We start from the raw sequence: 123,232 nt of genomic DNA, 5'->3' as shown, positions 1-123,232 counted from the left end.
GACTGAAGAATGGTTTTTTAGATTAACTGATGAGACCACTTTAAATAAATTCAATTGATTTTTTTTGTCTGTGTAGATGCTAAAAAAAAAAAAATTGTGAAAATGCTACATTTGTTTAAATCTCCTTCCCTGGTTTTCACTTTCTAAATAGGTTCCTTGTATCTGTTCACCTCTAAGCCAAATTAAACTCAAGGGCAGCAATTCACGAAAGCTAATGCTACTTGACCAAAATTTCTACTCTGTGTGGCAAGAAAATCAGCAGAAAGGAGCTCAAGTTTTGCTTTTCTTTGCTATGTAAGACTGCAGATGTAATTTGGATGCTAAGTGGAGTCATTGCACAATCATGTTAGGTGCCCTGTTCTCATTCAATATGTGGCAGGTAACATAGTACCTCTGTTCATCAAGAACAGGATCAATGACAGAAAGGTAGTTTTCTGCTGCAGGGAGAAGACAGACAATTAGAAAATCACTCTTTGTATTCAATCTCTGTTTACACTGGTTGACCACATCTCTTGCAAGTGCGCATTTCTCTCTGGCTTCAGAAATACACGAATATATCAGCACCAGAAGTCTCCTCTCGTTTTAGTTTGCAATTCAGGATTGCTTTATTAATCAACGCAAGATGCATTCATTGAACTGGATTAATCCTGCATAAGTAATTTTGAAATTTCCTGCTGAAGTTATTTTTCATTTCTGGGAACAAATCATTTATTTGGATTTTCATATATCAGGATCACAGAGATTTGCCACAGTCAGATTTTAATTTTAGTTACATCTGAGCTGGCTTATATATTAGGGCATATAGTTTTGCATGAGAACATCTTCTAAAATCTGTAATTGGTGTGGAACACTGACATGCACAGAATACATCTGACAAGGTCCAGAGAGTTAGGTTCAGTTTCGCTGATCAACATCTATGCTGCAGATTAACTGAATCTTTTATGGCATTACAAGCCCTCCAGAATTCATTAACGCGCTTTCCCTTCCTGCTAACTACTCTGACCTCCACCGCTGCTGTCACTGCTTCCTTGGGCTGGACCCGAGAGGCTGAAACGACGACTCTTTTCCCCTGCTGCACCAACAACAGAAATTAGAATGTGTATCTTATAACTGTCCAGGAGTGTGTATGTTGGCAATTACTGTCTTAGCCTTCTGGCTCTGTTTGGGATTTCTGTCTCCTTTGTCTGTACCCAGAAAGCTCCATTCAAACTGAAATATGGACTCTCCCTTAAAGCAAGGGAACTAGAGTACTTTATTGATGAGTGATTGTAATACAATAGAAACCGGTATATATAATGAGGTTTGGCACATATTTTTTCTCAGAAATTGGCTCACAGATGCAGTTAGCAGAGTAAATCATTGTATTAAAAGCAGGAAAGGGGACAAACACGTGAAGAAAAGCAATGCCATTTTTGGGAGGTGAATGCACAGTATCTTCTGAGACAGTGCTATAATTAATGAAAAGCGTATTTCTGAAATGCCATCTTTGTCATTCTTAAGGGCATGCGTACAGGTTGCGAGCCAGCAGCAACCCAGCCTTCTCACAGTTCTCAGGACCACAGGCTCAAGACCAGGGAAATAGCTTCACCAGTCTGTTGTCTTCCAGGTCCAGTTCATCATAGGTACCTAGGCAAGTTTGTCATGCTGAGGACAAAATGGAGAAGATTAAGGTTTGGCAAGAAGGACAACAGAGAAGGAGAACCATGGAACAGTACATGTGTCCAGCTCCCAAAGATGACACTCACCAGAGGATCAGAAATCAAAAGGGTGCTTCTCTCCAGCCCAGTAGGGGCCAGGAGTTGTTACTCATCTGCTCTTCTCGTGCTTTTCACCACCAATATCAATTCTGCTTCCTGGTCACAGGCGCTGGAGCAGTTGGGTGCTCGCCACAGCCCAGGCACTGCAGAGGTGCCTCTGAGCTTCTCTTTCTTTGTTTTTGTTGTGCTGAAGTCCACGCATTGAAAGCTTGAACACTGCGTCACCTAAGTACCCTGTAAATTTACTCTTCTGCTTGACAGCTAGATCACTGCAAATGATTTGCTGAATAGGAACTGTATCATCACCAACTGCTTATTTAGTTTAATGTTTATCTCACATCCTCTTTTATTGCATTTTCTCATGTTTCTCTTCCACTCTTATATCACCACTCTTGTAATTTATTTCTAGCCTTGTTCTAATATGTGCTTCTCAGAAATCATCTTTGCTTTCCTCATTACTCCACCCTGACTTTGTCTGTGCCCGCGATCCACAAGAACTTCCCACTCTCTCCTCTCATAGGCTCTTGTTTTCTGTTCTTTCCTTTCATTTGTACCTCTTCTGTCTCACTTCATTCCCTTCCTTTCTAAATTATATCTCTGTGCACTGCTTCCAGCTTCTCCTCTTCCTTCTTCTCCCACATTGCTTTAAAAAAAATATGCATAAATCTCCCTTTCTTCCTCTGCTGAAATAAACTAATTAATGAGACAATCCTATTCATTGTGCTTTCTTATGGTAGTTGCTAGTGGCTCACTTTTCCTTTCCTCACAAAAGATGTGAACAGGGCTGATTCCCTCTTGTTAGAACAGACTCTTTCATTGTGCCCTCAGCCACCACCAGCACAGTTCACGTTTGCTGTAAGCACAGGGGTCAGGGACCACCTATCAGCTTGCTCAGTGCACCCACCTGGTTTGCATAGGGAGATTCTGGTCCATGACAAAGGATGTTAGGCATGAATAAATAATGCATGTAGTAGTACAGTAACTGGTGTTGATGATGCTTCTGCTTCTTGGTAAAAACCCTGCCTTTACCTTGTCTTTTCAGCCCGGCAATACCTCTTGTCCAAACTCCTCTACCACACACCCATGTAACACCCATTTCCCCTCCAAGAACGGAAATGCCTATAGTTAGAAGGGTTAATTGCCACAGGAGGGTCATTTTGAAGAGGCATGATGTTGCCACCACTAGCATTTAATTCCCCAAAGCAAGGCTGGGTTTAACAAAGCAGTGCCCTTTCCACCTGAGATGAGCTCAGTTGGTCAGAGCATGGTCTGAATAAACACCAGTGTTGTGGGTTTGATCCCTGTATGGGGATGGCTCGATGATCCTTGTGGGTCCCCTCCAACTCAGACTATCCTCTGAAACCATGGGACAGAGGAACGGGGGAGCAGCCCAAGGCAGAGGCATTTCACAGGCGTGCAATTGCTTCTGTGGTCAGAGCAGGCGCACAGGTGGAGCTTTCCCTGCTGGAAGCACAGGACAGGCATTGTGCTCACGGGAATCCTGATTCACTACAGACTGTGTTTACAAACACTGGGTAATGACACTTGGAAAACAATGAGGTTGTTAAGTAACACCACAAAATAAAAGAAGTTTACACGTCTGCATGATAAAAAAAGTTCGAAAGAATTTAATGTAGATAATATTTATACATACACTTTATAAGTCAGAATATGGCAGACAGTTGAATTAGTACATAAAGTTTTATTTAAAGTTTCCCCCCTACAAGCAAGCTTCATTTACACAGTCTAGTACTGTACAAAATTTACATTCTTTGTGTGACTTATTCAGTTAGCATTTTTTCCTTGGTCATGCCTTCCTGAAAGATAGAAAGATTTACATACAGTCCTCATAAATCTTTAAATTATCTTGGTAAAAAAAGAACCACTTAAAAGGACAAGAAATATCCTTTAAAAATGGTACATTTTAGTAGAGACAGGTGACAGTCAGTGTTTAGTGGCAGACCTTTTAAATGTCATTCGACGTTTCCTCATTTAGTATCTTAACAGTTTCCTTTTTATATATATTTATATTTATATACTTTCAACAGGAAAGAAAAAAAAAAAGTCATGATTGCACCAAATATATTTTACAAGGGATCCCTTGGATCTGAACAATATAAATAAATACAAAACCAACTAAGATTGCACTATATAGTAGAAATGGATTGAGATTTCAGGATATACACTCCACCTTTATGAGTTCCTTAGTGATGCTCACTGGAAAACTCCCCAACGGCACATTCAAATATTAGCATCTTCAGATAATTATTTCGTTTAAACATTTTTTTCCAGGCATGCGGCAACCTCATCAATTGGATTATTGCATTTGTGTGGTATCAGTCTTTACTGCATCACTCCAATTTTACAACTTGTGTAATTCTGCTGCAAGCAAGGGAGTTGCACTGCAATAAAACTGGGCTGATGCCAGAGAGAAACAGTCCCACGGTATTTGCTCTCTGTTATTTATATTGCTCTCAAGCATCAATATATAGTGTAATTTCCGTGTACATTCACCGTTTTTATATTTTGCAAAGCAAATAATGAATTCTTTCTCCCATCTATTGCCTCTGCAGCACAAACCAACCTCCAGTAGTTGCCTGCTCCTTGCTTAATGCACTAGCATTAAGTCCTGTCATGAAAGATACGTGCAGGGTTGAAAATGCGGGATCTGAGTGTCCTTTGCCTTTTATCTGGTGCAGCCAGCTACAACTAGGCAAATTAAAGGCAAGATATTCAGCTGACATAAAGTACATCCATTGGCTTCAATGGAGCAATGTCAGTTTATACCAGCGAAGAGGATGGTCCTGAGGGTAATGGATGCAGCACCAGTAAACCACAATGGAAGAATTATGCATATACTTTACTGAAGTGCAGATGATTATGAGTCTGTTAACTGCAAGGTGGTGAAGAATCAGGCTCAGATTTTGTCACTGCTTTTGCAAAGCCAGGACAGAAAGGCATAAGCTTAACACGTAGACAGTCTGATTTGTGCAAGCAACTATGAATTCATGAAGCAAGTCCTAAATGCTACTGGTCCCGTGTGGTAGCATTCTGACTCGTTTTGCAATGTGTAAATAATTACACAGGCTATAAGGCAGTGGAAAGTCTAGCCTCATATTACTTTGGATCAATAGTAAAAGTCTCTCAGAGTACATCTTAAGATCAACCACACAGGACTACTTTAACTACTTAACAGCATCTCTCCAAAAATGTGCATAAGCATTTCAGAGTCCAAAGTAATAAATTTATAATTAAATGCAATATTGTTGTCTTTGGAAGCAACTAGCATGGATACTGCTATCTAACAGGTTACTGAAAAGGAAGTAAGGTTTCTGGTACTTAGTTAAGTGGTCATAGAAATAACTTAGTTTACAAAGCCAGATTTTAAGGTGTAGGACCCAAATTCTGTTATACTAATGCAGAAACAGTCATTCCGTGTGATTTCAGTGAAATGACTCTGACTTTACACAAGTGTGATTAGAAGAATTTGATCCTAATCCCTAAGCTGCTATTGCAAGAAGTGCTCTGTAAAGCATGGCTTTCATTGTAGTCTGCTTTCTGCTGCACTTACAAATGAGGACTTTGAAGGCAGAGTGTATTAGTTGCCAAGCTGTGCAAAAACTGAATGATATTTCTTTACCTTTTATAATCTTCTGATGCTGTGTTGCTTGCAGAGCATGTGAAGTAGCTGTAGGTTAGGATTACAGAGGAGGAGACAATTCTGCAATGCAGTGTGAGCTTTTCACTATCTGAATTCTGAAGCATTCATGAAAACAACATCCTCATGACTTCAACACAGATCACATGCAGGTAGATACAATGCACAATACTGATCTTGTCTCTTCAGGCTGTATTTGAACAGTTAGCCATCATTTTTTTTTTTAAAGTTAAATTTGACGTGAGGAGTATCTCTGCAGCAGGAAAAGTTTAAATCAGTCTGAAATGGCAGTCTGTCAGCATGTAATGTTCGGTGTGTTTTAGCTACTTGCTTCATAAGACACCGGCACCTATCTGAGATGGAACAATGCTTGGTTTTTCTTTTCTTTTAGTTTGCTCCCAAAGCATAAATATGGAATGAGGGGTCAATTATGGTAGCTTTGTTTTAACAGGAATTCTGTTCTAATAAAATATTTACGTCACCCGTCATTATTTTCCCAAATGCAGTCAGTGTTCGTGTGAGGGCTCCTGGATTATCACTTGTTGTACGGCACGCAGGCTGGCAATACCACAGTTGAGCAGGCAGGTCCTGCAAGTGGCTCTGCAACATCTCCTTCTAGCTCTGTCCAAGTCCCTTTCTCAGGACTATAGCAAATAGTAGAAGATTTGTAGGCTCCCTGTAGTAGAACAAAATGTCATAGTAAATGTGGTCTTCGTAAAAATCCAAGTCACACATCTGCTCTGAAGAGGTTTGAAAGTGGCTCCTGGTTTTGAGCTCTAACTTAGAAGCCCTTCAAGAGGTTTGGTTTTCATATGGGCTGAGCACCCAGCCTCTGCAAATCAGTCTCCTTTACAAGTGCCTCAAAAGCAGAGCTATAAGCATGTAGTCTTCTCAATCATTTTTTCAAAATTTTATCTTTTTATATTAGTCCGTATCAGTGAATACAATCTAATAATAACTTATCTAAATAGAAAAACACAAAGGTGGAAAACCACTCCATGTTCTCCACTGAAAGCTGAAAACTAAACCGAAACCTACCCCTGCAGCTACCTCCTCTTCTCATCTCCTCTCCATCCCATCCGAGTATTAAATGGGCTGGTTGCAAGAACTCAGAAGAAATAGAAAGGTCATTGCAGAAAGCAGGTACTCACCATACTCCAGCTGTAGCCTCCTACAAGATAAATACTGTCTTCAAGGACTGCACAGCCAGGGCCACTGCGACCCTCCAGAATAGGAGTCTGGAGGATATTCCACTGGTCACCTTTTGGATCGTAGCATTCCACAAGCATTACGTCAAGATGGGAGAAACCTGGATGAGGGCATTGAGAATAGAGAACATGCTATGTTATGACATACTTTTTTATTACTAATTTTTTTGTTAAACTTATTAAATTACAGTTACAATTATATTATTATAGCATTATAAACCTTTTAGAAAATATTGCCACATACATTTAAGCCAACTTCTGTAACATTAATGTCTCATAATTTCAGTTTAAACAAATCTGTTGAAGGTTTTCACTATTAGTTCTACAGTCTTCTACAAATCATGAGTACATATAAAACATGGCCACTTCAGAAAAAGCTCAGTAATAACTCATCAGCAATGCAATCAGATTCAAGGAACAGTCTTCCTCATCTATCAGTGTTAATACAAGTTTGAACATGTGGGAAAAGACTGTCCTGGCAGTCATTCTCAAAGTTCAGCAGATCTAATCTATTCAAAAGTCAACAGATGCACCTTGGTTCCAGAGGGACAAAGTCCTTAGCACGATGGACATGATGTGCAGGACTAGTTTCAATTTTCCAGCTGATTTAAGGTATACCCTAAAGCACACAGCTGTGATAAAGTCCTTAAGGCAACAAAAAAGGTAATCACAGAAACAGTGGTTCCATCCTTCCCTGACAGGCCAAAAAACACTCCAAGCAACTGCTGCTTCATGATCACCAAAGGGCAGATGGGTCTCAGCTCAAGACTCTCAAGCTTTATCAATTAATATGAATTAAGCGAGCTGAACATAGACATCGAACACAGGAGTCCTGGTTCCTGCTCCTATATTTAGGCATTTTCCTATCTCAAACTACTTTCTATATCAGAGCACTGCAGTAAAACTATGACTTTATTAATATGCTGGGATGCTTTACTTGACACTACTGCCTTCTCTTCAAGGTATGACAGCAAAGAGAAGTAAGATTTTCTGCAAAAAGGTGTTTGGTGATATTGGCACTTCATGATGCTGCTGCTTGCTAGAGTATTATTTATGTCAGGAACAGCTAATACGAAACAAGTTTTTGCTACTGTAAGGTTTTCAAGAGGTCACAGAAAGGCCACTGCTGTGCACCCAGAATCTGTCCAAAGCTCTGTAAAAATCCACAGTATGCACATGACTGGACGTGATGCTGTAAATGCACTGCTAACTCTACTATCCAGATCCAACTTCATGAAGTTGGATGGCTTTTCCATGGAGCCCTACAATTCCCTGCCAGTGGAGAATTTACAGCATTTCATTCACATTTCAGTCCTCTCCCTCCTCCCTTTCCTTGCAAATCTTCCTTTTGTTTCACTGTACAGAAGAAACCAGTTTTCCAAAAAGCCCTTCTACCAGACAGCCATGTCCTTCTAGAAGCCAGGACGTTAAAAACCTCTCACAACAAGGAGCAGCTCATACACAACAAAGGCACCGAGGGCAACAGCTGCAGAGGCAAAAATATAATGTTCATTAGAAGTAGGTGAAACTGTAGGAAAAAGAAGCAGAAGGCAGGAAGGAAGTAATTCAAGGCTATGCAAATCAAAGCATGTGCTTTAGCTGCAGTAGAGATGTGACATTTTTTGCTTTCGTAGGAGGAAAAGCCAATACTGCAGAACTCTGTAACCTCTACGAAATATGCAGGTGTTCATGTGCAAACAGCTTTTACCCCCTTTGCCCTCTGAGGTCCAGTTCAGAAACACCCATCACAACTGGGGATGGAGAACAGAGGTACAGCACCCATAAACCTGGCTGCAGGAGTTTATGCACCCATACTATTTATCAGGGAAAATTTACATCTAAGACTTTGTCCCCTACGTGCTCCACAGACACTCAGATCTCCAAAAGCAGCATGTGGCTTCACAGTCCCACGGGGACCCAGGTGCCAGAGTCATACATGGCCTGGTGTTACTGGCAGTTAATGTTACTTTTTCTTTTCTATTAACATTTTCTATTTTGTTGTTGAGGGTCTTTTTTTTTTTTTTTTTTTTTTTAAGCAAGAAAGGAGAAAAAAGAAAAAAACGTGAATATAAACTGTCATATATTGTCACGGGACAAAGGAGCAGAGCTGTGCTTTTTGTCTAAGTGGCTGGATTAAGCAACATCTCGTTATCAGTAACAGCAATGACATATAGGCATTAAGACAAAAATACCAGAAGCCCCAGCAGTAGTTATTTTAATATGAGACCTTTTCAAAAGATGAAAACAAGAGACCTCTAAAAAGAATTATAATTAAAAAGCTACATTTAATACTAAAAAGGGATCTAAAGAGCCTCGTCCTAATATTTAATGGTTGGAAGTTTGCCTTTTTTTTCTCTTCATTAAATAAGGAGCTTGTTTGTGTGTGTTGCTCTGAATAAAGCTCTCTTTAACTGCACATTTTGGAAAATGATTTACAAAGGAAAATATTGCTGGTACTTTCGGGTCAAAGAATAATCTGTTTGTTTCATTGAATTCTTGGTAATGACAAATTGTCCATGCCTTTGAGTAATGGAAGCTCCCATTTTTATTATCTAAAGCATTCATTACTCATATATTTAATGTACTGTTATAATTTTAAAATAATTTGCATAAAATGTTTTTAAAATTGCTGGCTCAAGTGTCCTGTTAAATTGTGTTGCCTGGTTTTTAATGTATTTAACAATGACTGCCTAACAAAAATATTCTTTATCGGAGAAGTGGGACACTGAAATGCTTTTTTGCTATTAAAAATGTGACCTTTCAAATGGTTTCCTCCAATTGCATACAGTCGATCATTCATTACAGCCAAAGTGTGGATTGCTCGTTTTGTGTTCATGTCCTGTTTTCGGGCCCAGACGTCCATCACAGGGTCATAGCAGTACAACCAGGGGACATATTCTCCATTGTGAACACCTCCTGAAAAGTAAACACACATCAGTTAACTAATGTAAATAAAGTTGTTGGCTGCAGCAGGAATTTAATGCTCTGGTTTTGTGTTCTGGAGTTTTTTTGGGATTTTTTTTTTGGGTGGTTTGGGGTTGTTTTCTTTTTTTTTTGTTATATAGCAGGAATTACACAAGACACTGGCCTGAAATATATATCTTGCCATTGTGAACGGCTCCTGCATGGGCTGCCAAAGGTTGTGGTAACGAAGATACGTAACGCCACTCGTTTGTCTCCAGGTTGTAGCACTCAACGCTGGACAAGTAGCCAGTTTCGTTTCTTCCACCGATTACATACAAGTTCTTGTCAAGGCGACAGGCATAGAAACTGGCTCTCCTGGAGGACAGAGCAGAGCAAAACAAAACAAGCCAACAACAAACCAATTAGCCATGTCAACCATTTTTTTCCCCCTCTACAGCTGACTCCTTGAACTAAGATAGCTGCTTCTTCACTTGCTGCCTCAGAGAGAAGTGTTCAGGAGCCTCATATGCTTATAGCTATCCTAGAGACAATGTCCGCTTTGCTAATCAAATACGCACTCCACATCAAATAAATACTTCACTTTTTGTGTCAAAACAATTAGGCACACATAAACATGGCAGAAAATACCCCTTTTCAAAGCTGTTTTTTGCTTTTTTACACCCGTGAAAGATAAAAAGGTGGTCATTAATGTTTGGGGCATTACCTTGTAAGGGATATAACAACTCAGTAAGACAAAGTGAAAAATGAGGTAGATAATGTAACAATAATAAATTATCTTGACATTCACTTTCTTTATGGTCCTTCAAGGGTCATTGTTCCCAATTTACTAAGAGAACCACATCATCAAAATTTTTCTTCAATTATCATTTTTTTCTTCTTTCTGCAGTACTGCAAATAGAACAACTTCCCTTATGCTAGCCACAACACTACATATGCGTCCTTTAACTCAAAAGAGGTCTGTCTCCTTCAAACTAACTCTGAGAAACGTTTTAGCCACCTGTCTGCTTTCACATGCAACTCAGGTGTACTGGAAAAGAATTAATTTTTCTGGCCAGGACTGCTAGGTATATACTAGTTTGTCTTCCTGATGCCTCCAGAATTAATGGTGAGTATTTGTTGCTGAAGTAAAAATTGAGCAGCAGACAGTTTTGAGAGACCCTGTTTGGTGTAATCCACTTTTAGGGAAAGCTCCCTAGATCATTTAGCAGCAGGAAGGTTTGCTAGAGTAGAGACCTTTAATTTTCATCTGCAATTATGTGAGAAAGAAAACTGCAAAAGAGCACAGCTGGGCTAGGATGAAGAACTGTACTAAATATTGAATGGCAAGAACTGTCAGTCCCAGCATGAAATTTTCTCCTGGGTGAAACCAGAGTGATGTGGGAGCCCAGAGATGAGCAGGTAGGTCAGACATGGCAAGGTGTAGCTCTGAGAGCTCCTGGAAAGGTGGCACACTGGAGTGTGGCTGCAGCTTTCCAAACCCTGCTCCATGGCTGACACAATACGCTCTGGTTCCTGCCCAGGTGGCCGAATTTGAATCTGGGAGCCGCTGCATCTTGCACTCCTGAATCATGGGGTAAAATCTGGGGCCTTGATGGTTGCCTGCACTGTCAAGGTCGTGAACCTGCAGGCCATTGCAAAGCCTTTGAGATGAGCAGTGGTCCACCTACAGAGCACAACACCCTCACTGAACAGCTTTGGTATGTCTCAACTCCTCCCAAGGCATCCCAGTAGTCACCCCACGACCAGGTGAGCTAGCAAAGCCTGGTGTACCCTGTCTCTAACCTGCTATCTAGCCAGGGACATCTTGGGAGCATTTCCTCCAGTGAAGATTCCTCTCTTTTACACAGCTACCTATTTTCACAAAATTTGTAGAGTCCTTTAACATTTTAGAGAAATCTCCCTCTTTGTTAAAAGTGTCTGAGGCTGGCCGGTGGTTTATAAGTTGGAAGAGAAGTCAGGCAGACACCAAGGTACAGCCATGGAAACAGCAGGGCTGGCTGGGCACTCAGAGAGCAAGTTTGACACAATGCTGCCTGTTCCTGACCTTACTTTTTGGATTTGGTGCACACCTCACAGGGCTCCTCACCAGTGAGTGTCACTGAGCACCTCCTGTCTACTTCTTTGCTTTCACCTTGCCTGCACATGGGTAGCTTGTATGGGACAGAACCCCTTGCTGAATGGGGGTGAGAACTCCACCACAAGGATAAGACTACTGAAAAAAAACCCCATTCAAATAGGAGGACAGGAATACTGCTAAGTGCCTCCAAATCAAGTGATGAATTAAATAAGACCATTTAATTTATCTGTCAATGGGCAGATAGAAGCTGATGGCGTATATTGCTCCGCATGGTTGGGCAGCAAATTGTGCATCTATGTTTTTAGCCTGATTTTCTATGGAAACAAAGCTTTTTTGATTACAGTGTACATGTACCCATGCCTGTCTGACAGTTATCTCCTCAAAAAAAAAAAAACCCTATTGGTTTTAATCTGACAGAAGGTATAGGTATTACAGGCAATCAAGAGCTTATAAGCTTTCTGAGAATATGTGAAGGGCCAGAGGCAAGACAGCCCACAGCTTCCCGAAAAGTAGGAAAAGCTGCAGAGATCCCCTCCTGTTACACCTCAGAGAAGCTGCATAGGCAGGCATACATTCCCCAATGCTCCTGTGTCCAGCAGCCGCAAAGCACAAACCCACAGGGTCCCTGTCAGTGCTTCCACATCCACTCCTCTGTCTTTGTGCCCTTCTCTGATGAACCCATTAACAAAGTGCTCTCAGCACGTCTGGTAGTTTTTGTTTGTTTGTTTGTTTGTTTTTCAGTTCAGGTTTAATAAACAGAGATAGGTACAACTTCCAGATATTATTCCGTTAAGTAGGATTTCACTGGCGTTATTCTGTACGTGTACTCCTGGTTTCATCCACACAGTGTCACTATAAGGAGCAAAAATGAAAGCATCAGCACGCTTCAGTCTTCTGCTTGAATGTGAACATTCACTCAGTAGCTCCTGTCACAAATATTTTAAAGCTTTTTGGTCTTTTACTTTTCAATGATACAGTGTGTAAGGGCATGCTGTTACAGTGTGTAAGGGCATGCTGTCAAGTGATGATTTTTAAATTGCTGTAAAATGTGATTCAGATTAAAATATAATACAGCAATCTTTGCATGACAACTTTCCTCACAATACTGGGAAGACACTATCCATTCTAATCAGATAACCGGAATGCACCTCAGGATCTGAATGTGGACAGTAAGACAATTATTTTGTGATTTTCTTCAGGACTTGCAGGTACTCAATGTTCACTGGTCTCTGAAATGCTTTTCCTTCACACCCCTTCACTCAATCATCAACCCAACCAACTTCTTCTTTCAAGTATGCACATATAAAAGGGAAGATTTTCTTCCTGATTTTCACAGATGAAGAATTTATGCCCTGAAACACTAAATAGAATTACCAGGATGAGGTTTAAAACTACCAATGCTATTACTGATCATCGCAACATCTGGACCTGATTTCAGAGTCACTTATTGAGTATATGCTTTGCTTTTTAAAAATAAATATTCTTAATTGGGGTAAACATTGTTATTATTAAAGTTGAAGACAAAAATAAAATGTGAAATAGTTTTATATCTTTTTCTGTGCCTACTTTTCTCAGTTCACTCAGCCTCAGAGAGCACATCGACCTGCTCACTTCCCAGTGCCACTTGTGCTTCTTTAGAACATGGTACAATGCTGTGCTTTTTGCTGGACTTTTACAAAAACTTTAAATTCAGAATATAAGAAAAAGCAAGATGTTTTAAATGTTATTTTGTTCCACACACCTTGAACAGCTCTGTGCTGAGCTGGCAAGATGCAACAGTTCTGACTGAGGTGTCCAGCTGAGGCTCACAAGTTCAGATACAACTGCTACAAAGACCATCCTAGTCTCACTGAATTGTTCTCCAAAAGCATCCCATTGTTATGGCATCATCAGGGAGATGTGTATTTCCAAGCTTATGAGTCATTTGCTGGTTCTCCAAACAACAAACTTCTGAAAATAGGACATACTTTTCGAAAGCATCTATTTTTGAGATGTTTTTCAAATAAAAAGAAACCAAACTTGGTTTTAAAGAAAATACGCTGATAGCACTGAATCCATAATGAGATTAGACTTTTCTTTATAGCTCATGCAGTAAAATCAATCATATATGGATTTTGGCATATGAGATAAAAGTTTACTTATCAAATATTTCATACAGATTTTCAACTTGAGAATATACTGCCTGTGAACAAAACCCACATTTACCTGGCAGTCATTTCAAAGGAGCTATTATAATCCATCCAGCCAATTATTCTCAGACTAAAATTCCTAAGTAGGTTTTGACTTGATAGACCATAATGGCTCAGAAAAAAACATTAAACAGTCTGTCTTGTCAATGGTGCCTGTATTATGCCAACAGAGACAGGGCATGACCCTGTACTCCTAGGGAGAAAAAATAGCTTGTTGACTTTAATGGGAACTTTATCTGACTAAAGGAGCTGGAAAAGGAAACTGCATAAAAGCTCCCTCTTGTTCGTACAATCTTCTAACAACTAGGCCAGTCCCTACCTCTGAGGGCTGCAACAACTTTGAGGAAGTCATTAGGGATGAGCAAATACACCATCAAAAACATTTTAGAAAGTGATTTGAAAATCCCTGTTTTCCACGAATAGCCCCAATGCTTAGAAGCCTTTAAAGAAAGACAATGGGCAAGCCTACGAGCTATGTATCCTGGACAAAAGAGGTGATAATTAACGTTGTCACAGTAAAGTCCCTTGCAGAAGGAACTATGTATGGTTATTCCACTACTTTCAAATAACACTTCAAGGAGCTGAGATGCTAATACATTACAGTTTATTACCAGGCAGCTGCTAAGCAATCACAAAGCACAGCTCAATTTCTGACTCTTGGCTGAAGGGCAGCTTCCACCAGAGCGCAAGGTAAGTCACATGCCACACGACTTTCTAGTGAAACACAACTGGCCAATGTTGAGGTGGAAAAACTCTCACTGTCTCCCTCCTCCAACCCTCAACTACCTTCTTCTGCCTTCTGAGCTTTGTCAGCCAAATAAAGCCAAGGGCTCAGCCAGCCGCACACTCCCTTCAGGAATTCTGCTTGCAGATACCCAGAGGGCTTAATTAGGACACAGATTAGGCTCCACGGAAGAGCTTCAGGCTCGGTACAAACTCTAGTCAGTCTCCCGGTTCACCGAGGATGACCTGCATGGTGATGAGCAACCCGACGCTCAGCTCCTGTCACCCCCCTGCCAACACCTGCGCCAGCAGTGACTCCCTCTGGGGAGCAGAACCCTCTGTTTTAAGGTAAACAGTCACAGCTGGGAGGTTATCAGTGCTGGCAGGAGCAAGGGAGAAGGCTGGGGGCTACCACTGTTGGACTAGCTCCATTAACAACAACAAAAAAAAGAATTTTAGTAAAGGATTTTTAAAGTAAAACATGATGTTATTAATGAAGCCAGAGACTAAAATGCACTGTGATGCTCTTTTTTATCTGTATTTTTATGGTTAATTTTATCAGTGCACTCAGCTCCAACAGGGAACCTGCTCAGAACTGCTCCTCTTGCACTTTTTTTTTGGTAGAAAGCAATATTTTTTGGTAACAAACATCACATGTGGGTCTGCATAAGGACTTAGGTCAATCAGACTGAATTCCGAACAAAGGTCCTTCTAGAATTGTGCAGACTGACATTTTACCTCTGGAAATTTGAAAAGATAGCCGTATTTTCATGCATCTTATAATACACACCTTGAATCACGATGCTGCACTGAAATCAATATATTTATGACTGCCAGACACCAGAATACTGTGGACAGTCAACAAAGAAAGAGCTATAATATTGACAGCATATGGAATAAGGAGACCACCTTAGGGAGACACTGTGAGATCTTTTATACATGGGATCCATGAGAAGATGGATGTTGAACTGAAGGATGAAGAACACTGAATGTTTTTTCAAATGACTTTGCAACTTTGGATCTTCTGCCTGTGAGATTCCCCTTATGAAACATGCATCGTTCAGTTCAGGTTTGGGGGACTTTTTTTCTGCCAGGATAGGATTTGGGATCCATGGTTAACTTTACATCATCTTTATGAGTCATTGCTCAAGTCCACATGCACCTTTGCTCTTCGGTACACAGCAAGATTAAAACATGAGCTACTCTAATATGCATTAGCTGACAGCAACTTCACTCAAGATCACCTATGACAAGTGGAGACATGTTCAGGAGAGCTTTTCATGGCTGGTGTGGTGAAACAGGATGGAGTCAACATGTGAGGGTTTCAGCTCCCTCTAAGATATCTGACTGTAATTACTGTTTGTTTACTGCAAACTCATCATGACAGTTCAGTCAGGGAACATGACAGGACACTATGGAGACTTCATAAAAATTCTTCAGACCGTACTCAGGCAACCAGTAATTGCACAAAGTCCATGGCTATTTTGCATGAGTTAGCACTGCAGGATTTGGCATCTAGAGTTCTGAATTTGGAAAGTTTTAAAAATCAGGAGACGAATGGGATGCAACTGCATGCTGCAGTTTTATCTGTGTTTTCAGTGCTTCTTTAGGCCTCCTTACTCCCAGAACTAAGCCAAACCTCAGCTGCTCCTAGGATGAGAAAACAGAAATTGAAAAATACATAGCAGGTTTTTACCTCTCTTGCATGGGTGGAAGTTGTATCCAGCTGTTAAACCTGGGATCGTATCGGCTAACAAAGTTTGTACTGTGTTTCCCTGTAAAGATAGATTATTTTGACACTCAGCTGTTTGTTTCATGTATTTAACATCATGATTGTAATATATATTACATATACTTCACGAGTTGACAGCTTTTATGAAGGGTTCCCCCTTTTACAACAATGTCTGATTACACTATGTGTACAGTAATAATTCAACAGATGGGGCACCGCAAGGTTTGAATTAGCAGTCACTAACAGTAAAAGCAGGCAGAGATTATTCTTGCTCTCTGTAATAAGGTCTTGAAAATGTGTATTTAAATTTACTTACACATGCTGTGGTATTTTCACAGCCACAAAAAATCACAGCACTAAACAATATTACCGCCCAAAAGAGGGCATCCCCAGAATATTTTTATGACTAGAGTATTTTGTGTCAGGTAAAAAAATTAAAGGGAGAACATGTGCTTTTCTTTCTGCTCACATCATCTCTAGATAGAACATGGTAAAACATCCTAGTGCAAATAACCAGGAGCTGCGTAAGCCATCAGCATGGGGTATGCAGCATTTGCACTAGATGGTTTATTCTACCATGTACTTTCAGTGTAAGTTAGAAGGAATTACAGATGTGCATCGAAGGGGGAATACACTCTTAGAATTTTATTCCAAGTGTGTTAGCTAAAATACGAAACATGAGCAACATACACCAGCTAACTAGCTTCTCCCTTCTGTCAAGCCCAGGAACTGTGTTCATGTCTTCACAATATTAAGATTTCACCTTATTTTACATGCAGATTGACATCAAAGCAAGAAAACTGAAGCAAGAGAGTGCATGGCAATTTCCTGTAACACCTGAGACTTCAACAGTTGAGCATTTCGGAAACAAAAACCTTTGTTTATGTATGTATGACTAAAAAATTGAATTAGAGGCTTCACAGGCCAGCAGAATAACCCAATAGCATATGTCACAGTTCTATAAATGGTCACTAGGTATTCTACAAGGTGAATATTTTTGCATAAGACAAGCCTCTTCAAGGATTGGCTCGCTTTGCCTGCTTCATTCCACACTTACTTCAGCATGTGTAAGTAGACCATCAAGATCGTAGAGAAGAATAACAATACAGCTAGAATTTTGTTCGTAATAATTTAAGAACGTGTTCCACAAGAAAACAGAGAAAGAAATCATGCTGACCATGCTTGAAGTTAACTCATTTCCTTGCTGTGTTATAAGCATGTTCTGTATGAGGAGGGTGAAGCAAAAGACTGATAAGTAATGCAGTATTTCCCCTGCAATCCAGCATGTTGCCTAATAAGGATCACGCTTGGCACCATTCAAACACATCTCAAAATACAGGGTGAGATCCCCACACTCTAAGTGCAATTGGTCATTCTGCCACTGGGTTTATATAAGTGAGACTCCGCACTCGGTGCCTATCTGAATTCCTTTAATCTATACAGGCAATTTAGAGAAAGAGGCATTGAGAGCTACAATAAGCAGTAAAACAGTATCAGCAGGCATCTAAGCGCCTCTAGGTTTCACTATTTAGGACATTTCTTAATCTATTTGTATTTCAAAAAGCAGGATTTCAAAACAGTGTAAGTATTGATCATAAGTTTGGACTTCTAGTAGGAGGTTTTAATGCTGCCGTATTCACTACATCTTTCAGAGTTACTGGGGACTTCAGTGGTCATCGGTTTTACAGCAACTTTTTCACTGTTGTCACACAAACCTATGATTTGGGGACCTTGGCTGTTTAACATACCATGTGTCACACACATGTTCACTACAAACACCACATGTGTAGAAGACTGTAGAGCGCAGGGTAGAAAGAGAAGGGTTTAGTAAGCCCAGAGTAAGAATACAGGACCCAAATCTGGTCCCTTCACAGGAAGGGAGATGAAATCAAACTAGAACAGGCACAGAGAAGAGCTACTATGGTGACAGGAGGAGCAGAGTTTACCTTACGGAAGGAGACAAAGAACTTGGCCCTGCTGCACCTAAGAAAACAAAAGCTGAAAGGGGATAGGAGTGCTGTCTGCAATACTTTAGAGAAACAAATCTCCAGAACAGGTAAAACTATTAAGATAAAGGCCAGCTTTGGCATGAGAACAGGGTGATTTAGACAGTCAAAGAATACATTTTACTGGACATTAGAATAAGGCTCCTAGTCATTTAGAGCAATTGGATTCTGTAACAGCTTTCCAACAGGAGTACTGGGGGCTAGAAATCCAACTGCTTTTCGAATGTAGCTTAGAAAATTAACAAAATGGAACTATATGATCCCTGTGATGCAGGAAAAGGACTTGACCTACTTAAGCTGCCTGTTGTAACTGGTTTGACTCCAGTTTAATTCAGGACTTAGAGAACTGTATTTATCTCTTTGCCTTGCTCATTGGGAGGTTACACATGCTAGGAAGCACCTGTCACAACAGAGAACTTGGGACAAGCGATCAGAAATCAGGATCAGGCAATCAGGATGATGGGACAAAAGGTGGCAGATACTGTTCTCTGCTCTCTACAGGAAGGACTCCACAGTCATGCCAAAAGGTGAAGGGCTCTGAGGGTTATGAAGGTTGGTCTTAAATCCATGTCTGTGTTGTGCATCCTGGTTTCATCAGCGTTTACTAGTGCAGGGACCCCTTGTGACTGGAAAGGCATAGCCGTAGGAGGATGCAAAAAAGTGAGAAAAAAATGTCTCCCATGCTTTCTGCATTGCCAGGAACTCAAAGGAGCATGAAGGAGGCATAAGAACTCCTTGGGGATCATACAGCTTCTCAAGAATTAGACGGTCTGATGGCTAAGGCAATGTATGGTGGTGCTCTTTCCATTGCCACCTTCTCAAGGATACTTTTTTACACTGGAAAAAACACCTGGAACATTCTCATTCAGAGGAAAAGCCTTGTAACGCCTCGGCAAGACACTTCTAGCTAGGTCTGAAGCCCCTTCTGTGCCATGAGAATAGCAGACAAGCAGGTACGTACGAGCTGTTCCCTCGCAGCTGCACATTTAGAGCAAACTGGTTCCAAGAAAGAAGTAGCCCAGCAGTAGCACAGGATGTAGTTTATGATTTCAGGTCCGCTTTTTGTGACAAGTACGATCCATTTCTCTTGGGGTAAATTCATTAAGAGATCAGTCAGTATAGCAATGCTCCTACCTCTTTTATTGCTATCTTCTCTACAGAAAAAAACCCTAGCCTTTGTATTCATGGAACAAGGAAGTTGTTAGATGTCTTCAGTAACATCTTCAGCTCAGGAGCTGATCTAGGCAACCTTAGACCTAAGTTACTATTCATCTCACAAACAACTGTGCTTGACTCCTATCTCAGATGCAGGACATGGACCCCTTCTAATGTCTCTCCATCGCCTTGCAGCTCAGTCTCCACGTCTTTAAAATGTGGGTAATTATATTTCTTTTGCCCTTCATGTGACATGGTCATTTAAGTATAAACTGTCTGGAACAAGGTCTGCCTCTTACTGTCCATATGCCTACCACCAAGCACAACGGGGGCCTTCAGTGGATGGATATGGCCGATGATCCTAAAAAACAATTGTCATGATACTGCGCTGTCTCCTGTTTCACATAAAGGACATTCAACAACAGAACTAAGGGGCTCTTCTCCTACGACATTTAGTGATATTCTTAACTACACCAGAAACATGCTTATAGGGTGGACTAGATTGTTTGTCTCAGGTTTTAGGAAGTGAACAGATGTAACAATTTTCCATAATTTGGTTTAGTGCAGATGCTGAAATGGGGCATTCACAATAAAATATATGCAGTATATGTAATTTCAGCTGGATCCTCTGGTGTTTTAAAGTAAAAATGTGTACCTGCAAGCTGTTTTATGGTTTCTCAGTCATAATTATCTCTGTTACACAGACTGCTACAACTACAACTCTTTCTTTGTGTGCAAGCTTTTTAACAATGTCTTGACAATTTTGTGAATTTTGCAAGGCATGGTATTCTCCTTTTGCTTTGCTCAGAAGCCTGTTAAATTGTTTAATTTCTCTTTGCGGTAAATTTATGAAGTAATCAAATCAAAGAAGGTAGCAGCAGATAATCTATATGAGAAGCTCTTGCACAAGACTAAAAAAAGGACCAGTGTAAGAATCTCAGAGTCTAGATAATTAACACATTAACAACTTGAGCTGCGAGTATCTTGTTTGACAATAGAAAAGAAGCATTCATCTACTGCAATTGCATTATTATATTATGACTGGAAGGAGATTGGAAATGAAGGTTAAAATTCTTAACAGCTGCTGCCTGGTGCATGCACTTGAAAGAGTCTGTTCTGCTGCCTGTGGCGTTTCTCAAGGGATGTGGGAGCTGATGAATGATGAAGATGCTAATGCAAAAGTACCAGATATTCATTACATCAACACCTAAAAGTAGCCTTTAGTAGGTTCAACAATTAGGCTGAGGGTCCTCAAAATCCCTTGCTAATCACTATATCAGCTGACCTGACAGACAGACAGAGGAAGGCAGATGCTGCCTGTGCCTTTTAGTATTCTATACATACCGTTAGGGTTCCATTGGTCTTCTCCTCCCAGCACAAACAAGAAGTTTTCCACTTCCACGACACAGTGATGGGCACTGTTATACGGCATAACTGCAAGCAAAGCAAGAATTCTTTGTCAGCTTAGGATACTGATTTCATATTTCCAAAGGTACAAAGTACAGCACAGAGATTACATCTGTAGGAAATAATGCAGGAACGAATCACCCCAAGAATTTACGACCACTGACTTAGCAGCAGACAAAGCCACTTATTAGCAAACTTATGCTATTCAATCTTGCAGATAATTAAGAAAAAAAGCAGGAATTCTGGTCCCTTAGTGCCCCCTCACCTGCCCAAGTGCCACATATACTGCTCTAAAAACAGCTTGTAAAAAGGGATGAAGTTCCTTGAAAATAAGCAGATGCTAGGAATCCTAGTATGCTAGAAAACATTAAAAAACCTCAGCCCAGCTTTGTTCTGCTGGCAATGTTTCCACAAGAAGAGTCAGTATGTTCAGTAGCTTTCTATTACACAGCAATGAACAAGCTGCATTTCCATACAGTTTTAAGTTTTTAAATTAAGGTCCTGCTGATTTAATGCCTTTTCCAAATGTATACGCTTAATTTCCTGTACAATGTCATTAGCAGCACAATCACACATCTTCTATTCATCTAATCAGGAAGCCCTTTGTTAACAAAGATCAAAACTGTGGCATTAGGTTTGCAATATCCCCCTTTTTTTATGGAGGTATCTTGACTACTGTGGACTAACTACAGATGCAAATTTTTTAAAATTTATGTTTTCCACGGTAAATGCTAAAATGCAAAAATAATTATTATATATACATAATATTCACATATTATTGCAGTGTGCCATACAGAACTCTAATGATATTATAAGCTAAATGTAAACTTACACAGCATTAGTTATCATACCATATAGAGTAGTTTTGGCCCAGTGACACCAGTAGGAAAAATGATGTCCTTGTTCATCTCATCATATGGGCACCTTAAATCTAGGTGAGGACAAATGGGGTGGTGATGTGCATGTACAGGCAGGGAACTTATTGCTTGACACGGATCAACAGAGCACTTAGGAAACCAGTGCAGTGGGAAATCAATATGACTCAGGGCCAGCTCTTACTTTGTGCTCTTTTGCCAGTGCCAAAAAAAAAAAAAAAAAAAAGAGGCAGCTTATCTCACACTTGGATTATTTTGGGTGATATATCTCTCATTTCATTTGTTTTATTATCTTTTATTTTTCTCGGAATGCAGTTGTGCAGTATAGCATATGCAAATAATAATAAGAAGAAATACGCACAGCTTTGTTATTTAGGACACTTTTTCTTAAAGATCAAGTGGGCTCATTTAAGCTTCTTATTGAAGTTTTTGCCTAGGCAATGATGAACAAGTAAGGTATGTTTTTAGTTTCTAGTAAAGGTCGAATATCATTTTCATAGTCTGTGCTCCTACAAGTCATGTAAGTGAAACAGTTCTCAAATTAGGCAGCCAGGTACAGTGAAAGTCCATTAAGATTATTTGTTACTGGTACACTTTATATTAACTGGGAACTAGTCCTATATACCAGACACTGCAAAAGATTTTGTACTACCCAGAGATTCTCACAGAGGGATGAAAGAATTAAATAGATTTTTGCTATCTTTTGAGCCCCCATATAATATTTTTCTCATTCTTTAGTCTCAGATGTTTTCCTATTTTAAAATCTTCTCTCCCAAAACTCCAGCACTTTTCTTGATTTTGTGGATGCTTGTAGTACATAATGATATGCTACATAATGAATTTGGGTTTCTCCCATGAGAAATCTGCTGCCTTCCTTAGGTGCTTTCTGGGACCCTTCCTCTCAAGAAGAGGCTCTCCAGGATCAGTCTGCAAGAGCTTCAATTCTTACCTAATCCAATGCTCTATTATGGTTTCCAGTTATGTCCAAGCCAGTGGTTGCACCCCCAACCTCCTCTGTTGGAAAATCTGGAGAGCTCTAGCATTTATAAAAAGAACTGTCTGCAGGCAGCACACACACATATTTTTCACATTACGTTTTCACTTTTGTAAACACTTGTGTTTATTTATCCTCCATATTAACACAAAGAGGGTCAGTAGAGGAAGAAATTCTATTTTAAGCTTTTCTGCTGTTCCTACGTATATAAGGTATGCAATAAGACTCCCATACTTATTATTACAAGTAAACCTTGAAAACTAATGGCTTCATCCTGGCTCCTACTTAATGTGATGGCAGCGTTCTCACTGATACAGGATTGGGTCCAAATGATCGGAACTACCATCCATAACTCATGGGAAAGCTAAAAGGAAGCTTGCCTTAGAAGGAGGGTAGTATTTGGGCCTCAGAAGGAAAGGTGACTGCAATAAAACACTGCAGACCTTTACTGTGACCTTTGTTTCTTGCAGAGCTTTGGGGAAAACTCTGTTCTTGGTCTCATGAATCTGCCCATGGAAGGGAGCTGGAAAAAACAGGGAGGATGGAGCGACACTTAAGAGGGAAGGAAGTTTTGGACACTGAAACTGTGAAATCACCAACACTGCAGTCTTTCCCCTTGACCATTTTCAGGGTCCCTCAGAATCATGAGTTCTACACAGAAATCAAAACTATGGGAATGAAGATTTTTTGTTTTTCCCCTACCATAAAACATCCCTTGAAAGCACCAGAAAACTTGTGCTGCAAACTGTAATTCCTTGTGAACACACACCCATATAAAACTTAAGATTTTCATAGGTAATAGTCAAAATTACATGGCAGTGAGCATGCTATATTCAATGTCTAGTAGGAACTATCTTCTCAAACTCACTGGGCTTGACAGGGTGTAACGGGAAGAATTCGGCCCATCACAAAGTCTGGCCAGGCTGCTGTTTTCAATAATTTTATATGAGCCTTTGTATGCTATTTTGCTTTAATAGTGTGAAAATCCCATCTTCTCATTTTTCGATTCCAACTCGCTGGAACACCTGCCTGCCCCACAGAAAGGGTATTTGAAGAGAACTTTGTACGCCACGCTCAAACACAGCCCAGTGTGAGTTTTTAGCGTGTCAGTCAGTGAGTTAGAGGGAAAGGGTAAGGAGAAGCTAATCAGGATGAAATGAGATTAAAGGCTGTCTAATTTTACAGCAACTGTGATCCATCAGCCACTGTGAAAGTGACAGTGGAAATGAATGATGGAGACAGACAGGTGGGGCTGTACATTTCACTGATTTATCCTCAAATGCACTGGGCCTTATTTTATTGAGTGAACATGACCGCATTTATCATGACTGTCATCTAAACCCACTTCCCTCCATTTAAAAAGGTCACTTTACTAGGAGGGAGTAGGATAGAGGCACTTTCAAAACAGATTTGAAATTTAATAACACATGTTTATAAAGCCCTGTGCAAGAATTCTCAACTTTATTAAAGACCAATTTACAAAAAAGGGGAAAAGAATATTAAAAAGAGGAGAAGATGAAAAAAGCCATGGTCATCTGAGAAAAATGCTTAGCTACCAAGGTGATAGGTGCCAGAGAAATATGTGAGATAGACAGATATAAACAGATTAGTTGGAGGAAGCAGAAATCTCCTCTTCTAAGGCTCTGCCTCTCACACACACTTCCCAAAGCTCAGGATGCCCATGCTTTCCTGGACCAAGAGCATAAACAAGTCCAAACAGCCCCACTGAAAGACAACACCCTCACCAGCCCCCTTTCTGTGCAATTGATATATGATTGGTAGGAGACCCCTGGTAAGGTGGAAGACAATTTCCCAGTACGCATGTAACAAGTAAAGCTTCCTAGTCAAAACCAAATGGATGATTTAAACTTGAGAATGATCCAGAATGCAGTGAAGTCCAAGACTGCAGTGGTGTTTGCTAAGAAATACTTCACTACGTAAACATCAATGACATTGTGCAGGAGGTGACACTCACGGTCATTCTCCAGATGCAGATGCAGGTGGAGGACAACAGCAGCACTGCCCATCAGGATAGCTATCCCAGGCAGAAACTCCTCACACATGCCAAAGCTTAGCTAATGAAAGGTACTAGACAATGTTCTGGGACCTACTTTCAGAAACAGAGACTACAGCTGACAGTCAAACACTCATGAAATGAAACACTCTCAACTATAATGCCTATGAGGACAACCAGATGCAACGATGCTTCAAAGGCACCTCTATGGTACACCTCACTCACCTAACAAACAATAATGTGTGCTCTTCGTCTTACCCAGTTTTGTTTAGTTTCTGCCAATAACTGCACATTTAGGGAACATCAGCTGGTTGCTCTCCATACATTAATAAAAGGGTCATCAGTTTCTCCTCCTCCTTACACCTTCCCTGGTCTACCGTCACTTCAGCACTAACCAGCAGGGAAGAAGGGCGAATTGGAATAGCGTTTCTCAAGACAGGAGGAGGGATGAGCTCTGCTCCCAGGAGAACTGACATCTGTGATACAATCTATAGCAATTCCCCCACTCTGCTAAAAACTCTTTTCAGAAATTGCACTTGATTCTTTTACAAAAAAAAAAAAAAAAAAAAAAAGTGCTCCCACCACCCTCCAAGGACCTCCAACCTCCTTCCCCAACAAACAAAAAACCCAACCAAAAAAACCAACCAAAAAACCAAACTCCATAGATTTTTCACTGCCCTGAACTGTCCAGCTGCTTGAGATACAGGAGGTACTGTAAGGAAAGCCAAGAAATCTCTTCCTCAGCTACTGCACAGCTTGAGCACAGCCCTTCAAGACTCAGTACACACCAAGAAGTCATGCTTATCATCTCTAATGACCTGTGCAGATGACGCAAGAGAAGAGTGTGTTTCCAGAATGAGGATGTCATTATCAGAGGACATATGGAGTCAATAATGACCTTCCATAATATTAACAGCCTATCCTGTTGGCTTCATAATATTCAGCTACTGCTTCTTGAAAACTGGTTATTTCTAAACCTCTGAGGAGGGCAGGGTAACTAACACGAGATGTCTCTTTCTAGTACAGAAGGCACCTACAGACTTACTTCAGGAGACTGTGATTTGCTCATGGCAGAGACACAATATTCATTTCATTCCCGACCCTTCCTGGAAAATGCTGGGCAGAACACAGCTGGTCCAATTATTTCCCGAGAACAAAATATCAGATACTGTTCACCTTTCTGTGGTTCATACATCATTTGCAGGAAGTCTATGCATTTATTACTGAATGCTACTTGTTATTTCTCACCAAGGAGGTTATATAAATAAATGCTGGGATTCCTCAGTGAATTGTTCTCTACAGTTGTTTGTTATTTAATAACTGTGGGGAAAAACTGATCACAATAAGTATGAAATTCTAGCCTCAGTGAATGTGGTGAGAGTTTTGCCACTGACTTTAAAGGCATCAGGCATTCACTCACTGGTGTTTTCAGTTCAAAAGATAATGAAATAAAGTTAAAAGAAGAGAATAATCAACAGTAGGTGGCAAATACCTCTGTTAGAGTTCCTGGCCAAACTGTATTCTGTGACCTCAAATTCAAGCAAACACCCGTGAAGTATTTTTTTCTAGTAACACAACAATTTCAAACCTTGAGTCTGAGCTCAACTCAGTGTGGGAAGCCTGGGACAGTCCAACAGCAGTTACCATAAACAGAAAATCTTAAGGTGAGGTACTGTGCCTCAAATCACCTTTGAGAGAAAATAACTGGTCCAGATGTGGTCCAGCTGCACCACTGAGAACACCATCAGCTCAGCTAGAAATTTCACCACCTTTTCATTCCTATGCCAAATTTGTGACAACTTTGTTCAAGCCATCACAAATAGATGGGTACAGAGCTGCTGAAGTCATCTAGGATATGGTCTGTACTTCAACTGAGGCTGCAGGTAAGCAAAAGTAAAATGCTGCCCCAAACCTAACCTCAATTAAAGATAACATAAGCTCCAAGAAAGAGAAATCTGAGCAGATCAAAGTCCTCGGAATAATTCACAACACAGTGAATGGTATTTCATATAATGAAGATACTTTATATTAATTAGGCATTTCTCATTATGAAGATATTCCTTAATAATAAAAATATATTTTTTTCATTCAGATGTCAAGAGTCACTCTTTTATACATTCTCTGAAGTAACATCAGCCAGGTTGTTCCAGAGGTTTTTTAATAGGCTAAAATTTTCGTATATGAGCATCTAAAATAAGATCAAATTCTGACACACCAGATCAGGCAAACATAACATCAGGAATAGCTGCCATGCTCAGCTCCCTCCTAAAATAAGTTGCTTTAAAGTTATTTGAATACAAGTTCTGAGTTCGGACCTGTCTGTTTCCACAGGTGAAATTCACTCGATGGTAAAATATTCCACAGGGTTTTCAGCAACATATACATTTGACTGTTTGCATGAACAATATTTATTCACACATTTTCAAAGCTGCAAGCACCCATTTGGATTTAATTTGAATAATAAGCTGCCTACAGTGTTTGGGTAAAGTAGGAAAATACTACACTCTCACCTTAAAAACTGGTGTTCCTGTACCAAAATCCTGACACAATCCTTCCTGTGCAAATGCATAGCAAACCTATGCACACTCCTGCCTTCCCCATGGAAGTGACTCCATGCAGCTGACCTTGCCAGGTCTGAGAAGCACATGTAAGTGAAAACACCAAACATCCTGGCACAATATGGAGCAGGGGATGTAACGCATGGTCCTGTGGAAAGGTTCAAAGTGACAATTCTCCTTGTTTTATTATTATTTATTATCCCTGCTTACCCACATACCTGCTGAAGGTTGCCTCCGGTCACCCAGATGCCCCACTGATTTCCACAGACCATTTATCAGGAGACACTTGTCCACCACTATGAGTTATGCAATGTTACCTCAGTGATGGTTGCTTCCCAGTAGAATACGTTGTGTACCTACTCAGGCCTGGACTTACAATCTCTAAAGTAGAGCCCAACATGTATTACTGTGGAATGACATCTCGTCACATCACAACAGTCTCATGATGTGACATTTTGCACAACAAAATCTTCTCATGGACGAAATGATGAATAGTCCCTGATGGGAGAAAAACACAGCAGAGTTGCTAGAATGCTCTGGAAACAAATACTGTCTTGTCCCACTGGAGGCTTTCAGATCCTCCAAGATGTCAACTCAAGGACATGCAATCCCTTCTCTAACAGTGCTGCAGGGCAGAAGACCACAGCCAGGAATGGTGCATTAATGCCCAACTGCTTGTGACCAGTTGCATCCATTTATGGCTCAATTTCTACCTGACCTTGAGATGCACACACACTCCTGGTCTCCTCTGAAGCCACTGCTTGCATTTTCCTGATTGGATCCTGTTGATGTTGCTGAGGGACCCACGTCTTAAAAAGAACTCATCACATGCAGCAACGCTTGGCCCCTAGTACCCCAAAAATTACTCTTTCACAATTTTCTCTCTCAGTCTCACTACTTCCTACCCTGCTCACAGCTCTTGACTTAACATATTAAGTTAGAGTAACCAAAAGGTTTTTTTCTTCCCATTAAGTCTTGAAGTCATTCCAGGAGAAGAAGAAAAATGTGACTTTCCATTTGGAAAATTCTACATGGAGGAGGGATGTGCCCATATTTTGCCATATTAAAACACCAGTTTCGATACACTTAAGTTCACTCATAACAGATAAATTGAAAGATTAACTGCTATAGATTTTTGTATTTTTTTTCCTTTTAAATACTTCAGTATTTGCAAATGAAAGGTCTTACTTACAGCTCACACCTAGAGCACTAGGACTGAAAGCAGAAGAGTAGGCAGAAGGATCTGTCCAATGCTTACCAACACAGGAAAAAAGCTTCCTTTCCCAGAAGACATATATCTTGTCGCGGTATCTGAAGAAAAGCCTGACACTCCAACATGCCTAACTTCCAGCATGCCCAAGAACAGCATGCAGAAGCAGGAATGTCCACATAGTATTATGTTCATGTACTTAGGCTGCCTAACAAAAGCTCAGGAGTCCCTGCCAGGGACAGTAAGAAGGCTCGAGTTAATCTGTAATGGACAGGCCACTCAGAAAACATTCTGTCAGGATGATGAGTGAGGCACCAACAGGACCCAGCCTGGAGCTCCCCCCAACACCGCTTGTCTATGGGTGCAGGAGCCCCATTTCAGCTCAGGCCTAGGCACCCAGACCTGGCCTGGATGGACTCCATGCAGGGACACTGCAGTGCATCTCCAGTCCTGTCTTTAGCCTTGTCTCCTGGATGGACTTTTGGCCTATTCTCATGAAGCCACCAGCCCCACCATGCCCTTACACACATCCACAGGCAGGAATGCTGCTGCCTGAGCAGGGACTGCAGACCAGGCTTTACCCTGACTCTGCACATCCCTGCCAGTGTCTTGAGAAAAAATAAAGGTAAGTGGAGATGTCTCAGCAGAACTCGATGTTCTCATCACCACCAAAACAGTCATTCCCAAGCACCAGAAAATAACTGTCTTATTGTTAACACTTTTCCCACAATGGACAGAATTAAATATAATTTATAATAATTTTTTTTTTTTTTTGCTCAGGATGGACAATAAGAGCTCACTCTAAAATGTACTAACCACCAGGCAGATAAATGCAGAAGAAAACACTGGAATCAATCCACATAAATTAGGTAACACCACAGACTGGCTTCTCCAACAGAAACCAGGCAAAAATGTTGCTCTCCTAGACACCCCCCCCACAGATGGGGTCCTAAGGAAGGGAAATGGCAAACCCATGGACAATTTTCAAATTCAGGGAAGAAAATCTGACCTGGGCAGCAAACCCACACACTTACGTAAAATTGGCACAGATGACTTACTTTGTAAATCTATATACAAAAGATGAAATGAGAATGTAGAGCTGGAAAAAAAAATCCATTAATGGATGTAGACTAAATTTATGTTGATTTTCTTCTGCTTTGTATGAAAACAGTACTGTTTAATATTTTCAAAAAAAATGGTTGTGAAAAGTGTGTTGTGATGCCTACTCATAATAATCCAAAAAATTCACTCTATATGAACCCTCATTCCAGAAATTTTGTTCCATCTCCTCAAAAACCTCCTGTGGATTTAGAAAGCATCCAGTCAGGAAGCAGAAGGGAAAACACATTTCTCAAAACTGGATACCAAGTTGAGTATCATAGCACAAGCAGCTGCTATTTAAATCAAGAGGTGTCAAAATTCATGGGCTGAACCACATTCACACAGAATCACAAATAATTCACAAATCACACACTAGTGCATGGTCATGGACTGCTGACAAACAAGATAAAAGGTCATGTTAATTCAAAGCACTGGCCACGTTGGGACTGCAGGATTGGACATATAGAGTAGACTACAGTAAAGCTGTTGTGATCAATCCAAAACACCTAAAATATACATAAGTAAGCATCCTCATCTGGCTTGCATTTTTTGTTGAAGACACTAATTTTGCACAGAGTATTGTTCAGGAAAATATAATCTTCAGTTAGTCAGGTGAAGGAAAGAGAGGACAGAGTCTGCATGAACAAAACTACAAAACTGGGACTCACTGTGCTAATAAACATGGCTTGGACCAGGTTCTGGTGGAGACTGAATTGAAGAAGTAAATGAAATGGAAAAGGGCAGGGATAGGTCAGGACAGATCAGAGGGGACACGGCAAAAGGACTGAGACTGGAGGAAGAGAGAGCAAAATCTGTTAACATAGCAGCACATACTGATCAGAGCCCAGAGTTCTGCAGTCTTCACAATCCTCTATGGTCAGCACATCTACATGGAACCTTGTCATATTTACATCCCCTGGGTCGCAGAGGTGTGTCCTGCAGATCTACAGCTGTCTCTCAACACACCTTGAAAAAGGTTGACTATGAAAATCTGTGAAAATGCTGTGATGTGGAGCATTCAGACATATGGACTGTCAACATGAGAGGCTGCAGTGCACACCTCCTCTGGCAACTCTCTGTTTATTTATGCTGGTGTACTCCTTAAACAGTTCAGTGTGATGCTTCCCAAATGGTCATCTTGCTGAAGGTCCAAATCCACCCACACCAGAAGTTCCATCACTCTTTGTGATGGCCAATGCACTCCTGAAGCCAAGAAATAAACAATTAAGAAACTGCAGTATTTTTTTAAGGTACACGGAATTTAACCCTGATCCATTCCCCAGTAAGCTTCCCTGCCTGGCCTCACAAACTGGAGTGAGCAGGAGTGCAAGGCCATGAGAAGGGAAAGACTTCAGCATCAGCACCAGTTTGGATCAGCTTGTTGTGGTTGTGAAAAAATTCTTATGTCTACAGAAGATTTAAGAAGCCTGTGAAAGAGAGGATCTACTTGCTGAACAGCAGAGGAGAAATGCTGTGAGCGGAAACTGAGCTCAGTCCCTTCTGTGCACTGACATGTGACAAAGAAGAGCGTGTGATATCAGTGGAGATTGTATCTTAGTGCTTATGCAAACAGAGGCCGAATTAAGGTTGTAGAAGCAGCTTAATTCTCACATTTCTTAACTCCAGAGGGCTTAGTGTTGCCACCTATCTAACACTCTTCCCAAGCCTGGTGCAAGTCCCTCGTGCGTGATCCGCGCCAGGTCTGACAGACAGCTAACACCTTCCTGCTCCTGCAGCTGCTTCAGCACCTCTGAATCACCCACGTAGGTGCCGTGGAGTACGAAGTCTACGAAGCCCATGGCCAGAGTTGCAGGAGCCCTCCTCCTCCTCTTCCTCCTCCTCCTGCCGCATTTCCTTCCAGCCGGCAGTGTGAGGCTAAGCCACTAGATGGGGTGCGGCGTGCTCGGCAACCCCCTTCCCCTGGGAGAGGCATTTCAATCAGCTTTTGGCTTCAGGTTTTGCAACCAACTAAAAAAACAAAAGAGGTGAAATGCAGCTCAAAAAAAAAAAAAAAAAGTCATAGCCAGCTTCCTCCCAAGCAGTTAACTTCTGCTTGTTCCTCGTGTTCGGCGTGAAAGGGGAGAAATCAAACGGAGCACACAAGCCCCAGCGAATGCGAGGCGCGTCAATCCTGGAGGATGCTGAGCCCCCCCGGGCTCCCGCTGCCTGCCATGGGCATGGCAGGTGCTCAGGCTTTGGCACGGGTATCAGTCATACCTGCTTTGCCTCGTCTTGTCTCAGCTCCTCGAACCCAGACTGTGCAAGGATCAGTCAGCGATTTCTCTGGCAGTCCACACACATCTGCTTTCCTACTCCACGTGCCAGTCCCAGTGAAATATAGCAGGCACAGTTCCCGTCCCCACCAATACGCCGCCAAATTTCTCTCCCTCTCTCTCTTAATAATGATCTGGAAGCTGGGTAAAAACAACATGCTTGCTTTTGACAAAGAGAGTGCTTCCTCATTACAGGGGTAAGGAAGGGGAAAGAGGACGTGAGGAAACTGTTATACAAAAGGATCACCTACAGAATTAGAGGGAAAAAAAAAAGAGTCCTTTCTAAAAGAATTACTCCTTTCCATGGAAAGACACTGCTTTACTCAGTTAATCCCAAACTGGACTGCATAATGGTGGCAAGGTTACAGCTCTCTTCTCATCTCCCTAAAGAATGATTTTTGGAGGAAGGCATGCTGAAGCTGAAGTGTGTCTATTCCATCAGGAAGGTGCAGAGGGACTGGTATTTACCTGCATACCCAGTGTTGCTGAATTATGCCTTCTCTCACTCTTTCCCAACTGCTTACAAGAACTGTCCCTCTGAAGGTATCGTCCATCTCTGCTTATAACACTACTTATTACTAAACCTGTACATAAAATACAATCAAACACTCTTTCCCAACATCCAGCTTCTTCCAATCTCCCACAAAAATACTGACATCCTGGATCCTCCTGCACAGCACCTTCTCATGACCCAGCCCAGCCTTTTAAGCTCCTACAGACTCTTCTTCTTCTCCACGGCCAAGAGGAGAGGAAAAAGCCAGGATCGTTTTGAAGTCAGTCTTTTCTTTTCCTTGTATGGTATGGGCAGAGGAAGACTATTTGAGAGCTGCTGCTGGGCATGCTCCTAACACAGGGTAGCAGTAGTGATAGGGGTAAGCTAACCCATCAGTTCTCTTTACCCCAGCAATGGAACAACTTGCGTTTTGCAGCCTGACACAGCTGGTACTGCACAGATCCACATCCTTGCAAGTGTCTCAAAAGCCACTCTTTCAAAAAGAGCCACATGCAGGGCTGTGCCCAAGTGGCAATGTAGCACTTGATTTGGCAAGATTAGGCTTCAGTGATGAACTGGGAGACAAGCATGGGCAGACAGATTTGTGCTGTCCAACAGTATGTCCTGCAGGTGAAAACTCAATTTAACTTCCATTTCTGATGAACTTGGATTTTCAAAAAGAGAATCAGATGTAAAAAATGTGGCAGAAAAAGAAACACACAGGAAATAAAATAAGAAAGTGCACTTAAGCCATTCTTTTGTTAATTCATTGTAAAAACACTGATAAAATGCACAGTGAATCATTACCAGACATTAATGCAGACCGATCCTACCTAAGGAGTTTGCAGTCTTCCTATAAATTAATAAAGACAGAATATAATCCCAACTGCAGTGCATTTGATCATATATATTAATATGGAGACTGCTGATCCACATCTGGCTAAAACAAATGTGTTTTTACACAAATTAGGTTACCACTGATACAAACAGTTTTGATTCATACTACAGAGCAGGAACAGATGATCAACACTATTTCTTTGGTTTAGCACTGTGCTTGTGAAAGTCACCACTTATCAGCTGGGCTGCAGTAATTGCTTCTAGTCTCTTACAATTAGAAAAAGCCACTAGCTTAAACTATCTTAAAGCACTGATTAGATTGTTTAGAAGTGCACATTTTACCTTACATTTGTAAACACCCAGGAACATGAGGACTAGCAGGCATTGCGGCTCAACTAGGAGGGGCTACCTTGGGGAAAAGCAGATGAGCTGGATCTCTTGCAACCCTTTGGCCATAAGAAAATTACAAAAGATATAGACTCAATAAACATCCACAGATGACAAACAAACAAGAATAGCAATTACCTGCAAAGTGAGCTGGTGGAAGCAACCTACTACTTATGCCAGTGCACCTTATTTACACAGTACTAAAACACTGAAATTTTGCACTGACTGTACATATCCCAAGAAGCAGTGTAGTGGTTTTATTACAGAAATAACTTCATTAAAATTCTGTAGAATCCTTAAAGTCAAAATTTAGACATTAAGTCTGCAAAGACAGCTCCATATGATCAGCTGTATATAGGCTTTCAAATGGTAAGTCCTCTGATTTATTTTGGTTTCTGACATAAAGTACTTTTTGGTGTTCTGCAATACATGGAACCTCTGAACGACTACAAAAACCTGTTTGGGACACTTGCTGAGATCCATTTCACAAATACATTCATTCATTCCTATTGCAGTAACAGGGTGCATAAACATAGTTTTGATAAAAATGAATACTAAGCAATTTTGCAAAAATTTTGTCTTCAAATCACATTAAAAACCTTGAAGGCTTAGTTATCTGCTTCCTACTCTACAGTACAAGTGCTGATAACCCAAAACAGTTTCAAAAATTACAACCAAGATCACTAAATGCAAGACGCTACATATGTTTGGTGCCCCTTCAATTTACTTTCTTCAATTTACTTTCAATTTACTTTTAATTTTCAACCGTAAGATCAAAACCTCCCATTTGAGAAACAATCAGTTGAATCACAAAGCTTTGTCTTAATATACTAAATGTGCAAGATCAGAGATAAAATTGTTGGCAACGCAGCTAATGTAACTCTGCAGCAAGTTCCTTGAAGTAATCAGAATTAGGTACTCAAGTTATGCTTTACTTGGACACACGACAAAGGGCAGTATTATTGTTGTGCTCTGAGGGGACAGTCCCAGGGTAGAACTGTGAGTACCGAAACTGTTATTGTGTGGTACAGTGATACCTGAACTAACTTCATGTTACTGACTCAGCCCCAACAGGTGTACTTTCAAGTTCTCCCTTGTTTTAAAGGTCCCTGTGGGTTGAGGGCCTGAGTTCAGCAGGTGCTGTATCCACTGCTGGCAAGAAACAACACGTTGAAAAGGCATATCTAAACAACCAAAATGGGTAAATCAAGTATTTCTTTCTAGTTTTTAGTATCTGTCTGCAAGTTGTTCTGCTGGACAACCACAAATCATTTATGAGTAGAACTGACATTAAACTCTTAATACATTTCATCCATAGATTTCATGGTGTGATGTGAGTTTGGTCCAGACAATTCACTTTGCTCTAATAGCCCAGACCCTCCTTTGCTTGTGGGTTTTTTTTTTTGCTGTGATGCTTTCCTGACATTTTTGCACCAGCCTCTGGAGTCCACTCAGGATGAATTTCAGCTGTGGACTCAGTGGGCAGCTCTGGTGTCTGCCTTCATTGTCCAACCCAACTCACTAAAACCAGCACTCAACCCCACCTGCACCCTCTGTGGGGCTCCTGACACCCAAAACTGGTGCACAGCCATCTTCTAGTATTTTGGTGTACTTCTGCACCCTCCCTTCTGCAAAGAGGAAGAGGATTCCCATCCCTGGGTGAGTGCACCTGTGGGCCACTTCAGCAGCTCACTGAGATCTAACTACTGCAGCAACCTGCAAAGCCTCTGAGCATCAGGGGAAAGACAGAGCTCTCATGAACACTTTTTGCATTCTGCAAAAAGGCAATTAGGGACTTCAGAAGCTGAGGCAAAAAAACATATGGTTAAATGGCCAGGCCTGGAAGAATTTTTTTTTTTTTAAATTTTTTTTAAATTTTTTTTGTGAAAATCAATAGAAGATGATAGATCAATAGAAGTTTTCTGTATAGAAACATTTACTCCTGAAACAGTGCTGTTTTGTGCCATGTAAAACCAGAACACTTTTCCCTAAGGAATCAGTTATTTTCTCTGATGACAATGAATTATTTTCCAATATTGAAGGTTTCAAATGAAAGCCCTCAAACGACTGCAACTACTTCAGGTGGGCACCAGCGCTGTTTTACCTGGGGGTGGAACCCCTTTCCATGGCAGCCTTGCCTCTCTGAGAGGAGGCCAGGCTGCTAAAATAAAGCTGCTGGAGTGAAGCCAAATTATGGCTTCAGGAAAAGGGATGCTATGTCAGGACTTTATTGATGTTGTAAATCTTTGCAGTTAAGAAAAATCAAATTTCTGAGTGCTGAAGTGATCATTTCTTGAAGAGGCACTGGAGACAGCCTGGGAGCTGACAGGAGGACAGTGGCTCCAATCTTGCTGGATGAAACGTGCCCCACTGCAGAAAGCCCCTGAAACATCCTGCACGTTAACAGGACTTCAGTTGGAGGCTTGAGCAGTGTATAAACCCTTACATGGGACATCCCTGCCCTAGACATATTTTTTTTTCCTGAAGCTGAAGTTAATGGGAGCTGGTGAATGCCCAGCTGATTTCAGCAGTTGTGATTCTGCTGAATAAAATAAAGTTTAAATGAGCTTGTGCAGACATTAGTGGTAATGCAGCTGGGAGACAAGGGCTGCATGGGGACTATCCAGAAGGCTGGGATTTGGACACCACAGATCATCCAGCTCTGTGTTACTGGCTGCCACAGTACTTAAAATAATTGTAGTTCTCTGGAGAGAGTATACAGATAAACTCTGTCTTATGTTAATGCACCATCATATAGAGTTGTTTACAGGCAGTACTTAGTAAGGTACTTAAGCATGTATTTAAACACGCTGCTGAACATCAGTGTGATTAATACTTTGCTGAATTAGAGATATGATACGAATATATTTTTCTGCTGTTGCAATTTTTCATTATATACAGTTATAAGCTGGTCATAAGGATTTTCTTTCAGTTTTGCATTCAGTAAATGAGTTAATTTGGGAGTCAAATTCTGCCTTAGTTATTCCTGCACAGTGCCTTTCATATGCATGAGGGAAGAAGACTGCTCTGTGACCTTTAATTGGACTTATTTTTTCTTAGTCTTTAATCAAGGAAAAAACAAATCTGGTTCTTTCTTTCTGATCCTGCAGCGCTTTGACATTCCTTTCACGTCATTTCCATCAGAAAAGTATCTTTTACATATGGTTTGTATGTTTTTTAAAGCTGTGCACATACAGCAGGTTTAATTCTTGACCAGCAAGCAAGCAGCTACTGTTGAGCACAGATTGGAGTCATACACTCTGTTCTTTTGGCATGTAAAACCAGGAGGGAGGGAGGAGAAGAGCAGAAACATGGCCCTTACATCACTCATCATGGTAATTCTATTTAAATCTATTTTAATGATTTCTAATAACATAATTTGCCAAGCCTCCCCACCTGAGAGTGATTCAAGCACATCTCTCTCTCAATTTTCCCTTTCCTGCTTAGCCCAGGAAGGAACATTTACTGTCTCCTAGTTCCAAATTTTGGGGTCAAACCTTTTCTTAATCCCCCTTTTTTTTTTTCTTTAATAATAAGAACTCAAAGCATCTTTCTACTCATATACATCAAGTTATTGGTTATTGTCATCATTGCAGAACTACAGGCCTGTCAGTCTCACTTCAGTGCCCGGTAAAGTTATGGAGAAGATTATTCTGGGAAATACTGAAAAACACCTGAAAGACAATGCTGTCATCGGTCACAGCCAGCACGGCTTCATAAGAGGAAAGTCCTGCTTATCCCAACCTGATTTCTTTCTGTGACAAGGTAACCCACCTAGTTGATCAAGGGAAACCAGTTGATGTAATCTTTTTGGATTTCAGTAAAGCTTTTGATACTGTCTCTCACAAAATGTCCAGCTCACAGCTGGATAAACACATCGTGTGGGGGGTGAGCAATTGGCTCACGGGTCAAGCACAGCAGGTAATAGTGAATGGGGTAACATCAGACTGGTGAGCTGTCACTAGTAGGGTTCTGCAGGGCTACATCTTAGGCCTGTGCTCTTCAACATCTTCATAAATGACTTGGATGCAGGACTGGAAGGGATAATCAGTTTGCAGATGGCACAAAGTTGGGAAGAGCTGTTGACTCCCTCGAAGGCAAGGAGGCCCTGCAGAGAGACCTTGACAAATTAGAGGGCTGGGCAATCACCAACCATATGAAGTTCAACAAGGGAAAGTGGTGGATTCTGCACCTGGAATGGGGCAACCCTGGATGTTTGTACAGACTGGGGAGTGAGAGGCTGGAAAGCAGTGCCATGAAAAGGGACCTGGGAGTCCTGGTCAACGGCAAGTTGAATCTGAGTCAGCAGTGCCCTGGCAGCCAGGAGGGCCAACCATGTCCTGGGGGGCATCAGGCAAAGCATCACCAGGCGGTCTAGGGAGAGGATTGTCCCACTCTGCTCTGCACTGGTGAGGCCTCACTTTGAATGTTGTGTGCAGTTTTGGGCACAAGATAAGAAAGATATTAAGCTGTTCGAGGGAGTCCAAAGGAGGGCAATGAAGATGGTGAAGGGCATGGAGGAGAAGCCGTGTGAGGAGTGGCTGAGGTCACTTGTTCTGTTCAGCTTGGAGAAGAGGAGACTGAGGAGAGAGACCTCATTGCAGACCACAATTTCCTGAGGGAAGAGGAGGGGCAGGCACTGATCTCTTCTCTGTGGTGACCAGTGACCGGACCCAAGGGAACAACCTGAAGTTGTGTCAGGGGAGGTTTAAATTGGATATTAGAAAAGGGTTTTTCACCCAGAGGGTGGTTGGGCACTGGAACAGGCTCTCCAGGGAAGTGGTCACAGCACCAAACCTGACAGAGTTCAAGAAGCGTTTGGGTGATACTCTCATGCACATGGTGTGACTCTTGGGGATGGTCCTGTGCAGGGCTAAGAGTTGGACTTGACAATCCTTTTGGGTCCGTTCCAACTCAGCGTATTCTGTGACTCTGTGAAAGCCACCCCTTTTTTCACCCCTGAGGACGATATATTCACAAGTAGAGGGGGTATGGTCATCGGGCTAGGTAAGATAGCTCATACTACAGCTGCCTTTGTTGCTCCTGCCTGGCAAATATCAGAAGACATCGCCTGTCTAGACTAATGGGAAGGCATATGTTAACGCAGTTAATTAATCTGCCCTAAAAGATTGAGGCCAGGCCAGGATTTGTCTCTTTCCTAGTGCTCAGTATGATCTTAAGCATTGGGATTTCCACCATTTCCCATGGGAGATTATTCCACAACCTAATAGATCTCAATGTCAGGAAGTTTTTTCCTGATATTCAGCCATAATTCATATCCATGAATTATGAGCTACTGTCGACATCACATCCATTGAGGCATTCCTAGAGCCTGCTTCATTTAAAATTATATGCTCTAGTTATGCAGGGTTTCTGTGTACTAGGGCAAAATGCTTTTTCTGCAGGTTAATTCATTACTATTCAATTTGTTAACACTTCTTTTCTCGGTGTGAACAGTCATTCTGCAGTTACATACCCTGTAGTAGCACAATCCCCATTTGGGAGTAGAATCACAATATATAAATATGACAAAACAACATACCAAAAACCATTCCTGTAAAGACATATTAGTCTGTTCCTGCAGATACACCAGCATTCAGTTAAATGAAAGCAGTAGCTCATACAACACCTGGTATGAGACAGAAAGCTTAGAAAAAACCCTTCTCAAGTATGTAATAAATTTTATTTCTGTCTTAAACAGAGGGAAGGTAGGGGAGTAGGGGGGCCAGTAGGGAAGGGTAAAGGGATAGGGAAGGGAAGAGAGAAAGGAACTTAATCAAGCTGTGAGAAAATAGAGGAAAATTGAAAAGAGAATGACTTCCTTCAAACAATGAGCCACTGGAATGCAATAAGGACATACAACAGCAAATAAAGTTGAGGAGGCAAAATGTTCACCTCTTGTCATTATAGCACTTATAAAAATTGAGACAGCTACAGCAGGCTTCTGAAATCTGTATTGCAAATAACTGTGTACAAAACACTTCTGGGAAGGAAACTGCCTTCTCTTTAAGAAGGTTTGAGAGGAGAAAAATTATAAAACATGTACCAATTCCTCAAAAAATCCTTAGGATTTCTATGAGAATTTTTTATTTTTACATTTTACCCAGGTAGCAGTACTTTGCCATCCTGTTTGCAACCCATCTGTACATAAATGTCACATTAGATACTGAAAAAGGGAATGCTTTCCAAAGTAAGCAACTATAAACACACCAGAGTTCATTTTCATCTTCATACATGCCTAGCTCCCATTAATGCTACATAAATCCCAGAGCAAGTAGGTAAGAATAAACACATAAATTTTACCTGGAATCATCTGAAAAACAGAAAGCAGTATTTGGAATGAGAACTGAATTTGCACAGTGCCATATAATTTTGTGTGAAAGTTATTCCAGATGGCAAATTTTTTAAAGACAGTGGCCAAATAGTATTGAGGGATCTACACAAACAGGTCTGGTGAGAACATTTTGATGATATTACCTTTCACTAGAAATTACGTGACTTTGCTGAAATCTGTATCTAGCCAGGTGGGACACTTGCTTTGGGCAGAAGACAGGACAATGCAGCTCCCAGTTCCTACTGGACCAGGACATCTGTGCTCATAGCAGACAGAGAATGCCCATAGGCTGAGATTACCCAAAATGTTGCTTGCAGATCCTCTTGGGCAGCATTAAGCCCAAAGCATCTGCACTCTGCTGATCACCTGGGTTTACTGGTGAAGTCACAACAACTTGTTATATGTAGGTAGGCAGTTTCTGGTTTGCACTTAGCCTTGCAAAGCTTGACAAAACTTTCTTTGGTGGGGCTGTGAAATACACCTTGGGACATACATGAACAGTTGCAAGCTAAAAAATTGTACTCTGACTTAAGCAAAGCAGGGACTCAAACCTCAACTGCTTGCCTCTTCCCCAGTCCACAAGAGAGGCTGAGAAGAGAAGGGATGTTCTGATATGACTCTGGTTTTGCAAAAACATTTGAAAGAATTTTTGTTTGTTTTGCCTTGGAACCAAGCAGTGGAAGTTGCTGCAAAGTGGAATCGTCATCCTCAAGCCACCTGTAAATATAGGAATCCAAGTCGAGAAATGACTTAGAAAAAGGTAAGCTCTGTGATCCAGGAGAAAGGTTTTGAGTCAAAGGTTCTGAGGTACTAGCAAGGATATAGCAAGGAGTGGCATCTCCAAAAGCCAGCAGCTTTCTTAGTAAGATGCCCTTAGAGAAACCTGAAATCAGCATCTCTTACAGAAATGGCACCAGCACCTGATAACTCATCTGTCTTAAACCTCCAGGCTTCTTACATGGGGCCACCCAAGGCTCAGCTCTCCACTGTTTCAGTGCCCTGCCTGAGGATGTCTCAGAAGGGGGTCGTGTCATGTTCTCTTGTCCCACTTGGGTTTTCAGCCACTAACAGTCACGGCTGAGCACAGGCAGGGAACAGGACATTCGGGTATCACTTCTGGACTCTACCTGAAAGTAACTGTTTGCCAGCGGAGTTTCTGAGGATGAAGGTGAGTAGATTCAGGCATCTTAGTATGTGAAAGGAAATGAACAGCCTGATTTCCAGAGAGGTGGGTGTTCACAAGTCCATAATAAGGGGCAGAAAGCAGCCAAGAGAGCTGAAAGACTGTTGAGGGCTTCAGCACAAGCAGACTGAATGCAGAGATAAGACTTGTCATTTCAGACATAGCACAGCAAGATGTGAGGGGACTGGGAATACAGGAAGGGAAAGCTATCCAGAATCTACAAGACACCACACTTACAAGTAAGGCACAGGGTGAAGAAGATACACACAGTCAAGTAACACCTGTGTAAAAGCAGAAGCTAACAATCAGAAGGAAAAATGCACACAAAGAGGGCTGACATTTCCTGAAAAGTTATCTCAAATGGTAGTGCAGAGGAAAATAATGTGTAACACATAAATACGGCAATCATTGTGAGAACATGCTATGTTTTCACTAATTCTTAGACTTTTGCCCTGCTCTTAGGTATGCGGGCATGCACTGTTAATGGCACTTCCACGGTTGAATTGCCATGCATCAGCCTCAGAATGGGAGCTGTGGTTAACCTCTGGTAAGTCACATGTGAAAAAATACTCCTCACTGTATTTCTGTTTCTCACTTCTATATTCTCACTTCTCTGCATGTGTAAAATGTGGCTTATTGGCAGTGTATATGACCACCTGGAATTAATCTCCTAAATCCAGGCTTAAAAATAGATATTCATACTAATCAGTTAAGTTTTCTGCGTATGAATCTCTCTTCCTTTGTGACCATATTTTCCTGCTTTCGAACCTTTTAAAAGGGTCTAAGTGTAAGAATGGAAAATATAGATGGAATTTATGTTTAAAATCACCTTTTAGTGCAATCAGTGCATTTATTTAAGGAGTATACATTTAAGCATGTGCATATGTGTACATGTACAACTTCTGCATACACCCATCAAATTTATTAAATCTGTCTAGTGGCTAATATAAAGACTACTGCCTTAGCAATATGCTAATGCTTGCTCAAGCTTTTCAATGCAGTGCTGAAACCATCCTTGACACAGCACTGAAGCAGAAGCTGCAGCATCCCCAACTGCTGGATAAATGGAGTAAGAGAGATGAAATTTATCAGGGCTGCCAAGAAGTGCTCATCAAGACACATTTTTTGACTAAAGTAAGTGTGCACTATTCTCACAAGTGACAAAAAAAGGGGGGAGAGGGAAGAAATTAGAACAAGCATTTATCAAGAGAACCTGTCCATCTGACTAGACACATTTTTTGCAAACATCACTTCTTTTATTCAGTTACCAATTGATTTGGGTTAAATTGAAGGAGGAGACCTTTGCTTTTAACACCCTATCATTCTTCAAAATTTACACTGGATGAATGTATTTACTTAAAAGACACAGCATTTCCAAAGGCACACTGTGCTGAGCTTAAGCTGAGACCTAAGCCTTTGAAAATTTCTCCTTGGAACCTCTGATATGAGCTTTAATAATACTGTTTTTCTTACAACTAACCTGCTGGAAAAAACTGCATAAAGTACTACAACACATGAAGGATTGAGAAGTTCTCAGAGTCTCCAAAGCCATTTCAGAAAAAGAGGAACAGGAGTTTTATTATTAATTTGCCCAGGGAGGACAAAGTATCTTTCTGTCTGGGAAAGGCTGATACAACTAAACAGCACAGAACTGCCAAAGAAAACATGGAAGAAATAAATATACCCTATTGCAGCAGAAACAATGCAGGTTGGGGATTGGAGTTACCCAGGTTCCCTCATGCTGACCAAGACATGAAGCAAATCATTCCACCTTCCTTTTATTTGACCTTCCTTTTGACAAAATATATAAATAATGATGTTCAAAGAGTTTCCAGAACCACCAGAATGCCTAAGTGCTGGCCTGACATTCAGTGTTACTGAAGATGGAAGACCTCTGCAGTGTCACAGAACATATTTAAGGGAAATTTAAAAAGTCAAAATGACAGAAATAAAATGATGTTACATTCAGACCAGATGACTTGTGGGAGACTGTTTTATGTAAAAATGAAAGCACAGCCAACCTGGCTGTGAGGAAGGAAGGAGAAGGTGGACTGCCTTTATCAGAGCATCGAGGATGAAAAGGTAACTGGCTGCTCATTATGACCAGCAAGTCATAGGAAGACAAATAAATGAGAACTCCTTGATATTGTGTGATTGTTGCTGGCAGGAAGGAGTGGGAGGGAGAAGGAAATCAAATTCGTTGTTTGTCTTTACACATTGACCAAACACAACAGACTTAAATGCACCTAACAAATAGCAGGAAGATCAAGATAACAAAAAAAGCAAACACCCCCCCCCAAAACAAACCCAAACAAAACAAAAACACCACCACCACAACAACAAAAAAACCCCAACCAACCAACCAACCAACCAAAAAACCCAAACAAACACAACAGACTAAGGGATAAATAGAAGAAGTACCCTGAAAAGAGATGCTGGCCATCCTGACTAAACTCTCCAGTTGGGCGATGTTCTGGACAATTCCCTATCTTTCCAAATATACTGTCTCACTGGACAACAATGTTGGCTTTTGCTCTGGATTAAAATCCAGATCTACTGCAGTCCTTAGGCACAAATGCATTATTGTCCATACATATATTTGACACTATTGTGATGTTCACTGAATCATCTCTGTGGTTCACGCAGATGGTGGTGGAAGTGATGGTGGTGAACTAGGGAGGTTAAGGAATGTTACAATTAACATCTTACTGAAAGAAAAGAAGGAATGATATGAAAAAAATATCTGCTGCATCTTCACATGGATGGAAAGTGCCATGTAGGATTTCAGTAATATTTCCAATATTTTACCCTTTTGGGCTTTAGAGAAAAAGGAATTTTGCATTACAAGGAAGAATAGCTGTATATCTAGAAACTTGTAAGACACAGTTTCTCCACTAGTCATCACTCCTAATCAGACAGATGGATAAATTGCTATGGGAAAAAAATACAAAAAAACCCCACGTAAAACAGTGACTACATCATTTTTATTTATTTCTTGCATTCTGTGTTCACATAGCAAGAAATTTAATTCCAGTTAGATCATTCTCTTGTGATATTTTTTCTTTCATTTAATATATTTTTTAAATGCTTAGAAGCATTATGACAGAAAAGCATGTATTTTTTGCCCTGGTTTATACCCATCATCCTTACCATTACAACAAGACAAAAGCATTAAAGTAAAATTAATCATGTCAAAAGATTTTAGCAAAAAACAAGGGAGACCATGCATAAAGCATCGCTTTGTCTAGTGTGAAGTCACGCTCTGATTAAAAACATATAATGAAAGTGAAAGTAATACATCATTGCCTTAGCAGTAGGGTTTTTGGGAAAGCTATGCAATTCTGAACACAAAAAATCTTTATAGGTTCTGGATTTTGAAATTTGCAATTACTATAGAATAATTCTAACAAATAAAACATTGTTTCACTTCCTTAAAGTTTAATTAATCTTAAACACAGCAGTTAAAACAAACAACCGAAGGAGTTCTAGAATTAAACAAGGACTCCTGGCAGGACCATAGCTGGTAATTAAAACCGAACCAGCAGTGGCTGGTTCTGAGCAGTGAGGCATGAGGTGGTGACACAGAGACCCCCCCCACTGCCCCACATCCAGTAAGGAGTTACGGAGACTGCAAAATATCAAGAATAATGAAGCCCCATTAATAGAGCAGAACTTTTGCTGCTCCTAAGGACTGCTAAACACCCATCAGCTGTTCCTTTTCTGTCACTGGGCAGTGGTCACCTGTTGCTGCTATATGACATATTTAGTACTCAGTTAAAAAGTGAACTGGTGTTTGTGCACATGTGGGGAAGCCTGAAAAGAAACCATGAAGTGAAGATACTTGCTGTACTTTGCCATACAGTCTATAAAAGCCTCTTCTTTGCTCAGGCACAGCTGTGCAGTAAGTGCTTCAAATTAAAACAACAACATGCATATTATGATGTGCATAGTATTATATATAATCTCAGATTAGGATTGTGCCCACACCAAGTAAAATTAGGTGGCAAAAGGTGTTTGTAAAATGTCACTTACTTTCTCCTTTTTTTTTTTCCTTTTCTTTATTTTGCCTCTATTCTTTGTTGTCAACATTGAAAAAATAACTCTGAGAAATACCAGATAGGAAAAATACACAGTAATACTAGACTGTGAAAAATCTACCGATTCCTTGAGCCATAGCATTCTTGCCTATAGATGATGACATTAAAAAATTGGAAATGGGTGCATGCTTCCCCTCCTCTCCTGGGTCTATGAACAAGGCAAGTTGTTTTCCTGATACCTTTAGAATTACTCCCATTAGTACTGATGCATTTGGTGCTTTGGCTAGCCAGGCAGAGAGAGGTGGGCAGGATCCCCTGCCAATAGATCTAGCCTTGTCTCGGAAACAAAATGAGATTGCTACTCTGCTGAGCTGTCATACTTGATAGCTTGTGCTGTTTCACCTGCAACCATCTTCATAGCTCCAACTGCAGTGCCACAGCTTACATGGACTCAGTAGTTTCTGATGGTTGATCTTCTGCTGTTCCTCATGCATCACACGAGGCAGGACACGGAGCCCTAAGCAACTGAGTACTTGTAACAGCCACTCTCCAAGCTGAGAAGGAAAAAGGCAGCAGGCAAGCAGCTCCCTCTCAAATGGGTCTGCAGTCCCTGACAAGGAAATTCTAGGGTTCCTCCCAGTAGAAGGTGACAGGAGCAGATTCAAACTCCTCTCATCCATCTACTCCGCAATGGCGCTGCCACTGTATACAGGATTAAGTGTTTGCAAGCTTCTTTCCCACCTTCCCTATCCCCAAATGCCACTGGCACAGAGAGCAGAAAATGAGGAATATAGATCAGCTTGGAGGAAGGGAGAGGGAATTTCTCTGCACTTTTACATTGGATCAGTAAGCCTTTAAGTGCAAAACATGGCATTTTGTTGGTGTGTGTGGGAGCCTACTGGCGGGCAGAAGGTTAAAAAAAAGACTTTGTAAATGTTTGCTGGCAGAGGAGGAAATCAAATACACCTAAGGCGATAATAAAATAGAACACCTTAAAATACCAGACTAAAAGAACTGAGATTCTTCCTATCACAGAACCTCATGAGCAGGAGGGTGTTCCTCTATCCCTGTTCAGTAGGGAGCAAACTCCTCATTTGTACTGGTGAGATGAGGGTGAACTGCAGCCTCAGGACTGACAGCACTGTCAAAACAAGTGAAAAAAACCCCAGAAAAAAACCCTCTTCTGCCTTTCCTGCTGATTGTATATCTTTGATAACTGTGCACTGGGAGTTAAAGGGTAAAAAAAGAAAAAAGTTCCTTTCTTCCTAAATTGCAAAAGGTACAAGAAAACTAAAGCTACAACAATGTCCTTAATTTCCCTTTGTCCTTAATAAATGTTGTGGTATGTGATAGAACACCATGAATGCACTGAACTATCACTATGTTATAAGCTGATTAGTTTGTGGTCTTCCCTAAAACTTCTCAGTCACAGTTCTTCAAGCCCCTGCACTCCTACACTGCAGAGTTCTTCGATGTTTTATGGAAAGGACAGAAGTTCTTCTTGAACTTGTATCCCATTCTCTCTTATATTAAGTTAGAAAATAAAGGGGATATTTGAAACTCTAACTTCACTTTTTTTTTTTTTTAAATAGTTATTGTTAGCATTTGGTGAGTAGCAATAATATTTTTTAAGAAATCATACTTCTTAACATTTTGTCTCTTTCGGTGTGAACAGACAGACATTCTTCTGTGTTCTTCAAACTGCGGACCAGGCCAAGAGGGCATCATTTTCTAGAAGGATTTGTAAGAACAGGATTACTCATGTCACAAGAGGGCTGTGTATTTGACAGCCATTGTCTCATTCGACACTGAGACAGATCCTGGGACCTTCAGGACTTCCTTCCAGTGCTGAGCAGCAAGCACTTGAACATGAGCGAGCTAGGACTGTGACAGTTGAATTGATTGTCTCTTAATCACAGGATAAAATGTTACATGTATTAACCATAATGGAGAGAGAACTTTTCTTCACTATTTCTTAGACATAACACAGGACAGACGATATTCTCTACATAAAATTATTCTGAAACATCTCTTAACACCACTACAGATAGTGGTGTTACTCAAATACTAGTGATGGACATTGAGCCAGAGCATTTAGGTATCACGCCTCTGGGTAGTTTCCCACAGTCTTGGAGACAGCATCACAATGTAACTTATACACAATGTAACCAAGAGTTGAGTAAATGCCACTCTTACAAAATCTCACATATCTACATCTAGGTAAGATTCAGAATAATTTACTTTAATTCATTAGAGAGTTCAGATCTTGAAGCAACAGATCCATTCCTCCTGCCTCTCCTGGTGAGCCACTGTATTAGACACAGCAAATAAAATAAAAACTTGGACACTTCTGCCTTAGGCAGTATCATTGATTTTTCACTGACTTACCATCTTCAGAATTTTCTTAGAAGTAATGTACAGAGGTGAGCATCATATCTCATTATTCTGAATAATGTGAAGCATAGTATGTTCCCTAGCACAGATGCTGTAGACTTTTCTAATGTACAGTTCATATAACCTTTTATAATTCATTCATACACAATACAGTCAACTGTTAGTCCAGGTCATCTATACCTAAGCAGTCTTTATGTTGCACCACTTTGCGAAAGGCTCCTAAATCTTCCATGGGGAAAAGTAATTTGCAAGATCATTATTTCAATTGCATCATAGCGGTCTTGTGACTCTTTTTGATCCTAACCCGTGGATATATTATTAATGTGGATGTATCCCACTACAGGGCTTTGGATAAGGGAGAAGAACAGAATTCTGTAAAATGTATTTTACCAGAGGAAAAAAAAAAAAGCAGGTTTAGTAGGAAATCCAGGTTTTACCAGTTGTCCAGTTTTAGAAGTATGGCTTTGATTTATGGATCAAAATTGCTCATTTATTATTTTACCTATACTGCTTTGGGCAATTTTGACAGTTAAAATTTAGTTTTATTGACCAATGCAGCCAGTTTAGCCACAAGGGGACTAATGCACACACAGCCTGCTGCACTCAAGAAGCTATGATTTGATTCCATGACCAAGCCAGACTGGGAATCGCAACCAACATAACAATAAGTTCCAAATCTCAATGCTCGAGGCAAAATACTTACTCTAAAACACAATCAACCTTTAAAAGAAGGTGGGAAAGAATTTTGTGATAGCAGCTTCCATGCACTGTTTATTGTAGCTGATATATTCCACCAATGCTTCTGTCAGCAATGGAAGCAGAGTAGTACAGAGGAAACCTTTCTTTAATGATTGTGGACAACAGATAAAGCTGGAAGAAGGAAATGAAAATGCAAAAGAGAATCAAAGGTGTGCTCTAGTACTATGGCTTACCAGGGATCTGACTTTGAGAAAAATGTCTTGAACGCTGCCTTTTTTTTTTCCCCTAAACAAGATTTCATTCCTATATATATATATAAATATGCATGGATTCATGTTGCAGCATGAAAGACAAGTTTACTTAAAAAAACTTACTGGAATGATTTTAAGCCAATGTTAATTTAGGCCTATCCTATTATAAAATTAGCATCTTCTGCAATCTCAATTTATTGCTCCATTGTGAAGCCCCTTGTGATACATAAACAAATCTCTGAAGAGAAACAAATCAATAAAGTGTCTAATTTGATTAACCATGTTTTTAAATTCATCAAGACAACTGTACAAAAATAAACCACTTACTTGTCAGTATTTTCCATGTCTTCTTTTCATCATCATAATACTGAACCAAATTGCTGGGTAGCCGGTCAGGTCCGGGAGGCAATCCTCCAACCAATAACAGCATTTTCTTATTGGAACGAATTCTTCACCCAAAACAAGAGGAAAGATGAACAACCACATTACTGAGGAGTATTTTTAGTGGCAACAAAATCATAACCATCAAAAGAATGCTCACTGCTTGCAGTTTTCTATTTCATTTTTTTGTGTTTCTTTTCCCAATCATGTCTCAACAATTTCTTGAACCAAGCAGAAAAATGATCAGAAAAGCTGCGTATCTTTCTACTCATGGAATAATAAGCTTCCTTTATGCAATTTGTTAGAGGTTCATTCTAGAACGACCTTTTTCTTATATTATCCCTTTAAATCATCACTCTTTACAGCTGAATACACATGAAATGCTCTGGAGTTGTACTAAGGTTAAGCATTAAAGTTGCATGTCAAAAATCGTATTAGTCAAAATCATTATTATAAGCCATTCTACACTCAAAGAACCTTGAAAAAATTAAGGTTATGCAGAGAGTTTGTGAGCCAACTCTTTAATCACACACTGAACTTCAGATATATAGTTTAGTACAATTAGCAGCACTGGGCTAATGGTTATGGGTTAAATGCTACTTACAAGCACTTTTGTTTGTTTAATTTAGTCCAGACTCTTGCTTTCACTCTCGCCCCCGGCTCCCCCCCTTCTCTTTGCTCTCCCCCTGTGCACCACTGGCTATAGCAACACCAATTGGTAAAAATGAGACTGTGATGTTGTTGTGAGCCTCCCCAGAGTGGAGCCCTGCCAATGCTTGCCACTGATCCAGCGGCATGAACCTGCTCAACTGTGCAAAGTCACTCTAATTCCCTCCCTCTGTTTTTCTACCTTCTCCCCCAGGGGGCAACCACTGAAAGGAGTGACTACCCACCCATCAAGAGCTGGCAATTCGCTGCTATTAACCGTGACCGTGATTCCCAATCTGCCTGGCAGTTCTTAAGAACAGGACTGCAATGTCTCATCTGCAGTAAAAGCGGTTATCTGCACCCTGGCCTCCAACACTCCACCTGATGAACGTACGATTTCTTTGCAGCATTAAGGGATTTAGCACAATTGTAAGTGAAAACAGGAGGGGAGGCCCAGACCCCCAGATGAGTCCTGATGCTTTAATAGTCACTTCGCATATAATTGAACTTTCATCAGTTATACAAAGCTTGGGTGAGATAACACTGAAATAAAGGTCTAGGCTCAAAATGTTCCTGTTAAGTAGTAAGGTGACGTAGCCTGGAAAACATCCATTGATACAAATGAATGCACAAGAGGACCATGAATTTGATGAAAAGCACCCTTGTCAAACACCAACACTTCTCCAAGCATGACAACATCCCTGTAGCACTCTGTGTGTCAGTATGCAGCAAACAGCCTCTGGCCAAGAAAGGCACCAAATGCCATGAATCAAAGCCCCACCAGAGCACACAGTGGGGTCAAAGCAGTACCCAGGAGCTCCAATCTCAGCAGTGCACTCTGGCAGCAGGTACTTTATTCCACAGCTTCCCCACATCCATAGCTTCACTCCAACTGCCACCTAGAATGCGTGTTGGTGAGCCAACAATTTATATTTGTACTAGGATTGCAGCCTCTCTTGAGAAGAATGGGCCAAATGAACTTGGTTGTGCTGTAGATATGCACTGCCCACAAGGAACCTCCCTCAGGAAGGGAGCATGCAGCTGAAGGCCTGATCCACACAGTGCTTCAGAATAAAATCCATCAAATAGCTATCTAAAAGACAACTACACACTACAAATGCATCTATGACAAGGATGGTCATCTGGCAGATGGCTTTGTTTGCTTTTAAATGGATTTAGGTGGATGGATTGACAGTGGATGAAACAAAACCCTCTATGCAGCGGCAGGAGTTACACCACAGGGGCAGTGACAGTGTCCCATGTCGTCCTAGCCCCTGTTTCTCTCCTGACTTAGGGAGAGCCCTATGGTCCCTCAGTCTTTCTGACAAGTCAGCCTTTGATGCCTGCACTGCACCTGCTATGTACTGTCAAATGATGACTGTTACCTGCCCACCAGACTGTAGCTGTGTAGGATATCAGGCACCGTCTCATGATCACTGTCGGCACAGTCTCGACTCAGTGAGACCAAGCTCTGGGGAAAGCTTTCAAAAGCATTGTCAGCGTCTTGAAACATTCAATCTCCCCAGTAAAGTTTTTAATGAGAGAACATTTGATTAAAACTATGCAACATGGGAGTATGATAAACTGTTTTTGGTATGAGTTAGGGATGACTGCACACATAACAAGTGGCAGAGCAAACCAGGGCCATAAGTCAGTTATGCATGGCCATCCCTAACGATAGAGAATAAATTGTTTATTCCAACCCTCCTGTGTTGTATGTTATATCACAATCAACTCCCTGTGTATTGTAAAATTCAGAATGCCCTTGCAAGGTTTACTTGATAAAGGAGTTTATTTTGATTTTCATCTTTCATCTGTAAAACTCCCTTCTAACTCCAAAGCACTGTGAAAATCCAATGAATGGCCAAGGCTCAATAGTTAAGGTGAAGAATGAAATGTCAGATATAACTCTGAGTTTCCAGACTTTGGCAGCTGCAACTATCCTTAACATTACTTTTTCAGCTAAAGAGTCTGACAACCTACTGTTTCTTGCTTCTTCTTTTCTGTGTGGTTATATGAGAATGTTTAAAAAATATTTAGTTTTTTTACACATTTAAAATGGGAAGTAGCATGAACAGAAGACCTTAATAAAAGTTTGATAAGAACGTAATAGTCAGCAAAGTCTCTACCAAAAGCACAGGGAACTCTCACATGGCAAAAAAGACATAGGTGCTTTTACTCAAATAACTAGTGCATCTATATCATCTATATTGAGAATTTTTCTGGTGAATTAAGTACAGATAATACAATGGCTAAAGATATGCATGTTTTACACAGATGTATTTTCCTTGTAGCCAAGTTCTGCTTTTTATGTTTTGGTGTGAAATCCCACAGTTGAGGTTTTGCAAAGAAATTTTCTTTATGATGTCATATTTATGTTCCATATTGTACTGACCAGTACTGTTGCAATCTTAAAATACAATCTAAAATATGGAAAACATGTAAATGATCACTGCTTACGTGTAGAAGACTTTTCCAAATATTAATAAAAATGTATTTCAGTGAATTTTTACAATGAAGACAGGATTTAAAAATATGTGTAATATATTAGCAATATAAAGTTTCTCCCTTTCTTGTATTATTACGTTTGTTATTTGCATAAGTCCAGATTATGATGTGAAATGCTCTTAATTATCTCTGAAATACTGTTTCTTCATAGCCCTTATTTCACAGTGTAATACACTATTTAGTTACATACTGTAGTTCACAGAGTCCCTGCCAAGGATGCTGTGGCCATCTTAAGTTCAATTAACAGTAGTGGATCCTGGTCAGGGAAGGCTAAAGTAATATTAGCTGTGGACAGGCAGGCTGATGTCAAGGCAAAAAAAGCTGAGATAAATTTATCCATATCTTGTTCTCGAAAGCAGACTCCAAAATACCTAGACTCTAGTTCCCATCAATGAACATGCATGTGTTGTTATTATTCCGCACACACTTTGCAGTTTCTGTTCTGCTAAGACTTTTAAACACTTAATTCACCTTAATTAAGTTCCTGGTTACCTCATGTGGTGTGAAATTTATTTCGTGTACATACAAGGCTGGAAACCAAAGTCTATTTCAAAGTCAACATTTTCTAACTTTAATGGTTTCTCTCAGACACATAAACCAAGGAATTTGTGTACTCAGAGAAGTGGCTTCATTTTCAGAGGTATTGAATAGCTATCAGCATAACTACGTCCTACTCACTTCAAAGGTAGCAGCAGATGCACATCAGCTCTAAAACTGAGGTCACTAGTCCATAGTCTAAACTAACCATAAATATGCGTGACAAAAGGCTGAGCCCAAGGAATCAGTAGAAAAGACCATAAGAGACCTCAATACTCCTGACAATCACCTCCTACTCTTTAGCAACCTTGATACTCTTATCTTAATGGAAAACACATGAATGGGAAATATCTTCTTGTACATTGCTTTTCTTTATTAACATATCCATCAATCTTGTACTGATGGGTTTTCCTTATCTGGGCAATTAGTAGAAGCACATTCTGCTAAAGCTGGCAAGAAAATAAGCCCCAACAACAGGTTTGCTCCAGACTCTTCCAGTTTTTAAACAATGCAATAAGGCTTCCCTCTCTGCTTTAGGGAATGAAAAAGAAAGAATACAATAATGAAATGGCAATCCTGTGGTTCTTAATGCATCCAGTGTAGTGTTACACATCAGAAAGAAAACTGCACCTTAAGACGTACAGGTGATCATGGTCATCAATGAAAAAGAAAGAAATAACACTATTCAACTATACTTTCCTCTTAACTCAGGGCTATAATAAACCCCAAAGCCTGAGTCATTAACTATCTTTTAATATAGGCTGTCACTATGGCTTTGAGTATGGATAGAGCCAGGTAGCTCTTCAGAGCAGCGACTTGACGATGGCACACCTCACTCCTGCTTCAGTGCTGACTTTAAATGCAGAAGAGCAGAATCAAAATTCAGGTATTTGCCCATTGAACTCAGGCACAAACAAAACCAGACAGAAGACCAGCAAGAGCAGCTCAGTGTGTGGCAAATTTTACATCCACAAATCTCACTACATCAAAGGATTTGAGAAACTGAAGTCTGACAGTGATCTGATCAAAACAAGTAGCAAAAATCTCAGAAAAAGTGGTTGTATTAACCTGCAGCAGAAACAAAATATTTCAGAGAGGTTTAGATACCAACCTCAAGTAATAAGACAAAGAGATACATACTATCCCAATCAGCATTTCAGTGGCAGACCTTTTGTTTGTTAACACTAAAGACTTAATTTCATCTTCAGAAATCAGGACCTTAGTAACCATTTAGATATCCTCAAAAGGTATTTGAAGGGGTGCTGGGTCCAACAAAAATGTAATGGAGAATCTAGTTGCAGTCTGAAAATCTGAACTGATGTTCTAGGCATCCATTTGCCCGTGACTGAAGAAAACATTTTGCCATATGTGATGTGATCTCCAACAATTACCTTTCCTGCTCCTGGATAGGCATTTCAGTGCAACAAAAGTGTCACATGAAAACTGCTTATTTCAGTGGATTTTGGCTTCCATAGTTGACTGAAATGATAGACATGATTAGCAACACATGTTTAATACAGAGGAAATATAATTATCCAGGAGTTTTAACTATGAACTTGAGGAAAGCCATAAGGTACAATGTAAAATTTATTTTGGACAAAGGAATTTTGTAAGGTTTCTTTATTATATAAAATGAATTAACAAACATCACAAGCTATAGGTGAATAGGCATCCAGAATCGCTTCCTAACCCTATAGCACTGCCAGGGAAGGACCTCAGCTCTCACAGTCTTGCAAGCCCTGCAAGACCAAGTTCTACAGATCAGTCTCCTGATGAAACTCTGACCCACCAGGAATATCTTTCTCCTTATGGATAAAGTACAGACCTAAAGGGATATATTGAATTTGTCAAAACCTAAATCATGATAAAGTCTCCTGCAAATTATGACCAATAAATTATTTAGGTTTTCAGTTCAAAGAATGTTCAAAAATGTGCTGGCTGTATGAAATTTGCTTTATGAATGGATTTTTCTGTTGCTTCTAAGCTGCACCTACTGCCCAAGGCACACTTGAAAGAATGCAAAAGGAGTTTCTGGCAATACTAAAAACCTGGAAAACCAATCTTATAATGAAGATTTTGGGGGTTTCATTTTCATTCTCAGTGTGGGCATGCTTGCAGAAGGCCCTGAGTGCAAGTTTTCATTGCAGCAGAGCTCACGGTAACGTTCACTGAAGATGATGCCCAGGAGACACACTTTCCTGCTCATTTAACACGTGACACTGACCACTGACAGAATGAAGTTTAGTAACAAAAATAGTAAGTTGAGAATGATCTGCTAAGACACTGATTAATGGTTTAGTCCTCTGAATCTACTACAACTTTTCTTAAATTTTTTCCAATACTTAAAAAAAAAAAAAAAGGCATTGAAAAAATTACGTCACTGCTTTAACAATAATCATTCCTTTTCCTCCTAAAATGCAGAAGTCTGAGGATAAGTGAATCTTTTGTCTGACAGGCCACACTTAACTGTTACAAAGGTACCTTACAAGTTGAAGTTTCCCTTATTTCTAAAGTTGCCAGACATTTCTCCATCCCCTGTATTAAAATAAGTAGAATCTGGAGCTCTGACTACCCGATATTTCATTATGAATCCAATCTCTCTACTGTTAGCAGTTTAGGACAATCTCTAAGTAAACCTTTAAGAGTTAGCTTTCAGCTCTTGGCTGGAAGAGTTTTTAGAGTCCATGTCCCTTCCTTTTGAGATAAAAGCCTCTGACATGATAGGTAGCTTCGGGGTGGGCAACTACCCTGGAAACGTGACATCTACCAGCAGTGCTCCTTTGGGAAGAACACAAAGGAATGTCCTTCTCATCTTTGTCTCTCTGTATTACCAGCCTATCCTTCATGTTGACAGGAGACTGGTACCACTCCCCACAAAGATGCTCAGTAGCTTTCCCATACGGAGTCCTTCCAAGGTTGCTGTATTCATACACAATGCTATTGTTCATTATAGCTTGAGACTGGCTTTAACAGACGTGTTGCTTGTATAAGACCATGAATAATATTTCTATAGGGAGAATATCTACAGAAATAAATCGTCTGAACACAAGCTGCTCAAATCTGACTGCTAAAGATATCCTTACTAGACAACAGTGAATATCTGGAGCATTGTAAGGGATGTGAATCAAATGAATTGTACCAGGAAAGGGAAATGTTAAATGAGACACAAAACCTCCCGTGTCATGAATCTTATTGGCAAAACTATGCAAACAACGATTTTCCATACTGATGGAAGTTCCAAAATACCTTTAAGTAATTCCTTTTATCCTGAATACTTAAAAAAAAAAAAAAAGTAAAAGCTAAATGTTTCATGTTTTTAGAAATTGCTTTCTCTTCCCCACGTCATTTTGTTTGGCCTTATTTTGGGTTTGTTTGGTTGGTTGATTTGGCTTTTTGGTTTGAGAGGTTTTTTTCAGACAGAGATTGTAAAATGGAAATGCTTTATAGAATGCCTCAAAGTGGTCAAATCCTCTTTTTTTTTTTTCCTAGGAAATTTCAATCAACTCTTGTTTTTGATTTTCAGAGTGTGAAAAGTCAAGAAGGCCCTTTTTGTTTGATTCAATGTATCAGATATCCGTATCAACATGAGGTCTCTGCATCAGAGGCTGTGTTCTCCCCAGCCTGAGGCTCCTTTTCCTTAGGAATCCAAAGAGAAGAAACACACCTTGCTGCTGGCTCACCCAAGGTATGACTGTTTACCTTTTCCACTGACTTCTTTTTTTTTTTTTTCCTGAAAGGACACAGCATTTGAGGAATGCAGGAAGAACCAACTGTGGCACAAACTTCTATTTACTTCCAGCTTCACTGCAAACCGTCTGCTTCCATTGAACTTGGCAGCTGATATTTGCTCAGTTTATTGTCTGCTTTCCAACAATACAGCAAGTGTTGACTACTAAGTACTAGGCATGACGGTCTTTAAAGAACATTTTACGGAGGCAACAAATATGAAAAACTTATACCAGTTTTCAACTTCTCATATTCTTCACGTTCTTTAGATAGTCCTTTGGTAAGCCTGTAATAAAGACAGAACCTGTTTCAACAAAACCAAGAGGAGAGATGTTTGCAGAGCAGGGGACCTCAAAACCTTCCTTCAGGACTCCTATTAACTTCCCTGCTCAATGTTTTCAGGCCATGCTGAGCAAAGGATAATAACAAACCTTGCTCTGATTTAGAAAACTGTTTGGGTTTTTAAAACAAAAGAGTTGTTTGAAAAGATAAAACAGTGTTTTTACAGATTAAACATGGGTTTACCAGAACCAAAGCTTTTTTCCTGACAAACTATTTTCTGTTGATTTTGTGTTCTACGTTTGCTCTCCTCACTCCCCTTGCCCTCAAGGCTCACTGTTCTTTCTCTTCAAGTACAAATCCAAACAATTACACCATTACAGCTCTGTTCCATTTACTGCTCAGCAGTTACAGACTCAGAACCTCCATATTCTTCTGCCATAAAGAAAAAACTATAGTGACCGCAGGCCACAACATGCCTTCTAAGACTATCTCCTTTCTATCTCCTCTCCTCCACATGAAGGGGATGCACATCAGGCAAAGAGTGAACAGAAAAGTCTCAGATCCGTAGCTGAGACAGGTGTGTGTGATGCTCACCATGATCCTGAAGTGATCCATTTGTAAAAGGTACACTCTAAGTATAAATCATGCTAGGAGGACTTTGACTAAGATGGAACTTCCTTATCTAGGAGGCTCTGCACCACCTGTGACCTATGTACTTCCTGACAGGACAGTCATGGATTATGTTGACAAAGGATGGGCAAGAACAACACAGGACCTCATAGGGGACAGCTCTGCTTTTAAGGACCTGCATGATTTGTAAATCTGCTTTATAGACTCTTGTAGATTGAGGAAAAGTGTGTTTTTGCTAAAGCACAGCATTTGAGGAACAAGTTCCCATTTTCATAGGCACTTTGTCATTAGTTTGAGTAGCTTAGTAAGGCTTTTTTCTTTAAAACTTAGTTTAATTTGCCCTCCAGAACAAGACGTTTTAAAACCCAGTGGAAGATTTCCCCTTGGAAAAAGAGCTTGGAGATGCAGATACAGATACTTGAAGCTGCTTCAGGTGCTAAAAGGCTCAGGGTGACACAAAGCCAAGGAGCAGCACAGTCCAGCGAACTGCAGCAGCCTCTGGAGATCCAAGCTGAGAGGCTGGAGCAGTGGGCTTTTGAGGTGTGTGTAAGGTTGGGAGCCTGGTGGAAGAGGCCCTCAGGAGTTAGGGGTCATGGCGACAGTGGATTCAAGAGAAGGGACAGGTAGAGGTGAAGTTCACGTAAGTTGGATCTGGGGACGAGTCCTGTCACCTAAGGACATAAACCAGGAGGGACTGCCAGTTCACGAAGGACACTATCCCAAGTAGGACCTCTGACTAGGAAACTGGCTGGCAGGGCAAGTACCTTAACAAGGTACTTGGCAACCCTTCTTCACCTACAGCTGTTGGAAAGATGGTTGCCCAGAAGAAAGGCCATTAAATGCTCTTCATAAATTATGTTTCTCCTAACAAGTACTACAACTGAGTCAAGAAGCTGGTTATCACCTATGCCACTGCAGCTCCCCAAGATTTTACCAGCCAGGACATACGTGTCTTTAAGAAGGCTCCCAAGGACTGTCCTGACCTACAGCAGTCCTTTTAGAACAATGATGCTGCCTCTGTCCATAACATGAGCTCCAGGACTCCTTCCCTCTTGGACACTTCACATCTCTCCACTTATACTTCAGGATGAGCCTGTCTCCAAAGGCAAACAAATGCACATAAGGCAAGTAAGGAAAGTAGGTGAGACTAACTAGGATTAAGCTGACTCCAGATCGCTGGTTCACTTCCCCACAGACTCTAATGTATCAGTCTCCCTTTTGCAGCTCAGCTGAGGAAGTCCTGGCACACATACAATTTCCTGATATTAATTTGGGCACGTTAAAACCTGATCCAAAGCCACTAAAATAAACCAGAGCCTCACATTCACTTCATCCATACCGCAATACAAAAATGAAGAATTTGCATAAATGTTTTTTATCAAGATGTTAGTTTAGGATCTGAAATATTTTTCACTTGCAATTAATCATGAGTAAGAATATTAGTTAAAAATCCAAATATTGGTGTTGTGATCACAAAGGGACAGGCAGATGGCTGTTATCAGAACACACAACATCTTTCAGTGAAAAAACACAAAATTTTTTACAACCATCAATCATGTCCTACAGAGACTCTTCAAAAATCTCTGTAGAAAAAGAAGTCAAATTGAACTACAGTCTGTGAGATTTGTAGACAAACAGTGTATTCAATAAGGAAATTATTTAATTGTCAAGGGATGTAACCAGTTTCTTCAAATTTTTCATCTCCTCTGTGGTAAGTAAAACAGACTTGGTATATATACCTTCCTCATAGATGCTACTGTGTCATACTGTTCAGCACTTTACATGTTCCCTCTTCATCAACAGTTACCATCTTTCCACTGAATGAAAACTTGTCATATCATCTTCATCACCTGCAACTGTTTAATTTGCTATCACTTTCACTAATATTGCCTAACACCAAATAGTCTGGATTACACCCTCTTCCCACTGAAAATAAAGAAAAAATCCAAACAAACCACCTTTACAATGAGCTTTAGCAGGACCAGAATTTGCACTTCTAATCTCCCCAAGGTCTACTAGTCCAGAGAACAAAAGTATAGAAAAGCAGCTGGGTCTGTACATGCTGGGACTTTGCTGAACCCATAAAACAGCACGGTCAGGCTTAGCCTTCTTATCTCTTTGTCTCTTTATTTCCCCCTTTTCTCTTGTGCTCTTCAATTCTGTATTTTCTGCCTACGACTTTTCTCATCTCATGTCAGTTGGTTGATCCCCATGCATTTTTTCTCCCCCACATCTGAAACAGTTTTTCCAGAGACTGAAATACTCAGCTGTTACTGACAACAGATGCTGTTTCTGCCAAGAATTAGGTTTTTACCTTTTGTTTCATTCTGTATCTTCTTTTCATCTGCCATGGTATTTTTTGTTTTGCTAGTTTCCTTTCCTGTCCTATTCTCTGATTTTTCTCCCTTCAAAACTGTTCTTCTCTCCCCTCTTCCCTCATTTGTATTTTCTTGCTTCCACTTTCTCCTCTGAAGTATTTCAACTCCTTTATTTTTCTGCATTTTCCCCTCTCTTCCATTTTTACCTTCCTCACTCCCCTCTGCCTTCAGGTACCTGACACAGCTGTACAGACGTGTGTCCTACAGCTGACAAACAACTCCCAGGACATCAAGGGCTGCCTCTTCTCACCCAGCCTACCTTCTCACACCTGTCTGGAACAGAGGGCGTTGTAAAAAGCTACAAGTAAGTGAAACCATTAAAATCATGGCAATGGTCTATAAAAAGGCTACAACATTTAGGTAAAACATTTAATAATAAGTCTCACAATTTAAATATTTTTTTTCTATAATGCTCCATTGTCTGTCTACAGCTATACTGTGCATTAGCACAAGCAAAACTGAAGTTAAAAACTAGGTATTTCACAGCAGTGATGTGTTTTGAACCATTTTCATTGTTGCACGTAAACATAGAAGCACTAATAATTCTCAGTAGCTCACTCATCTTTAAAAGTCAATTTCTTTCCAGCAACATGGTAATGCTCTAACTTGAAACTTTTTAAAAATTGAAAATACATACAATGTATTATATAAAACATACTGCTTTATACAATAAAGCACAGAGACACTTTAATCAACTCAATACTTTGGTGAAGTCCTAAGAGTCATATAAATAACTAGGAAGATTAATATTTCTTTATCTAAATGCATTTTCTTCCCAGAATTACAGAAAATATGACACAGCACAAAGCTACCTGTGCCATTCAGGGACAGACAAACATCATTTAGGCCTAATGTTCAGGGTCACTCACCCTACTCCAAGTTGAAATCAATTATGATTTTTCCTAGTGACATCAAAACTGACGATGCCTCAAGAGGCTTTAACAGCAGCTTGTATGCTGAGGCCCTACTGAGGTGAGGATCCCTGAGTCAACAGAATTACTAACTTTGCTTAGAGTTGAGCACCTAATTAAACATCAAGTCAAAGCCAAATCACCCACCCCTGGTGGTGAAGTCCTAAACCTCAGGGTGTGCAGCAAAGTTGACAAGTCAGGGACGTAATTTCTCAACTTTTTAAGTGATGATCATTTAATTGCAGTACATTGAAAATTAATCTTACAAAAATACAGGAGGCTGTTCAAGCATTACCTTCTCTTAAGAAACTTCATGGGAAAAAAACCCTCGCTCTCCCTGCAGGTAAACTATGTTTCACTGCAGCACAAGAGACATTCCAGGTTCCTACCTTGCCCCAGCATCACTTGCGCTACAGGATCTGCATTTGTGGCACAAACTTTATAAATTACTCTGCTCGTAGTGCACAGACTGGTTCTTACGAGCCAAAATCACTTTCCTCCAGCCCTGACCACAGGACTAGCTTTACAGTTACATTTCAGAGAAGAATCCCTGCATTTCGAGCTTCCCATTACATTAATTTTCTTTAAGAAATAGAAGTACTCCAAAGTGTGCATATGGATTTGTATGTAACATATGTGTAAATGCTTTTTTAAAAAGTAGCATGTTACAAAAAAAAAAAAAAGTTCTTTTTCATTCTGAGAGCAATTCTCATTTCTTCAACACATATGAAGCTGGTTGCTTTGGCACTGGGCTACTTGTATTTCTCACCAACCCACACTGTACTGTGCAGTAGGTATTACACTGCACAAGAGGAACAGTTAATCTCTTTCTAAAGACATGTGTATCCTTTGTGAATGACCTTTCATTAAATTCCAAATTACCAAAGTCACAATTACTCACAGAAAAAAGTAATCAAAGTTTTAAAGTCCTTTTCTGTGCAATAATTTTTATGTACTTGCACATGTACTTCCCTGTTAGTTACTTTCAAGATTTCCTTCTGCAAATTAGTAACTTAAGGAACTCTGCAGATTTTCTTCCTTAAAATAAAATTTTATTGAATGGACGTCAACTTGTTAAAATTGCTGCTTTAGAGAAACTACAAGTAACAGAAAGAACAAGTCTGGAAATCTCCCTAGTCTTGGGTATGTTTCATTTCTCCATTCATGTTTAAGAAGGCATTTAGGTACATTTAGCCAGCCTGACAAAATCTTAGAGTGATTAAGATTCAAAGATGGGCCTTTGTGACCTTTATGAATTTCCAGGAATATCATCCAAGAGCAAAAATGAAAATATAAGAAATTGCATTCTGTATTACAAAGCATTTCAACATCTCCAACATTTTAACATTTGGAGTAAGTTCTAATGCCCGCTTATAAGTAAATCTGAATGGTTTTACTCCTGTTTCACTGCCACTAAAGAACCCAATCACGAAAAGCTAGTTACAACACTATTATTAGACCTTAAAGTTGAGAAGGTGACAGTATGTTTTCACCCACTGTGGTAAAGGGTCTCTGAAATACCACTGTCTGCACAGACATGCAGACCTATTACAAATAAAAAAATGTAGTATTTGTGGTATTTGGAGTCTCCCAGAAGTCATTAAGTAAGTGCAACTTAGACTCTAATCTAGGACTACTTAAAGTGAAACCCCTTTGTGTACGCTCCCTCTTACAGGGAAAGCCAGCTCCCAGCAACAGGAGTATCAGATTCTTGCAGCATCCATGACACTTGTAAGCATTCAGTGGTCAGAACACCACTACATATCCTTCAAATGACATGGACCACTGAAGCTGGAAAGGTATCTTCACTGAACCAAGCCGCCTGGTATCTCAGCAATCCACCAGGACACGAGCATCAGCTTGCCCCCAGCGGCGTGCAGAATCTCGTTTGAGGAGTTGGTGGGTTTTTTCATTTTTGAAAGTCAACAGTTTTGAGTATTGAAATGCAAAGGGTAGGCACCAACTTACAACAGCGGCGTCTCAAAATTACTTTACGCTGCAAAATGCTTGTATTTGTTTTTTTACTTTAGGGTTTCAGAGAGACAATCCGTTAGACAACAAGGTGATAAGCATGACAGAGCACTAACACAGTGAGCTAGCCAGAGATAATAAAAGAAGGCACAGCATTTCCAAAGTTAAATTGTCAGGGTACCCGTTACATGAAGATATAAAGAATACTTTGCATTAATGCTAATAGAGCGTACTATCTAAAATATTTAATAATGTACTACTTTTTTTTTCTTGCTGCTAAGTCATTAGTAATATGCACCTATTAGTTAAAAAGCTGAATAATGCAAAGTGTGTTTTGATTTCTTGTGCTACCATGCCACTGTGTAATACCAACACTGGAAGATGGTATTATCTTTCCATTTTTGAATGAAATAAGTATAAATGCATTTTAAAAGGAGGAAAATAAATTTTGGGTATATTTACTGCTTTAAACTACATGCTTTGCTTTCAGTTCCTGACACCAACCTCATATTGTCGATCTCTGACATCATGATTCATTACCTTATTAAATGAAAATAACTGACATGTCATAGGTGTAAGGACTATGAAGTCACAAGTTTCCATGCACAATAGGGACATCACCCCTCCATCAGCAATACCAGGGTGTGCACGGATAATGTAGTTATTTGTGAAAATAACTAATTAGATTTAGGACTTGGCTGTTACAGCTTAAAATGCCCTGAAGAGGCAACTCCTTGTTAAGGAGTAACATTGTGGGAGGAAAAAAAATAAATTAATAAATGTGGCCTATAATAAACAGGTTCCCCAAGCGCGAGCGGCCGGAGGGCCGAGGGGAGGGGACGAAAAGTTTGTCGGTGCAGGGGGCGGGCGGCTCGGCCCCGCCACCGCCCCCCTCCAGCCGCTCCGGCCACCGCGCCGCCCCCGGCCCGGCCCCCGGGGGTCCCTGCCCGGCGGGACCCCCAGCTCCGCTCCTCCCGCGGGCAGGAGCCGCCGAGGGGGCGTCCGTGAGGGCTGCCCCCCTCCCCGCCTCCCCCTCACCTGCTGGCCAGGCTCTGCCGGCAGTGCTGCCTGAAGGGCATCAGGTGGTAGTTCATGGCGTCCAGCAGCAGCTTCTGGCAGACGGGGTCGGTGCGCATGAAATCCACCGACTGGACCCGCTCCACCAGCTCCGGCGCCGGGATAAGGGCGAAGCGGAGGCGCTTCATCAGGTCCGGGGCGTACTGCATGCGGGTCTCCCGGTCGTGTTCCAGCCAGAGCACGGACATCTGGAAGAGCGCCAGCTCCGACTCGACGGGGGGGGGCAGCGAGTCTAGGAGGGCGCGCATCTCCTCGAAGTTGAGCAGCAGCACGTCCTCCACCAGGTACTTGTTGGCCAGCTTCTTGGTCTCCTCCAGGCCGTGCAGGGCGGCGATCTTGCACACCTGCTTGTAGTTCTGCACCGAGATCTGGTCGTTGAGGAACTGCACGCACAGCTTGGTGACCTGCGGGATGTGTAGGATCTTGCTGACCGACAGCACCTCCTCCACCGTGTCCAGCGAGAGGGTCACGTTGGCCGTGTACAGGTACTCCAGCACCAGCCGCAGCCCGATGGACGAGCAGCCCTGCAGCACCAGGTTGTTGATGGCCCGCGGGCTGGCCAGCAGCTTGTCCTCCGGGGAGGAGGACGGGGTGCCGGGCTCCTCCTGCGTCGGCGGCGGCGGCGGCTCCTTCGGCGGGCCTCCCAGCCCGTCCTGGGCGCCGGGCCCCAGCCCCAAGCCGTGGGGATGCCCGCCACTCCCGCTGCCGCTGGAGAACAGCGATCGGAAGTACTGGGAGCAGGAGGCCAGCACGGCCTTGTGGCAGTGGAACTGCTGGCCCTGGGCCGTCAGGGTCACGTCGCAGAAGAGCTGCTTCCTCCACAGCAGGTTGAGGCCGTGCAGCAGGTTGTCGCTGTGGCTGGGGTCGAAGGTGGAGGTCCTGTCCCCGGATCTGGACATGGCGAGCGGCCTCCGGCACACCTGCCTTTTAAACCCTCCTCCAACCTGGGCAGAGGGGTGGGGAGGAGAGCGGGGTGGGGGGGACACACGGGACGACACAACAATAAACACAGAGCTTTAGAGGCCCGGAGGGCGCATCCCGGCTGTGTGCGCACGGGTGGCGGGGGCCGCAGCCGGGGGACGGGCTCCCCTGTGCCCACCAAGCCGAGCCCACCGCCCCCCCTCACCCCGGACACGGACGGCCTCGCTCAGAGGGGCCGCAACTTGGGAGGGCTGAAGGAGATTTATTTTTTTTGCCTCTCCCCTCCAACACCTCCCTTGCCCCCTGCCCCCCTTTTCTCCTCCCTCCCCGGTGCAAACCGGGCTGCTCTCCGGGGGTGGAGCGAGGAAGCGGGGACATTTTAAAAGCTGAGCAACCCCCTCAGCCACCCAAGCAATCACGCACACCAAATACCACTCCCCCCCACCCCAACACCTCCATGCCCAGAGAAACTACCAAGTGATTGAAACTCTGCCGGGCAGCCGAACAGCCCTTCCCGCCCCGTTCGCCGCCAGCCCCCGGCCCCCTCCGGCCGCTTTGGCAACTCGGCGGCGCCGGGACCCGCGTCCTCCCCGGGGGGCGCCGTGCCCGGGGCAGGGGCCCCGGCGCTGGCCGGCACCGAAGGTGAGCCCCTCTCCTCGACCCAGCGCGGGGGCTGCAATACTTGGCACCCCGGAGCGGGGACTGGGGGGGGGGGATGGAAGCGGCAGCTCCGGGTCCGGCGAGGGGCCGCCCGGCGCTGTCCTGCCCGGCTCACTACTCCTCGCAGCAGACGGCGCCGCGGCCGTAACTCCGGTAACTACGTGAAGTTCAAGTTGGGAGAAGGACGGGGGAGGCGGGAAGGGGTGGCGGGGAGCGGGGCCCTGCCCGGCGGTCCCTCGGTCCGGCCGGACCCCACCGCGCCCTCCCATCCCCGGCTCCGTGCCCGGCCCGGGGAGGGCGGTCAGCGGGGCTGCCCCGACCTGCGTCCGCACCTGCGGGGGCTGCGCAGCCACCGACCCGCGCTGACCGCATCCCGCCCCGCGGAGCGCCGCCGCTCTTCCTCCTCCTCCTCCTCAGCGGGATCCCGCCGAGACCTGCTCCTGCCATTGCAGCGCGCTCAGTCGCTCCTCGCCAACGCTGCGCTTCCTCTGCCTCCCTTCACCCCCGCCTCGCCCCATTTATCGGCACAGCGAGGGGCTCCCTCCAGCCGCTTCCCCTGCCCCGGTGCCGCTCAGCCCCGCTCCGCGCCCCGCCGCCGGCTACAAAAACCTCCCGGAGCCTCTCCCTTTAAGTGGACCCGGTCAATCCCCCCCTCCCCACCGCGCGCACACACACACACCACACATACATACATACATACATGCACACGCAGACACAGACACACACTCCTCCTCTTTCTCCCTCCCCTTCCTTCTTTCTCGTTTTGCCCATTTCTTGCAATCGGAGTTTATTCGGTAAACGCGTTCGTTACACAACTGTCCCCCCGCGCACACACAGACACCCCTTTCCTCTCCCCCATCAACAAACAAATCAGGAGGCACTAGAAAATGCACAGAGACGGTTAGACACAAGGCCAGAAACTTACCTGCTCCACAACCAGCTGCCAAAGTAAAGGTTCACTTAAGCTCCCCCCCAAAAAAATCAATTGTCCTTCCTTTTTAAAGGTTTGCTCGCTCCTTCCAAAAAAAAAAAAAAAAAAAAAAAAAAAAGAGAAGAGAAAGAAAGAAAAAAAAAAAAAACCTTCTGGTTCCCAACTCGGAGCAGTCACTCTTTACAATTTATTTTGTCGTACATCATTTGATCACCATGAATTAGCAACAGCAAGAAAATGTACGAGAGAGAGAGAAGGAGAGAGAGAGAAAGAGAGAGAGAGAGCGCAGAGCTTTCTGCAAGAGAAGAAGAAGAAAAAATGTACGTGTGACAAATTATGCTACCAAGAAACAACACATCATTATCCTTGGGCCTGGGGCTCAGTGAGTCGTAACGAGAGTAATAGGAAATCCACGGTTGGGGAGAGAAACGGTCGTGCATGGCCAGTGGAGAGAGACCATACAGGGGGATGGATGCTGGAGAGACTCGCAAAATTATGGCTCAAGGCTATTGTAAAAATTGTCGAGCGTAAATGACTGCGATTTCAAACATCTTTGGAAGAAAGAAGGGGAAAAAGCGAGCCCCCCGCCTCCCTCCCTCCCGCTCTCCCTCTCTCTTCTCTCTCTCTATAAAGAACCGTCAAGTTTTAGTGCGCATTGCTAATTAGTCAATTTCTCTCTGCCTTCACAGGCTGGCGACTTTGCTGCTGAGCTGAAACTGCTAATTTCTGTGACCAGCTTTTTTCTTAGCTGTGATCTGGATGAATGAGTAGCTGTCTCACAGAGATGACAAAAATAAACTCTAATCCCCCCAAAAATTTCCACTACATCTTTCTCATGCATAGATTTATGATCTTCAAGCGCCCTGTGCAATATGCAAACTTTTTGTGTGTGAGTGTGTGTGTGTGTTGTTGGGGGTGTAAGTCTGTTGTATTCAGGTTGCACAGTATTGTGTCTCTGCTCTCCCCCCGCACCCCAAGAGTGATGAAAATAATGTCTGATTTCAGTACCAGATATGTTGTCACCCCCATCCCCTTGTATTCATATTATTGCTTTGACAGGATACATCATCCTTCCTTGCCAGTATGATGAGGCTGGAGGGGTGGAAGGGAGAGAAAGTGAGGCTACTAAATGGTGTGAGTGGTAAAACGTTCCTTTTACATTTGTTCCCCTGCACTGTTCAAGATTTATGATCTTGTTTGAAGGCATATTTTCTCTATCGTTTTGTCTGGTTAGACAACCGTCTCTGAACTTCACTGTCAGCTCTTCAACAGATAAGGGTTCAGAAGTCACATTTTTTTTATTGGAAGATTAGCATATTGTCAGATTTGTCTTTCGGTTTTTAGACTTTGCAAAGCAGAAGCCTGAATCAAATGGCAGGAAAGCAGCTGCTGTGTCACAAATGTAACCTTTCAACTTTCTGCCAGAGCTGATACCCTAGAAACGTGCATAGAACAGCCCATGGGTTGGGGCTTTGTTTTGGGTTTTTAATAGTTGTAAGAAGCTGAGGGAATTCTTGTTGTAGGCATTTTGGGCTTTTTCTTTCCGCCAAGGGGCATTTTGGTAGAGGACGTGTTCTCCACACTTTATCTCATGATATATTGTACCCTCACATTTATAGCTCTGTTCTTCTGTTGTCAAACCTCCAATTGTCAAAAAAAAAAAAAAAAAAAAGAAGAAAAAGGTGGAATGTATGCCCTTGAATGAAATGCACATGAAAGGAGACTGGAACAAGCACTCACAGAAAGTTTTACCTGGTGTGAAAGCCACGAGCCATATCCCCTTTCACAGATAATGCTCAGGCTCCTGTTAATTAAAATACACACCAGGAGCGGGATTTTGAATGCCAGGTCTCATGGTCTTTCTCTTTGACTTGGCCAAGGATGCCAATGCTTTTACAGAGCTGGAGTCAGATTGCTCAGAAATGCAAAGGACTGGAACTGAAAGGCATCAAGGCAGTTCTTGCTTTTATTTATTTTCTGGTGACCTTAATAAAGAAGTTCTGCCATACCTTTCTGGTTTTCCTTGCCAGATAGCTCCCTTCCCCCTCCCTTAGATGTCGATTATTTCTGCAAGACATTTTCAAAAGAGGTTAGGCAGCTGGTATTGCAGGACATGGTATTCTTCCCAAAAGAATGACACCAGCATATACTGCTTCAAAAACCATTTTCTTTGTTTTGCTCTCATTGTGGCTCCCTCCCTGCTCTACCCTTTTGACCACATGGATTTTGACCCTGTTGAGGTAAAGAGAAACATGAATTACAAAATTACTCCATTTTGATAGTAGCTGGTGTCTTCAGTGATGCGAGTTGTCTCCCAAATGTAGTAGATGGGAAGAACAATTTTTATATCACGCTTGTGTTGCTGAACTTTACTGCTTTAATGGCTGTAAATAATCCCCATGGGGTTTTGTATCAGTTTGCACTGACTGATGTGCCATACACACTTATACCATTATAAGCTGCCAAAATGCATCTGGGTAGCAAGTTTCTTGGACTAGTATACTGGTATGTTTTTCTCTTTAGTGAATAGACCCTGTTAATTTTTATTTAACTTTGCTACACTAATGTGAGTTGAAATAAAGTTCAGTCTTAACTTACATGTATGATTTGTGTTCACTTATGAATTACATTGGACGAATATTGTCCAAAGTCCTGGGTATGGTATTTTCCAAATGGGCTTGAACATTCTGAAGGGAGACTTCAAGGTTTCTAAGTTGCTTGATTTCAAAGTAGAAAGTTAAAATCCATCTCTTACAGATGGCAGCTGTTGCCAGAAAATGCCATGTGCTTTCTTTCTTTCTGAGGTTACTCCTGGACCTGCACCATGTAAAAATATTCTTTTCTTTTCTTTGAAGCAAAACTATATGTACTTGACAGTTGGTTTAAGCAGGGACTTCACATCTCTAGTTTATATACCTAAACCCATCACAGACTTCAGGGAAACCACTGGAATCTTCCCTGAGGCACTGAATACACAGCAACTCTGAAGCCTTCCCTATCGTAGCTATAGGGCTCTATCCCTAAACAAGATTTCCAAAGAACAGCATGCTTTCATCTTTTCAAAGCCAGAGGTTTGGAGATGTTGTGCCTTTCTGCGCCTTCCTTTAGCTCAGCTCTTTCCATCCCTACAGATTCCTCAACTTAAGTGAAGCCTGATTACAGAGGCTTATAGTAGGAAGGTCAGTACTACACAAGCTTCAAATCACATCTTGCAATTAAAGGAAGAGGTCCTGATGCAGAAGAGGCTTGTCACTAAAATCCCAGGGAACAAACTCAGTAAATAAGCAAGGTAAGTACTTTTCAGTAAGCTCATTTCTATAAAAAAGAGAAATTTAGAACACCTTTATTATCTATGCTTATAATATAAAACATACCTCTGCACAACTGATGTTTTATGGGGCATTATTTGCAGATTTTGTTGTTGCAATACATACATCCTGGTATAGGTGAGAAATCAAGTTACATGCACAATATCTCTATTACTATATCTTTATTATTAGGAACAATGTGTCAGTTCGGAACACTCATCCTTTTGTCATTGAGATTGCTGTCAGAAACAGCTTCAGCTGGCTCCTTTATCTGGGGCACAGAATTTGCCTTTTGTGCAAGTCACCTGGCCTGCTGAACTCTCTCAACAGTCTGCATTTCTGCCACCGTTGCATTTCAAATGATAGAATGGAGATGTTAGCACTCAACAGAGGCACCTGGATGGGGAAGGGATCTGTCACCACAGGCAAAGTTCTTTTGAGGGTCCTTCCAGACAGGTAAAGACTACAGGTGGGCTGGATCATTTTTGTTGGGCAACAAGCCATGAGAGTTGTTTGGACAGATCTAAGCACACAGATCCCTTTTGAGGTACAAGTACTATACAAATAGATGAGCAATAGTTGGTCTCTTACCAACAACATTGCTACTCTTGCTGAACGTTCTTGTATGATCCACTCTGAGGTTTCTGACGTGGAAGTCTGTAAGCTCACACTTCCAAAGGGAGACCTGGCTTTGCATCACACTGTTCCAGGAGTATGGATGAACTACTCGCTTCATCCATTGCCTGTCAGTGTCAGCATAGGAGCAGGGCAGGCATGGAAGATTTCAGGAGGCCGTGATGGTGATTGTTAGACCCAGGGCCCACTAGTCTGGACATCTGTATTCCCACCACTGGCATACAGTGATTGTGCCTACACTGGCTTGCACACTTTGGGGTAAGTGCCTGCGAACCACTCAAAGCTCATAAGTGTCTTCTTGTTCTCCGAAGAGGCCTTTTCCTTGGAAAGCAAGGCGACATGAGGCATTGCAGGGAGCTGGGTAGGAGAGAGAATCAAAAGTTACCTTGATTCTAATAGTATAGATGTAACAACCTTGACCCAGGTGCATTATTTATTATTTCTGTGCTTCAGTTAACAAATGCTAAAAAGGGTTTTCATTAGTGCAGTCCAAGGCTCTCCCAGCTTGTGGCCATTGGCCTGCTGAGCACATCTGCCCAGCTCCACCCCCAGCTGGGTATTTTTGAATGTTTACTGAGTCACTTGTGAAGGCAATGGCTGCCACAACTGTGTGGTTCTAGAGACTGGCACAACTGGCCCCAGAGGTGTCACAGGCATCCTGATTGCCTATGTGGTGTCCTGGTTAATCCATACTTGCCTCGTGTTTTGAGATTCCTCCAGGAATAAAGACTGGTTTTATTTATACACACAGAAATATTGTGGAATATTGTTTCTGTGCCTGAATGTATACAAAATAGAAATTTTTCTGTAACAAAGAGTCATAATACCATTAAGTATTCAGACTTTTGCCCTCTTTACCTAAAGCTCTCATGGGGGTGGACTGGGTGCTGCTACACAGGACCCAAAATGAATGATCCTAAAAACACCAAAAAGCAAGTTGTCCCCTCCTCTCACAGTCCCACAAAAAGGCAATAAAGTAAACTACATTAAAAAAAAAAAAGAAAAATTCATTCAATGCAATGCTGTGCAATCAAGATGACATGGATGAAGTTTGTAGAAATCCTGTAGCTTCTGAAAAATCAAAATATAAGGTATTTCCTCTGAAAGAGTTATTAAAATAGCTTGGCGGGGGGGAGGCAGAACTCAGAACTGTTGAAAGAAGCAGCTAAGCTTGGGGAAATTGCAATCTAAAAGCAAGGTGGATTAAGCAAATCCTTCTGTACAGAACCATGCTACAACTAGGAACCCTCTAACCATCACTCGGAAAAGCTTACGCTCTGGGACTCGATTTTCAGGCACATAATACGAGCTTTAGTGATTGTGTCTGCACTGTACTCCTAATTAAGGGATACTCTCTTGTGCTTAAGTCCATTTCTGTTCAGGAAGGCATTTAAGCATTTCTTAAACCATATTCTTAAGTACTCTCTTGAAAGGGAATGCCTTTCTGACGTGGGACATGTGTCTGCATTCACCATTCAGTTTGGCTGAGTTTTCCCAGCCCGGTGCACACAGGACTCATTGCAAAACTAAGGAGGATACATTGGTGGCAAGTGACACTGTGATTGCTCTAAAGTCACAGTCAGGCTTTGTAAGAAGCCATCCCCACATGGGACAGTGCTCCATCCCAGCTGCTTGCAATATCTGGGGGAAACGGAAAGCTTCAGAGCAACAGGAACTAGCTGGATGGCAATGCCCAGAATACATCTTTGTACTGAAGTAATACATAATCCTTAGGTTTAATGTGGCTCTCATAAACCCCAAGAGAGCATTATCAGTTTTTAAGGGAGAGAGGAGTTGCAAAAGTTTTTTTTAAATTCCCTTTCAAACAAAGGCTACTGACAAAGAGTTTTGTTCTCCATTAGATCAAAGTGCTCTGGGGACAGAAATCTTTCCCATAGTGCTCCATTTGAACTGCCCCAGAATTGTGTCTGCCCTTTGAATGTAACAGAGAGGACTCACTGCATGTCCAGTCCCTTGTGAGGAAATAATGATGTAAAATAAAATGTGGTGTTAACTTTGACTACCAAGATGCTTTTTCATTAACATCATTTTGGAGGCATATGTATAAAAAAAATCTGAGTTAAGATTTACAGTTTCCCCTTGCTTTACTCCATCTTTCTAAGACAACTGAGAGCACCTTCTGACCTGGCTGCTTGAAGAGTAGGGCTGTGCTTAAATAGTGGAGGGGAAACAGGTGATCTCTCTCTGGAGATCAGGTATCATTGCTTTCTCAGTAACCAGACCGATTACTATTGTGAAACAGTCAATATGCTGCTTCCCTCCCTTTTCCAAATTGTATTTTCAAAGTCAGAACCTCCTAATTCAAGTTAGTTAGTTTGCTAAGAGAAAAGAACACAAACACAAACACAAAACATAGAGACAGGGCTTCATGAGATTAAAACCAGGTAATCTTTAACTTTATGTAGTCAGTGAAGGTCAAACATTATTCCCCTAACTGGTGTTGACCCTCACTGTTTGGTGAGGGTGATTTTGGTGAAATCCAGTAGTGATTCCAACTTAAGCCAGCTAGCTACCCAGATAAACACCACTGTCTTGTCTCCACCAGGTCCAACTGCAAAATAGCGACCTAAGGTTGCTGCAGCATTGTAAAAATACCATTTTATTTGGTCGAGGATTATATAAGTTTGGTAGCAAATACTCTGAATGGGGAGAAAATGGAAGAAGGAGAAGAATCCTTTTCCTTCGCTGAAGGGTTTCTCTTTCTCAGCAAAGTGGGCAGTTGTGTACAGCTTCATGTTTCAAATCTGGCTGAGGCAGTAGAAACCAAAAAGAAGTCATCATTGAAAGGCTGGCAGGACTCTGTGTGTCATGAGCTGGCTGTCACAAGCCTAGCATCTAGTTCACATAATCAAAACATCTTTGTGTTTGGCTCTGAGTGATGTTGCCTTGGAATACAAGCATGTCATCTGTGGTCTGCTTTGGCATGAAGAATACACCAGCCATTCACAGCTGGAAGTTTTTCCCTCCCAACTTTTCATAGATTTCCGTGGGAAAAGTGAGGAAATCAGTGGTAGCTCTATTTCTGTTATACCAAAGGATTAAGAGGAGACTTTAGTTTTCTCTGTCATCAATAAACTCATTCAGCCTTATATAGGAGGCAAAAAAGTGGGTGTGAAGGTAGATATCAGTAATTCTAAATAATGGTGATGAAATGGAGCCAGTCACAAGAATTTAATCTTTTTTTTTTTTTTCTGTTCTTTAGCACAAGTTGCCTGGGTGATTTTCAGGTACCTATTGCTCACAAGATAACATCTTCCTGTCTGCCCAATGTCTCATATTAATTTACACTTAGATATAAATAAACCTCCCAAATATTCTAGAGCTGAGAAATAACACTGGCAAAAAATGAAAAAGGCATTCCATTTTAACTTCATTTGAATACAGCTCACCAGCAGACACAGGTTCATTGCTAATATACAGGGACAGTCCTAGTGGACCTAGTGACTGCTCACACAAGCTGTGAATCTGGTCCACTACTATTTTACCAATGATAAAACTGGGAGACAGGCAAAATGAGGAACATCCTTCTGCTGAGAGATTTCTTTTTTTTTTTTTTCTTCAAATTAGACATATTTTAGTTACAAAAGATTGCAAAAGTGTTCAAAATAATAAAACTTTAGGATTTCTGTGCTGCTTATTTCAATTGTAGCCCTGATGATTTAAACCAAATATGATTAAAAGGAAATTTATATATTGCTCCCTGACTTTGGGTTCAGACCTGAATGGATTTTAAGTGCCAAGCGACAAACTCTTTAAAATGTGATTAACAATGATAATTCTGACTTTTTTAAATCTCCATGGCACTATTATAACATCCAGGCTTTTTTTCACAGCCCCAGTCCACTGTCAAGTACTCCCAGTGACAGACACCAAGACTAAAGCTAGGGCAGTGACCCGAGTTATTTTGGAAGTTACAGCTCAACATACAAGATTTCATGCAGTAGCTCTGATGACAAAAAATGAATTTACCACATGGAATCTCACAACATATTGTGCGGTAACTCAGAAAATGAGTTGGGTTACCATGCAAATATATATATATATATATATTTATATATATATAAAGCACACATTAACAGCATTTATAGACACTGATCTATTAAGTCATTTTCCTACACTACCTTCAGACCTTTTGTATGAAGCAGAAAACCCATCATTAAAGCTATGGTTTGCCAGACAATTACTTTGTCAAATCTCAAGAAATTGCATAATAAATTGTATACATGCATCAAACACGAACAGCAGAGGGGTATAACAAGCTCTCTATTTCCAGTCCACTTGTTCTTTCATCTAAACAGTAGCTTTTGTTTTGAAGAGTAATCCTATGTTGTTTTCAAGGCATAAAATGTACATATACATTTATCTATCAAACTAAGTAGAAGTAATTGAAACACTTAATATGCACAGTAATCAAGAAATGCATGAACAACTTCATTATTAATGTCTATTGATTATTTATGCTTTCAAATAGGCAAATGTACCTACTAATACTTTATCATGTTAGTCTATATGTGCATTTTGGCTTTACCTGTTTATTGGCAAGTTTACTATCTACATTATGGGTATTTTTATTGCTGTACACTCATTTGCTATGCGCATAACTGAGGTCAGTTTACGAACTGACTAGTGTTTACTCAATTTGATTACTATGTAACATTGCTGAGACTATTCTCCCTTTGGAAAATTAACTGTACAAGGAAGCCCAGTAAATCTTTACTTAAAAATTCCGAACTTTAGATTGATTTCAGCAGTGGGTCTGTATTGATCTAAAAAGCTTTGCGTTCCTAACTAAAAACTAATCTTTATTTCACCCTTTAGTGACTGCAGCCATAAATATGTTCACTCATACTGGAGTTTAGTGGATTAATGGTTATTGGAGATTGTGGCTTCCAACTGAGGTTGGTAAACCTTAACCTTTGGAGGACAACATGAAGGCATTTACCCCTTGTCATCTATAATAGCTGCGTCCCTTTCTGACAGTTACCTGAGTGTTAAAGAGGAGGCAGACCAGGGGGTAGGAAATAAAGTAATAGCAGCTCACTTTATCTGTCTAATCACTTATTATACAGACCAGTGTGTCCAGACCTGACTCTTTTTCTGATGCAAAGGCACTGAAATGAAACAATTTGTTTCGTCTGTGATACTACAACTCCAAAATTTCCAAGAACTAGAATTAGTTGTGCCTCAAAATTAATAGACAGAAATATTTGCATCTCCTTGCATTTCAGTATATTTGTGGGACGTGTTTTATGTGACTTGGGACAAATCTTTCTCACTGCCTCTGAGAGAAGGCTTTCAAAGGCAGCTGGTAAGAGACATTACCTTACATTCCATTGCAATGACTTATTAGTTATTATCCAAAACATAATTATACTAATTGTTATAAAAACTGTAATTGCATTAATGTCTTGAAGTAGGGTTTATTCCAGAATGTCATGTTCTGAAATAGATGTCAATTAGCACTTAAGTTATGAACAAGCCATCCCTACAAAACTTTAATTCACTCAAGTCAGCTTAAGTTACTCAAGAAAGCAATGTGAGGGTAGAAATTATTCCCACATGTAAAGACTGAAAGATCTGCCCTAACTTTTCATTAAAGAGAATAATGATTATTGAGAACATAAAAAAATTATTTCATTAGCAATACAGAGAAGGTTTCACTGGAACACGAAATATACAAAACGGTAGATGTCAAGTGATTATATTAACAGACACAATTCAATATCCATTGTTCCAGAAAATATACTGAGCTTAAAGGAGAGATTTCTTCTGCAAGAAATATTGACTTGAGCCTGCCTAAATTCAAGAGAGAGATTTATTTTTCATAAGCAGGTACCATCTTGTGACAGTCACTTCTATAATTATTCCCATTTGAGAGCATAAGGGATACTTGTGTCAAAAAAGGTGCTTGTTTTTTGGAAACCGATCTTATTTTAAAACCTTTCTTTCTATTTCTATTAATTCTTCTATTTTTGCAAATCAAATTCCCAGGAAGGGAGATTGCTTTTGTAATAACATAGAATTGCAGTTGCTGGCAGCTGTTGCAAATGATTCTAGGCAATTTACATCCCTGGAGACATTTCCCCAACATCAAGGTAATCAGGGCCAGTGGGATATAATCTGGGAACAATTCTAACAACAAGTTTCCCATCCTGGACCAAAAAACACAGTCCCAGGGGACATGGAAGATTGCTCGTTGTGCCTTGACATTCACTCCTAGCACGTAGCTGCAAATTTTGCATCTGTTTTGTTTATTAAACCGAGAGCATTGATTCAAACATTTAAACAAAGGTAAAAAGACTGTAGGAATACCCAACATCTGCTAGGCAGAATGTTGCCCTCATTTTACCATTTCATTTGTCTTACCTTTTCCTTCCTCCTTCAATACCCTCTGACTCATGTTCCAGCTTCACACTGCATCAGATTTCACTCAGGAAGGTCAAAATTCCCAAGGATGCACGGCGTGAACCCCACTGTTTGCTGTCTTCATCTGAGGTGGAAACAGGATTTCTTGGGGGTCTTTTACTATCTTTGGCTGACAGCAACAACCACTGGGGCTTGTAAAGATAATCTCCATTTTAATTACAAAGCACTGGCATGTTTTTTTGTGAGGAGGACGTGCTCACAGAACATCACAGGCATCACCGAGCGAGGGGGCAAATATTTCTGGGAATCTGCATTAAACCTATGGAAGTTCATCGCTCATGGTCATCTAGCTGAGATCAAAGTAGGGCCATCTTGAATAAGACTGCTGTTCTCCTCAAAGAATGCCAAGCTGCTTAGAATATTAGAGGAAAAATTCAAGGAAATTAAAAATGACCACATCATTTCACACAGCAGTAAATATGTCATAAGGATTTTTTATCACATGGACTTGATGCACATTGGGCAGTAAGAAAATAGATTTGATCAACAGGAATAACTGCTCTACAGCTAATATGATCTACTGAGTCAAAAATCCTCTTTTTCATAATGCTTAAATACGGATATACATGATGGACTATAACAACTCCAAATGCACCATTTATATCTATCATGTAAATAACGATGAGTTTTCAAATTAGAATGCAGATCAAAATAGCACGCTAGTTATTCAGTTGGCTTCTTGGTTCAGAAACTTTTTTGAATAGTTCAGAAGTATCAACTGTTTAGACTGTGAGCGTGCATCACTGAAACCCATGTGAGTAACATGCACATGAAAGTGGTCCTGCTGAAACTCGGTGGGTTTACTCAGCTGTGTAAAGTTGCTTATGGCTGTATTTACCTGCAGGAGAGGTGTCAAAGTCAGTAAGGACACTTTATTTTTTCTTGTCAACTTCTGATGATTCTGTGAGCTGAGCACTGAGATCATATTAGCATTCACTATTTGCTGCCAGAGGGATAATTTCTGTGTCCAAAGCACATATGATCACTAGTTTCCTAGTTTTTCTACCCTTTTCTTCTTCCTCAATTAATCACTTCAGAAAATGCAAGAAACCTTGCCAGGCTCATGTTTAAGTGCATGCACCTTCAGAAATCCTGTGCTACCCTCTCTCAGCGTGCCTTTGCATCCCTCAGCTGCATAGTAGCCTTCCAACTTGTGTGTGCATACACGTATGTGGGGATCTCTGGGAGTCAGTAAAGGTCCTGCATTTGATGTTTAAGTCTTTAATAGTTAAGCAATAAATTTTTCTCCGGATTGTCCAGTGTTGCTGGAAAACAGACACATTTTCACCTTTGATACCAGGATCTCAGCCAGGGGTGGCTTCTGTATTTCTCCAGTGCTAAAAACTAGTCTTGTGCAAAAGGCCAGTACAAAGGTCTTACAAGTCAAGTTACTCAAGTCCTCCCTCAGCCCTGAAAATCAGTCCTGATTGCTGTAGTTTGCAGCTGACAACAGGCTTTTGGCTGCCCCTCAGTAGAAAGGTGAGGTCTAAAAATAATCGAGGTTCAGGGGATACTAGAAAGCACAAAGGTTATTTGGCATTATCTTTTCCCAGTCTGTACTCATCTCCCCCTAAACAGACAGAGTCCATCCTCTTCTCCTTTCTCTGAGTTAATTATAACTTGCATTGAGTAGTGTCATGGAGAGAGACATAAAAAGCAGCAACACTAATAGTACTCAAGGGGAACTTAGCAGCTCTACAGCAGAACAAAATTCTCCCAGCAAAGAGTTGTGGCAATAAATGAGCCAGTTTGATACCAGTCAAAGTCCACATGCAGATAGATTTATTTGCCCTATATTGGCCATGCTTTTCCAACTTCATGAGATAGGGATATTTCTACAGGAGGAATTCCACATTTAGGTTGAGAGGTAAGATATCCCTGTAATATAAAACATTCCCTGGCAACTGCACCAGCAGTGAACACTGGAGTTCAAATGTGCTTTTGCAAATCCCCAAGAGGGGAAGAAAAAGAAAGATTTGGAAACCGCTTGAAAAAAAGTATTTGAACTTACATTTCAGCAGAGTTGAGGCCAGGTAGACAGGGGTGTCTTGTTGTCTCTGCCTGTTTGAGACAAGTCAGAAAAAGCCAGAAGCAACCAACTTATGGGCAAAGCCTTGTGAGGGCTTCCTCAGCCTGGGTGCGCCTGAGCTCTGTGGATGATCTGGGATCACAGGCAAAGCACAACACACTGCAGCAAGTGATGCAAACCAGACATCTAGTGCCAACATTTAGCTGCTTGCTTCTGTTTAGTTTATCTGTGCTGGTTTAGATGTCAGGCAAATTCTTAAGGTCAGTAGTGCCTTACTCAAATCAGCAGCTAGAGGAGCTGATGATTATGAGTAGCAATATGAAACTACTCACTGCTGGAATCCCAACCAGCCCATGCACTTCCTTCCTTTTGATTACTACCAACTTATCCGAAGCTGAAATTCAGCTACAGTTCTTGCTTCCTTCTCCTTCTCTTTCTCCTTCTGCTCCACTGACCTTTCTCTCTCTGTCTCTTCTGAGCAAGTAGTTATCAGGCTTCTCTTTAATGGCCTGAGCATCCTCTTGCTCTTCAGTAAGATTCCATCTTGTAGAAGGAAAATGGACATTTTTCATCAAGAGAGCCAACACAGGTAGCAGAGCTGCAGCAAGCACTCGCTGGATTTATTTACTTTACTGTGGAATTTACCCTTGTGATGGCCAAAATCCTATTTGTAAAGTGTGCATGCTCCTTGGTAAAATGTGAGCACAATGAAGCTGGTACCAGTTCAGAATCTGTATCTTTGAGATATCTATTTTCTATGGAATATCTTCATGTAGCAGAAGGCTTGAACTCATGCTGTGAACTCATGCTCATGGCCTGGATCAGGCATGGCTGATAAAGGGAAAACAGTGTTTCTGAATCTGCATATAGTTGTCTCCAGCACGAAAACAGTCTTTAGTGTTCAGTTCTTGAAGGTCTGAAAAGGTAAGAATGATCTCTGAGGTCTGGAATTGTAGCTTACATTTGTTTTTCAGGCTGCCTGTTTTTGAGACATGCCTCCTGTGCAGTGTAGCTGATGGGAAATGTTGTCTGTCTAAAGAAGATGTTAACCTTTTCCTTTGACTAGATCAAAGGCAGCAGAAAGTTTTGTGAGTCATGGATCCGTGGGGAGCCTGGCTTCGTTTGTATGTCTTTCCCTTTTCTGCAAAACAATAAAGATTTTCTCTTGGTCCTTCCTCCCAGTTTCTACAGCAGTGAAGACATCCAAATGGTTGCTCCAAGTCTTCCAGATACTCCACAGACTTTTCTCCAAATGGAAAAGACCAATAAAGCGGTGAACTCTGTGATGAAAAGGAGAAAATGCAGGGAGGAAAAAAAATGTCCTAAATTCTGATGAAACACAGAAATGTACAAGAATTTACCATGATTTCCTGTCCTGGTGTTCAAGTCAAACTGAACTTGTTGACTACCACTTGGTCTTCTTCTAAGATTTATGGAAAATAAACAGTCCTCCTGTGAAATTGCATTGAACAAGTACCAGATACAGAGCTCCCTTCCCCCATCACCTTTCTGCCCCGTTGCAAAGACTTACTTAATGATTTACATTGTTCACAGAGTCACTCAAGCAGGCAAAGTGGAATTCCACCTGATCGGTAACAGGGTACTTCCTATCTGAGCTGGAGTGCGAGCTGTTTGTCAGCTCTCCTAACATGCAAAGAGCTATATGGGAACTGCCGAGGTGACTATAAATTTTAAGAGCAACAATATTTTTTCTTTTTTGTGATCCCATGGTAAAAAACCCATAGAGAATGCCATTAAGACAGGGGACAAAGTGAACATATGCACACCAACACATTATCCAGCCTCAATGGCACATGGTACATTGTCTCCATTATCAGACAAAAAAACCTCACAAGAGACAGAGATCAAAGGGTTAGCTTTTCAGTGATCTTGTCATGCAGCTTCTTAAATGATAATGTAAAGGTTTTAAAAAACATTTACCGTAATTTCTACTAAGTGTCACAGCCTAGTGAACCATTAAAAGTGAAGCAGCTCACTGAACCGCGCGGAAGTGAACAGATGGAATTCCACCCTCCCTCTGCTCCAGAGCCTCCTCGAACAATGCAAAGTCTTCTTTCAAATCTCCTCCTCTGAGCTCATTACCCAGGGCAAATATGTGGCAGGTTCTACTGCCACAAAGGCTGGGGCTTGCTCTTCTTCGTGGCCAGGCTGTGCAGTAGAATTTAAAAATCTAAAATAAAAATTTCCTCTGGTTTCTGCACTTATGCAACCTTTCTTTGTTCCCCATTTATACAAATGCAGTGAGAAAAGGAGGACATCCTGATTTGAGCTTTCCAGGGTTTTATGGATCACTGTCAGTATGGTTTTCTCCAGACTTAATTTTGATAAAAAGTACCCATTTTCTTTGGGAACAGTTGTTTACAGCTACCTACCTAGTTCTGCATTTTCTAGAGAGAAAGATGTAGTCCTGCTGTTGTACTTTCTTCTTCCTTTTACATCCTCCTCTCTGCTTCCCTGCATAGGTGACAAGTAATTCTGCACAGGTATGCATGATCTTGCACTCTCCTTGCTGATTTTTTAGAGTGCTTTATGGGCGCATGGAAATTTGGATCATTATCACAGGGTTGAAATTTCCACTGAGTTTTGTGAGCACAGTGTGAAGCATCTTCTCAGGCCAGTGTACAGTAGAGACTAGTAGGGGTCCTGCAAGCTCCAGTGGGGCATTTGAATCAGTGGTGCAGCAGCTGCAGAGAGAGGAGGTTGTAGGGAGAGATGGGGGATGCTTAATTCTTGATAGGTGCCAAAGGGTTTGAGGGCAGAGTATTCTTGCAGTAAACTCTAGTTTCACTCAGTGCCATCCTCTGTCTCCAAGGAGATGGGTGAAGGATGGCACACAAAGGATTGATCTTTGCTTATATCTGGACACTTTTCACACCTCACCACAAAACTGAAAGGTCCCCATCCATATGGGGACTTGGTAAGCCTAATTTGGGCTGGGTTCATTTCCATGACATGTAACTAGGCAAAATCAATGCTTTTCATCTTTATCTTTGAGGCAACATGACAGTCTTAGGCTTTCAAGCTACGTGGAGAGCATGGACTACAAAATTTGTAGCCGAAGAAAAACAAAAACACAATTAAATTGGTCTTTTTCTAGATTCTGAGGCTGTTTGGTAGTCCTTGGTGTAGCAGAGGAAAAGTCACCATTTTGTCCTCAGCTTAAACACACTGGAAAATAGGAAGAGTTGTCTTGAAGCTTAGGTGCTACCCATGAGGCCTGCTTTGAAATCTGGGATATAAAAAGCACCCTGACATCTTGAGCTCTCCACTTTACAAGGTTGAACTGAAATAAGTAATTCCAGCCTTTCTGGATACTGGAGAAGGTTGGAGTTCAACTTCATGGTGTGTCTGGCTGGTGATGTGGGCTAAGAAATACGTGACTGTGGGGAAGGAAGAGGGAAGGCTCTGGCACCTCCTTCTCTGGGAGAAGCAGCAGTCCCCGTCACGGGCTGTGTACAGCAGCAGGAGATGCTGCCAGCTGAACAACACATCCCTACAGGGCCACGAAGTGCTGCTTAGCCAGGCATGACCAGCCTGGGCTCTGCCTGGCCAGTCTCTCTGCTGACTGCAGCACACTGTCACCAAGGGCATCCTGTTTCTCCTCGGGAAGAGGCAAAGCACCTCCCTCAGCACATTCCCCTTTACCCACCACACAGCCTCTTGTTTTCACAAGCTTGTGATGTCTGTCCATCTCTCTGCTGGGACTCTTGTCAGGCAGTATCTTCCAGTTCCTTTCCAGGGTAATAGTTAGCTAGATGACTCCTGCCCTCCCATCACTAGTTGAGCAGGGTGGAAAGGGAACTCTCAGGTGTGAAAAACTGTGATGTTCAGGAGAAGACAGAGAGTTTGCTCAGAAATGATAGCCGAAAGCATAGGTTTACCAGGAAGGACTGAGTTAGCTTGGGACCTTATTGGGAGAGGTTACACCACTGTCAGCTGGGTGCAGCAGCTATACAAGGAGAGGCAGAGTACCCAACTGCATCCCTGTGAAATTAAATACAGGCACTTGAATCACATCTCTGACCATTTAACCATTTGGAGGAATTTATATGGATCAAAATATACTTTTTGAATCTTACATGTTGTCACAGAAAGTGAGAATAACCATAATGTTGACAGGGTAGACCCCACCCCAGCTCTTATGTAGCCTCTTCTAAGTGGTCCTGAGCACCACAAGAGTGGGATCAGACCCTTCTGTATGAAAGCTGTTATCCTGGTTTCCCACTGCCAGCAGCTTCCTTAAGAGTGCACTCCCTGAATAGCCCTAACTCGTGTCCTCACTCTGCTGCAGCCACGGGAACTGCTCTCAGAATGAAAACCTGAGCACTGGTCCTTTTATTTGTGGAAATAGATACAAATGAATGCTCCATGTTTCATTATCATCTTTCTTTTTCTTCTTCTTCTTCTTTTTTACCATTTACATTGCATGCATACACTTGAACAACTTGGCTTCAGTCTTGATTGAAATATTTAATGGATGTTATTCATTGTTGGTATTCTCTCAATGTTGTTCTCATTCATTTTAAAACTGCCAAACCTTCCCATTTTTCAAGGATGCCTGGCCTTTTAAATAAGGAAAGCATTTTGATACCTTTATTACATTTTTTGAGGCCACATTAGCTTGTTTTTGCTTTCATTTTTACTTTGATTCTAATAAATTGAACAGAAATAGCAGCCTATCTATTTCTTAAATACTGCATGCTTTTCCATTATTGTCTACAAACAGTTGATTCCAATCAACTTTCTTCAACTCATTCCATCCTCAAAATTATTTTACTTTTATAACCGTTCACAAATATTTTCAGAAGTGCTTCCAGTGTGATTATATTATAACCTAGCCCTAAGGGTTTATTATCTTCTATATTATTCATTTCACCTAGTCTCATTTCCTTGGACTAAGTCCAAAATAGCCCCTGGTCTTGTTGATTGCTCCTCAAACCGAAAAAAACCAGTTTGGTACCGCACTCAGAAACATGCATCCATCCTTAATGACTCCACTACTGTTATGCCCATCAATGTCAGTATAATTGAAATTCCACTATAGTCACTGCCTCTGCCTTTTTACAGCATACCCCTTATCTATGTAAGCATTTCCTGATCTACTACTTTGTCTTAAACCACTCCACAGGTGCATGCCAGTTTTCTTCTGGGATTGTTTCATACCTTTAAGAGTTCCTTATTCATGCTTCACATTTGTCAGTTGTTTGACAAGCTGAATGGAAAAAAAATAGCATTGTAAGGAGCACATTACCTGTTTTTGGATTTCCCCTCCATGTGGGAAACGGGCATCTCTTAGACTCTTTGCCAGCTATGGTTACTCAGGTACAAAAGACACTGGTGAACATAAACAGAGGGAAAACACTCCCTGTCCATATTTTCTACGTGCAGCTTTTCTTGGAAAATTCTGGCGGTAAAATAAAGCAGAACATTTAGGATGCTTCAAATAATACAACCCTCCTCCTGGTGAGCATACCATGAGGGGGCTTCCTGACCCTAACAGTGTTGCAGTGCCAGCAGAGAGAAACCACTCTTCCATTGCTTAGGCTTACGCTCAGCCTTTGAGAGCCTAATTTGGCTTTTTATATAAGCAGATCTTCCTTAAACAGAATTTCCAGTTAGCAATGAGCCCTTCACACTGTAATTCTGGGGAAGAGAGAGCCTCTCCCATAATTTATTTTAAAAAAGTTTTACTCTTTACATGTCATGCTGATATATTTGATTATTGAGATGAGTGGGTAGAATAAGCTGCATAATCTTGCTGATGATATTGCTAAACCGTGTGAGATTTTAAAAGGAACCTGGTGCTGCTGAGACTCACTAAAATGAAACCTTCACAGCTCTCAAGGTCCCCTGAGCACTGACCTTATCGGTGGGGGGACTGAGGGGGCCCAGAAGCTGCTTAAAACATCCGAGACTCATGGTGAGGGTGCAGGTAAAATAAATACCAACTAAGGCTTACGGGCTGTGAACTCTTGCTATGTGTTGCTGCCTGTGAGCAGAAGGGCTCTGGTGTATTGCTAAGACACCCAGCTGATTGCCATCCTAACACATCCAGCCCGCAGCTGTGGGAGGAACTCTGCCGAGCCCTTCACTCAGTCCCTTCAAAATGGAGCCAGCAGCAGCTCACAGGGCTGAGCTGACACAGCTAATGACATTCCTTTTGTCCAGGTGCCCTGACTTACCCAGGGATGCTCAACCTGGCAGGTGTTTTCAGTGAGCAGCTCACACCAGGATGCTGCCTTCTCACTATCTCAGTACCTTGGGAAGCTGTTTGTGAAAGGATTACAGTGCCCCTTCATCTTTCATATGCCTGCCGCTGTAATATTTTACCTAACCTAATATTTTGGGCATCGCCCATTCTGCAGTGCATGTCTAGTGTTTATTTCAGTGTCTGTCAGAGACCCAGGGTTAAAACTATTGGAGGTCCAGATGACATCTGGCTTCTCAGCTCCTCCAGAATATTGGCTGCAGTGTTTATCAGTGCATTATTCATCAAAACTGATGATGCAAAGTACAACATGCTGTCTGTAGCTCAGCGTAAGAGTGGAAAGAAGTTGGCAGAAATGCCTAGTGTTCTGTGAGCAGCATGTAATCAATAGTCTGGGTGCTTGTTCACTTTATGTTGATGACTATTCCCTCTGGTACGTCTTTGTATATTTTTGGGTTCTCTGTATTACCAGCTGTGCGATTTTTCATTCTCTTTTCTTGATACCAGCTTTGATAGAACAGAAGGGGCAACCTTTTGTGCAGTAGGTGTCAAATCAAATAAACTATTTGCACAAAGCCGGGAAATGAGAGTCAGAGAAAAAAGATTCAGTTGAGAATTTCCATGACAGACGGATATTTCTTCCCATTTACTTTTTTTTTTTTTTTTTTAAGAAAAGGGGAGAGTTGAAATGTAGTAGAGGTAAAAACTGTTTTAACGGTCATTAAAATTTCAGAATGAATTCTGCTCTCCAGGTAAGGTATGTATAGCAAAACTCCTGAGTCTTCAGTGAAGTTACTCCCACTTACACCAGTGTAACAGAGCAGAGTGTGAGTGCTTATCTTTAATGCAAGAACTTGCAAAACAATAATCAGATTCTCAGCTGGGATAAGTTGGCAAGTTTCCATTAAAGTCAATGGACCTAGGCTGATTTACACCAGCTGACGATCTGCCCCAATATCTGCTATACTATACACACCACACGCACACACAAGCCACTGGTTTAGTCATTTTCGGTGTTAGACCTGCATGTGAATTTGGTGCTATAACAACCAAAGAACAGTGGTAGGTTAGTCTTTTTAAAAAGGCATATTGTAGATAAAAACAGCCCCATTTTTCTTGCAGATCTCCCCTTAACATGTGTGTATCACTGCAGTCTTATTATTCCTGTCCAATGCAACAATTATAAAGAAGAGTGGAACTAAGAATGGCTCTTTCACTTGTGGCCCAAAGCAATCTTCAAAATTCTGAAATGAAGGCTTAACATTAATTCTTCTAAGCAAAACATAAGGAAAGCAAAGCAAAACAAGATCTTGCTATGTCATTTAATGGCTCTTCCTAAAGGACCCTTGTAATTTTTGTTTTCCAAAGGGTTTCTCAAATGTGTTAGCCAGCAGTATGTGGATCAGTATGCACCGTGGCAGAGGGGGGCTGCTATCCATCAATTATCTGCCATTTTCCCAAAGTCACACAAGGCCAAACCATGAATGGAATGCATATGACTGCTGCCAGGTCTGAACAGTGGGTCGGTCCCAGAACACCATATAGCCAATATGCTGTATTTTTTATACTTGAACAAAACTACTGATGAGCAGTAAGTGTTGGTATGGTTCTTTAGGTAAGAGGAGCTCAGATTAGAAAACATGGGAATGTAAATCAGTAGTTTATTTGTTTCTTTCAACAGCAATCTTGTGCTTTCAAGACTGAGAAATGTGCCACACAGTGATTAAGAAAAAAAAGTAGTAGAGGAACAATGAGTCTCAGACTTGAGGATGTTTGTCTAGGTAATGTTACTTGAATTGAAGTTGAAATTATGTTTGTGAAGCTGCATAGACTCAATAGGTACCGTCTGCAGCTCTTCTGTCACAGCATGTGCTCTTCCTGCCCGAGACAGAGAAGTAATAACTTCAGTTCTATTGCCATAGCTAAGTAACCTTCCAAGACTCACTAGGGTCACAAATACAGGCCTTAAGGGATCACATGGAGATGTGAGGAATATCAGAGGGCCTGTCTTGTATGTACTTTGTCTTGGGCACTTGGAAGATATTTTTTAGCAGCTGTAGAATCCTCTGTGTTGGTACCAGAGGAAATGATGGGATAAGAAACATTCCCCCACTGAGAAGAAAGGGAATTGAATAGATTTTATACTTCTAAAGGTTTGCAGCATCAGATCAAAAGACAAACTGTCCTTGAGGATGTGCAAGACTGAGAGAACATGGGTTATGCTGGAGTTGGTATCTCTGCCTTGGCTCTATTCCACATGCTTTCTGCAATATGTGGAGTATGTCCTGGAAGCATAATCTTTCCTAGAGGAGAGTTCTGATTAGCTCGTCAGACTGACCTGCTCATCTTATTTGTCTCAGTTCAGTAGGCATGCTGCTAAGCTCAGGCTTTTTGGATCTCTCTGAGTCATGGGGTGCTCTGGCACAGCAGATCTTCTAGGCTGGGAGTTAAAGAAGTGATAATGCTAGAGGCAAGTCATTTTTGAGAACCATAGACAAGAGAAGGAAATAGAGAGTGAAAGTGGGTCACCACTGCTATACACTGGTCTTAGATTTGATTTTGATCACAACCTGTCACCAAATTGTGCCACATTTAGCCCTGCCCTTCAGGGGACTATGGTACCAGAAGAACTTGCTGTGGGCAAGATGAAGGAAACAGTTTTATTCAGCAAGACAGAATTTCTCTGAAGTGACTGTTTTGCCTGGATGCAGACTAGAGGATTTGGACTGGAACAGTAAAAGAATTTGCTTACAGTCTTGTAACAGGTCAGGAGTTGGGTCAGGCCAAGGACCAAGAACATGTGATATGGTGTACTGTCCTGTAATTGTTAAACCATTTGTCATCCCTTGCTCCTGTGGTTTTCAGGCTTTCAAAGGCTGAGCACACCTTCCACAAAATCAGAGGAGAGGAACCCATCATGAACCTTGTAACTAAGGGTGTATGTTTGTACAGTCCTGTGGCTGTCTCCTCTCTGCAGTGTTCTCTGCCCTTCAGTGAATCCCTAGATCTCTTCATAACCACTCCTCCTCCTTTCTGGGACACATACAGGTTAGAAATATTAAGGATAGTGGCATCTGAAATATCTTTGTTTGCCTCCAAGTTGGCAATGGAATCTTGCAGGGATGCTTACGTAGTCAAAATATTTCTTGTTCCAAATAAAAATGAAAATTTCTGAGTGCTTGCTGGGATTTGCGATCAGGTAGTTCCATTTATTACAGAAAAATATTTTTAAAAAAGTTCTGGTTTAGCCAAGTGCTTTGCAGATGTTTTGCTTGGCAGACTGAGGAAGCATGGGCAAATGGGTAGCTTTGGGAGGCTCTGGGTTCACACAGTCAGAAAATAAAATAGGAAAGCTAGTGAAGACCACTGGGATATTTTTTTGTAGGAAGATACAAGTCATGGAAATAATGTGTTCCAGTGGAAACCTTCTTTGGCATATGTTCTGGTCAGGTTTATTTCAACATAACTTTTTTCAGGGCTCTTCAGGGGATGAATAAGGCTCCACCATTGCCAGCTGACTGTAACGTTGTACCCATGTGTTGACTGGACAGTCCCACCAGCCCAGTGTGGAGAGTCAAGATTTATTTTCATCCTCTTTTTGTCTGTGACTTGAATAGCTCACTGAGGGCAGCAGCTTACGCCTGGCATTGCTCTCCAACTCAGTGGGAAGCTGGACCTTCCTCAGCATCAAAAGACATCAAGGGTTCCCAAGTCATCTCACATCCGAGGTTGGACTGCTTGGCTGGTAGGAGAAATAGACACCATGCTGCACCCTGCTCCACAGACTAATTGTGCCTCCCAGGAGCTGCATCAGCCTGTCTGGCAGCTGCAAGTACCATTGTCCACTTCAAGTTTTCAAGGCTTTTCTTTGCAAGAGTACAAGTAGTACAAGAGTACACTTAAATACCTGAAACAGGCTCAGAAGGCCAGCTGAAACATCTGTCTTCATACCTGTGACATCCTGCTGAAACCTTCCTACTTCCCAAAAGGGTCTCTCTGCACTGTGCACAAGGAAATATTTTCTCTACTTTACAGGTTTTTGAAATTTTTCAGCTTAGAAATATCAGTCATTGTACTAGAGATGGGAGTATAGACTGTCTCACATACCTGCTCACACACATGCACACACACACATGCACACACACACACACACACACACACACACACTTATATGGACACACAAATCCTCTAAGTCAGTAACATCTTGAATAACTGTAGGGTCATAGCTGTTATTTTCTGAGGATTAGCGAAAGGCAGTCAGAAAAAGATATTCCTTTCTGTGCTGTTCTGGTTTCAAATAAAATCTTAGATAAAGTTAGTGTAAAGACCAGAGGAAAGGAAATGTTTAGCTTTCTGGGACTCTTACTGTCAGATCCCACAACTGAGATAGCTTTTATTGTAGCACATCATTTAAGCAAAATCCCAATGCAGGATTTCCCAATTTTCCCTTGCTTTCTCTTGTAGTTTGACTCCATTTCATGCCATGCTCTATCTACATCTGTTCACCGTGTCTCTAATAATTTCTGCTACTTTCTAGAGATGCTGCTCCACCTGACTTCTGTCCTGCAGGTGAGGAATCCCCTTCTCCCCCCACCTAACCTGCTCACGAAGCTAATCACTCCACAGCTACAGAGAGGTGCACCCACAGTGGACATCCCTTTCTTGTCACTCGTGACGCTTTCCACTGTGCCTGGCCCAGCAGTGCCCCGCTGCAGCTTGCAGTCTGGACCATGCTTTCTGCCCAGCATCCCAAGGTGGGGACTCCAGCAGCTCCCCAGAAGCTCTACCACCCCTTCCCTGTCCTCCCAGCCTCCACACCATAAACCCATCCATCACAACACACATCCTGTCGACACACCCTTGTTGATTTTTATGACATCTGGGCCATCTCCACATTGAGAGGGTCTGAAGAAAAATAAATGTGAAAGGTCGTTTGGATCTTTTTACACTTATAAAATTGTGTATGACGTCAAGTTTTGAAATTCAGAGCAGCTCCTGCATGGTATAATCCAATTGCCTTGCCAATAAAAATAGTCCCTAATCCAGCTCCAGGTGAGCTGAGCATCAGTTTGCAAAGTTGTGTTTATCACATATGCTCTGAAATGAAAATGTAGCTGTTTTTCTTGCTAGACATAAATGAGATTTTTAACATCACCATTACGAGTCATTCGCTGGCCAAATATCCCCAAGGATTTTATTGGTGAGAAACTGGCAAAATTATTCATCTATATTGTGGTGTCCACAATCTTGGGTTAAACTCTACAGTGCTGCCATTAACTTCAAAGTGGGAATGTGACTTAATGAACATACATGAAACAAAATCCTAAGAAAGTGACCCTTTGGATATTATTTGTCTAATTATTTTCTACTTATCTAAAAGATCATCTAAGCTTCCTTATAAGCTTCTCATAAAGCAACTAAAATTCATTATGCTACTATTAGGATTAGTCTGACTTACTATCAATAATAATGTATTTTGGAACATAAAGTCAAGTCATCTAGCTTGGGGATATATTACAAAGAACCTCAGGGAAATGAGGTCATACACAGAATTTTGCTGCAGGACCAAGATTTTTGAGGGAAATAGTGATTTTGAGTGACTCAGGTTTAAAAAGTTCAGAGCACTATTCAGTTAAAAAACTAGACTAATTTAAGACACTAACTAGTCTAATTATTACTTACTCCAGAAAATACTAGTCTATTTCTCACAAGAAAGTAGGACATAAATTCCGAACTTACCTTTTCAAGAATTTTCTCTATGATTAAATAGTCTTATAGAAATATTTCTTATGTAGGAGTGAAATTGCATAAGAACAATTCACTCAGCAAAAACAAGCAAACAAACTAAACTTCAAAGCCATTTGAAAGGCTTCTGTTTTCAGTGGCATAGCTAAGGAATGAATCAACATTAAAAATGAAGAAAACTGAGCTTTTTCCTTTTTTTAAAAATTTTTTTATTTTTTATTTATTTTGTAAACTGATCAGTTTGGATAATCCACTTTTTAAAAAAATACACCTGCACATCAATTACCCAAGCACTTTAGAATGCCATAATCTCATTTTGTGACCAGGATGTGAAATCCAAATGTCATCCAATTCTATCAGTAAATGACATTTTGGTGCCTTGTGCTAGATATTGTGCTATATCAAAAACTCCCCAGCTTTTTTTGGTTGTTTTTAAACACAAAAATATCTAAGAGAAAACAGGTGCAATATTTATTTTGTAGATGCATCAGAAAGATAGGTGGGATTGGTTTTATCAGAGACTGGGTAAAGACCAAGGGATTTTTAATTCACTTTATAAATTCACAATTTAAACTCAGTGCTGAGGTGTAAGTGTTGCAGGTGTTATATTTCCCGTGTACATTTTTGACACATGCATACATGTATTTTCACCAGCAGATCTGTAGTCGTGGCTCTGTATGGGCAAAAAACGGAGTCTGTGAAAGGCACAGTGGAAAATTTATCCCTAAAATATTGATTACTTTCCTGATTGCTAAATCATTATTAAAGCAGGTTGAAAACTCATTTGCAGTCTCTTCTAATACTACTAATGTCACAAATGACATCACTTTTTAATAAGATGGATGCTTCCAATGCTGGGCTCAGAAATGCCAGGTGGAATTAGCAACAAAAAAAAACCAAAACAAATACTTTTCACTGTTTATTCATGGTAACAAGCACTGCTTGCCCTGTACTTCCATGTTCCTGGCCTCTGTAATGTGGCTGCAGGTTTCTTTTTACTCACCAGCACAGGGCAGCTCCAAGGAGGCAAGGCAGAAGGAAGCTTGGCAGAGCAGAGCCTGGTGAAGCATGCAGGGGGCTGAATTCCACCCTCCCCATTGCTCCACTCCAGTGAACTGTGTCCTTCTGAATGCTCCCTATGCTTTGGCCACTGGAATTACAATAAAAATATTTGCAAAGTATTCTTGAGTTGTCTGAAGAAAGGGACTTCATGCAGGGAAGATGTCGGGCATAAACCTTAAAGCCTTTAAAAAATATTAGGGGGGGCAGATGTACACATTCAAAAGCGTCTCTTCTGCTGCTAAGAAAGTAGCAACAAGTAGAGACAAGGTTTGCATGGAAGATGATTTGCTGAAATGGGATCAGATGGTCATACGACCCTTTCAGACACTGGAATGAAGTGGCGAGCTGTTATTCCCCAGCTCTCATGTGCTACCACCGCAGTTGCCGTGTTTTTGTTATGGGCAAAATGATCCCTTTGGAAAATATTTCAGAACGTTTCAAAATACTTTATCTCTTTCCAAAGAACAAAGTTGTAAGCACTGAATTGTCTGTTTCATTTTTAGCATTATTATTGTTTTTCATCACAATGAGTAAGTTGGACACGGCTATGAAGAAGGGGATTTTCCTCTCAGACCCTGCCTGACACTATGCGTGTTTTGTACTCCCTGCTCCATAGGTAACCAGCAAGAGGTGCAGACAATGTGTTCTGTCGATTGATGAGCATAAAGGATATGTAATTCCAGTTGCTTCCCCTTGAGTAAACAAGTGGAGGGGAACAGGAGGACCCTCTTAGGAACCAGCAAAAATGTAGAACACCACACACATATAAGATACTGTTGTTCGGTGTAAGGCATGATGACGTTCTGAAGAATACTGTCATGTGAAATAGAAAAAGGTCCTTTGGGAATCATTCTGCATTCAGGACTCCAACAATCTTTCCATGCTGCCTGTTAGGCTGACTCTCCTTAACTGGCACTACCCTTAAAATGCCTTCCAACATGCTTTCAGCAGGAAAAGTGTTTGTAGGACATGGCAACCAGCTGTTAGGCAGACATCTGTACTGCAGACTCCCGTGCTGCCCCTGAAATGAACAAGATTTTATAGGTCTACCTTAAAGTGATCTTTTGTTCTTCCTTTGACCCTTAGATTTTATTGTCCTGGGAAGTAACTGCAACTCTGTTTAGTGTTCTGTAGTTTATCTAAGGTCTTGGGGAAAGAATCATAGAAAAATGGAATTAAAATATTAAATAATATAAATAAGAGCAGAAGCCAGATGAATGCAAGCAAAGTGCACTTAAAAGGGACTTTTTCTCATGGCTGAGGACAAAGAGGTGTGAGATGATGCCTTGGAGCATGTATTGTTGCTCTTTATGTGTTGCAGTGGGAAATCAAATTTACCAGAACAGTAGGAAGGGTGGAAACAGTGAAACCCCAAGCAACATTAGTATATACAGCTGAGCCACAGCACCCAAGAGAACAGAATCTGGGTCACAGCCTTGTCTTACCTTACAACATGATGAAATGGCCTCCGAGGAGCACAACCAATGACCAAAAAGCAAGGAGAGAGGTGTTTGGATACTCAAAAGCCGCAGGAACAGGACTGCAGTTTCTCTCTCTATAAAGGGAATTTGAAACCTAAAGCAAATTCCTAAAAGAGGAAAACTGTGTCAGGAAGGGAACATCCAGACTCCTCCTGCTATTTTTCTCTTTCTTCTCACTGTTTTTTGGCTTTTCAGTGTGTCTAGCACCAGCTATGAAGCTGTATGCCTTATCATACTTGTCTGCGTGTAAAAGGTTTTGGCCAAAGCATGAACTGAGATGCAGAGGCTGTATTTAGTCTGTCTTTAATGGTTACTTTTAATTCAGTTTGCTTTTCAGGATCAAGAGTCATAAGGCAGTTGTGTCCATGCAGCGTTTAAGGACTGAGCTAAGATGGTGAGTATGACACAACATCATTTTCAAAACAACTGAATGTCTGCACCTACCTAAACTTCCAGAGGAGCTAGAAATGCTCTGCACATCTGGAAGAAGAAAGATGTTGCTGCTGTAATAATGTCTCTGAAAGACATAGGTTAATAGCTCTGACTAAGTTAATTTTTTTCCTCATCAACACTTTCCTCTCTTACCAGTGCAGGGAACCCCACAGCTTCCCTGACACAGTCAGCACTCCTCTTTGCCCCATACCAAGTAACAAAGCCTGTAATCCTTTATGTATATTGCCATATAAGGTCAAAGCTTATCTATTCCTTCGATTCAGCTTGACAGATACTTTGGTTAGCAACAATGAAACATCAGGTTTGCAGAAGGCTTTCTGCCTCCCCCAGTTTACTGTTTTGTATAAGTCATCCTTTGCCTCTGTTATCTCCTGACCTCAGGGTGACACAGTTCACAAACTGTCCTACTGCAGTACAGGAGAGGCTCTGTGATTTTCCAGCACAGTTTCTAGATGAAGCTACTACCAGGGCTCCACCTCCATCTCTAGCAAGATGCTTGGGACAGCAGAAGAGTCTTTCATCAGCGTGCCTGGGCTGCTGCCATCTCTTTGTGCTTCCCCATCACAGAAACCTGTGGTGTCCTCTCCCTGCTCTTCCAGAACCATGCAGGGCCTAGCTTCACCTTTTTACCCTTTCTGCTGCTCCTAAAATCCACTTATTTCCTTGGTTTTTTTCTGCTGTTGTCATTACAAAAAGTTCTCATCCGCCTCATGATTCCACAATATATTTTGCTTTTCCCCTCTCCTGCCTCCCTCTGTATCTTGACCTCACGTAGGGCATCATTGTACCTGTCACCTGCTGTTTCTCCCTGTGGAGATACCTTCAGCTCTCTCACTTAGACATCTCCACTGTCTCTTTTATGACTGGATCTTAAGGTCCCATTTTCTCCTAGGCCTTTTTGATGTGCTGCTTCCCAGAGGAAATGTGTAGTGCTTTTCTACCACTTATGTATTCCTTCCACCTTGACGCCTGCCAGCTCGCTCAGCTCTGGCTACCCACTCCCTGCTCTTGAATATCCTCTGCTGCTCTCATGGGTTTTCTCAGTTATGGTAGTGATATAAGATGCACTGTAGACCTAATCCTCAACACAGTCAGGACCTTTAACAGAAGGATCCTGTTACCTTCTTTTCTTCTACCTTCTCCTTGACATGGATTGTGTCAGCCTTTATGTCCCTAGACCACCACCTGTGCTGTTAATGCACAGTCAGAGGGTTACATGGCATAATACATTCCAAGTTTTGCACTTAAACCTTGTCCAGCTTTGTATCACACCTAAACTATCCTACAGAAGCTGAGTGACCTGAGCGTCATATATGTAATGGCAAAGATGAGCCTGGAAGGCAGCTGTGATTTTGGTTCAAATTTCCACTAAGGAATTGTGGCCAAATTGTGCCATTGCCCTCATCAGGTGTGCCTGAAAAACTCTGCAAGGAGACCTCAAAAGAAACTCATGTCTTGTTCAGTTTGTTACACAGAGCACGGTCAGCTTTGCAGGGTCTCTGCTGACCCTCCAGATTGGCCTTTGGCAATACTTCCATGCCAGTTTCCCTCTTATCTGCCAGCCTAATCCTCACAGAAGGAATCAATGGCTTTGTTTTGCCCTGACAGCAGTGCTGGAAAGGGTTAATTTTGCACTGTCTGTGATAGGGAGACTTCTGTGTAAACAGTGCTGACATTTCATCACTGGGATTTGTCACAAGCCAAAATAAGATCACATTCACCAGTTTAAAGGCCTTGAAGAAGTGTCACTGGCATCTCTGTGCTTTGGGCTGCATTAGTTTCTCTGCTACAGATCTTGTTTTCACAGATTAAGAACATCTACAGAAAGTTCTGTATGCATGGCTGAAGCTATTTAAGAACTGTGTTTTAGAGGAAATATGAGGAGAGACTAGAAAAATGCAAAGCAACACATGAGAGAGAATAACAGTCAAAAAGAATACACTGATTAAAGTACCCTCCTGGGAAAAGGAATGGCCTTCCTTAGGCTTAGATGGGAACTCAGAAAAACCTGTTGCCAAAGACGAGGTGGGGCTTTTTGGTCCCTTATCCCCTTTTGCATCACTGTACCCAGACAGAAGTCAAGGATTTAGTGTGGGGGTGAATGAAACAAAATACATCTTTCTCATGCACTTCAGTACCTGGATTTCCAAACGGAAATCTTGTCTGGAAGGGACAAGTCTGTGTTACGACTCTCTGGACACTCCCGCTGACTTCTACTCTGTGACTAAAACGAGATGAGGACAACTGTGCAGCAGCTTCTCTTACGAGCTGCTGGGGAGAGGGGCCGTAAACGGAGGGCAAACCTTGCCCTAATAATTTTAATGTGTGACATTTAAAGCACAATATAAATTTAAAGCAAACAATATGAGCTAACCCAATACAATATAATCTATGATTTGTAAGTGCTGTTGTTAGTTACTCTTTCAGTGCAAGTACTGTAAAATGACAGCCAGCCCAGTATAAGTTAATGCCAAAAGATGGGTTTGTGCTCTGAGCTCTGCTATGCCTGAGCTAATCTTCTGGGTAGGAAAAGCATAAAAACTACAAGTATCCAAGAATAAGTGACGCTTGTAAGTTTTCGGCAAGGAGATAATGAGACAAGTTCACCAGTTGGCTCAGCCTTACTGATCCAGACACAGCGATGACTCCTGGCAGGCACAAGGATGATACATAAAAAGCAGGTCACAACTTTTAAGATAATAGATCAGAAAAAAGGGATTAAAGGGGGAAAAAGTCTGCGGTTTAAGTATTCAACCATCTTCCTCAAAATAATATAGGCTGTCCTGAGCCACAGGGAGGACTTGGCTCCCATTCTGAGTGCCTCCAGGCTTCCTCCTGCAGGCGGTACCACTGCAGGGGAAGGAGAGCTTATTCTGAGTAGTCATTAAGGTTTTTTTCTTCCTCTGATGGACATTAGGACCACCACTTGATCTTTTCTTTTGGGAATAAAACCTGGGCCTGTAATCCTCACAAGGCAACAGTCACAGGCTGTGGTGATCTATATAGGTGCCTATAAGCTGTTAAAATGAAAAGTTTAAGTCTGTATACTGCTTAAATAGCCCCAGAGGGGAGATATTTCAGTATTGGACACTTCCAGCTCCATGGGGAGAAATTTTGTCTTGGCACCCAAAGTGGACCAGTCCTGCAGCACCCTAAAATTTCAACCCTACTCTACATTAAGCTGTATGAGACAGCCCATGACCACATGGTAGATGGAGGAGCTAAGTACGGAGGTAGGAAGGCTAGGAAGTAGCAGCATATACAGTATGGCTGTTGGTGGAAGGGGCAGATCTACGCAAACACCACACAGGTGAGACCCACCTGCAAGGGTGCACAGAGACACGCTGGCATTGGCCACAGAGGGGTGCGCATCCAAAGTGGGGGCTAGAGGATGAGTTAAGAAGCTGCACATCTCCCTTGCATCCTTCTTGGCTGTCTGCAATGAACAAGTGCTTCCTTGGCCTCCCAGCATCTGTGCACAGTGCATCCCTAGCCTGTAGATTCTGATGTAGATGTGCTGCCTACACACTGCATGTAACCCCAGCACTAGAGGTGCAGCACACAGCTCTTTACCAGGGAGGGAGCTCACCATCTTCTACCAGGAGTGACACAGGGGCTAACACTGTGCACAGAAGTCACACGTGCCTTGTGAAAGCAGCACAGAGTCTTCACACAGCTGCAACATCACATCACTTAGCAAGGAAGAATTCACAGGAGAGGATTCTGTGGGAAGGAAGAGGTCTGTGGAGGCCTGAGTTGGAAAGTACAAGGGAGGAGTTTGGAGAATTTGATCTCTCAAAGAGTCAGTTCAGGGTTTAGGACATTGAAAGGATCATAGAGTCATAGAACAATTAAGGTTGGAAAAGATTTACAAGATCAAGTCGAACCACTGACTGAACATGACCATGCCAACTAAACATAGGACAGAGTGCCATGTCCAGTCATTTCTTGAGCAATTCCAGGGATAGTGACTCCACCAACATTCCTAGGCAGCTCCTTCCAGTGCTTAACCACTCTTTACTGATGTTCAACCTGAACTTCCTCTGGCACAGCGTGTGGCCATTTCCTCTCATCCAGTCACTAGTTGCCTGGGAAAAGAGAATGACCCCTGTCTTGCTACAACCTACTTTCAGGTTCCTACAGTGCTATCTGTCTTTCCTGAGCATCTTCTCCAGACTGAACAACCCCAGATCCCCCAGCCACTCCTTATGGAAATTACTCTCTAGGCCCTTCACCAGCTTCATTGCCCTTCTCTGATCATGCTCCAGCACCTCAGTGTCTGTAGTGAGTGCCCAGAATTGAACACAGCCCCCAAGGTGCAACCTCAGTAGTGCCGAGGTGTGGCCTCACCGATGCTTCTGGCACATCTTCTGGCACATCTTCTAAATGTGTCAGAAGACAGGAGAGAAGATAGAGCCATTCTTCTCTGGTCTTTGAGATCAAACTTGGCCCACAGTGGCAGACATTAATTGCTATTTCTGCACGATGGGTGTTTGTAACATTGCATGGTGGGCTCGGGCCAGCCTGAATGGCCAGAAATCGGCAGCAACACAAAACTGTCAATAAAACTCCTGGAGGCTGCAGGAGTCCTTGCTAGGGTGCTGAGAGGAGACATGCCCTGGGGTCTGACTCAGCGTTCCAAGGTGGATATGAGAGGTCCTTACAGGACTTTTCTGCGGCTCACGTTGCACTCACCGCAGCCACATTTTAACAGCTAAACAAGAACCTCCTTTTCATGGACCTCAGTGGCACTCAGAAACTGAAATGGTGATGGTGTGAGGAGGGGAGGAAGCCACTTTGCAGAAATTAAGTATTTGGCTGACATGGCTCCTGAAGCGCATCTGGTGGCAGATGAATAGGAAAACATGATCAAATCTTTAAGAAACTACAGTGGTCAAGTAGGACAACAGGAGCAGCTTTCTCACATCAGACCAACCTATGGCTTACAATATCTGGCTTAAAATGGTGTTCCTAGTCAGCCTTATAATTTGGGTAGGAAGAATGAGTGTTGGTTAATTTTTATTATTTTTTTTTACTGGGATATAGAAACAAAGAAGACACAATAGGCTAGTGTGAGATGTCACCTTTTAAATTCAGCTGGCTTTGTCCTTAAACAGTAAAGATTTTTTTTATCACTACTGACACCTCAATATATAGCAAAGGACACCCTGAAATGGTCATTGCTATTTCAAATGAATGGGCATCAGTACACCACATTGTCAGAAGGAATTATGCACAAAACCAGGGCATTTGAAAGCTCAACTTCCACACAGTTATGGGATTTTATGCAGCTGAGAAACTGGTAGCAATGTGAAATAACTCCATGTGGTGTTTTACATGGGCATGTTTGAATTACACATACAACAAGAGCCTTCCATTGTTCACCCCGCTAGTGTGAGTATATAATTTTCCTGCTGTCTTTTCCCCCCTTTTGTTCTTTTCAGCTATTTTGTGATTAACACTGTCTGGGGAAGAATTTCAGTATTTTCTCTGGTTTAGCAGGATGTGAGTGAGGTGGTGCTGCTACATGAATCTTTTAAAAGCAGCCTAAGAAATATTTAAGACCTTAGTCTAGGAGGAACAGCTCTCCCAGGCATAATTTTTGGTGCTGGTTGCAGCAGGGAGCGTATGCTGTGAGGAAAGTATTATTTTTCTAAATGGAAGGTGTCAGATGGTCACGCAATGTGACTGCATGTTCGAGATCACTGCCTCCCATCTGCAATTTGTGACGTGTGAAAGATTCTGCCCAAATGTGCTCACCAACTGGAAACCCTTGGCACTTTTTTTTTCTTATCAGGAGAGACCAAGATAACCAATGGTTTTACAGATCAGGGATCCTATCAAATTAATATCATTCTAGGATAAAATCTGCTTTAAATACAACCACTAAACTCCAGCAAAGTTAACTAGTACATACAAGTTCATTCAACTGATTAAAAATCCCTACTAGTAAAACAAGAAAATATACATCGAATTTTTTCAAGGAAAGTATTATGCTCCTATCTTTTAGCCAAAGGTTAGGTATAAAACATGAGAGTCTTTTCCAGCACTAATTAATGCCACCTAATTATAACACTTACTAGGCTCAAGCCAGGCATTAATATACTGTGAACAGTTTCTCCTTGTCCAGCTTCCCGCTGGATCACACAAGATGATTGCTTTTTGCCTCTCTCTGTCGGTTAAATGGATGCCACTGTGGCTAGGGCAGAGGCTTAACAAAGATTATTTGCCTTCAGAAGAGAGTATGCAGCCTACCAAGAGGAGAAGGCGCTCTAAACCAGGGTGGTTGGCCATGCCCCCCCTGCCCTCTGTCTGGTGAGGACAGCACGTCCAGGGGGTTATGAGCCAGCAAGTCAAACCACAGCTGTACTGATGGTGGAGGAAAGGAGACTCCAGGGTACCTGCTGCAAGGCTGAAGGACTGCATGGAGCAGCATAGCCAGGATAGCCTGATGTCAATTGTCCCATTTGAGACAGGACAGAAAACAATTCCGTCAGGCTACCACAGCATCCCCTCTGGCCAGTGTACAGTAACAAACCTGTATAATCCTTGCATAACACAGGGTTATGCTGTGGCTTATGTAACTTTAATAAATCCCAGAGTACCCCAAACAAGAGTACTTAGTGAATTCAGGGGATAGATCCAGCAACTGGAGTGCCCTCCAGTGTTTTGTGGTCTGATGAGACAGCTACCAGAGGAGAACTTCTCTCATGTGAGTTACTATTTTTGATGATCAGTAAGTTCTTTGCATTTTATTTCCCTCCTTGGTTCACCCAGGAGGTAGCAGAGCAGGTGTCTCTGCCAACTTCCTGAAAAAGAGCAGATGTGCTCATGACTCAGCACCGGGTGCCTGTCCGAGGAGGGGCTGCTGACCAAGGCTGTGTGATGAACAGGGCCATTACAGATGTGGCTGCAGCCATTTGCATGCAGCAGAGCTCTCTGTAAGCTAAATGTTGTACATGCACAGTAGAACAGGAGAACGAGATACTTGTACAAATTGATTAAAACCTTTCCAGAAGGATGGGAACTTGCCCACATGCCAAGGACCTTGTTATCACAACTGTTATTGGTACAGGGTTAATTAGATTACAGGTACCTCTATTGTCTCCCATTACCACACAGACAGACTTCAGGGAACTGTTCTTAAAGAAAAGTCAGTGAAAAAAGTGCAGGTGAAAAGCATTTGAGTAACAGCCCTTCATTTACTAAATGGTTGTAGCAAAGGTAATGACAAACCTGGTCTGCATTGCCTCTCAAGTGGGCCATCACACCAGCCTGGAGAACAGGTGAGATTTTGTCTCTTTTCATAGATGTCCCCACTAGGAGAAATACAAAGTACTAGTTACAAGTGCAGGCATCTTTATTTCAGGACTGGAGTGGAGTGACTCCTGGGTCGGGGAGTCCTTCCTCATGTGAAGCCATGCCAGATATACCCACCGAGCTCTACTTGGTCTTGCTTACCCCACTTTAGCAGGAAGGCAAGGTGCCTTCTTCAAGTGTTTCAGAGCCACCTTCTAGTTGATTAGAAGCCCTCCTAACCAGCATATACCCACATGTGCTTCTGCCTACACTGTCCTTTAGACTCTTCTCCATCCCTATGCTTTTTTCTTGCCCTGTGGATGCACACAGCCAGAGGGAAATACCTCTTCAGAGCCTTTGTTTTTAACACAAAATGGATACGCTCTGGTCTCACATACAAAAGGATATTCATTTCCCTGAGCAGCCTCCCAGCCCTTCTCTGCACCTGCCCAGACCATGCTCCTTTTCTTGACTTTTAATCACCTATTTCAGATGATGCCTTTTCCTTATGCAGTGTATGAGTATTTCCCTATTCATGCCACAGCTATGTAACCTAAAAGAATTGCTTCAGCATGCTATTTTCTCTTAGTTACCCTTTGATATACTAGTACAGGTCCTTTTCCCAAGTGTCGTGATTCAACCCTAGCTGGCAACTAAGTAGTTAGGGTAAGCAATACTTACCAGCAACTAACCAACATCAGTGTGTTATCAACATTATTCTCACACCCAATTCAAAACAGAGCACTGTACCAGCTACTGAGAAAAAAGGAATGCTATCCCGATGAAACCAGGACACCAAACAATATCTAAACAAAAACCTTCCAATTTACTATAAAAGAAACAAACACTGAGACTCTAGAACTTTTCTAATCAAGAGAAGTGGAGAACTTGCTGCAGGCACTTCAGAATGAATCTGAAATAGCAACAATTTTCCAAGGTATTCAGGCATGGGGGAAGAATAAAACCCTACACTACTTCTGTGCACATCTTCCTGCACTTAGTTTGAAGCCTCCCTCACCCAAGCTTGCTTGTTGCTGTCAGTTCATGAGCATCAGAGCCCCAGACAGTTTGCTCTTAGGAGAACATACAGCTCCAAGAAAAGGTCTCTGCCATGTTCAGCCCTGATTTAGCAAATCAAGAGCTTATCCTAAGCCTTCCATCCATCTTGTTTCTCTGCTCTTGCCCCATAGGAAGAGACGGCAGCTTTCTGACTGTATTTATTCTTACTTTATTTTACCTTTCCTCTCATCCCTTGTAGTAGTAGCCACCTCACAGGTGATGCTGGTGGTTTCTGTTTGGCAGTCACAGGACCACCATGTCCCTCAGAGCTGCTGAGCAAGAGGCTTGCTGTAAATCACAGAAGCGCACTGAACATGTTTTGTCAGCATGTGGTGGTAGGAAAGTCAAATGAAAAAAGGGAAAATAACCACTGTGTTTCAGGGACCAAAGCCTGACAAGACACTTTCCAACAAAGACCATACTAGAAGATCCTTTTTTTTTGTTTGTTTGCTTTTTAGAGCTTGAAACAAAACAACAACCCTTTTAAAAGCTCTAATGAAAAAAAAAAAAAAAAAACAAGCAGTAGGCCAATACTAAGAGTCTGTCACCTACTATACCCCAAAATGTGGTGAGCTGAACTGACAAGTGACCAAAACATCCTGAAATGTTACGTGCATGAGCTGGTGGAGACAGCTTTGAAGGAAGATTTTGTATTGTTCAGAGAGACATCCAAGCATGACGAGGCTGGAATTCCATCTGTTCAGCTCTGTTCAATGAACTGGGTCACTTTCAATGGTTCACTAAGTTCTGACTATCTAAAAAGTACAGTTATTATGCTTTTAAAATCTTGAGCTGCAAGGTAATTTCACCTTACTGTTTTTTTCACCATCATCCACGAGTTTAGCACCATCTGGAAGAGGATTAAAATGTAGTTCACAATCTAGAAGTTGGGTCATGTGTTATCTACAACACTTGGGTTTCTGGAAAAGAGATGTGAGCAAATTTGCTCACATAATAAACACACTTGTGTCAGAGCAATCCTTGCAGGACTTTGTTTCCTAGTCTCTAACATTGGGAAAAGCTGACTTCCAAGACTCATCCTTGCATTTCAGTCCTCATGAAGGTCTCTGCACTCTTTAGAGCCTTCTTGCACATTCACAGAATATGCTGAGTTGGAAGGGACCCACAAGGATCATCGAGTCCAACCCTTAATCCTGCAGAGGATCATCCCCAAGAGTCACACCATGTGCCCCAGAGTATCATCCAAATGCTTCTTGAACTCTGTCAGGCTTGGTGCTGTGACCACTTCCCTGGCGAGCCTGTTCAGTGCCCAACTACCCTCTGGGTAAAGAACTTTTTGCTAATATCCAACCTAAACCTCCCCTAGCACAGCTTCATGCCCTTCCCTCAGATACTGTCAGTGATCACCACAGAGAAGAGATCAGTGCATGCCTCTCCTCTTTCACTCCCAAGTTATAACTGCAATGAGGTCTCCCCTCAGTCACCTCCAGGTTGAACAGACCAAGTGACCTCAGCCACTCCTCATACGGCTTCCCCTCAAAGCCCTTCACCATCTTCATTGCCCTTCTTTGGACTCTCTCTAACAGTTTAATGTCTTTTTTATATTGCGGTGCCCAAAACCGCACACAACAGCGCAGAGCAGAGCAGGGCAATCCCCTCCCTCACCTGGCTGTTGATGCTGTGCCTGATGCCCCCCTGAGGACGTGGTTGTTCCTGTTTATTGTAAGAACAGCCGCAAAAGCAGTTGGGGACATGAAAAAAAATGTCTTTGGGGGAAAAAAACCCAAGTTTTTCAAGGGTGGAAAGAGGGATGGGAGAAAGAAAATATATCTACCTTTGTCAAAATATGAACGCTAAGGCTTAAGAAGGTGATCTCTACTTAAAAATATGGAATTTACTTCTCATTCCTATAATTATTTATGCTTTATCCCTACATAGATTGTACTGGGGAAAATGTGTATTAATTTTTTAAATGTTGTAACTTCTTTTTCCTCCATACAAAGGGCTTAATAATATTTAGCTACCTTTCAAAGGTGATTTATATTGTTATGAAGAATATAATGTCACCAAAACCAAGAGAGTTAAAGAATGAGCACAGTTCACCAACAAAACTATATGGACCTCTAAACAGAAACAACTGAAATCAGCACTTTGGAATTTAATGTGAAGAACACATTATGGAGCCTGCAATTAAAGACTTTTTCCCCCTAGATGGTCACATAAATAAATGAACCATTCAGAGCGAATCAGTTCACTGAGGAGCAGGAAAGTGCACAGCATCAGTTTTCTGATCACCTCCTGACATGAGTACTCTAACTTCCAGACCCTGACCTCCATGCCCAAAATTCCTCTTCTTTAGTTCATTTGGATCACTGACAGGTAAGTACCCAGGATGAAACTCCTTGTGTAGATATTTAAGCTGCTACACTCTAAATGTACCTATTGAGTCACTGAAGATACTGTGTATTTAAACTTCTGTCTTCCCACCCGGCAGATGAAACTGAGGTTCAATTTTGGTGCAAAGCAGCAACACAAAATAATGGTTTGTCCTGCCCAGGCATGTACGGGTTGATGGAGAAGATGAGCCCTCACATGTTTGACAGGAAGAGGAGGTCTATCTGAAGCTGAGAGAGTCCTGCAGTTGAGATGCAGTGGACCGATGGTGCAGTATGATGGTTTGGTTTTTACTATACAGAAAAAAAATCTGCCATTTATATCGTGGAGGAAAGAATGCAGACTGCAAGGTGCTGGAGTCCTTGAAGGTTTGGGGATTTTTATAACAGAAAAGAAAAAAACTTTAAAAGAATGATGTCAAAGGCAGTAAAATATACACCAATGCCAAAATTAATTTTTTTATAAATCAAAGTGATTGTGAGCATCATTGGCTGATTCTCATGTGATTATCTTAATCTTAATTTCCATTTTGTGACTAATTACATTCAGTTTTGCCCCTGACTTTCTTGCATACATTTCTCCAGTCTATGACCCACATAACCAAGAAAATAAAGATAGAAAACAGTTTTTCAGTTCCTTTGAAGAATACCTCTAAAGCAAACCTTCAGATACATCTCAAGAAGTGACCACTACTTCTGTTTCTTGAATTTATTCTGTTTTCTTTCCTGTTTCTAGAGGATTTTGTATCACTGTCCTACCATTTCGTCATTTTTTTTCCTGTTCTCTAGTTCTCTTGTAGTTGCTGGTGAGAAGATGAGCCCCGTGGTGCAGGATACTGCATCAGCCCATCAGCTTGCTGTTCTGTCATTCATTTAACCACTGTAGCAGGGATGCAAGTCTCAGATCTGGGTAGCAAGCGCCACAGATTTGTTCTAACTCAAGATCTGTGTAGTAGAGTAATTTCAGAGTAATTGCAGAGTAATTTCTCCAACTCTTATTTAAGGATACATGCATTATTTCTCTGATTGAAGAGTTGTGGATTATTTCCCTCCTCTTGCCTATGTAGTCAACCTGGTCATTATGGGAGGGTGACAAGACATAAAGCTACCCAGCCTCTTCTACCAGCTTATATTGTCCAAAATGCTGAGGATGCCCAACTGAACCTCAAGGCTCAGGCAGCTAGGAAGGTGGCAGAGAAAGGAGATGTTTTCTTTAGAGCTACACGAGATAAGAAGCAAACATAACTCATCTGCAAGGTAATGGGAAGAAAACAAACAAATAAAAGAGTAATGGTTGACAATAGGTCAGTGTCTGCAAGATGCTAAATGTCATCAGTGCTCCTGACCTTCACAGCAGGCGACATGATGCGTTTTTCAGAAGGTACCACTGGAGCGGCAGGAGCATGTCCCATCATCATACTTTTACAGTGCATGTCCCTGAGGGTGTCAGAGCCCTTACAGTATTATCTCTCAATGCCCACTATTATTGCCATTTCTGCTTCATAGAAGCAGGTGCACTGAAGCTTGGGGAAGAAAACAGCCACACTAGCAAAAACAGCCTCTAGTTTGGGCTCATGACTAGGGGTTGGAGGTGGAGTTCACATGGCTGATGTTTGATTTGAATTTGATCTTGGAGGCACCTAAGTTTGAGAGAGGAGGGAATGAAGTCCAGCCGAAGAGTTTGCACTTCAGACAATTTAATAGGTTACAGTGGGAATGGGATGTACAGTGCCCCTGATAGTGCTGATGCTCTCATACTGCTCAGATGCCAGGGCCAGGGACACCTGGAGAGGGAGCCACCTTTGAAAACAATGTGTGTAGTTTACCCTCATTTCAGTCTGATTCTGCATTGTCCCACACTTTGCTATTACTTATGTCTGCATAAGTAATGAGACCAAAGCACACATTGGACAGTCCCTCCAGTTTGGGAATGTCCTGAGTCTGTAAGAAGTCCTGTGCAGAAAATGTTTCTGTAAATAAATACAGCAACTGTGAATTTAAATTCCAGTCCCCTTAGCAAATAAGTGTTTTATTTTACCAAGTTTATGGCTATTATGAAATAGAAAGAACTTCATGCCTTGCATGTTAAGATTAGTTTTTGCTTTGGTGTTGTTTGTTTGTTTTTTTTGTTTTTGTTTTTGTTTTTTTTTAATTTTTTAGGGAGAATTAGATGAACAAAGGAACAGAAAGAAAAAACACTCTGCATCGACTAAACCAGTACTTCCTTCTGAGTCACTGGCAGCTCTAAAGAAAATAATCTCAAATGTTTCTGATCAAGATGAAGTGATAATTGACAACTGCTCTGGGCTACAAAAATCACATAAGAGAACAGGATAGACATTCCTTTAAACATCTTTATATACATAAGATGTAGGGGGGAAAAAAGCTATAATAAATGAACAGATTTCAATGTGATTGACATGTCCAGGAAGTATCTGGCTGCCAGAACTAAAATGTCCTTGGAATTTTCTAAAAGCATGGATGATAGCTTCATAACTTCCAAAACACTCCCTCCCCCCCACCAGTTGTGTCTAACAATCTAACATGGTGAAAGTTATACTGAAATTCACCTAAAAGAAGAAGAGAAGTTTATGTCTGAAATAAAATCTGACAACTGCTCAGGATTGTAAATTGGCTGTGTTTGCTATGTGAAAACAGAATACAGCCTGAACCCCCAATACATCTGTTATTTCAGAAGACGTGTATTTTACACAGCATAAACTATCTGAGCTACATAATTTAAACAGAAAAATATGAATAATAACTGTAAACTCTTTGAGAAATAGTTATTTTACCAAATTCACATAATTCCAGATGAAAGGCAATACAAGCTAAGAAAGCATGGAAATAGAAGCACTATAAGTACTGAAACAAAAAGGAAGAAGTTAAAAAATGGAATGCAAATAACAATGAACATACACTAAGCAGAAAAATGCAAAAAAAAACCAGAATCAAAGCTAGTGAACACGAAGAGGAAATTCACAGAATTAAAAGAAAAAAAAAAAATAGAAGACTCTTTCTAGACTTAAAAGAATAGCAAGGGTCTGACCTGAGGAGTGTTTATAAAGAAGAAGATGAAACTATTAGAATAAACATTTACAATACAAAAGGGTGGAAGCATTCAAGAATTCTCTCTCCTTTTCCTTTAGGGAAAAAACTTAGATCTGTATTCATATGATATGAAACTGTTGCTAAACTGTTTCCCTACATTCCCAACAATATATAAGGCTGATGATAGACAGCCATTGTGAAAGTGAGATGCTTAAAATCATCAGATGTTTTATGTAGATTGTTTGGATGTTTTATTTAGATTTATTAGATTGTTAGCATTGATATTCATTAATTTTTGAAACAAACCAGATGTTGCAGAGGAGAAACAGAAAGGCAGCGTTGTGCCAGTGTTTCAAAAAGAGTAAGTATGGCCCCCTTAGATCCAGGCCTCTCAGTCTGATGTCAGTTCAGAGTTGTGAAACTGGACCATTGAGACTTTGATTAACAGATAATGCAGTGTAATTAGTGACAATTAACCTGATTTTATGGAAAACAGTTCTTGTAAAACTATCTTCCTAACATTTTTGTGAGATTATTAATTTAATTGATAATTACATTTATGTAGTTGGTTGATACATAAATTTTTGTAAAATTTTCAACCTGGTTCTTCAAAGTATTTTGATTAACACACTACAGCAGCAGAAAACCAGTGTGGCACATGTTAAATACATTAAAGCTAGTTAAAAGATATGTCTCAAAATGTGATTATAATGTGAACAGTCACCAGTGACTGTGTTTATGGTTGCTGGTAGGGTTCTGCAGGTATTGGGTTTTGGCTGTATATCATTTAACATTGTCAGTGACATGGAAGAAAAGACAAAATCATTACAATAGAGTTTAGAGATGGTGTGACATTTGGGACCATGTTAAATAATGACCTGGAGACATCTCTGATTCACGAGGGTCTGATTGCTGGGACCAGGGTTACAAAAACCCAGTAATTTTTTCATAAAGCTGTATGTGTAGTATTTGGGAGGAAAATACTTGAAAGAGAGGGAACATTTTCATAACAGAGTCAAGGAAAAAGATGGGAATCATGATAACTATTCAGCTGGGTTTGGTCTTGCACCTGGTGTGTATAAACAGGACACTCTGCAGTGTCAGCCATAATGCTGTCAGTGTCCCTTGTTCTGTTTATGTGCCCACAACTCAGACAGGTTGATACAAAGCAGTAGGTGGACTGTGGAAGAGTGTCAAAGATAATTACATTATAATTACATGAGAAAACATGCCTTAATAAGAATAGGCTTAAGGAGCTCTCTCTACGTACCTTGTCAGGATGGTGGATTAAAGATGTTTCTGAATGCTGGAACGTTGCTAAATGCTAAATGAGTCTTCAGGTTTCTAGTCAGAAGTACAACGGCTGCTGGGGCTGAAGCTGGAACCTTAACATTCATAAAGCTAAATTGTAAAGGAATGATTTTGCAGTAACAATCAAATGGCCAGTCTGTCCCAAATAAAAAACCACCTTTTTTCTGTCTTCTTGATGTTGAATGCTGTTGATTTTGCTGTTTAGAACAACAGATTCATTGCAAAGCTAGGCCCAGAACTAAAGGTAGAATGTTCAGGAATCGAAAGTTTAATAAGTCCTACTAATAAGCCCATTATTTCCATTTCCTAAGCAGGGTACTGTAGATCTTATTCTGCCTGGGAGATGGATAAAAACAGCCAGTTAATGTGCTAAAGGTCAAAATTTCAAAAGTGCTCTACAAATGCATTACAACTAACTATTAATAATTCTCTCCTTTTTTTAAGGGGTCTGGTCATGTCCAAGGGAATGCCAGCTACATTTTTCTTAATGTATGAGCACAAGTTACACATAACAACCTAACAACACAATACTGCCTCTTTAATGCTAATCTATTCCTTGCAATCTACTAGATACATGTAGAATCATTGGTGTGTATCAAGAGAGCAAAATCAGATTCTGAAAATATCTGAAAGGATGCACTAGAGTGTACATAATAATGTATTTTAATCTGCCAGGCCTTAAAATTAATCATGAATTCCCACAGAGATTTTAATAATTTTGAGATGATGTGTTGGTTTTTTTTTTTCATATAGTTATATTCTTGGACAGAGTTCTTGAAATGCTACATAGAAATGGGTGGGGGAGGGAAAAATGGGGGCCATTTTTCAATTACCAGGTTAGCTAAGATACAGATATGAAAGCTACTGTTTAATTGGTTGTTTTATACTTTTTCTTCCACCTAATAGATAATCAGTAAGGTACCTCAAACACAAACTTTTATCACATCATAAAGCTGGCATACAGCATAAAGTTTATCTCTTTGGGCATATACTTATGGGAACAATTCTCATCAGCAAATGCCGTACTGAATGACTTGAAAATTCCTGGGGAAGGTTGCAATTTTAGGATCTGATCTAATGTTTTGTCCTAAACATTTTTGTCTCTTTATGGAAAATAATGTGTCATGGTTCCTTGTGGCTTCAAGCTACCCAGGGCCATAGTTTTTGTCCAAATACCTGAAGCTTCTAAATATGTTTTACCAGGGCCACTTTGCACAGTCACAGCAGAAGCATTATAACTCCCCCAAACCCAAGATATTTTACTTTTTTTTGTTAAATGCTCTGTCTTTGATGTGTGACCATGCATAAAGTACTGTAAACAGCATCAGTATTGCTGAAGGTCTATGATTTTCAGGGCCGAAGCAAAGGTATTGTTCAAAAAATTACTACTGAATTTAACAAAAAAAGGGTTTTTTAACACACATAGAATTAAACACAGAGGTAGATGATTACTGTGCACCCCATTACTGTTCCTTGGGAGATATTAGTGTCATAAGGGATCAAACACGATGAGCAAAATATGTTTAACTTCTTGGAAAAAAAATCCCAAACTTGTAATTTTTTTAATTAAAGAGTATTACTCATGTTCCACCATTTATACGAATTTTGCACAGCTGTTTGCACTAACATGCGTTAAAATGGGCAATTACCACAGCAATCATGGTTTGAGGCAACACACTTGCTCCATTTTAAATATATAACCATGCTCTTATCTCTCTTTGCCCACAGACACACCTGGTTTTATGCTATTTGCTTACTTGTTTGTTCCTTCCTACTAGTTGGAGCCAAGAAATATTTCAGACACCAAATATTTAATGCATTTCTGGATCTTATGTTAACAGCCTATGGGCTGTGGTTTTGGTTCCCTGTTTTAATGGTTAGGAGAAGCAAGAGGCAAACAGAATAGTGATGTTTATGATGAGAGGGTAGATGAAGGGGTTGAGGAAAGCTGAGAATAGCTGAAGTGTGTCTGACACAGCAGTTTCTCTTCTGTATCACTATTTTATTTTTATGAGGCTGCAGCAAATTGATAGCTTCTGATACCATAGTCAATAAAACGTTGTGTAAATTCCAGCGATGGGCTGGAAAAAGATTGAATTAAAAGGGAGGTATTGGGTCACATCCATATTTCAAGTCATTTGTGTGCTGCCTTATCTCAGTACTTGGGGGAAGCAGTTTCTTCACAACTAACCACCCAATTAGTACCTGCTGAGCTTGATTTTCTTCTGTCTCCCTGTTTCTATGCAAACCAACTTCTTAACAGTTTATTTTTCATCCTGGTTGCTTAAAAAGTTTGAACAAGTCACTAAAAGGGATCTTGTAAAGAAAACTGTTCCAAAATCTTCCCTATACTGGAAAATATTTTTTGTAAACATGATGTGGCGGTCTGTTTAGCCATAATTATTGCTGCAGTTGATTTAAGGCTTCTTCCAGGAAGTTTTCTGTAGGGTCACAGGATAATTCAGGTGAGAAGGGACCTCAGCATGTCTCTAGTCCAACTGTCTTCAATCAGGCTCAGCCACAAGCTCAGACCAGGTGCTTGAGGATTTCTCTGGTCAGGTCTTGAAAAGCTCCAAGGATGGGGACTGCACAACCCCCCTGGGCAGCCTTACTGTGTTTCTGGGGAAATTGTCCTCCTTGGATCAGTGTGAAGATGTCATACATTCAGCTCATACCTGTTGTCTCTTGTCTTTGCACCATGCACAGTTATAAGAGACCAGCTCCATCTTTTAGATGATTCCAACATAAGTACTGGAGGGCTGTTCTTAGGTGGCCCTGATGCTTTCTCAGCTCCAGGCAAACAAGTCCCAGCCCTGCAGCCTTTCCTCACAGGACAGTTGCTGCAGCCCCAACCATTCTTGTGGCCTTCACTGAAACTGGTCTAGTTTGACAATGCCTTTCCTGTACTGGGTGGGGGCTGTGGTGTGTGGTATGAGGGAACAGGCAAATACAGTGTGGTTGTTCTCATCAGCATACAAAAAAGCTGACTGATTTCAAGGCTGGCAAGCACTTGTGTAGCACACTGACCTGCTGCACAGCCGGGCAGTTGCTGTTTTACTGGGTTTGGGTCAGGAGGAAGAAAAGCAGCAATCCACTGTTAGTACCATCATCCCTTTTCCCTAAAGTCTTGCCAGAGGTTTGCTGTTTCCTTAGTCTACTCCATTTCCAAGGGTTCTTGCCATCTTACCCTCAGATACCATTAGTTTCACTAATCTAAAGCACCCATTAACAACCTTGCAGAAACTGAGGAGGTCTCCACAGTTACCACTTCAGCCATGTTTGTACTGGTAATTAAATCAGAGCCAGGAGCTGGCTTAAGCATGACCCACTCCTGTCCATGCTGTTTCATTGCTCTCTGGCATGAAGATAATGCCAGTCAGTGTTCTCCCAGGCAGTGCCCCAGAGCAGTTGAGGAGGCATCATGAGCCAGAGGCCATTCCTGGTTACAGTCATGCTGTTCTGGATGGACAAGAGAGCAGGGAGAGTCCAGGTGTGCAGGTGCAATCTGTGACATGCTATGTGGCTCTGGGAATGGAGAACAGTTCATGGCCTGTTTATTTAGTATAGACATTTTGCATTCTGCCTGAGTCCCAGCAGCCATCTTCATGTCACCTCACACAGCTCTTCAAGCTTTCCTTGGCATCTGTCATAAATAAATACTATTCCTTACTTGTATCAAGTTTAGCTGTCAAAAATGTGACCAGGGTAAATAATGTAGAGTTGAGCTTTAAGTGGACAGGTTAGCTATTTGATGGCTCTCTCAAGCACTCTGGGGGCCATTTGCCACCTCAGATCATAATTTTTACCATCTCTAAGATTTCTACAATCTCTAACAACCTCTGGCAAGAGGGACACTACTACTTGCTTACAGATTTGGCAGAATAGGAAAATCATTAGAGCACAAAGAGCCTCTCCCTGCATCCTCACCTGGCCTGAGTGATGAGGTGATGAGATGGCCATGGATTATGAGATCTATTTTATCCGAATCAAATATATCCAATTTACAAACACCACCCTCCTCCCCCAACCCAACACCACGTCTCCAACTTTGAGAGCTGTACTGAAGAATTCCAGAGGCGACTTTTTCTGCCATCAGCCTAACCACATTGTAAACCTAGTACTGCTGCCTATCTTTTCATACTCTGTAAGAAAAAGAACAAGAGCAACAAAAATCATAGGAATCTCAGGGAGACTAAGATGGGGCTTTGCGGACTATCTCTGCATTTGGATTTATTCAATTCTCTGTGAATTAGAGAAAAAAATTTGCATCCTTCAGCTGATTTCTGAAAAACCTTAATGCTCATCATTATATTAATTTGATAGGCTACAAGAGTGGAATATATTTAGAGCTTTCCCTGCAGGTGATGGTGTCATAATATTAAAATATAGTTTAAAATTTATGCAGCACCTTTTATGGAGAGAGGACTTTCAAGCATTTAAAGCCGCAAAGAAACAGAAACAAATATGACTCTGCTTACCATTGAAATGCAACCTGGATCTGGAGGTAAGTATTCAGCAATGCAGAACAGAAGAGAAGTTTATGACAGAACATAAAGAAAAATTTTGTACCTACCAGAAACTGCAAGGGGAATTTAGCTAAGCGAAATGAAATTCCCTAACTCAGCATCTGGAAAGGACATCCTGCTTATGTACTTTTCTTCCTGGAAAAATGTCTCATTTCTGGCTCTTCGCAATCAGCCGTTTAGACCATGCTGACTCACCATGAGCAGTGGAACTTGGAGAAGATAATAGGGGTGAAACCAATGGGATTCAATAGAAATTACTCTGAATAACAGATGGGATTTACTAGAGAATTATTTAAATTCTGGAGAACTGAAGAGCTAACCTATTGAACCAAGCAGCATTTATAGCACACGCTTCTTCTAGGATGTCATAGGGTGATGTAAACACCCGGTGGAAAGAGGCATCACTGTGTCAGATTTTTCCAGAAGAGCAGAACTGAGGAACCTATACATAACTGCCTCACAGTCATTGTGATGCCACTGTTAACACCTTCATGATCCTTTCCTCACCAGCAATCATTACCACTGCTCAAAACAGCGGCTCCCCACGGCACTGCTGGGAGCACCGGGAGCACGGCTGATGCGCTCAGAAGGGTCCTGCAGGCAGCCTGGGGGATGCTGCAGCATCATGGCAGCATTTGCTATGGCAAAGGTTTAAATGACAGCTGCAGTGGAGGGATTGCTGTACTCTGGAGGCTGCAATGTGATGGCTGGTGATGAACAGGGAAGCCACTCTAAAATACTTGAAATATGTCTATAATAAGACAAACTGTAACCACTGTATAAACATTTATAAGAGCTAAACAATTTTAAAAATAACAACTAGGAGTGTAATTTGTGAATCTTTTATTTATGCATGTTTAGTAATTGCACTATTTTAAATTACTGTGATGTTTACTGAATTGCTAACACTTTGTCCGTTTAATTAAATACCTCTTTAACCAAAGCAAGGTTGAATCCAACATATCCAAATGAAGCACATAGCACTGTGCAACTCACTTAAAAAACCTTAGATGTTTATTAGTGAGTGCTGGTATCTAAAGCTGTCAGACTGCTTTGCTTTTGCACCTTGTATGGATACTGTGCACTATTGCCAAGAAAAAGACAAGTATAAATGAAGTCAGAATAAAAGCAGAGAGAGCAATGGTGAAAGAAGAAGAAATTTCAACAGAGATCTCCCAGACGTTCTCCCTCTGGCCTCAGCTACATGTTCCAAAGTAATCCACAAACAGAAGTCATGCCAGAGTATTTTGTGTTGCCACTTTGGAACTTAAGACATTATTTATTGCTTGTTTAAAAGTGAAGGGCCTAACTTCCATATTACTTCCCTTTTTTCTTTCACACCTTCAATGTCACATTCACGTGGGTTTGTATGTTGCCTGTTTTAATAGGCAATACCAGTTTTCCTTATTCATTTCATCCCCCCCTCTCTTTTTTTTTTTTTTTTCCAAACTTTGCCCCTTTCTCACAGGGGGATGTTAACTCAGCATCAGACTATGGAAAGCCAAGACGGAGTGTTGCTGGGGGAGATGGAAGCAGTAGTTACAACCATCTCATCTTTGAAAGCCATGGATAAAAGCAAGGTAGTAAATGTCTGGGTTGGAAAGGACATCTCCCCAGCAAGCAGTGCAAGGGAAACACAGTGCAGGGTTGGCATTGCTGCTGAGCAGACAGGACAGGCAAGCAAACCACTGCAAGGACTAGTACCCTCAATGCCACTTGGGGCAGTGCTTTCCTGCAGGGGAACAGTGGTGGGGCTCCTGTTGTACTCGGTGTTGTACTGTGGCATTTTGCCTGTCCTGGTGGGTTTTTGTGCAGTGATTGTGGTGGGAAGATGGTGGAGTCCTGCCGATGATCTGGGAGGTCTCCAAGAGGCGATGAGTCAGGATGTGCCCTGCACTGCCTCTGGCTATGTGTGCATGTCTCCTAGTCTTAGGTCCCAGGGTACTCCAGTCGTGTGCCATGACTCACAGTAAGTGGCTGGCAGAGATGCTGGCAGACCCACTCACCACTGGCAGACAGCCCATGAAAGGATGTGAGCTCTACCATACCTTGTGCAACACATCATGTTATTTTCCTCTTTCAGCCTTGTAAGTGCATGGAGGATCTTTGCCTGTGGTCCTGCTGAACCCAGAGGGGAAACCTGAGATGCTGCAACCTCCAAGTAGCACCTCAGAGCAAACTCTTACGTGTGCAGATTGAGAGCATTTGCTGCTAAGGTGATACAGAAGCAAACATGGTCTTTGTTTGGTATTTTACATGGGTCAATCAATCTGGCATGGTAGTATCTCCCTCCTGTCTGACAGTGACCAAGCTCAGTTTGGCTTTTACTGGTGAAAAGTCCCAGAGTTCCTTTGGGGCAGAGAACAGCCACAGAGAAACAGCATTTTCTCTCTCTCACCTCAGCTCTTTCCTGCAGTGAGATAATAAGTGGAGAAGATAATCACCATGGGATGGTTTCCAGTCTAACTGTTGGGAAAGCGAAGAGCTCAGACCAAGCTTTACTGCAGCAGACTCAGAGTGTTCCTGCCCTGTTCATCACTGATCGTTGCCACCATCAGTGCTGCCCAAAGAGGAGGGCAGTAGCTAGTCCTACTAATTCGGTAGCCTCAGTGATATCCTTAAGACCATTCACAGCAAAGGGCTGTAGCGTTGTTGCCTGGTGGGAAGTCCTGGAGTACAGGAGAGCAGTGAGATACTTTTGTGCCATGAGGGTGCTGTGCCCTGGGGTGGTAAGAGACAAATAGCATAGTCATATTCATGTGCTTTCTGAAGTACACACAGCGCAGTCACAGGCCCACACATCTCAATGCACCAACAGAGACACATCCTGAAACTCAGGGAAATGCACATTGTCTCTTGCCTGGTGCCTTTGGCTGCCTGGGAACTGAGGTTGAGGGGAGCAGGGCAGCTCCTCAGCAAAAGAGCTGCTGCAGCCACCCATCGTCAATGTGGAGAAAACAGCACTGACCACGTGCTCTTCCTCTCCTGAATGCTTCACTGAGGGGGTTAGGAGAGGTTCAACTCCTTGCTGGGTGCTGTGGTGTTGTCCCACCTGGATGGCAAAGGTTTCACATGCATTTGAAACCAGAGAAGTGAAAAGCAGCAGAAACAGTTCTTGCAGCTTCTTGTGTGTGTGCTGGCAGACACCTCCACTGTGTCGAACCACTGAGCTAGATCCCAAGCCCTGAATAAGTCAGCCTTTAGATTGATTGTTCTTTGACCTTTCTAGCAATTTTTCAATCCAAGGGTGTGCATTTTATGAGGAGTCATTAAGTCCACTCCAAGGATAACCAGGGGCTGTGCTCATGTACATCCCTTCTGTTATCCAGGATTTTATTTTTTCCTGTGGACTTTAACTCCTCTATCCTCATGCTGGGAGCAAGGGATCTGCATCTCATCTAGTAACCATTTGTAGTATCCGCTACAAAATTATGAATTGATCTGATTTCACCAGTACCACCAAATTTCTGACCAGATTTTAATGAATTACAATGAATAGACAGTCCAGGTAGCGCAATTTTGTTATAGAATTGCAGCCTTCATTCACATTGCAATGAAATGTTTTTTTAATAACTTGTCTCAGCAACTCCCCTAAATAGTCTGAATATTTTCTAATCAAAACCATTGGATACTTTGAAGTGTTAATTTGAGGTTGTGAATATTATTTGTGTCTTAGTTAAATCAGTCTTTAATAATACATTTATTTTTAAAAATTAACTGTAAGCTGCAATTATTATGAAGCAATATTGAGTATCTCTAGTAGATAATATTTACAAAAAACATTTTAAGGGCACAAATACTTTGGGCGTATATTGTCCTATTAATAACAATATGGTCTGTCACAACAGTATCAGTACCATAACAATTTTGGTGTAGCCATAAACCAGTTATTCTCTTTTAAAGTTGGTGAATGTCAATAATGACTTTTCAGCACTTCTGGTTTGAAGAACTACCAGTGACCTGAAATAACTAAATTGCAGGACTGACATTAGAGGATTTTTATGGGACAACACAGTTACTACTGTATCGTGACCCTTCAAAACTATAAGCATGTGCCCAGCTGTAAATCCACAAGTGTCATTGTCTTTAATAGGACCATTTGTGTGTCTAAAGATCAATCATGTATACACATGCAGAATTGGAATCACAATAACAGAAAACAGATGCAATGATTAATTACCCAATTGAAAGTTGTTCACGAATACCGTGTCTGACAACTCTATAAATCCATTGAAATCTGTGTTAACAATAAGTGATCAAAGACTAATACTAAGAGCATAGCCTAACTGGTAGGACAGGAAGCACTTGATTCAACAGGTGTTAATGAAGATGACATTTAGAAGTTGGGAAAACCTTTATGGAAACAAGAGCAGTGAAGCATGGTCACAAATTGTTCAGGGAAATTATGGAATTGCCACCACTGAGGAGTTCTAAAGAAGAGGTCAGGAAAATTTTCCAGGTTTTTTTTTTCTGGTTTCACTCCTCCATCTTGTGGCAGAGGAGCAGGCAAGGTGATCTTTGGAGCTGTGCTCCAGTAGGCCTGGTCTGTGTGTAGATGATTAGACCCTGATCTAGCAGAGCCAGAGCTGGACGTCATCAACACACAGATTGCACCAGAGCCTTCATTGTCCCCAGAAAGCAGATGTACTGTGGAGTGGATTCATATCAATCAAACTATGCAGGTGAGACACAGGAATAAGAGGAACAGCTTCTTGTCACTGCACTCTGGGGTGTGACGAGTGCAGCCACATTGCAGCAGTTATGTCTCTGCCTGTTGACCCCAGCTGGCAGTGTGGGAGGTGAATGAGTTGCCCAGCAGCCCTCAGAGGCTGATGGAGATCTCTCTGGTGCCGCAAAGGTGCAGCTCATTTGCACTTCAGTCTCATTTACTCACTTTTATCATGTACAGTCTTCACACAAAGCTGGAATGGCCTCGACTTTGCTTTCTCATTGGTTTTCATACAAATGTGAGTCCAGGTGGGAGGATTCCTATGAGTATGTCTTATCTACAAGTAGAGGGAGAATAAGGAGGTCTGTGCAGCTTTTTAGGGCTGTTGTGGTATTTATCCAGTACATATCCAGGTATTTTCCAGAGGCATTACTAGAAAAAGTATTTCTAGCTTATGAGGCAAAGGCACTGTCTGCCTTTATCTAACACTATAAAAAGATCTGAGCACTTTGTCTTGCACCTTCAACTGTGGTAGAAAAAAAGAAACACTTTGTTCTTTCTTCATATTGCTTCTGAAGATCAGCATGGAGTAGCAAAGGTCTCATGCCATGTTTTTAATATGTTCATTTAAGACTTTTTGCTGTACTGTTGTATTTCTGTCCCTGGGAATCAGTGCAAAGAGTGCAATAATTTTTTTTTTTTTTTTTTTTTTTTATCTCCATGTCATGCAAAGCCATTTTATGAGACATTCTGCAAAATGCATATTGGACATGAACTTTGTTCAGGAAGCTTGCAAGGCAATGGAAGGAGACAACAAAAGGGTAGTTGGCTAAGGAGGGACACACTGGAGCAGCTCCAGACAAACCCGAAATGGTAAATTTGGTCTCCTGCGTGTTTATATTGCTTACTCTTGTCTTGTGCAATCTAATTTTACTGACAGCTGTAGTCTGTTCCTTAGAGTTTCAGCAACTGAAAGAAGAAGTAACTTGATAAAGCTGCTTAAGGTCAGCTCTTTCCACATTCCTATATTCTATAATGCCGCACTTCACCCTTGTGAATCAGCATGACCCTAGTGCACAGTGAAGGCAGCAGGAGTGCTTGAGGGGTAAAAGCCCACACTCTTTCCTAGCCAGCATAAAAGTCTTTTTGGAGGTAGGACAAGAAGACTATTTTGGCTAAGGAGTAACCAGCTCTTGGGCCCATGTTCTGGGGCTGTCAATGGCAGTAGTTGTGCTAACATCTCCTGCAACTCCTCTTCTTTCATTGCACCCACCCTTGCTTTTACTCTCTTGCTTCTTCTTTCAAGTATCTTCTAGAGGTTCCTTGTCTCCCTCAGATGATTTCTTGTTCATCTCTCCTGGAAAAACAAATTTGTTTTTCAGTCCTTTACAGATCTCTATGCCAGATCCTTCATACAGTTTGCTTTTCTGTTATCTCCTTAAGGATAACTAGCTACCAGTTCAAGGCTGAGGTGAAAAGAACAGTAATCTTACTTTTCCCTTCAAATCTCTCCCTGCTTGCTCTGGTTTTTATCTACATCAGTGCCATCAAGTTGGTCACTGTGGCCCGGACCAGCTTTGACCTTGCTCTTTTTAGATATGCCAGTGTTATATCTAAATCCATGTAATTTTCTCAAAATTTCTGCCTTCCAAACCAACCTATGATGTCCTACATGGCCAGGGCCCTGGTGAGATGTTGGCTGCTCCCTGGCCCATGGAAGGAGCTCCCACAGACTCAGTTGCCACATCTGAGCAAGGACTACCTCACTTTGTCTGTTGCTACTCTTCAAGATCGGGAAGAGCACTATACAAACATGAGCAGGTTCACTTCTTTGTTTCCTTTAAGGGTTTGTTTGGTTGGGTTTTTTCTCTCAGGTACCTATAAAAATTGGCACCAATCCTACAGCTGCTATGGTGAGTGGTCTGCCTTGTCTATACCTGGAAGTCTCCCTCTGTGCATCCTCCAGCCATGTGCTGCCTCTCTCTTCTTAGTTTAAAGGCTCTCTGGGCTGTGATTCACTCATAGCTCTGTGTTGGTACAGAGCTCTGTGTTGGTAACACGGTAGATTCAGGACATATATAGCCTGTAGGGCTGCCAGCACTGCAAAGAACCGGTGACAATGTGTGAAGAAAGTAGCAGCCTACACCTCTGCAATGTAATGTCTTCGATGCTACCATTTGTATCATCTTAAGATTTAATAAGCTGTGTAAGTGCTTTGTAAGAGCTACTTTTAGCAAGAAAAAAAATTCTTTAGTGTCCTATGTTACAGATAGAAAGAACAGCTACTACTACTACCTGCCTTTACACTGGTTTTGTTCTCTTACCAGAGACATCCTGATGTCATGAAAGAACTAAAGACATCACCATGCGGGTTTGTATGATGCTTCTGACTGCGCTGTGTATGATATTCCCTTGATAACGTTATTATAATTTGCTAATAGGGTATTTTGAATATCCCTGTTTGCACAGAGATTTCATGGTCAAATTACTCCAGGAGTCAGAAATGTGTGTAAATGGGAATGTGATCTCTAAAGTTTTTGCATCTTAAGTTTATGGAAGGTCTTCAAACCATTAATAATTTTTAAAGGAATGGAGTGCATAGCATTTTTCCCTCTCTAGTCGGAGACGTGTCAGATTGCTGTTTATCTGTGATCTCCCCAGCAATCTATGAAATTTGAAGCCTGGATTGATGCATATTTAGGTCTTGGAATCAGAAATTTCAGTTTAATGCCACTTTCTCATCAAGTGTAGAGTATGGTGTACATCTCCAGATGGCCTATACAAATGCTCTGCCGTACTTCACTCACTTTTTGAATGTCAAGCATCTCTGGGATTCAGCACATCACCAATTAGCATCTTATATCCATTTGACAGAAATGATTCCTCATTATTTCATACGTTTCTTCTTTAATAATATTTTCACACTGAATGGAAGATAACTTTAAGGTCAGGAGCTGTTTCTAAAACATTTTTCTTCTCTGCTGTCCTGAGTTTTCATTTGTTTAAGCTGGTGGCCGTCTCTGTGCTGAAGTTCTCTTAGTGAAGGACAGTCACATTTTGGTCTTACACACCACTGAGCAAGCGCTCAAGACTTTTTCATTTTATTATTAACATAGGACATGGCTCAATACCTCACACCCAGATCCTCTTACTCAAGAAGCAAAGGCAGTGCAGAGAACAAGAAACTGCCCCTCCACTTAAAACTGCCTCAAACCCCCTGCTGTCACTGATTGCTTCTCTGAATTCCACACTTACCCACAGCTAGAGATACCATCTCTAACCAGGCTTTTCTGAAATGCTCCTCTGTACATGTTTGAAGAGCTGACACGGCACGCCTTTACCAGCCTGCTTTGCCCACAGTATACATATTGCTTCCACACAGCCCTTAAACTGTGCACTTGCAGCCCTCCACATGATGCCTGAGAAAAGAACCACAAATACAGACACAGTTAAGCAGAACTGACTCTTAATACTGCAACGCCAGAGCCTTTCAGCTAGGTGTATTCAAACCACAGCTGCATGTGACAGAAACCAGCTTTTGTTTAGCAACCCAAGCTGCTCACATCATCACCCAAATACATGAACAAGTTACTTCAGAGAAAATCCATGAAAAAGATTTGTAACAAAGCTGGCAGTGCTGGTGACATTACAATCCAAATCCTTGTTATGTGGGCAAGCTATATTTAGTCTCAAAACTATATCCACATCCATGGATGCATAGGAGTAATTAATAACGTATGCTCTTCTATGGATTGTATGACTCAGTTCTTTCACACATGCATGTAGGAATGTCAAAGCTCTGTAGAAGTGCAAAGCAGGAAACCAAATAGGGCTGCAAGGGTGAGAAGCAGCAATATTTCCTGGGGACAAAGAGTGTCTTCAAGTCCCCAGGAACTATCAGAGGTAAGCCCTGTTTGGTGTTAGTGTGGTCAGAGTATGGGGACACCCTCTGAATGCAGATATGGGTGGAAAAGGGAATGAGGCTGCTTGCCTGTATTTTTAAGATGTAACTGTTTGCATGGTAGCAATAAAAGCAAAGGTCACTTTTCAGAAATACAAACACATAAATGCATAAATCCTCTGTACCCCTTCTGTCCACTCTGTGTCTTGTGATGAGGATGGCTGAACACAAAGCAGGTCAGGCAGGCCAGCAGCCACAGGGGGGAACCTTAGCATGTTCAAAAGAGTGAGGGATGCCTGGGGCTGTTCAGAGCCTCCCAGCAGCAGTGTATGCAAATCTTGAGGGGAAACCTCCAGTGGCCCTGTGCTCAAGACCAGACACCAGCCTGGGGTGATGCTGTTTGTGGCATCCTACAATCAGCTCCCCAGATCAAGCTGTTCCTACCCCACAAGTACCAGGTCATAGCACCATTTACTCTTTTTGCAAAACCATGGGTACAAATCTCATTCAAGAGAGAGATACATCCACCAGTATTTTATGTCTGAGTTCCCCTCTCTCTCAACCTCTCCCTGTGCATCTCAGGTAACCTGTGAGTGCTGGTGGCATCTCAACATCCTCTGATTCTCTGCCCATGTACGTGGGTGCATGCAGCTCACCCCAGGCGTGTACGGCTGGTGGCACAGCCATCAGCTGCAGTGGTATGAAACAGCAGAGACCCAGTGATGCTCCTGCTGAGATACTCCCTCCTCACAGCTGTCGAAACAGCAAATGTACCCATACCCGTGCTAGGGACATGGAGTAAAAGCTGGTGGAGGGAGGTGCAAACTGAATGGGGACACTGGAGGTGACAAGGTGAGGCAGCAGAGCCAGGGCTTCATCAGCTTTTCCATTTATTTTTGTTTTCTTTTGAAACAAACATGTTATGGGCAGGCATAGAAACTGAAATGTTTGTATGTGTCCCTGTGTTCAGCTTCTCAGGTAAAAATGTAAAATGCATGCAAGCAGTTTTTTAAAATGCATATTATGTTTCTGATAGACCAGAACTGCTGGAGCAGATCAGATCTCTCAGTTAAATATGCATTCATACATTTTTAAAAAATGTATAATATTGACTATATCAGATGTAATGGCTCCTGTAGAGTCATTACGGTGCACAGTGCAGGCTCTTTATTTGGTATTGTATCAATTTGTAGGGTGGACTGTCATGGTGTTAATACAGATGTATGTTGATAACAGTATGGAAGCAGAGAAAATGCTGCATGCCATTAGTCAGATTTTAATTCCAGCATTTTAGCCTTTTAAAAATATATTTAAGATTAAATTCTCCCTTCCCCTCTGCCCAATGAGAAGGGTCTGAAGTGTGAATCTGTGTTTTGTTACATGGGGGTCACAAGCTCACAGTCGAGGGGAGGTACACACTGGATGTACAACGAGGGTCTGCAATGCAGGGTGGAAGAGAGGGAGTTTGGCCCAAAAATATCAGATGGTTTGTGTGTCTTCATTGGCAAATGAAACTGCTTTAAGGCTGCATTACAGGATGTGTGAAAAAATCAGAAAATGGCTTGATTTGTGTTTGCTTTGGCATGAGGTAAAAATGTCTAATGCAATAGCAGGTAAAACATAAAAGGAAAAAT

General features: G+C 41.5%; 1 protein-coding gene across 3 annotated transcripts; it reads right to left on the bottom strand.

Annotated features, from left to right (window-relative positions):
* Positions 1 to 3,361: 3,361 nt before the first annotated feature.
* KLHL14 (kelch like family member 14) lies at positions 3,362 to 66,072 on the bottom strand. Of its 3 annotated transcripts, none has more exons than XM_050322602.1 (9): positions 66,033 to 66,072; positions 63,488 to 64,470; positions 48,805 to 48,926; positions 20,775 to 20,864; positions 16,234 to 16,312; positions 9,712 to 9,902; positions 9,381 to 9,539; positions 6,567 to 6,724; positions 3,362 to 6,091 (listed from the first exon to the last, which is right to left on the bottom strand). In XM_050322602.1, exons 2-9 carry the CDS (start codon positions 64,423 to 64,425, stop codon positions 5,951 to 5,953), a joined length of 1,878 nt encoding a protein of 625 aa, XP_050178559.1. In that variant the 5' UTR covers positions 64,426 to 64,470; positions 66,033 to 66,072; the 3' UTR covers positions 3,362 to 5,950. The 3 variants fall into 3 exon arrangements, with proteins under 3 accessions (XP_050178559.1, XP_050178567.1, XP_050178551.1); XM_050322610.1 differs by lacking the exon at positions 66,033 to 66,072 and adding an exon at positions 65,808 to 65,865; XM_050322594.1 differs by lacking the exon at positions 66,033 to 66,072 and adding an exon at positions 65,440 to 65,544.
* Between the last annotated feature and the right edge of the window lie 57,160 nt (positions 66,073 to 123,232).

The sequence above is a fragment of the Myiozetetes cayanensis genome, unplaced genomic scaffold, assembly GCF_022539395.1.
Source record: "Myiozetetes cayanensis isolate MyiCay16 unplaced genomic scaffold, myiCay2020 scf1, whole genome shotgun sequence".
Taxonomy (NCBI): domain Eukaryota; kingdom Metazoa; phylum Chordata; class Aves; order Passeriformes; family Tyrannidae; genus Myiozetetes; species Myiozetetes cayanensis.
Note: the sequence above shows the minus strand (reverse complement) of the source record. Positions and strands in the feature narration are given on the sequence as shown.

Coding starts and splice junctions, on each gene's coding strand:
- KLHL14 (XM_050322602.1), bottom strand. CDS start 64,425: ATGTCCAGATCCGGGGACAGGACCTCCACCTTCGACCCCAGCCACAGC. Junction 9,903..16,233: donor CTTCCACCCATGCAAGAGAG/GTAAAAACCTGC, acceptor TCTGTCCTCCAG/GAGAGCCAGTTTCTATGCCT. Junction 9,540..9,711: donor TGGCAAGATATATATTTCAG/GCCAGTGTCTTG, acceptor TTTACTTTTCAG/GAGGTGTTCACAATGGAGAA.